The sequence below is a fragment of the Aythya fuligula genome, chromosome 15 (assembly GCF_009819795.1).
Source record: "Aythya fuligula isolate bAytFul2 chromosome 15, bAytFul2.pri, whole genome shotgun sequence".
In the NCBI taxonomy this organism is placed as follows: Eukaryota; Metazoa; Chordata; class Aves; order Anseriformes; family Anatidae; genus Aythya; species Aythya fuligula.
Window position 1 is genome coordinate 4,729,607 of NC_045573.1, and position 140,299 is coordinate 4,869,905.

Here is a 140,299-nt window from a genome sequence, read left to right on the forward strand (position 1 = left end):
TCACAGGTCATGTATCTAAGCTAAAGCAACAGCCTTAGACACTTATGGCTCATTTTTTTACTTACATGATGCAATTAGTAGAATTAGGCAAAGAATACTCTTTGGATTTTAAATGTCCAGTGTATTAAAACAGAAAATTAATTACCATACTCTTGGCAGCTGTTGTATAGCCATTACTATGTAGGAATGAGCCAAAGATGCTTATTCACCACTGTCTCCATTTGAGTCTGAGTAGTTAGAGGATAAATCCTTTTTTCAGAGTTCTGTTGAAATGCGTTGAAAATGACTCTAGGAATTTCATACCTGTGTATAGATCAGGAAACACAGCTTAAGTTGCCCCTGTTCAGATAAAGGGCTGGAATAAGCTCTGTCATCTTCATTCACAGCATCAGCCATCAGAGATGTGGATTTTACTTATCTGTGATGTTCTGTGTTGATACCACTTGTGTTGCTGCTGCCTGCCACCCGCAAGCCACATTAAAGTAAATGACAGTCCTGAGTGTTGGTGCCTCTTACATTAAATGAAGCCCATGCCTGGCACAGGCTTTGCTGAAATCGGCTGTAGCTTGAGGACGGGGAAAACTCTCTCGGTGGTGCCTGCCTCCTGCAGGAGCTGTTCAGCCACAGCGCTGATGGTGTGAGAGCCGCGGTTTCCACAGAAACTCATTCCAGAAAGGCAGCTTGCAGCTTTCTCTTGTGTCTGTAACTGAAGGCCAGGCAGCCAAACCTTCTTCACATCACTGGGGTCCTTGGCATGTGGCAGAAACGTCAAGTTTATTCAAGGACCACTGTTTTCATTGTGCGAAGTGGTAAGCAGCAGTGGTACCGGGACTGAAGGGTCAGTATGCATGTTGGAGGGGTGATGAATCTTGTTTCTAGAGTGTGAATATGGCCTTGGAAGGTAGACCCTACCCCTCCAGGTGCATCAGGCTCACAATTCTTTGGCGGGGAACAGCAAACAGCATAAATGCTTATCCCAGCAGAAAGCTGTGTGGTTGGGTAAGGGTCAAAATAGCTTTGGTAGGTAAAAGGTAGGTAATGTAAGTCAGTGGGGTAGAGATTGCACATGTGCTCTTAACGAGGTCATAGAGAAGGTGTTGCTTCCCAGCAAGATGGATGATTTGCATTGGTAGCTGTGGTGTGTTTACCAATTCAGTAGCTAAACTTTCAGCTTGCAAATCCCACTGCAATCTTTCTGTAGAAAGTCCTTTTTTTTTTTTTTTCCTCTTTTACTTTCATCTCCATTAATCTCTCTGTTCCCTGGCATTTGTTCCTCATGCTGCTCGGATGTTTATGACTATTTCTCCCAGTTATCAGGTGAAGGATGTCAGTACAAGCACCTCAGCAAGACTCTTCTATAGCCATAGAGGCAGAGAAAACAAAGTAAGGGAATGCAGTGAGTTGGGAAGTACAAAATCAGAATTGAGTCACTTAATTGCTGGAGATGGAGACCTGGTTTTAATGAAACATGAAAGGAGTCTTTAATTCCCCTTCCAAAGATAAGGAACTTGTTGCTTAAGAGTTTGTTACACATCTGATTTTTAGTGGAACAAGTATCCTGTGTTTAAACAGGACTTTGGACCACAATTAGGAAAGCAGTATAAACTTAGCAATGTCACCATCACCCCAGCCTATACAAAAAGGGAAAAAGTTCCATTAAAAGTTAATAGGACTGGGAATTAAGAGACCTTGGTAGTATGTGCTGGAGTCTCCCTTCTGTAAGAAGACATTTGTTCAGTTTGCTGATGTTTGAGACTCCAAGGAATAATTCAAACTGCACAACCCTGAAATCTCAAGAATTCTAGTGCTGAACAGGAGGAAGGTATTTACTCAGCAACCTGCTGCCTCCTTTTCTGAAGCATAACTGAACGTATCTGGTATTGCCAATATGTAACGCTAATTTTGGAATTCGAATCCCTTTACTAGACAGGCTTGCTAAATCTCCACAAACAATCCACGCTTTAAAATCAACTGTCTTCTCTCCAACTAACTCGGGTTCTGAGGAAAAACGCAATGGCAAGCAAAGACCCGATTTTATTTTTTTATTCTGTCTTCTGTCTCTGACTAGGTATAGGACCTGCCCAGGTAGAACTGTATAGCAGCAGAGCTGGTTTCTTCCAGTAACAGCTGCTGTTAAAATACCCAAGAGCTCTGTCATGCATAAAGCAATAGGTAAGTGTACTGACTTCGTAAAAAGGCATGGAGTACATCTTCAACCTCAGCAGCATGAAATTAAAACTACATCTCACCCCGCTGTACTGCTGCAGGGGTTATAGTGAAGGATGAAATGGTATGAGAAAGTTACTTCACTGCATCAAATGCTACAGCCTCTGTTAGCCTAAAATGAGTGTTGTGTTCCTGTCCCTCTCTAGGCTGAGGGAGAATAAATGAGGCAAACATCTGAGCACTGGAAAGGAATACAGCATGGTTTGCCCTGCTCCTAAAGGTACTGCTTTTTATTCTAGGTTATGGACGGCTTCTTATCATAAGGTGAGACATTGGAGTAAATCAAAATCTAGTGTTCCCATCTTCCCTGAGCTTTCTTTAAAAAACAACAACAACAACAAAAAACTTTCCCCTCAGAAGAACGTTGCCATTCTCCCTACAGCTGCTGTTTTCTAATTGGTGGTGGTGGTTTTTTTGTTTGTTTGTTTTTTAACCAAAGCTAAGGATGGATCTATTTTCTGATAGGAAAAGCTGCAGGTGTTGATTTCTCATACTACTTAAAAGCTATCTTAGTTCTTCAGGAATGCAGAATACGAGCACTTGATAAATTCAACAAAATAAACTTGCTTCTAGCTTCAATTAATGTCAGCTTTTTTAGTGTCATTGCCGAGATTGAACTGGTACATTAACATTATCTTTCTTTATGAAAGAACATTTGTAATCAGTACGCTTGACTCTCCAAATGCTACCTTCCTGTGTGGGCCTCAAAACAGAGCAGGGAACTTGAGAATTCTTGTTTCTAGAATGGAGATATGGACAAGGTAAAAAACAAAACAGAATTTCTTAAAGACAAGTCTTGATCAGGTTTAGATACTCTGGCTCAAAAAGGAGCATGCAACACCTTGTTTTCATTCACTGTTTTGTTTTTTAAAATGTTTCCTTATGTAGGCAGGGTCTGGTGCTTTCTTAAGATACATACAACTTAAAAAACAGAACAAATGAATTTATTTACTTTAGAAAAAATGCAGATCAATTCCTTAGAGACTGTACTTAAAACAAAATCATCAGTATTAAAGCAAAGATTTTCTAACCTCTTCACAGCTAACAAAACCATCCTTTTCTCCATTCAGAGTAACGCTTTTTTAATCTCCTCTCAAGAAAGACTGAAGACTGGTAGCAAAAATTCTCCTCCGGAATAGAACTGTTTCAGCACTATTCCCTCAGAGCAAAACATGTCTTTAGTAACAGTCAGCTTCATTCTCGTCTATGGTCCCCACAGTAGCAAGGATGTCCTCTAAAAGGGACTGAGGGCTTTTCTCTATGTGGTCACTACTTTTATTTAGTTCATCATGTAGTTCTTCTAAGTCTATCGTTCCCAAAGCTAGCATCATGCTCTCTGGATCTTCAAAGTCCACCCCATTACCACCATCTGTTGGGAAGTCCTGAGCCAGAGAACCCTGCCTTAGAGTCCTTTGCAACCAAGGAATGCCATGTCCGGCAGATAAATCTCCAGCTCCTTGGCAATCTTTCAGCAAGCCACTTGGAGAGAGACTAGCTCTTAAGACGAGCAGTATATCACAGGCTTTCTGACCCACTGGCTTGTCATAGTCACACAAAGACCAAAACAAAAACCTGAACAGTTTTGCTCGGCAAAATATCTGCAGCGACTCATTCTGCTGAATGGAACTAGTGACTGCGGATGAGGCAGCAGCAGAGGGGTATTTAGGAAGGCCAGCTTGGCAAAGTGTCTGGACACAGAAAACTTCAACCAGTTCCAGGCCACCAATTCTGACTTCCCAGTCTAAGTCACGCTCTACAGTTTGGATCACTCTAGAGACGAACTGCGCTGTATCTTCCACTTGATCTGTGCAGCCTTGTTTCAGCCACTTGGTGAAGATGCTGATCACAGCCCTCCGAGGAAAGCTCTCTGGGTCTGTTGACAAGATATCTTGAAGCTTTGCTGTAGTGTCCTAAATGTCAGAAGACAAAGTACAAAGAGGGGAGGAACGTGCACACACAAAATCTAATATATATAGATCAGAAAAATTCAGTCCCTTTTCACTGCTGGTTGTGTAATATGCCTGCAGTAGACTGCAGGTGACTTAGAAAGAAAGTTGTAATACAGCTGTAAACTGATGTGTGGTTCTGCTCGAGTCTGCAGTGGACTACACAAAGTTATCATACCTCTTTATTGTACTGATTCCCTGCAACAGGTGTCTCTGGAAGAGAGTAAGTAATGAAGGTCAAGTGTCCCACAGCAGTCACAGCGCTCGCTCGCACATAGCTCTCTGGATCCTCAAGAAGATTTTCTGTAAGCTTTGGCACCTCTGAAGACAGGAGGGACTCCCTGAACTCATCCTGGTCTGTAAGTAAGACAGCAATCCAAAGAAGCGAGGCTTTATTCTCTCAGAGTATGAAGTTTTCTCCAATGCAAACAGTTCTTTGTGTCATACAACGATGCCTGCTGACTGCAGGGACAGCTGCCAGTTGAGTTGAGCCACTGCAGGGAACAGGCAGCTGCTCACAGGAGCACAGACACCCTGTGTAAGGCTCCCTGTTTTGCAGCAGCTTGGTGACTTCCAGTCAAGCCCTGCTTAATGCTAGAGTCTGGACAAATCTACCTGCAGTTGTTCTAATGGTGAGAAAAGACTTGCTTCAGGTAAATGGCCACATGGCTTCAGCTCCATCAAACTTTTGCTTAAAGGTAGAAAAAATATTGTCATCCCTTATTGGTTTTGAGGCATACGGCAAAGAAAAAAAATGCAATTACAGCAGTATCACAGGGAAAGGCTGCAGGGTAGAATGCTAATAGAGCTGAGTGTGCTGGATACTTCCTCTGTGACCTGGGGACAGCAGTGGGAGACAACATCCTCCTCTATTCTAACGTCACAGAGTTACTGTAGGAGAATTAATGTTACCTTAGTGCTACCCACTGCGGTGCTTGAGCTACCAGTAAAGCGGAGAAGCAGTAGCTAATTCAAAGCATGCAAAATAGACCTAGGCTTTCAGAGCCTCCTATATCACAGCCCCCAGCCTGCTGAGTGGAATCTGTTTGTTTTCACTGCTGAGCAAACTCGGTAGAAGGAAAGTATTATCTGCTTAAGCACTGTCACCTCCTCTGACATATGTCTCAACAGAGATGACTGTCTCAACACCCCTCAGCTTAACTTGCCAAAACTACCATTAAGGAAGACACAGCAATCAGAGTTCTACAGAAAAGCAGGGTAAATTTATCAATCTTCTTGTCAGATTTTTATCATGATCTGAGAGTAAAAAGTTCAACTTTTTTTTTCTTTCTTACCCCTGCAGTTACAGGTCAGAGATGCTGCACAAGCCTTATTGGCTTCCACAGCATTAGAAGAAACACTCCTCTAATCTGAACAATTAAATTTCTGCACATACCTCTCATGCTTTTAATCAAGGAGGTGAGGAACTCCAGAGAAGAATCTCGTACTTCCCAACAAGGACTGCACAAACGCTTCTGAAGCACCAGAAACACATCTGTGAAAGCCAAGTGACAAGTTTGAATGGACATGAAAGGTAACAAACCTAACCGGAGCAATCTATGTACAACCTCTGCATCATTTTATCTGATGCAATCCTTTTTGTTGATGCCGTGTGCTTCTCCCAGAGTTCTTCAAAGCACTATCTGAGCAGATAAACCTAAATTCACCATAACTGCAAATAAACAAATCCTAAGTGCTTTGAGTGGGAAAGGTAGGTGAGAGCAGATTTCAGATGTACCACTAGCTGTGGTTTGTCCTAACTAGAATAGCTTTGTTACCTTGCAAAATCTTCTCAGTTTGCCACTGATTGTTGAAACAGGACATTTCTGGCAAGCGTGCCAACCATTTGGACATAGCTTGAAATGACTTCTTCAGTACCTGAGGCAATATAAAGCAGATTTACAATATTGCAGAAGGCAGTGTTGTTACTTTTACGCTAGATAAAATTTGTTTTGGCTCAGGATTACAGAGAACTTCTCAGAGGAAACAAAACATATGTTTCCACACTAAGAAGTAAGCCACAAATAAATAGTGCTTATATAACTTTGTAACATCTCTAGCAGACTCCTAGATAATGCCAGTTCTCAAATTTAAAAACAAACTGTTAGTGCCTCCAGCTTTTGATTTGCATTTGTCACCCGGGTCATTGGGACAAAAACAAGAAAACAAAAAATTAATGCAAGGTTGTATCAAGTTGAATATGTTGGTCCTACTCTCAGATGTGAGGTCTCCTGTCTTTTCAGGAACACCAAATTTACTGGCTCATTACTCGCTCACTAGTATTTTAGTTATTTTCCGCAAGCCACCCAGAACAAGTCTTCCAGATAGTCTAACAGAAACTGTGCTAAGAAACAACTACTGTCACACTATTTCTTAAGACTATCTCCCACTGGGTAAGCTAATAGAGTTGGATTTTTCTTTAGTGTTATACTCACAGTAGGGCTGGTGTTTGGACTCTCCAGGTATACCAGAAGGATGTCAAATAGACCTCCTATGACTGTGTCACAGCCTGAAACATTTATAAAAACAAACCCAAACTGAAAAACCAATATTGAGACGAGGGGACAATTCAACTCTTGTAACACAGAAAGAAAGATCATAATACTGTTTTACAGAAGAAAGTACAGTCCTCAAAAGGAGAAATATTCAGCTTGTCATAACCACTAAGCTTCTTCAATTGCAGCATTACCTGACCTAAATTATCAACAGAAAGTAAGGTTAGCCAAGACAGTAGGAAGAATGGGGAAAACCAAATGCATTTCAAATAAATCGAATTAATAGTCTTCATTCAGAAAGACTGGTGAAGGGGAATTGAAAATTCTGTGATTATAGATTAGTCAAGTAACTTCCAAAATTAAAATGAAGAGCTAGGATTAACTCACCTTTCCGTTCAGAAAGTGCTGCCAAGGCATCCAGAGCTGACTTCTGTACTCTGCCGCAACCAATCAAAATTTGGCTTATCTTGCTTCCCAGAGAAGTAGCTGGAATCAGGAGGCCACTACAGAATTGCAATATTGTCACAAAAGAACGTAGCAAAGCTGTATAGGGTAAATCCACTGGCAAATGAATCTAATGAAAAGGGGAAAAACAGGAAAATTTCCAGCAAATATTTCAAGCATGCGTACAGAGCAGGAGTTTCTAGTCAAGACGCAGCAAAAATTACAACTTCTAGTATTCTTAAGGTAACACAATACTAATAACTACAAAAAAGTGATCTTCCTCTCTCCCAACGAACTACTGGACAGGTGAAACGAGATTCTTTACTTGGGAAAGCAGTTCAATCTATGTTTGTCACTGGATCAGTAATTGCAGTAGATGGGATGTATGGTAACAAAGCTTGTGAAGGTGGATTTAAAAGAAAGTACAGTGCCTCTCTACAAGCTTCAGTGTTCCACTGCTCTCCCATTTGGACTCATGCTACATTTTATTTTTTGTAACATACGGAAGCCCTTCTGCCAACTCCTCTCTGTGTTAAGATCTACTGCAAATGTTTGTAACTACTCTCAATACTAGCTTTCAAGGACAACTTGACCCCCAGGCTTTTTTCTTCTCCAAACATTACCAGAGACAGCAGCTTCTCCAAATGAGCAAGAGTCTGACACAAGAGACTAGCGCAAGATGACTTGGAGGACAGAAGGCTTTCGACAGTGGAGGGATCACTAACAGACTCATCCAGCAAACCTAGAGGATCAAAGAAGGGAGAAGCTCAGGTTATTACTGACTACAAATGACAGTGATTTTTAAAGTTGATTTTTCAAGTTACAGTTTTCAGGTGATGCAGTGTGAATAACCCTTAAAATGCAACTGTCAGCAGGATGCTGCACTTCAGCACAAACACTGCTACTGACCTTGACTCCTCCTATTCTTCCTCCTCCAGTTTTGCCTGCACCAGACATTTAAAACACTGGCAAGCAGACTAGCCTCTAACTTTTGTATCCCAACTGTACCTGCATATTCCAGAGACTGGGAGGCTGCTCTCAAAATACAGTCCATTGGCTGAAGTAGAACAGTCATTGCCTGAATCCTCACATCTTGTGGGCTTCAAGGAGGAAACAGCAGTTACCATAACAAGAACACTACAAATCTTTCCCAAACATCTGTCCCCAAACAGTGAGCAGATTAATGTTTTTCACACAGGCTTCTTAAAAAGCCAGCAATGTGACAGCAATGTGTGTTATCATAATTCAAGCCGCCTTCCAATCTTCCTTGGCTAACTGAAAGGACAGCAGAAATGAAATTCGTAAGCAGCCTCATTCAGCAATGAAGAGTAGAATCCTGTGTAAGAAGAATGTTTAGACAGAGAGCCATTTTGTGTCAAAGAAAAAAAGTATCCTTAACTTAAGACACAGGTATTAATTAGCCTGTAAATCAGTATCTGTGTGTATTATAGTTGTTTAACATCTGATGTTTTCTTGATGCTTTTTCACTACCTAAAGGGGATTTACAGAGAAGATGCCAGTAGATTTCTCAGAGATGCATAACTAGACAAGAGGCAATAATCTTAAATTGCAACAGGGTAGATTCCAACTGGATATATAGAAAATATTTTTCAGAGTGAGACTGATTAAACGCTGGAACAAGCTGCCCAGAGAAACTTTGGAAACCTGGAACTTGACTGGTGAAGGCCCTGAGCAACCCGATCCATCTTTGAAGTCAGCCCTGCAATGAGTAAGCAGTTGAATTAGATCACCTCTACTGGTTCCTTCTAACCTAAGCTTTGCTATGACTGTTGACAGAGATGATGTCATGATGTCTGCATGATGTATGCTTCTGCTGGACAGCAGTGAAAGTTCTTACGCTAGTTTGGCTTGGTGAAAGAGAAAACTGACCAAATACTATTGGATTTGACAGTCAAATTGTATCCATCATGATCAACCTTGGCCTAACTTCCAAAGTTAAAGGAGTCTGGCATTTCTTTCTGAGATGGGCTGGTTGTAGATAAGCTGCAAATGTATACATGTGAACGTGACATTGGCTCCTTTCATTTGTGTCTTTAAAACTACCTTTCTAATTATCAGTGTCTGAAGCTCATTAACTACTTGCCTGGTTCTTGCCAACCCATCCTACATATTAAGCAACGTAGTAGAAAACACAGTGCAGGGAAGAAATAGCTCTTAGAAACACACCAGATACATTGTAAACATCTACAGAGTGCAAAGATTTCATAGCAGCAACTCCTACCATTTGTGGAGACTCAGAATTCCTACTGCCAAAGGACCTGCTTGTACTGGGGTTAAGTGTTCCAGAGCAGATGTCACTAATGCCCAAAAACTGCCTTCAATGTCAGAAAACACAGGAGACCTGTGAAGAAAGAGAACTGTAAGTAATATGTCCTACTAATACAGGTGGTGGAAAATAGGTATTTCTAATCACTGGATCAGAAGATCCTCACCTTGACATGTTTAGCAAAAGATCTGCCAGCATGTGCCGTGTTTGAACAGAGTCTTCTGTCAGGAAGGATTCTACTTGCTTTGCTATACGTAACCAAAGTACTTCTGTCCAAGTAGCTCGACAACTGCCAAACAAACTAGTTAACAGCTTTAATGACTGATTGATCTGAGAGGCAGAGCCAGATTGAAGAGAGTCTTCTATATGCTTTATAATCATTTGGGCACATGCTGGCCAGTCGCAGTCCTTTTCACCGAGAGGTGTAGTTGGTTCAGACTCTACAGAGAGGGTGAGCATGTGCACCAGAAGCTGACTGGCAGCTGATGCCACAAACAGGCTAGGATCTCCTTGCAGAGTGAAGATTACATCTAGGCCTCCTGTGTGAAAACAAAGCAAAAGTCAGTGGAAGAAAAAACAAAACAAAATAGCTGCCCTCTTATTGTGGAGCCTTGCTGCAGTCTGACTGCATATTATTCAAGTACAGGTATCAAACGGGTTTAAATGTGGCGTTTTTTTCCTTTTTTTTTTGGTTTAGTTTTTTAACATTTTATTTTGTAGTCTCTAATGCCTTTTTAAAGTTATCCAGTCCTTAAGTACAAGCAAACAAAAGAAGAAAGTAGAGGTTTTCTTTTTAGATCCTCAGGTGTGTTTGTAACTCAGGAACAGAAGAAGACTTCTGTATAACGTTAGCAATCTTAGGAGAGTCGACAGTGTATTTATGGAAGGAATTTGTACCATCCGCAGACACAGCCAGTAAGGAAAAAAAAGGGAACTGCAGCAGCAGTACCACTTAACCATCATATAGCCAGGACTACATGCTGCACAGTTAACACCAATTCAGTCTTCTAGACCCCTTTATAGAGGGAATCTAAAGCTGTTAGCAGAAGAACTTAAATAGCTGTATAAGGACAATGGGACTGCAAACGTAAGCATTAAGAAATGAGTCCCAAGTTTTTCTGCTCTAAAATTACACCAAAATGTACCAAAACATAATTTGGCATGAATTGTAAATAAAAATACAAAAGGTTTTTAATAAGCTATTCTTAGCCTCTGTTTCATAAGATTGACTTCTCCTCCCTCCATAAGGGGCACCATCATCACTGTTGAAAAAAAGTTAAATACATAACCAATTTAATAAAAAAAACAACTCTCTTTCAATGACTTCAGAATTTTTGATAAATGGCTTTTTATCTTGCATAATGTAAACTTCTCTCTCTCTCTCTCAATCAACACCTGAGCAACAGTCTGGAATGGAAGGGACGGAGGGAATTTGGGGAGTTACCAGTCCTGGAAGTACTCACCACCGTTGCAGAGGAAGTGGAGGGCAGGCTGGTGATGCATCATGCTGTGCACGCCCTCCACCCAGCCGCTTCGCACAGATGCATCTTCCCACACTGCCCTGTTCAGCGTCCCACCTGTGCCAAAGAGCCTGAACAACAGGTTCTCCTGCTGAGGACAGAGAATGCACACAGTAAACAGCGAGCAAAGGGACTTGAGGGGTGCAGAGAGGTTGTTCTGTCATCCAAGTCACTAACACACTTTCATATCTTATACTTAAACGCAACATCTCTGTCTTTTACAGACTAAACACTGTAAGTGTTTAAGTGTTTGTTTCTTAAGATTCCGGGGGAAAATTGCATACACACAAATTCCATTAGTCTGCTTTATGTTACACGTATCTCCTCCCTGGAGAAAGCCTTTCAGATTCTCCGGTTTGTTCTACAAACGTACTCTGTTGTTAAAAGTTAGGCTTTAAATAGTTCCCACGTTTCTGCAGGAAATCAAAGATTTCCTTTCAACCTGAAAACTACATCTGTTATTGCAGTTTAAATCTAAAGGATCTGTCCGGGTATATGGGATATTTTGCAATTACTATTAGAGATACTGTTATTCCATGTACTGTTTTGCACTGAAACTGAGAAGTACTACTTATCAACATTGATAGTGCTGTTTGGTGCAAGACAGAAATAAAATGACAGCTGCTTTATGTGGGAACTGAAGGGATAACTTGATTGTAGGTCTTCATAGCAGTATCACTGTTCTTGACTTGTTCAGTGCATGCAATATTGAAATAGAAATAATATTGGTACATTTTCACAAGTTCTCAGTAGAGGAGAAGGCAGAATTGAGGTACCTGACTCACCTGCAAGTGCTGGAAACAATCTTCCGAAGCTGCAAGTAACCCGGCCAGCCTCAGAGTGAAGGAGAGGATGCTCGGGCTCGGCTCTGGTAGCGCCAGGACGGAAGTGAAGAACTCTGTCAGACAGGGGTTGTCCTGCACCACGTTCAGGGTAGGCTCTAGAGCAAGCGGGGGCAGAAAAGAGAGTCACTACCAGCACTTGTGCCACAACCCCACAGCACTAAGGCTCGGGATGATTGTACCACACAGCCCCCTGACAGGAGCTGGGCTTTATTTGGAGCCCGGTACAGGCCTCAGGCACCAGCAGCGTTTCTGGAGGCCAGCAGCACCCCTGAGGGAGGCTTCCTGGCCCTCAGCCGAGCCTCGGCCACCCGCGGGCGGCGGCAGGAAGAGCCCGGCGGGCCCTCACCGAGCTCCGTCAGGTCCCGCAGCCAGTCGAGCAGCTTCTCCAGGCAGGTGTCGTCGGAGCCGGGCTGCCGCGGGTCAGCCAGGGCGGCGCAAACGCGGGGCAGGAGCTGGGAGCACTCGCGGCTCATGGCGAACCTGCGGCGGGCGCGGGCGACGAACCAGGCCTGCCAGGCCGACATGGCGGCGCGGCCCCGGCCGCCAGGCCCCGTCGCCAAGGGAGACCGTAACCACGGCGACCGTAACCATGGAGACGCGCGTTGCCAGCGCTGGCCGTAAAGCGAGTGTCGCGATGGCCGTGCAAGGCGGCCCGCCGCGCTGAGGGCCGCTGGGGGGCGGTGGCGGCCCGCGGCACGGCCGGGGCCCGCCGGGCTTCTCCCGGGGCCCGGAGGCGGCAGCGACGAAGCCGCGGCGAGGGCGAGGAACCCGTTGGGAACCCGTTGGCACCCTGCGTAGGCTTGCGGACGGCCCCGTTGCGCCGACACGGAGCGCCGCTAGGCCGCCCCGCGGTTGCCATGGTGACCGCACACCCGGAAGTGCCGTGAGGGGGAGGCCGCGGCCGCCCCGGCCCCTCTGAGGCCGCCCCCGGTCATGGCCCGGGGGGCAGGAGAGGCGGCCGCGGAGGGGCAGCTGGTAAGGAGCGGCGGGGGCAGGGGGATGAGGAAGAGGAGGAGGAAGAGGAAGAGGGCTGCCAGGGCCCGGGGCCCGGGGCTCGCCCTGGGCCTGGGGTCGTGGCAAGGCCCGGAGTCCCTTCAGGAGAAGGGCATCGGCCCCTAGCGTGAGGGGTTTTGTGGCCCTCTTCCTCTCCTTCCCCAGCCAGGAGGAAGCTTTGGGTTTTGCGCAGAGCCCCCGTGTTCCCTGTCCGGGATGAGCCTGCTCTGCAGGGGAAGAGGGGCTGTGAAGGCTTCCAAGGGTGTTCTTGTCAGGGCACCTTTATATCCTGGTGAACTGGAGCGTTTTTGTCACAGCACCTTTATATCCTGCTGAACTGGAGTGTTTTTGTCATGGCACGTCTATATCCCTCTGAATGTTCTCTAGGGGCTGAGTGCCTTCTCGTTCTTTATCTGATTCCTCCTGCAATAGGTGCAGTTATGTGAAGAGATCGTGCAGAGCGATTAAAAGGCCTTAAAAATAAAAAGAACCTCTCAGTGTGCTGCGGGGAACATTGCCTCAGGAAATTAAAAACTAGACGGCATGGCGCGTGAGATGTGTGCGTGCCTGCTCGCAGCCAGCACCAAATGCCGTTGTATCTGCTCTGGTGTTGTCAATCCCATCTCCTTTTCTGTCAACTGGGGTTCTAAAAAAATACTTCACCCCCTCCCTGCCCCTCAGTGAGATAGATCAGCATCTTTCCAAAGAATGGTGCCGCAGCTGTAAGCGCCATGGACTTGGCAGCAAGTGAAAACGTTCTTTCTGCGAGGGCAGCCCACTTCCATGTAATTTGAAAGATAAGTGCAAATTTTCTTTCTGCTATGGATATGCTCACGTTTGAGAAGCAGAGAAATTTGTCAGCTTAATATGAGGAGAAATTAAATGCTTCTTTTTAATGCGTTAGCTGTGTCTTTTTTTCTCAGCCACATCATTTCTCCAGTCTAGTTTACTAAATGTTCCTTCCCATAGCTTAGCAAGGGAGGAATCACACTGAATGTTTGTGTTAGAGCAAATGATACTGTGTTTTGTAAAAGTAGCAACTCATTTCCCATTTGAATTTGTTGTACTCAAACTCTGTCATGATAGTAACAGAAAATAAAGTTTTCTGGACATGCATTATAACCACTTATTTGGAGAGTAGCAAACATTGCCGTTTGTGTTTATTTCCCAGGGAGATGACAGCCTGTCCGTGATAACCTGTGAATCAGATGCAGAAATGGTGAGTTTTATTAATGGCATTCTGCAGATAAATGCCTTAAAAAGGCCTCTCAGAGTGTTCTTTCACACGCTACACCCACGTGATGTCTCCTGATCAATAAGACATCCTTCAGAGAGAAGTAACAATGTTATTGCAATGCAGTTGGATATGAAAACCTCATCTAATTCCAGCTGTAATTTTGGCTTCTAAATTCTCCTTCTCCAAATTCTTCTGGGGGCTGAAATTATGTTTGGCTAACTAATCATTTTATAGTGTTTGCAAGGAATTCAGCAAGCCTTTCTTTTAGCTAAATGGTCCTATGGTTCGGCCTCTGTGTTGTGATCATCTTGGACTCTTGTTGTCACTTGTACTTAGTACTGATGGGGAAGGTCTTAATGTTCTGAGCACGAATATGCTTTTTTGTAGCCTAAAACTTCAGTAGTTACCACCTTAATTTTGGTGACTGTTGCTGTGGCCAATCCTGCATGTACTTAATGCTACAGGTTTTGTTTTCTACACAGGTTTTGTGTTATTAGAGTAAGTGCTCTTAATATAAAATTGGAGTCAATTTTGCAGTTATATGCTCAGGTGTTTGAAGGGTGGAATGTTTTAAATATACATAATGTTTTTTTCCTTCCAGAAGTTGAAGAAGAGAATTTTTCACAAGCCTCCAAAGTCACCAAGTAAGAGTTGCAAAATCTTTTCTTCTGTTTCCATTACGCACAACAAGATAGATTTCTACGGGACACAGTAACTGCAAGATTTATTTGAAAAATCTTATGATTCTCCCTAGAATTACTCATTGGTGTGTGCAGAGCACATCTATCTGAGATTTGTGTTCTATAACTTGTGAAGTTAGATTTTTATAGGCTATATATTGAAGTGTATAGCTTACTTGGAGTTCTTGATTATTTTCATGTTATTATTTTTTATGTTATTTTTATATATTTTCTAAGTGATAGCCCTATGTCTGGGAACCTTGAAACACATGGCAGAATTTTTGTGATCTCGAACTTCTTAAGAAAAGAGATATTTTCTTTTGTTTAGAGTCTCCGTACAGCTCTAGCACACAACTGTATCCAAAAAAACCTGCCATTTGGAGATCTCTGCAGGGAACAGGCAGTGCACGTTTTGAGAATGCAGCTGTAAAAAACCCAAGGCAGATGTGGCTGGGATCACTGAAACAAGGTATTAGTATAGAAATTTAATCTGCATACGTGGATAAAATTTACTGTTGGGGACAGCTTAACATATGATTCTTAAACAATAAATATGTATTTGTTTAGAGTACGTAGGAAGTAATTTCAGTATTACTTGGGTGGTTGGAACTGTGAGTTATCTGATCTTGAGCATTGGAATTTGTAGTAGGAATGATTAACAGCATCTGGAGCTTTCTGTGTCATATTTGCTCAGAATAAATCCACAAACGTAACTCACAATTATCCCTGACTTTTGCATTTTGTTCCATTTTTGTTGGCAGGAGTGAGCCACCCCCTGAAATCAGATGTTGACGTGGGGCATGCGCGATCTAGTGTTTCTAGTAGCACTCCAGAGTATTTGAAGGAAGCTCTAGGAATGAAGAAGCCAAAACATTCCCGTTCTTCTAGTAATGGTAAACCCTGTGATCGTGTGGTAGATAAAAGTTAGTGATGTCATCTCTTTTTCCATGTAAAACCACACGTTATTTGTTTAAGATCTTAGCTTTAGTAAAGCAAGACCCGTTCAGTTTAACCTGTATTAAAGTACATGTGTCAAAATGTGATCATTGGAATACTTTGGAGATTTGTAAATTGGTTAAGGCGGCTTCCCAGATTTTTGTGAGCAATGAATCACTATTAGCTTTCAGAACTTCTTGCAAATTGCTATGCATTTTCAGCTGAAAAAGCTGCAAATATAATATGGTTCAATGGGCCAGCTGTAGACAATTTATTGTGACTTTGCAAAGCATAGTTTAGGAACCATTGATAGAAACCATCTGCTTGCCTGAAATTCTATGTAATTGACTCCTTTTACTTCTTTTCTAGAAAGTGTTTTATCATGTGGTTGCGATATTAAAATCAACTGTTTTTTATGAGAAAAGCAAAATATAAAACTTCTATCCTGTTCTTCTTCAATGAGAACTGTAGAGTTAAAAATCCCAGTCTTAAATTCCATTTCAAATGATACCTATGCTGGTATTATACCTATGCTCTTATGCATAGGTTCCAGCAACTCTGAAAGGCAATAAACTTTCACACATTAGGCATCAATAGAAAAAAGTCTTTTGGACATCTTTTAGAAATCTTTTGTAAGTAATTGACTTCTTGGGATGGAAAGACTTCAGTCTTCTGTGAAGTGTTTGTTTTTCTTGAGATGCGTATTTTAATCTAGCATGAGAGAAAAGAGAGATGCTTGCGAGAAATTTCACGTATAATCTGGCAGAAGGTTCATAAGGTAACATCTCCATTTTCATTTATAAAATTAATTCCTTTGATCACATTTCTTTTTAAAATGGTCTAGTTTTCACTTTGGCGCTGTTCTAAATATTTTCTTTAAATTAGAAGATTTTTATTTAGGAAAAAGTACTTTTTTTTCAGATCTGCTTATTTTATGTACCTTTTGTGTAGGCTACATTCCTGGAACTCCTGACTATAAAGAAAAAGAAGATATGTATGATGAAATAATAGAACTTAAAAAGGTACTGTCTCTCTGATGCTTACATAATAAAAGTCATAGGGCTGTTCTGTCCATCTCTAGATGTCCAGACCTTGTTGGTTCAGAATACTTTGGTTTCTACAACTGAGACATCCACCGAATTTTATTTTATTTTATTTTTTGTATTTATAACGCAAGGTCTAAACTAAACTTGCATCTGTTTAAGGCAATTTCATTGTTCTTATGGTGTGATAGATACTTCTGAGTTCTGGAGGTGGAAGCCCTGAAGTATACCCAGTCCTGAACCCCAGCCATGGCCCTAGCTGGACACTAAAAAGGTTCATTGCATTGGTTTCTTTGACTCTCCATGCAAACCCCTCCTTCCCTTCCTTTATTTTTTTTTTCCCCTTCTTGGCTGTTATTCATCACATTTTAACAATTTGTGAGTTGATCTTTGTGCAGTGTATGAAAGACAAGGACAAGTTGAACACTAGGCAAGTTGAACCCCAGGGATACCTATGAACAAATATCTTGGCTGTTGTAGATCATTTGTGGAACGCTGCCTTTCTGTTAAAACTTTCTTTTTTGTCTTTTCCCTGTCATCTCTCTTACATGTCAGCTCTGGCCTTAGTGTAATGGTCTTTTTTCTTTTTTTTTTTTTTTTTTTATCTGCTTTGTCCTGGTCATCATAAGTGGATCGTTACCAGAATCAAAACATTTCCATGTCAAAATTCAGTGTCAAAATTTCCATGTCAAAATTCAGAGACAAATTTTGTCTCTGAAATGAGCTTAGGATTTTTCCCTCCTCTTTTAGACAATACAAGCTCAGAAAAATGAAGGAGATCGAATGAAAACTAAGCTTCGTCGACTGGAAGAAGAGAATAACAGAAAGGATAAACAGATCGAGCAACTGTTGGATCCCTCCAAGGTGACTATAGTAGAGAAGTGTGGGGAGAGGGATAAAAATAGGCAGAAGAGTGCTGAGTGGTGTGGTCCTCATCTCTTTGTCTCACTGAATTTCAGAAGTCTGTAGTGTGTTGACTCCTAGGAGTGATGAACTTAATATGAGAGGTGGTTGGTTGGTGCAAAGTGATTTCCGTTTTGTGTATCTCAGCTTACTGTTCTAGCTCACTTTAAGGGAAGATAACACCATGCTGTGCAGATAAGCTTATTTTGCAAAGATAATTTTCATTTCTTAAGGAAAAATTGAATTGTTGTCCCTTCAGACGTCTGCTTTTTGAATGTTTTGCCTGAGAGTAGAAGGGAGTTAACCTCTTGCATGGTGACTGTTGCATGCAGTCCCAAGACCTGAACCAGGAAACAAAAATGAGCTTTATTATCAGACCCATGAGGCTGAGAAACAATTAGGATCATAGAAGACCTGAATTTCACTGAATTCCTGTAGTATTTTCACCCTGATGATCAGCTACACTCCACCACAGCCGTGCTCTCATTCCCTTTCTCAAAGGAAGAGGGGCAGAGTATATGATGAAAGGGTAGAGATAAAGACAGTTGGGGTCAGTCCATAGCACTTCATAGCACTTCATCATCTGCTGCTCCTTTGTGGTCATTTTCTTCCCCTGCTCCAGTGTGGAGCCCCTCCCATGGGATGCTGTCCTCCCCAAACTGATGCTGTGTGCACTTTCCACAGTTGAGGAACTGCTCCAATGTGGGTCATACAATCACAGAAAGGCTTGGGTTGGAAGGGACGTTAAAGACTAACTTGTTACAACCTCCCTGCCACAGGCAGGGATGCTACCCACTAGATCAGGTTGCTCAGGGCCTCATCCAGCCTGGTCTTGAACACCTGCAGGGATGGGGCATCCACAACCTCTCTGGGCAACCTGTTCAGTGGCCCTCTGAGTGAAGAACTTCCTCCTAACCTCTAATCTAAATCTCCCCTCTTGCAGTTAAAAATCGTTCCCCGTTCTCATGTCATTATCTGACTGAGCATAAAGATGCTCTCTGTCTTTTTTTATAAGCCCCCTTTAAGTATTGAAAAACTGCAATAAGGTCACCCCAGAGCCTTCTCTTAGGCTGAACATTCCCAGCTCTCCCAGCCTTTCTTCCTAGGAGACTATGAAGGGTCCGTACCACGGAGTCCATCCCTTAGGAGCAAACTGCTCCAGCATGGGTCCCCCATGGGCAGCAGCTCCCACCAGATCACCTGCTCATTTGTGGGCTCGTCTCCACAGGCTGTAACTCCTCTCTCTCAGCTGCTGTGTGTTTTTTTGTTTGTTTGTTTGTTTTTTCAATTATTTTCTTAAATATGCTCTCATAGAGGCGCAACCAGCATCGCTCACTGGCTCAGCAGTGTAGCAGGTCCCTTTTGGAGCCAGCCGGAGCTGGCTCTTATCTAAGATGTGGCATCTTCTGGACTCTACTCACAGAGGCCACCCCTGCAGCCCCCCGCTACCAAAGTCTCTCCGTATAAACCCAATACAATTCCTTGTGCCTGTTGTTTTCTGTGTACTCTTCTTTATCTCCAGAGAAGCATCCTAATAGAAACTGGTGAGCATAGGGACTTCTAAATTTAAGCTGTTGAACTGTGAAATGACTACGGAGACAAAGTAGATTAGAAAATTCCATGGAAAGAGCTGACAGTAGAATAAAGTAGCAAAGTTGGTCATTTGCATTATTTGTCTTCTCTTGCAGTGCTCTGAGCTGGCAAGAGCTTTGTCAGAAAAGAAGTCTGACAATGGATGGGTAATAGTTTGCTACCTTTTGCTTTCATTTATCTTTTTTTGCTCTTGCTAAGTTGAATCACTACTGAATAAAAAAATAGAATGAAGTAAGAAATAATAAACAATTAGTGTAACAATTATTTTTATAGTCAGGTAACAAGGATCTGGAATTAACTGATTTGTAGAGAGCTTTCTTTGTCACTTCTTTGAGTCTGTTTGCATCTGTGTTCTCCCTGTTATCCTGCTACACTCAAAGCAGCAAATAATGGGCAAAATTGTTTTTATTTAGTGATTATATGTAAATATTATAAAACTGGTTATGTTACCATAGATAAAAGTTAGGGATCTAATTTCTTTAGTGTCCTGTTTGAAACAGGATAACAGACGTGCATGTGATTTATTAAGTGCTAAAGTAAGTAGGAATAAGTATGTCTGATAGGTACAATTTATAAAGAGAGGGTGAGATTATGGAGAAATGCAACTTCTGTGAAGAGATGGATTACTGTAGGACTGATGAGCTCTTTGTTCTTTCTGTAGGTGGTTAGTGGATTAAAGCAGAAGGTTCTCAAGCTAGAACAACAGTGCAAGGAGAAAGACAACGCTATCAAGTATGACTTTGGAGGGGTAGGGGCTTGTATTGGATAAGATAATCAAGGGAATGTGAAACCCATTATTTTTTACCGGTATTCTTCTGTTTCTTAACGCAAACTAGCAAACTCAGAGAACATCTTAGAAATGATAAACCACCCACCCAGAAACTGTAAACCAACAGGTATTACTGTGGCTTTACCAGTGTGATTATTTTTTTTTCTTCTATTTTTAGCAAATTCCAGTCAGACCTGAAGACCAACAATTTGGAAGAAATGAGGATAGCAATGGAAACCTACTATGAAGAGGTACATCTGACAAGGCTTTCATCATGTGTACTAGAAAGAAAGTTTTTTCAGTTGTTGAGTTGAAGTATAAATAGAAAGTTTTAGATAGGTGCAGCTAAGCTGTAAGAAACCTGTCATTAGAATCAGATTTTCACTGGCATTCTTACAGCTCCTTCTATATGCACTGAAAAACCTATTTTCCTCAATAAGTTGAGTGTATTAATCAAGAAGGGGAAATAATGAAACCAATGTACATCTATGTGTAGTGCATAGGTGAAAGGCAACATAACAATAGCCTGATTTTCAGCGATGGCATTGTTGCCTCTACTACTACCCAAAAGGTCTTGCTCTGATTTTCACCTAATGACCAAGTGTATTTCATTAATGATGTGAGTTTTCCACAGCTAGCACATTAATAGAATCTATATTTCGTACTTCACAGGTTCATCGTCTCCAAGTCCTCCTGGCAAAATCTGAAACTATGAGGAAAAAGTATGTTTCATTCTTTTGAAGCAAATATTAGTGTATATATGTTTCATATGTCACTCATATACTACTTTGGAAAACAATTACATGGGAACTGTTTATTTTGTCATTTAGATTGCTGGATTTGCTTTTTCATACTGCTTTGGTTAGCTTCACAGCCTTAGCATGTGTCTTAGTCACATTTTTTTCTGGAGATAGATCATATTGTGGATGTGGGAAAAATGCTAGAGCTATTTAAAAAGTCCACAGAAGCTCTGAAAGTTTATTTGTTAAATAAAATCCATCTTCCCCCATAATTATGCTTATTCTGATATCACTGCTGATTAAAACAAACTCAACAGAATTTTGACATTTTACTGTTGAGTCAGTTCTGGGCCTCGCTCTATGGTGCGTGCTGCACTGAAGTTATTTTGGAGTAAACTTGATTTTCTTGCGGTACAGAGATACAGATCCAAATCTCAGAGTATCTTTTGTGAGATATCCATGAGTGGCGCTAGTAAGACACTGTCAGAGAAGCTTCTGCTGGTGCTTGTCACCAGTGCGCAGGTGTACAGATGGTGATGAGGGTAAACATGCTGTGAGAAGTGGTATACAGAGGAAATAAAAATCAAAGCACAAAAGGCAAAAGACTGAGCTACAATAAAAAAGGAAAGTAAGAGCAAATGAGTGTTAGTTGAGCTGAGAAGAGGGTAACAGTCTTGTGGGGTGGGAAAATGTACTGCACTAGTGACGCACACCACTTCCAAATTTGATTGTCCTCTGTGCTTTGTTTTAAGCACAGGCAGCTATCTTAATTTTGGTTGTCATTATATGGATTGATAGAAACATGAGAGCTCTTTGTGGGTTGTTATGTGCACTGGTTGTGTTTTGTTGATTTCTGTTGACTTGTGTGGATTAAAAACAGGAATTTGGTTTGCCACTTTTTAAAAAACTAAAAAAATCTTCTCTTGGCTCAGGCATGTGGTGACTAGCTCTCAAGGCTGTAAGCCATCACACTTAATTTAGTCACAGGTGAAAATGAACCATTGGGTCTCTTCCTTGTCCTCACTTATTCATAGCTTCAAAAAGCAGTGGTCAGGGCAGTCTCTCTCAATTATATGAGCGTCAGTCTCTCCTTGAGAGGCCAAGCACTGAAATAATAGGTGCTGTTGAAGGTCAGGACTCTGGCACATAGAAGGAGTTGTAGGAGAGTGTTTCTTTCATGATGCTTGTCTACATTATTTCTGGCTGAAGTGAATGGCTTTTAGCTCCTCTTCAGTATTTACACTGAACTATGAGTGTTTGTATGTGGGGCTGTGGTTCCCAATTGTAGCTAAAGACTAGACAAATTTTCAAACCCCTAACATGGTCTGCAGTGGTTTCAGTTTGGTTTTGATGAGCCTAAAATAATGGCACGCAGTCATACAATTACGATTTCGATCGTTTCTGTCGTTTCCCACTTTTGGTGATTTTTTTTTTCCCTACTCTCTGCTTGGGACAGTTTTATGAATAGTCATCCATGATACCTGAACAGCTTTATTTATTTGTTTTCGTGCCTTCCTTTCCTTTTAATTTCGAAAAGGTAAATTAGGTATCTTTTTGCTTAGCCTAATTGTAGACTGTCTTCCCCTTCATCTTATAATTATTTCAGCAAATAAGTGATGTAAGGTTCCTTCATAAACTGTTCTGTGATTGTCATTGGCATTTGTCCAAAAGTAAGTCCATTCTTTGTTTTCAGAAGTAAGTTTTCAAGATTTTTCTCACAGCGGTAAGGAATAATTATTTCATCCCACTAGAAATCTGTTTTGTGATCAAACTTTGCAACTTTGAACATCTGGAAGCTGAGTTTCCTTTTATTAGAGAAAAAAATAAGCAAAATCAGACATTTAAAGCATTCTTAACACAGGAAAGCAGACTTTCCCTTTTCTGGTGCCTCTCATTCCCACCACATCAATGTAAGTTATATCCTCCAAATCCATTTCAAATTTCTCATTGATTGAAATGTACCTTAAAGAGATTCCTGAGGGGTTCACAGTCTCGGGACCAGTTTCTTTCATATTAAAGCGTTTATAGTTACGTTTATGTGTAAAATACATTTATATGTTGGATTTGAGTTATTTTTCCGGTGTATAGCCTGCTTTCCCAATCTCAATCTGCTTGTTGAGTGGGGAAAAAAAGGCAATTCAGTAAACACAGGTTAGCTTTCTGTGCTGAGCAGCTTTTTGTAGAAGTCTCTCCATAAGCAGTAGATAAGTGGTTTTTAATCTGTGGTCCATAGATCACTGGTAAAGCATTATATGATTGGTTAACAAAACAAGTAGAAGAATAAATAAATGCAACTCATAAAACAATTGTGAAATTGAGCAAGACAATCTTTATTCTTTTAGGAAAAAGTGTTCAACTCCTCATATCAAGAAAGTTGTGCAATGCTATCAGGGAGGGAGCTGCAACGGTTAAAGTAGCCAGCTGACTTGGACAGTGAGGCTGTTCCATTCCTTCTGATGCTGCTTTTTTGTTCTCTGCTTTTAAGTTAACTTTCTGTTCTTGACTCTTTTCAAGTACAGAGGGCAGAGATACCCAAAAACGACTAAAGGCACTGAACGCTGCTGTCCTGAGATTATCCCGGAACATCAAGGAATTACAGGATGAGAATCGGAGTTTGAAAGAAGATCTAGATCATGTAGTGAGCACTTCTCTTGCATCCAATAAAACAAAAAGTAGGTGCTGAAAAGTTGGTGAATGAGGGATGAGGGATTTAGGAACATTTGAAAAATGTGTTTGAGAGGGAGGGCAAGACGCAACAATGGTAGAAATAAGGGAGATAAGACAAAGGTGGAGATTTGTGACAGGCAGAAGTTGGAATGAGAAGTTTCTTACAATAGTCTCTCCCTTACTTGTGGGGATGCTGCTCCAGTAAGACATTCCTTTATTATTATTCCTGAGAATTCTGGACTGGAATCACTTAAGATTAAGCTTCTGCTGGAAAACTATTTTTATCTGTTGGAAATGGATAAACATGAATGGTTTATATTGTTTTTTGAGCTAACTGGTATAGGAAGTCAGATATTTCAAGACTGCTTTCTTCTTTTCATTACTGCATCTTTAACGTTGAGGCTCAGTGATCTTTAGGTGGTCTTTTTGTATGGACAGAAGTTTAAAAAAGAAATGTTAATTCACTAATATAGTTTCCTGCTTAAAGCTTTGTTTTGTGTTTAGATTACAGTGAATGGAGCAAGCAGAGGCTGGTGAGGCGGATTTTGGAACTAGAAAAGGTGGGTGATCAAAGTCACATGGCTGTCTTACTTATCACCAAGCAGAAAATACAAAACCACTGGCTTGTGCTCATGGCATGTATCAGCATTGTGTATTGTAGCACACACATGTGAACTGATGTCTGCACTGTGTCCCCTTCCTCCCTTTTTTTCTTTTATCAGACTTGAAAGTAAATGCATGTTTTAGAATTAAGTTCTGTTTGATCTTTTCTCATGGCCTAAGTGAAATTCTTTTATGCTAGATTTAATTTTCCTCTTCTTTTTGCATTTGTGGTATTTTTCTTGTGTATATAAATTTATCCTTTTTAGAAACTAGGTGCCATGGAGAACACCAGGGTATCACCAGCAGATAGTGAGCCATCCCAGTTACTTGCTGTGTCATCTTCACCTTCTGCAGACCTGGATCATCCAGATTCTCAACAGGTAGACCACGTTAAAGAATGCCATCACCTCCGAGGGCTAGTGAAGAAACTGAAGAGTGACAGGAGAGCACTTCAAAATCTCCTACTTAGTAAAGAGTAAGTACAGCGCTTTTTGAAATGTTGTCGCTTTTGTAGGTAAGAATTATTTGTATTACCTTACAGAACAATGCAATAAGTTCTTCACATTTTCAGAAAGAAGACAAATTTTTAATGATCTCCTCAGCTTTTGTCAGAAGCTTTTTCTAGACCTGTTGGTGTTGTAAAATTAAGTTATAGAGGGGGGGAAAAAGTAAGCAAGATGATGGAAAATGAGAAATTCTGCGTGTTTCTAAAACGTTTTTCACACCATGTCATTTTGCCAGACACAAGTTGAATGGTTATATGCTGCTTTATGTAGCACTTCTTGCATGTATTTTGCTGTAAAAATTTTCTTTTTGTTTTTGTTTTTTTTTGACAAACTTTTTTTTCACTGATCTGCCGCTTTCTACATTTAAGCCTGCATTCTGCCATGTGATGCCATGTGTCTTCTTTTCTCTCCAGTAAGCAACTGATCTGCAATTTAAAGTGTTTAGACTAGTTTGGTGTGTTAGTGCATGAGGGCAGGCAGGTTAATCTGATCATGAGCAGAGATGTGCACAGAGCTATGTATTCTAATAAAATGCTCTGCCCCCCATGTCAACTCATCTTTGAACAAAAATGTATAGTGAGAGCACACAAAGAGAGTGCCTGGTTCTGAAAAATGTGTTTGCATTTTGCTTTGTTTAAAAGGATAAATTAAATGTTTAGTTACTTTCCAATTTTGTTTTATTTATAAGTTTAAACAAAAATAGTTACTTTGTTCATGTGAAATAAGATTTTTTTTAAAAGAATTACTTAGATTTTCTTATACCTGTATAGATTAGATATCAAGCAGTTGCTACAGGCAAAGGCTGAAGTGGAGTTGGAGCTGCAGAAGTGGCAGAATAAGAAAGAAGAAAAAAGTATGGAAGAACAGACTTCAAGGTATTGTATTCTGTATTAGTAGTTCCTTTCAGAACAAAAAAAAAAAAAAAAAAAAAGAATAATCTCTTTTGAAGTGGCTCAGAATTCATAGATCATACGAACTGCAGGAAGCTGGGAATTTATTTAATGAAAAATGTTTTGGAGGGATGGAATATGTTACCAGGGGAGGAATTCTACAGAGTGATTTTAGAGGAAGTGGAAGTCTGAGATATACAGTAGAAAGAAGAATTAGATTATAATAAAAATGAATGGGAGAAGAAGTGCTATGCTGTGCTTGACACATTTCTTTTTACAAGAACAAACAACCCTCTTGTATCTTTACCTTACCTTAGCCTATGCTTCTGGACCACTGCCAATATGTCATTCTATGTAGTTCATTTATTTTGTATCACTGTTGGTAATAATCCTGCACAGAGCTGGGGACTGGAAAGTGATTGCATTATCGCTCTGTAAGACAGGACTTTGCTACAGTTTCATATTTATCAGTCATCATTTCAGATCTAGAGGCATTATTAATAGTATCAAGGGTACCATTGTAACCTTGGGCCGCTTTCTTTTTAATTTTAACTTAGGACTATGCTATCACAACTTGAGAATTAATGCTCAGTGTCTGTAACTGTGAGAATATGTATCATGTTATCCTGAGAACAGTTTCCAACTTTGGCCTTTTTTTAAAAAAAAAAAAAAGTAACCCAATTTTATGAAAATAGGTTCAGCATATTCAAAGCAGGAAAAACAGAAAATTTCTAGCTACAAACATCTTTGCTTTTCCAACCATAGTGAGGAAATCCAGATCCTTACACAGAAAGTTGGGAAATCAGAAGCAACATTGGAGGAAGAAAAGAGTGAAATGACAGAAGATACAATGGAAAAGCTTAATAAGGTACAGAAAAATGTTTTTTTGGTTTTGTTTTTTTTTTTTCATTCCATCTTAGACCATGCAAATGAAGCTTATAGTCAAAATAGCTGCTAGATCTGTCTTTTCGGAGAAGCATCTTGTTATAGAGACGCTGAATGATGGTTAAGTTGTCTCAATAACCGCCACTGCGACTTAGGGTTTTTTTTTTTTTGGAGCTACCTTAGTAACTACCTACCTGTTCTGCCATCACTTTTTTTCTTATTCAGTGGAATATTACAAAAAAGCTCATACTTAAGTATTTTTTCCTTCCTTCCTAAGAAGAGAAAAAAATTATACTTGTAATATTAATTTATGTCTTCTTATAACATCTAAGCCCATTAGCTAATTTCAATCAGATACCGTAGAGGGAGGGAGGTCTTGTAAGTTTTGAAAGTTAAAGATGGACAGACAGGTAAGTGCGCTGTCTGTCAGACTGACAAAAGACAACAACAACAAAGACCCTTTGCAGTGTTTTTACTCTGACCAGATGATCAATTAGGGCACGTGTGCTGTCCAATCAGAAAATACTCTTTAGCCCTTCTGTTTGCATGGAAGTTGGGCGTTCTTTCATGGGAAGGCTTACCAAACAGAGTACTAATCATGATGAAAACAAAGTTGTTGGTTTTTATTTTCCCTGCTGATGGGGCACCATACTTAAGTAAAACAATTAAAGAAGATGCCAATACAATAAAATAAACTCTTGTCCCTTTTGAAGTTTTTCTAGAGTTGAGATATTCACAATTGGATTCATTTCTGGATTTACTGATATCTAATATCTGTATTTGTGCAGCCCTTAATCCTTCTGGCCAGTCTTAAATAGGCCTGTGTACTCAATTGTGTGTGTGTTTTTTGTTTTTTTTTTTGTTTTTTTTCCATGAAATATGCATGAACTTGATATCTTTGCAATCTTCTGTCCCTTTGCCAAATGTTGTTGTAGCTGGTCAGTGGAGATGAGTGGGCTCTGACAGAAATGCTTTCAGGTGCAGGGTGGTCATGTTAATCTCATTTCACTAAAAACCAGCTGAGAAGTGTTACTGGGGATTTTGGTTATTTGTACTTTAAAATTAATATACCCTGAAATTACAGGTAATATGAAAGTATAAATAAAAATGTCCATAAGCTTACGAGGGTACTATTTTTGATATACTGTGCAATTCTGTAGGAATTTGGGTTAGATTTTTTTGTGGTGTAGGCTGATGGATGCTAGATGATGTTTTGAATACCAAGTAACATGTTTTTAAAAACAGCCAATGAACAGCCCCATTTTTTCCTTCTGCAGGCTATGTATATTCTTGGCCAGTAACCATCTATTTATTGAAATGTTCCCATTATTTGTAATTATCACTAAGTTCCTACCAATTTTTCATTTTAATAGTAGGTTGTCATTTTTAATATAACATGATCCATTTGCTAAGCTTAAGCCTGTAACTCAGTATTTTAAAGGTTATAAATAAATCCCTCTTACAGAATCAAGAGGCTTTTTTCAGACTCTGTAAAATCTCTTGTTCCTCTACTTAGAATTTTACACCAACTGATTAGTCTTTTAAAATTGCAGTTATAACTTCTGCTTGGCAAGTGAAGTAGAATGATTAGTATGGGCATGATACTTAGGGATCAAAAAGATCAGATAGCCAGAGGTGGTACGTGCAACCACACCTCTGGAGAAATAACTGGAACAAAATCTTGTTTTGTTCTTGGTTTCTCTCTCTTTTTTTTTTTTTTTCCTAATTAACTAAGGTCTTCAAGACAGAAAAGTAGAGTTTTATCAATTTACACAAGCTTGCTTTCTTGTCAGTGTCACGTGATGGCCAACACAACACATCAGCAAACTTAAAAAGATGATTGTGGGGTCTCAGCTATCAGGAAGAGACTTGAGAGAGCTCCTAGGTTAATTAATATTAGCGTTCTCTGGAGAAAAATTGTAAAATTAGGTACTCTGACATTTGTTCTCAGTCTGTCAATAACAGATGTACAAAAAAAAAATTCTTATCAACAAAGCATTGGTTTCCACTGTGGGAATTCTTACTGCTATAGTAATGCATAGAAAAGTAGAAGTATGTGTAAATGAAAACCTTTTTGTTCCCATGCTCAGCTAACTGCAAAAATGGGGACAGGAATGTGTTTTGCATTAAGTCATCCTGATGATGAACTTGAATGTGAGCAGTATTCAGAGCTAAGATTTTTCCCCTTTAACTTTCCTCTATCCAGTAGGTAGGTTGAATGTTTAAAAACTCAGGTTACAGCTGACTGAGAAAATTCAACACTGATTTCCCCTTGCAGAATTCTAACTTTAGGGTACTAAGCTAAAGGTTCTTCTTCTTAGTCCTCACCAGTCTGCACGGTTAAAGGCGAAGATGATCATAGAAAGGAACAAGCAGCCAAATGCATTCAGAGGTGGTGGAAGTTGTACCAAAACAAGGTGAGAGTCCCCTGTCGGGAAGCAATGAGGACACCCACTTCTGCATTTTACTCTTGTTTCAGAATCTAGAGTAACCTGCTGCTGGGCTCCAGGAACTACAGCAGTGCTTCCCAGTTCTTTACCACCATCTTCTCTTCCACCACTTTTTTTTTTTTTTCAATTCCTCCCTGCTGCTGCTTTTGCCTTTTTCCTCTAGAACCCTGTTTCTGCTGTGAGAAGGACAGTTTCTAAATGGGGAAGTCTGGGTGAGAAACTAAAGGGAGCTGTAGCAGCTCTCCCTTGATAGTGTTGCCTCCTTGGATCATCTTCTCATGGAGTTCCTGCCTGCTGCATCTTGGCAACAGTGTTAGTACTGGAGCAGAGCCCAAGCTAATAAGCACAATGTATTGCTGATGTGTCCAGCATCACTAACATGCCTCAGAGAAGATGAAAAGTTCCTTTCTGGGAACTAATGCCTGTAACACCAATGCAAGCTTTCATGATAACTGTTTGACCTTCTTCCTGAATGCTCTTTTGAAGGATAGATTTAGGGCTTTGGCTAACTTTCCAACTGAGGCTACAGGTAAACTACACAATAGCTAAAGCTAGAGTAAGGGGTAAGAGTCCTAAAGGCATTGAATTATTTTTCTTATTATTTCAACTGTTCACTAAAGTATTATTGGAATATTGTTCAAGCTGTTGAAACTACTTGTTAAATCAAATTTAAAAAAACAACAACAAACAAAACCACAAGCAAACATTCTTTGTAGTTAAAAATCATTCCTCCTTGTCATGTCATTATCTGACTAAGCAAAAAGTTGCTCTCCATCTTTTTTTATAAGCTCCCTTTAAGTATTGAAAAGCTTCAATGAGGTCACCCCACAGCCTTCTCTTCTTTTGGCTGAACATCCCCAGCTCTCCCAGCCTTTCTTCCTAGGAGAATATGAAAGATCCGTATCATGGAGACCATCCTTGAGGGGCAAACTACTCCAGCACAGGTTTCCTGTGGGCAGCACCCTTATAGTAAAGAATTTCTTCTGAATATCTAAATCTACCCTCTTTAAACCTATTACCCCTTGACCTATTACTACAGTCCCTGATAAAGAGCCCCTCTCCAACTTTCTTGTAGGCTCCCTTTAGGTACTGAAAGGCTGCTGTAAGGTCTCCCCAGAACCTTTTCTTTTCCAGGCTGAACAGCCCTCATACCTGATGCCAAAAAGCTATTTTCAAAGATGAAAGAACTTCTTTTTCTCAAGCTTGCATTTTGGGTTTGGGTTTTAAAGTTGGGTGGTAGAACACATATTTTCTTTGTGTGTTTGTTGGGAAAAATTTGGAAAATACTTGTTAGATAAAACGTATATGTTTCTGGTGTTAACTTAGGCATTTTCCATTTCAGAAAGAAGAAATTGCACTGGATGAGGTGAGTATTTTTATGATACCAAACAAAGCAGTGAATCACATTTAACTTGTATAAAAGCATAAGCAAATAACTTTTTTTTATTATTATTTTTAAGGAGGTTTTATTGTGAGATGAGCTGTGGTACTGAGACTTTGTTTTTCAGGCTGGCAGTGTTCACCTTTTGGTCTCAAGTTTTCTATATGTCTTTCATTTTCACTATTAAGAATCGTCAGAAAGATTTCAAGTAGGAATTTGAAGCCTTTCCTAAGGAGAAATACCGCAGAGTGTTCTGAAGAAATTGACTTTGTGACAATTTAGTCACTTTTTGATCAGTGTTTTGCATAAACATTGCACATTTTGGTTAAACTGTTTTTCAAATTGCACAACATAGCATCTTTAACTTGCTTTTTCCAGAAAATTAGGAAGTCATATTTTCAGACATTAGAACAAATTTTATGTGATACAAATATGCTGTGTTACAACTAGATGCTTTTTGTTGATTAGAATCTAGTAAAACCCAAGTAAAAATCTGTATCAAAATCTGCAACTTGTACATTCAGCATAATCACTGCAGTAGTCTGCCAGGCTTGGCTTGATTTCTGGTCAAACCAGAGCATCACAGAGCCTGCTGAGGAGCCACCATGTAACATGGGAATGGGATGTTTCTCTATTTGTGAAATATAGGCTAGTGCCGGTGGCCAGAAATTAATTGCTTTTAATGGGATCAATCATGAACACCTCTTAGACTGAATTTAAACCCTGAAGGTGCATGTCTATGGGTATTTTTATCCCCCTTGCTGGGGATTCTCTGGACTCTGGCACAGTGTCTGTGAAGTAGATGGGTGGGATTGCTTAAACCTAAAAAATGTCAAGACATCAGTATAGTATCTACTGCATGGGGAAAAGTTATTTTGCTTGTGTGCCTCTTTCCTCTGGACTTTTGTTTTAATTTGTAGGTGCCATCTTCCAAGGGAGCTAATGTTTCTTTCTTTCTTTCAATGCTAGGCAGTTGTTGTGCTTCAGGCAGCTTTCAGAGGACATTTAGCTCGACAGAAACTGTTACTGAATAGTGGGATGCGAGATGCAAAACCTCACAACAGGCATAGCCCTGGAAAAACGGTAATTGGTATCCAGTAATTCCATTCTTTTTAGTTTTCTATGTGAGGTACTATACTTCCACGCTTAATTCTCCATGTCACACAGTAGAGTTATTTTAATGCACTGGTTAGCAGCACCGTTGTAATTCCAGAAGGATAACAAATGAATTCCCTAGCTTTACTTTCTGTCTTCTTTAGTTCACAGAAGTAGAGTTGTAATTTCACTGCGTTACGGACTGTACCTAAATGTCCTGTGGTTTTTGTTGTTTTGTTCGAGTTTTCTGGTTTTCTTCCATTAGCTAGTAACATAAATTTTAACTCATTAATTTGGAATGTGATTGGAAACTGCACTTATACTCATGTTTGTTGAGTCATTGTAGTAATAGGCAAACCTTTGTCACTGAAATTCAGAAATATGGTTTTAGAGATCTTTGGCTTAAAAAGTAATCTTGCATGTGGCTTGCTCTGCTAAAAACTTGCAGTATCTTAGTTATGTCAAATGTGCTCCAGATAGCTCAGCACTTATCAACTAATTTTTTTGTCTTCTGTAAATCATTTGCCAGCTTACATGAACAACCTTTTGGCCTTTAGCAGGCTAAAATTAATTTGGAATTTTCCATACAAGTTGTCCATGTGGTCGCACTTTGAATGCAATTTTATATAAATAGGCCAAATGTGATAGGACTGAATACTTTTGCTTCATACAAGCAGAAAGCATATCCATCATAAAGGTTGCCTTACCTTGTTTGACTTTAGGCGGTTTTCTTCCTGGGAAATAAATGAACTTTCCTTGCAGGTATCCAGTCTCATTAATTGAATGCAGGTGCTTCAAAGCTTGTACGACAGTCAGATTTGCATTGCTGCTTATAGAACCATAAAGACTGCAGACCAAAAGACAGAAATGTTTGTTCCACTGCAGTTTTCAAAATTAGGAGTAAAATTGTCAAAGCTTCTGTCAATTTCTAAAAGGTCAGTTCTCTTTGATCTGATTACTCTGCAGAACTCCTGTATGTCTCGTGTGTCAAACTCTTTGAGCTCGTCTTCTGACTGCGAGGAGAAAGAGGAGACTGTGACATTCATCCAGTCCATTTTCAGGGCTCACTTAGCACGTGCTGTACTGCTTGAGGAGAGGTAAGTGACAAATAAATTATTTTTTTAATTATTTTTTTTTGCGATATGTAGAAGCAAAACTGTGCTTATTACAGGCGAGGAGTAATTTTTGAATGGGATTTTAGTGTGGGTTCCTTGGCAGAGAAAGAGAACAGGGCCATTGTTCAAACACACAAAAGAGCTTTCTCAGAGTAAAATGCTGTGGATATGCAACTAAAGAGGTTTCTTGCTGCAGCAGTAATCTTCCTATATCTTGTTGCATGTTTGCTATAGAGATGAGGGAAAGCGGAGGAAAATAATTACTTTTTGGAGAAAAAAAAATTATACACAGTTGCTATCGAACTCAGTGCTGCTACATTAGCTTAATTTAAATGAGTCTGAAGCTCTGACGCGTAAAAGTTAAGGATTATATGGAATAGGAACAGGGAAGAGCTAGGATACAATCTTGCATTCAGTCTACTGGCTTAACTCAGGAAGAACATGGCAATTTGCTTACTTTTTGTAAGGTTTTTTACAGGTTTGTTGTGACTGCCTTGGAAAATACTTTTTCTCTTCAGGGTTTACTACACCAGAAATTTTTAATATTAGTTCCTATGGTTACAAGGCGAGTTACATAGTTTTCACCTCACATGTGTGACCCAGTTCACTTCTTCAAAAGATACACTTTTACCTCTGTGGTGCTAGTAACACAAGAAACTTCCCTGTATGCATTCTGAAGACAAACTGCAGTTCCTGTTCTGTACTATAGGCTATGCAATGTGTAATTTTGCAGACCCTTTGTGTCCAGTGCAACAAGTGAGAAAGCAGATTCTGCTGTCTACGTTACAGAGAATAAACCAGTCTCAGCAGCACTCCAGAGAACTCCTCCAGTCATCATGTCACCTCTTGGTAATCTCATTTCCTTCTGTGTTCAAAAGTATGTGGGGTTTGAGTAAGTGCAGACATAATTTGACAGAGCATCTGCACATACGCACGCATTTACATGCATACTTGCACTGTGCATTTACTCTTTTAATTTGATAACATGTTCCTTGTACGGGCATATTTTCAAATGAAAGATTAAATCTTTGACAACGTCAGTACCAGCTTCCTCGCAGTGCTTTGCCTGTTTGTCAAAACTGCAGATTGGATGATCTCTTTCTGTGGTCAATAGTAATTATTTAAGGAACATGGTGTTCCTCTGTATTGCCTTTCTACTTCCTCTTCAATCCCCCACCCCCTGCCCTGTAGCTGTAATATGGTACTTTCCATTGTCTACGGCTTGCGGCCCACAACATAAGTTGAATGAGTTTTCACCTTGCTGACTTAGTTTCTGATGGGGACAGACATCTGGTAAAAATGAACCATTCTAGTCAGCCATCTGTATTTAGTCATGTTTTTCATCAGTCTTTAGTTGCTGTATTAAGGGGAAAATTGGAGTTGTAGGTAGCCCTGCCAGCTAGCACTGCTGTGGTATAAGCTGGGAAAATGTCTTTGTCTTTTGTGGCTGATATTCAGTTTTTCCTTCTTGAAGTTTGCTTGCTGCTTCTGAGAAAATGGATTTAAAGCCAAAGAGGCTTCTAAGAGGATGTTAGAAGTACTGAGCAGGAAAAGCAAAACAATGATGTAGATAATACAAGTTTAGACATGCAGCTTCAAAGGAGTTAAAAACAAGCTGAAGAAAGCTGGTAAATAAAATAATAAAATAAAAATATCCTGAGCAGGATATTTTAGGTTTTATGGACCAGTTGGAGAAAAAGAGCAACTTTGAGGGTGACCTGAAAAACATTAGTTTGTTGTTGTCAGTGAAAAGCTGACAGTCCCTGCAGACTTGTGCAGAAACAGAGCATGCCGTAAGCAGCTCAGGCTGTTCCTCTAAGATATGAGATGGGGAATAAGCCAGATTTACAAGGGCTGCAAATACAGAGATTACCCTTCAGTGAAGGAGAATGTTTGTAAGAAAGTTTATTGTATTCCATATTCAGAAGCACGTTCTACTACTTTGTGAAGGAGTCCCTAAGACTTGCTTCTGAAGATGTTACAGAGTGACTTTTAGTTATGTCTAGCAACAGTATCCAGAAAAGAATCCTGGCAGCTTCCTGTTTCGCTTGGGCTCTACTGCAGTAGTCTTTGTTGGTACACTCAGTCTAAACCCAGAGTGAATCAATTGTGAAATTCTGCCCAAAGAGAAAAAATCTTTTAAAAATGAAAAAAATAAACTGTTTAAAAAAAAAAAAAAAAAAAAGTTTTGTGCCTCTGAATAAGTATTTCTAAGACCTTGATAAAGTGCTATAAAATGAGGCTAGTCTGGTAAGTGCAGTAGTCTGACCATTAGAATAGTACTGATAGGGAGGGCACTGTCACTACCTACCTGTGAAGTCTCCAAAGGTGATTGTAGGTGATGATGACAATAAAATGATGAGTGAAGAAATTCTGGAAGAACTGATGCAGAGAAGAATTTCACTTAACTAGAGAGTCATGTTTCTTTTCTTCTGTAGGTTGAGGTCAATGTAAGTCTCCTGCATTCCTTGTTTTCATTCACAGACTCTGTCTGTCACCCTTTTTCTATTTCTGGGCTTGTTGTGCTTTCTTTATTCCACATTACAGTTGCTGTGTACCAGCAGGTTTTTTCTTTGTCAGAAACCTCTCATTTCATTATGAAGCCCATGGCATGTTTGTTCTTCCCAAGTAAGATTTTCTGTGTGCCCTCTGTTGTCTTTTCTATTCCAGTGTCAAACTCTCAGTGTATGGCCTCATGTGTGTTTACTTTTTGTACTGCAGGTCATCTTGATTTATTTTCCTTTTGTCTGGGAGATAGTCTTTTTCAGAGAACTGATATTTGAAGCTGAAAAATAGGTGAAGTTGAGGAGAAGATACTGTCCTAGCAGGTATTAATAGCTGTAATCATTAAGTTCACAGATCTCTTGTAGAGGGGATAGAAGCTGCTGTTCCTGCTCATCACATGTAAGGGGCCTCATGTATCTGACTTCTCCCTCTGATTTTCCAGTTCTTACTGGAATCATTAGGATTCTGTTTATGCCATAAACATTTCTTCAAATTGGAATTGAGTTGCATAGAACCAATAGAACTCACTGTCTTTAAGGCAGTACAGCATGTGAACAATATTTGTGGTATTTTATAGATATAAGAATGAAAGACATTGTCACTCACAGCTTTCATCTTACTGTTTTCCCTTTTCTCTATCTATATTTGACCGAACTTTTCATTATGACCTTCCTGCTTAAGCTTGCTTGGGTCAAGCTTGCTTGCTTGCTTTTCTGGCCTTCTAATAAATATTTATTTTTATGGCCTGAAATAGTTTCAGTATCAAATTACTTCACTTTGTGACGTGTAACCACTTGCAAAGATTAAAAGACAGTAAGACAAATCATGCATGGTCAGGATGTCAACTTACCACTTGGTATGCATGTTCTTTCGTTAAAGAGGAAAGGGTAATAGTTGCAAGTGGAAAAAGATAGATGAGAGCTATTCATAACTGTAAGCAATTCTGGAAACTTGATGGCTCGGAGAACATTACACTTCCCACAAGGGCATGTTTTTATCAGCGTTGTTTATTGATGCCCTTGTTTCCTTTTGCAATTATTTCAGCCAGGTCTTCTGAGAAGCAATCGCAGCCCACTCTCTCTCTGTCTGTGGATGAAGCTCACTCAGATGATTCAGATGATATTGTCATCGGTTCTCCATTGTTACGGATGAGGAAGAACTCCACCCACTTTTGTAACGGGCCCCGATGATCTTGAATTATTTGATTCACAAACAAAAATATTTCTACGAAGGTAAAGCATAGCAAAGATGAAAAGGAGAAGTGTTAGCCTGCAGTTGTCATTATTTCAGATGTAAATGAAGAATTGTTTGATATGTCTGACTACATGGCTAAAAGCCTCTGACTGTCCGTTATGCTTATCCTTCTGTTATGGAGAGTTTGAATTTTAAAAAAGACTAAAACAAAACAATGTTTTGTCTCACAGATTCAAATATCAATTTTAAATGAAAGGAATAGAGACTTAAAATATTTCATGTCAAACAAAGTCTTGTTTCAGGTTGGCTGAAATACTTTGTTTAATCAGAAAGTGAAAAATAACTTGGCTCCATTTTTCAGCTTGTGTATGTGAAGGGGAACAGCTTGTATGTGCTACAAGGTCCTCTCTATTTAAATTTTTTATAGTGTCATATTGTAATATGGTGTGGTTTTTTTTTCTTTTTACACTAAACATTTAAAGTCTATGCAGACCAATAAGGGCTTCAAGGAAATCACTTCTGTGTCATAGGGCTACGCTAGGCCTACTGTGGCTGCATGGTTTCCTTTATTTATTGCTTTTTCCAAACGTGTTTGCTATAATATGTATAGCACTTCTGTATTTGAAATGTCTAATCATGTAATCACTTTTTTATATATTTGTCAGAGAAGGGTGTAATAGCAGGAGTGTTCTGTGATGGATGCCCTTGTGACTGCTTTTTCTGCTTACATATCAGTGAGTGGAGTGGAGTATGCAGGGTCATCTCTAATAAGTGCAAACATTTGACAGAGAAGATACGTTGCTTTATGTCTTGTTTTAGCTTACATCACTTGACTGAAACTTTGACTAACTAGATTGCTCATATGTTGAGTACTAAGGGATTTTAAGTCCAATTTTGCTCTGCTGTTGTTGATCTCTCTTCTCAGCACTGCATTTGTGTGCGTGCACATCAGCAGTATATGCTGCAAGTGCACCGTGAGACTAGTTACAGGCTGGGAGAGGGGTCACAAGGGACAGCCATCTTCTGTCATCAGGTAAAGCTATGAGGCTTACTGCTGGAAAGCCTGAGCACTACCCACTCTGTTCTGAGGGATGTAGATTGGGATGAGCAACATATTCAGACCCATGTAGCTTGAACAGAAGTAGAAGGTTGGCTTATAATAGATAATGAGACTACATCCAGAACAAACACTATTTGACAATGTCTTTAGCAGGCTACATGAAAGGACCAGTGACATAATGGAATGTGGACAATATGATCAGAGGAGTCTTTCCAAATCTTTTACACAAACTGTACCTCTTCTTGCTGGAAGGAGGAGCTTTTAGTCCAGACTATTGTTCCAACACCCTTCAAAGGCATGAAAATGCCTTTTTATGAAAGGTGAACCAGGTAGATCATGTGATATTTACTGGAAGTAGAATTTCATTTTGCAAACAGCAGAGTTTTTTTTAGAGACCCTAATGGTTCTTTGTCATCAAGGAGTAATAAAGTCACCTGTAAACAGAAAGCACACTTTTAAATAGAAGATTTTTATCACCTTTTCCCTCTTCTTTTTTTTTTTAAATTAAAAATCAGTCACCGCTGTTTTGCAGAATACTAATAAGCCAGAGCTGTCTCAGTTCTCTGATTTCAATGAAGCACTATCTGAGCTTATCATAGTTCATGCCAATACTTGCAGCCAAAGGAAACTGGATGGCTGCAGCACAATGCAGCTGATTTCATTTAATCCCATCAGTGGAAATGCTGCCTTTGCTTTTTCCAAAGGCAGTTTTGGGAGCTCTCCATACCCAAAGCAGTCTGAAGAATGTCATTTATACTTGTGTTGGGTAAATTTTTCCTGCTGGTAGTTTGGTCACATGACTGTCATCTGCAGCAAGGATAAATATATATAAAATAAAAGGGATAAAATCCTCTCAGTAGAAGCTTAGACTGTTTCCCTCTTTTTCTGAAAGTCAGGTTATAAAAGAGTAATTTTGCTAAATAGAAGCAGAGCTGTATTGAGTTGCTTATGTATAATATTTCAAGTCTGTAACTGTGACTATGTCATGGATACCTCCAGAGAGAGTAACTAGAGCTGAGGACTCTGACACATCAAGGAGAGAGTATGTAGTGTACGTCAGGACCAAGACTGATACAAAATACCTACCTAACTGTTACCCTTTAGGGAAATACTTGGACAGAAAATATGATGAAGATGACATTTACTTTACTGTACCATAACAAAGAACAAATATGAAAGTATCAAGTAGATACGGAGTAGAAAGACTTCTGTTTTAACTGGGCATACAACTAGCAGTAGAATAGCAGAGTTCCAGGATAAAGGAGAGAGTTGCTTGGTGTGACCCAAAGTCATAGACAGACAGAAGGATGAAAAGGAGCAAACGCCTTCTGAGGTTAATGAAAATGTCTTTAGAGCTTCCTAAATTCAATTCAATCCGATAACCATTAAAAACAAATAAATCTGATACCTAATTGGGCAGGCTTCAAACACATAACTTTGTTTGAAAGATAACTATATGCTCACAGGATATAGAAAGTTTGGTTTAGTACACTAGAAAGAAAAACCTCTGCAGCATTAATAGCCTTTAATGTTTTTTCATTATATGCTGTAATGGAATGTGTTGAAAGGAGTATTAATTGACACTGTAGGTTTCATTCTGTGGCTGTCTGAATGCCAGCCGTTGTAAATCTGGGGAGAGGTATGGAGCAATGAAGGAAGAAAAAATTAATTTCAGAGGAAATGGCATTTTTCTTTTCTTTGACTCAACAGAAAGCTGAGGACAGTAAATATCTGTGTGGCTGAAACCAGCCAGGATATAGGCCCTATAAAAACACTCAGCTTCATTTTAAAACAAACAAACAAAAAATGTTTTCTGTACAAGGTACTGGTAACCTTGTAGGGGCATCAAGGTCCTGAATTAAAATGAAATTCCACCGTAAGCTACCTAATAGCACACTTTCCATCCTGCTGATACACAAGTTCTGTATGGGGTAATGCTGCCTACTTAAAACCTTTTGCTGTTTACCTACTGTTTAGTTAGGAATCATGTGAATATAGAGATCTGACTTTTATGGGATGTGATCTCTCTTGATCTCTTTCTGTCCTTAAGTACCTATGCCTGTAAATTTTTATTGCACCATCAAGACCTGAAAAATATAACGTTTCCTATGTAGCTATACAAATAATCCCTACACAGGCAACTTTTTATGGAGTTGTAATGGAGTAGTATTAATTTTGGTGTATATATAAGAAAGCCATTGATTTTTATGATCATTTTAATAATTAGAGCTGTGCAAATCTTGTATGTAAGTTACTTTGGGATTTTTAAAATGTTGAAATAATTGCAGTGTATTTTCTCCTGACTATTGAACTTTCAAATTAAATTCAAGCTTGTAAATTAATTGTTCATGCATTCCTGCTGCAGTTGCTGTGCTTGTATTGCTACTCCAGCCTCTGCTGCTTGTTCCTGTGTTTTCACTTTGCACCTAGGTTGACCTTTTACCTCAGGCTGTTTTGCTGAGCCAGTCCTGAGTAAGTCCAGTCTCCTCCATTCTGCAAGACAGGTAATGAGGCTAGTAAAAAGTTAACTCTTAAACACGTAGGGTGTGAATTTCCTCTTAATATAAGTTTAAAGTCCTCCCATCAGTAGGATGAACAATGCTCTTGACCAAATCCTAGTGCAATTGCCAGCAGTGATGGGCTCTTGCTTTCAGTCTTGGTTTCTGGTACTTGATTCGAGAGGAAATCTGTCACATGTTTCTAAAACTAAAAGCCATACCATTGCCTCAAATATGTGTGGCTTTGTGCAGAGTACAGCAAGTTTCATTTATGTCTATTGTGCTGCTTGCTTGCTGGTTGTAACAGTCATAGCAACCAGTTATTAAACCAGTGAAATGTGAGTAATAAAATAATTAAAAAAACCTGTGATGATTGTTCCAATTAATCTGCCAGGGGGAGTGGAGGGCAAACAGATGTGCATAAGGCGCATTGGCTGGTGCTTACATGTGGCCTTTAGCATTCATTCTGTCCTCACTGTGCTTGAAGGAATAGCCTTGAACAGCAAGTGTTGCTATGTTCTTGTTAACTAAACTCTGTTGTATTCCACTGATTAAGTTGTACCCTGCTCCTCTTGCCCTTTCCACTGTCTGGCTGTCCTAATGACTTTTTTAAACTCTGAGAGCATATGTATTCTACATCTGTTCTGATCTCCAGGAAAGTGTTCATGTTGTTCCCCACACTGGGGCTCTGTATAAACAAAACTTCCTCCCTCAAGATGTTGCTCAGATTGTAACAGCTCCCCTACTAGTTGGTAGATTTTTTGCCAGCGTGCCTCAGAAGACACTTCACACTGGGTGTCACATAAGCCCCTTTAGGGCTTCTATTCTTGATGGTATGAACAGATGTATCATAAAATCTTGATGCCCAAAATGATCTGAAAAGAACCAGGAGGGACATCGTGCCTGTTGTAAGGGGCTGTATTATCTCTCTTGCAATCAGCCAGATCATACCACACCTGAGTCTTGCTCTTCTGCCCCACCTTGGTTTATCAGTTCTGCAGAATGATCTTCTGTTTCAGTAATGCAGTGGAGCTTGCAAGTCTTTCCTGTAATATAAGTTTAGAAATAATATACTGTAAGATCTGCCACTTGATTACAGTGCAGCTGTAAAAAAAAAAAAAAAAAAAAACCTGCTTAAATGGCCTCTAGTTGTCTGCATAGAAAATTAGAATAGCATTAAATAAACTGGAGGATTGACCATGAATGCTTGCAATTCAAGTTATAACGTCCTGTACAAACATTAGTTTAGCATTGTTGTTATCTAGCAATGATCCTTATTTATACCTCACACAAATTATGGCAAAGCCTATTTATCTAACCTGGAAATATTTCCTAAACAGGCTCTCTGTAATTTACATGGACTTGTCAGTTTCTTCCTCCTCTTGGCAGATATTTAATAGCCAGGTATGGCATTTCTGTGCTAGTAAACCTTCATTATCATACAAAATGTACTAGAATGTTATGAAGAAATATCTTAAATAATTAAACAGAAACTGACTGACAAAACAAAGTGCAATTTGAGCTGTGTTATTCTTTCTTTTTTATATTCACTTACTTGCTAATTTGCTGAACTTACCAAACTGCGCTGGGTCTCACTGTGATTAGAGAGAATTTGCCAAGTTCCTTTGTAATTGTTTCTTTGCAATTAACTAAATAATAGAATGTTCTGTGTGTAGCTCTCTGGGGAAGGGAAAGGAGCGGGCAGGTGCAATAGGATTTCCACATCTTCCACCCATTTCCCTCAATCTCACAAACTATAAAAAGGCCAGTAGAACATGAGAGAAAGGGAGTATTGCCTCAGGACTGGAAATGACAGAATTAACCTTTTCATACGATTTCTTTGAGTTTGCTTAAAGCTTTTTATGTTGGCTCTGGTTGTGGCTATTCTTTGTTTAAACCCAAAAGTCCCTAGGAGGACTTCAGAGGAAAGTAATGAAGATCCAAATGTACATTCCCTTCTCCACTCTGGGGAAATACCTCAAGCTGGGAGGAGAACTCAGCTGGGAAGAGCCCTGGCAGCATGGCTTTGCTGGGAAGAGCGAAGGCTGTGGACTGAGCTGTCAAGGGGGCAGTGAAATCTGAGGGGGACTGCAGAGCAGCCCTGGCTTTATTTCCTTTGACTTTCCGTAGAAAAATATAGAGGAAGCCCTGGGAAGGGAGGAAGGGTAATCTTGATTTGAGGCACAGTCTAGCTCAGTGGGAAGGAAACATGACTTGATGTAAGGGCAGAGCTTACGGAGCAGCAGAGGCAAGCAGGGCTGAGGTGGTGTTTAACAGTGGCAGCTGAGTGCTGAGACACGTTTGTCTCGCTGACCTCCCTTTGACTGCCCGTAATTTAGCCCCTAGTCTCGAGAGGGTAACTCATCCATCTGCTGGCACTTGAAATTCAAACTTTTTTTTTTTTTTTTTTTTTTTAAATCTGCATTGTTGGTTAAAACCTTTCATAACGCATATTAGGTCTGACAGTCAGGGGAAGACTCCTCGCTTCACGGTATATTAAAATCTGAATTATTTCATCTCATAGTGAATAAAAAGAGCCAAGGGTATGGGATTACTGTTACAAAACGTGCTCTCATTGCACAAGTAGGAGTGTCTGAAGTCAGAGGGAAGCTTCTGAAGCATGGAAAAAGATAGATTTGCTAGTAATGTTTTCTCAGACTGCTGATGGCCTCAAGGGGAGAGGGGTCAGCAGTGGTTGCCTTAATTTTGGAGGTTTAAACTATTCTTTTCATGTTCATTTTCTTTAATTTTGAACACCTCATCTGCATATTTTGTCCAGTGATTCTCTAGCAAAGCCACTGTCAAAGCAAGTTAGCGAATGCTAATGTGGCTCTTAGGGTTACTTTTCAGCAGGATTGCCATCTAGCAAGCTGACATTTGCAGTTTGCTTTGGTTGATTGTAGAACTGCTTTCCATGCAAGGGTGATTTACTGTTAGCTTTTATTCCTGGGATCTCAACAGCAGTGGCTTGTTTGTTCATTTTGATTTGGCAAAACAGAGAGCACCTATTTGTGTGGGGAGGGGAAAAGGCAGCTGTAATCTAAACATGAAAGCCTTGATAGCTGTCTTGTTGTTATGTAATCGAGAATTACCTGAACAGGACTGAGTGAGAGATGCTAGACATCTAAGAAATGCAAACACTGCTTCCTGATGTGGTACAATAGTATGAAGCGTCCTTTCTACCATGAAAGTATGGCTAGAGCTAGATCCTGTGGATTGTCTCATTCCTACTTTGCAGAACTTGTTTTCTTCTTCTTTTTCTTATTTTCCCATATCATTATAAATAATAGTGGGGGAGAAATTAAAACTGTTGATGCCTCTGTTTCTCTCTAATCCCAAATCCTCATTCTACTATAATTTAATCCAGTTGTCTCTGCAGCAAATGACCGTGAGAGAGGCATGCACACGAGCGCTGCAAAGCCTGGTCCCTTTCCCACTTACCCCTGCCCCCATACGGCGCCTCAGACTGCTGTGCTGATGGGCTGGTGCTTACACCCCCATTTAATAGTATCCAGCTTTTCCTGTGATTTGTTCCAAAACATTCTGTTCCGTTTGATTTATATCAGTGCTGTCAACTGAGATCTCCGTGTTGAGTGGCTGCTGCATCTGCTTCTATTCCATGTCCATCATATTGCTGACAAAGGTACTTGGGCTTGCAGCCTGGTGGGGTTTCTCTATCCAGAGGCCTGTGGCAGCAGTAACATCTGTAGGACAGATTCCAGCCTTGAGTGTTTTAGTGCCAAATTGCATAAACTCTGTGGCGTAAGTGGTTTACGCGGAGAGAGCCCTTGCTCAGAGTGAGGTCTCCCAGCTCCTTGTGTTAGAGTTGTTTGAACTGGAGGTGAAATATGTTAGATCATTGGGCTTTAAAGTAATTTATTCCCCATCCTTGTTGGCGCGGTGAAAAAGGAGGGGGGGGGGGGGGAAGGGAACAAAATAAAATTGGCTGCTGATCTCCTGTCCTTCTGCGAAGAAGTGAGAACTCTTCTTGCAGAAGGCTGGAGGGAGTTGAGGTCTTCTATCTCATACCCTTGTATATCTTGTACTTGTGTACATACTGCGTGGCTGTGAATTCTGACGTGTGTCTTAGTGCTATTTGTGAACGATAAGATTTCGTTTTAGCAATGTTGATAAAACTCACATGAAAATCTTGTCCTAGTCAAAAACTATTAAAGTTGATGTTATAGTTCAGAACATCAGCAGAAATATGTTTATTTTATCCTTATGTATTAAATAGCACCTTTTAGCTTTTTGGTGTCCTTATTTATAAAATGCATCTGTAAGAACAGTGTAGAGTATAAACTCCTAGCTGCATCTAGGGAATGTAATAAAATTGTACTTGCAAAAGAGGCATCTCTATAATCTCTACTGACCTGCCACCAGTTAGGAGAAAAAAAGCAGTTAGTATTATCCTTTTTTTTTTTTTTTTTTTCTTTTATCCTTCATTTCTTACAAATAGGATGCACAGCACTCCAGTATTTTGTATTTTTTCCTGGGTCATAAAAGTTTCTCGTTCTAATAGGGATACTTTAGATGAGAGTTTCTCAAACATTGATATGTGAGATGTTTGCTTGAAGTTTGTTAGGAGGCTTTTTCCACTTTTCAAATCCAAGTTGCGTGAAGTGATATTTACAATACATTGTTTTCAGATTTTCAAACCTGCAGGTGAAGTGTGCTGCCTCAGAGCTGTGACGGGGAAAGTGTGGTTCACATAACCATGTGGAGAGAGCTGGACTGCAGCACGTACTTACAGCAAGAACGAAAATATTGGATCATTTCCTTGAAAAATAAAACAAATATTTTTATACCTTTCCGTCATAATAGGAACAATGCAATCTTTGTAACAAAGCAAATGAATTTGTGATTGCTGCTGCTTACTGTTACTTTTTTTTTGTTGTTTAACAAAGCTCTCCTCAGGTTATCCAGAGTGTTTATTTACTTACTCGTTTCTGACACATCCCCCCAAGAGGGTGTGCACGTATTTTTTAACTTTAATACTGCGAATAGTTCTGTTCTGTTCGGAAAATATACGAACATACTTTCTTGTCTGGTTGGTGTGTAGTCCTTGGGAAAGCCATAATGTCTGAAGGGCTCTGGGGAGAGCACAACGCCGGCACTGCTGTGTTGTGCACAACTCTGTTGTGTTGTGCAGGAAGCGACTGTTATCGCTTCCATACCTGGGTGTTGAATTCAGGGCTGATTTATGTGGTCATCCAGCCACCCTGCTGCCTCCACGTCCCGTGGAAGCTAATGAGGCAACGTAATTGGCTTTGGGTCAGCAGCTGGAAGAGGCCAAGCCTTTGTCTGAAGAGAGAATGGTGAAAACTAAAGGAGGTCGAGTGCCTAATGTCTGCGTGGACTGGGCATGCTTGGAACTGCCACAAAGAGCTTTTAGCCACGGCTGTACCTCAAAAAACTTGCCCTGATTTGGGGGGAAAAGCACAAACACAGGGAGCGAGCAGCAGGGGCCCCATACTCCCCTCAGCGCCCCCCAGTCTTGCGGGGACCGGGGGCTCCGTGAGGGGCTTCGGGCAGAGCCTGGAGCTTCTGGGGGGGCCTCCCCCCTTCCTCAGCCGGCCCTGGGGCTCCCAGCCTCGGCGTTTTGGGGTCGATTTCGGGGTCTTTTATAGGCGGTCCTTGGCGGGGAGCGGGGCGGAGCGCGGCGGTGCCAATGGGAGCGGGCGGGCGGCGCCAGGCGCGGAGGCGGCGGAGCCTCCTCGGCGAACAAAGAGGGAGCGAGCCCGGAGCCGGCCATGAGGGGCCGCCGGCCGGCGGGGAGAGGGTGAAGAGAGCGGGGGGGGAGGGCTCCATGGCCGGCGGGTCGGCGTGAGGAGAGGCCGGTGAGGGGAGGCTGAGGCTGAGGCGAGGCATGGCGGGCGTCAGCTACTCGCCGCCCTGGTGGGTCAGCCTGCTGCACCGCTTGCCGCACCTCAGCCTGCGCTGGGAGCTCACCTCCGCCGATTTTCGCCCGCAAGACGCCGAGTACCAGCAGGTGAGGGCCCCCTGAGGGGGTTGGGGGTGAGGGGCGGCCGGGAGGAAGAGGAGGAGGAAGGAGGGGGCGCCGTGCCGGCGGTGGGCTGCGGGGTGCGCGCCTGGGGGCTGCCTCCCCTCCACCCCCGCCGGCTCGGGGCAGCTCCTGCCGGCCTCGCTCAGAGCCCAAATTCCTCCGGGAGAGGTAAAAAAGAGCCGAAAAGGGATGTAGGGGAGCCCCACAGGCAGCCCTGGCCCGGGGGGCCCCGGTGGAAAGGAGGAGAGCCACGGGAAGATCAATGCACAGCGCGATGCTCGCAGAGCGCTCGTGTGCTGCTGCTTTTATTTCTCTTTATTTATTTTTTTTTTGTGTGCTGTGTGCCGTGCTTGGTTGGCTAGCCACCTAATTAAAACGATTACGGAGGGAATCGGTGTGCTCCAACAGCTGTGTGCTCTGCTGTCGCCTTGGAGCAGAGCTGCAGTGGCTCTGCTGCCTCGCTGTGCCACGGGCTCTGGGTCTGGGAACACCATTTTGCTTTTTGGAACATGCAGTGTCCTGTGTCTGCAGCCCTTATGCTAACATCAGGGGAAAGGCTAGGGCAGCTCAACAGCTCTCCTTCATCACAGAAGTGTAAGGGGTTGGCAGTGCTGTACAAAGCAGTGCGCTTTGGCTTTTTGTTGTGATGAGAAGAACAGTTGTGTGGGCTGAAGCTAGAGCAAAACGTGAGCAAGGTGTTTGGAGAGCGATGGGTAGATGCTAAGAAGCCTCTTTAAACCAATAAACAAGACAGGCTTTTGACCCAACTCGAGTGTTTGGGGTGTCAATTTATCAATTCGCTTTAGTTCCCATGGCTTAGCAGGGTTCAAGATGGCCACACACAGATGTAACACCGCACAGCAGCTTAGCTGGATTTCCATGACCTCAGAGGGTAGCTGCCTTTACAGCAGGCGACACGAGATGCTGAAGAGCAGAAGTTCAGAGTTCATGCAAGGATGTTCCTGGGAGCGTATTGTCACGAAGCGAGCGCTAGCTGACCTGTGAATGGACAGCCGACGCACCGGTTTTCACTCAAAATTGCTTAAAAACATTTCTCAAAGCAGTCTGGGGTTGTGTTCATTTCTCAGATAATCTTTCTACTGTAATCACATTCAGGCTTCTGCTGCTCCCCTCCTCTGTGTTTGCTTCCCCTTCCATGATGACATTAAGGACTTCTCGCACAGCAGTGGATGGCCTCTTAAGTCTTAACATCAGCTCGAAAGAAAATGTCTTATCAAATCCCAAACCGACCGTCTGGATTACTGAAGCGCCTGTCTTCAAGATAATGATTTGAATAGCAGCTTTACTGATTTCAGCGTCGGTGAGGGGTAGCAAATAGGCTCCAGTAATGCAGGCGGTGTTATCTGTGCTGTTGGTTATATAACAAAGCTGCTGTGGCTCTGCAAGTTGGCTCTGGAGTTTGTAGCCACATAGATTAATTCTAATGCAGTGAAACTTATTCCAGGAGTGGGAACTGTAACGCTAGATGTTCTCTCATGCTTTAAATTGTTCTGAATTCTAGCTTTTTTCATTAGCTTTGTTATGAATTTGCAGCTCTTGCTGTGTTTGCAGCCTGTGCTGGCACAGTTTCCCTGTTTCTTTAGGCACATTTCATGTTTAGGAGCCAAAATTGTACAAAGTCCTGAAAATAATGAAGTCAATTTTTTTGATTTAAATCCTCTTTGTTGTTCTTTTCTTTGGAAGTCTCATGAGGTGGCACAAATTGTGCGTGGATTTGTTTTCAATTCCATTCGTGGTTGATGCCCTTGTTCTGTAGTGTAAACTGTGAAGCTGCACGCTGGATTTGAGGTCAATGGGGGATGCTAGCTGGGAGTGTGTGGGAATGGGAAAGGACAGAGCGTCCCTAGCTGCAGTAAGGAAGGATTACCCTTACTAAACTGAAAATACCTTCAAGTTTCCATGACTTCAAGACATAGGGTAGTTAGGCTGTTGTCATAAAGAGGCAGACAGTAGGGCACAGTGTCCGTTCTCTCTCTGATGCGTTATGAGGAAGGAAGCAACATGTGCCTTCTGATTCTTCACTGGTTCTAGGGAAAAGAGAACAAAATGTGAGATACAACGGCTTGGATTTGAGTGCTGTAATGTCACTTGTTGAAGTGCCACGTGCTCCTGCAGGTGAGGAGCCTGCTGATATAACAGGCTTTCCACCTCTACCTATCAAGGATTACTGTAATGCGCAAGCAGCTATTCCACTGAAGCAGCAGACAAACCATTGTCCCCCGAAACCTCTCTGGGACACGTGTAGCTCTCAGATAAGCACATAGTGCCTGCCTTTCAACTCCAGGTCTTTGTTGCGTCTTCTGGGACCCTGGATGGTGGGGCGCATCTGTAAGGACGTAGATCTAACAGCCAGTTGTGCTGCTCTGTCCCACCGGCTGTGCGCATTGTGTACCAGCGGGGGCTTCCTCCTTTTGTCTGAGAGCTTGAGATATGCTTGGGGCGATGCTGTGCCAAGGGCTGAGATCAGTGCAGCTGCAGGCTTTGGCCACGTACCTTCTTCACCTGAGTCCGTCTCCGAAATGCTCTCTCTGGGTATTATTCACTTCTTATCCACTCCCGCTGCGTATCGTGTTGCATTAGGCTAGAACACCGTGTGCAAGTGTGGAGGAGCAGAACAGATCCTCCCATCAGGACTAGATTGTTTAAAAATGTATGTGTGTGTCCTTCAGATGCTCTGCTTCAGTCACGACTGTCTGCAGACTTCAGTACAGCTCAGTGCTTCATTTTGGGGAGCAGGAAGCTTTATCCTAGCCTGATCTGGGGTTGTGATCACTCTTCTCCAGGGGCTGGCATACCGGCGAGTCCCTTCAGAGCTGCCTCCAAGTCCTCCTTAAAGGACATGATCCACGGAGCCATCCCTGTAGAAGATCTTATCAGACCAGTTCTTTTCCCCATCTTTCCATGAATCATTGGGAGTGAAGATATCTCGATATGAACAGTTTTGTTCTGGCTGTGCTCTCATCTGAGTCATACTGCAGTGCTCTGCAAAGCCTTTTCATTGTGTAGTGAGTCACAAACTCTGGAGTGAAGGGAATGTAAAAATGGAGCAAAGCCTGTGTTCCTCCTGACAGCATGATGGTAATACCAGTTCTGGTTTCTGTGCCTTTTGCTGCTGAACAGATAATGATGATCGCAACACTGTTGTCCACTTTCTGATTAACTGAATTGGGAAGTTAAGATGGTCCTGAGACTGCTGGCATCACTCACTTAATCTGCTTAGTAGAATAAAGTCTTCTACTTGTGATTTATTTAGTTGTGTGGCACTGAATTCACTTTAATTCTGAGGGCAGAGTTGGTTAAGAGCCTTGAGGTAGCGTGGAGGTCACGGGCTGGAAAGAAGTAGAAAAGCTGAATAGCTTTTTAATACGGTACAACAATAGGTAATGGGATATCTGATTGAGACAGGGTGTCTTTGGTACCAACAGAAAAGGAACCTAAAACACTTCATTGTTTGCTCTTAAGTCTCGCTGGGTGCTGAGAAGTGTATTAAACAGCGCAGATGAAAAGAGGCTGCAAAAACCTAAGCTACGGAGTACCTTGACTTGAATTTCTATGTTTTGTTTTGTTTTGTTTTTTTTTAATTTTAATTGCTGCAAAATGGCAAAGTTGACTTGAATCTGTGTAAACACATGAGTTGTGTGAAGCAGGCTAGAATAAAGCAGAATGCTCCAGCACGTCTTTGAAATTCTTCCCTTGTATCACACCAGTGCTTTTTCTGCTAAAACTGCAAATGCACAGACAGTAGGTGCAATGGCAACTGTATGTGCTGGGAAAAAAAGACGAGCTGATTGATTCCTACCAATTAAGATGCAGAGCCACACTAAAGGAAGCAGAGATAAGAAGAGGGGTACTCTCTGGTCCTTGGTTTTGAGATGGTCTCTCTAGTGTTGTCACCCAGGAGTTTCTTTTCATACATCTGTCAGCGCTTTTGTGTTGTAATATTGTTTTTCTCCTAATATATGTGTGCCGAGGGGAATCCAGCAGTGAAAGGTGCTGTGTAAGCCCAACGATGCTTCCTTTTTTTTGGCTCGCAGGCTCTAATCCGAGGCATGTGTGTTTGAACCTGTAGGCAAAGGTTCAGCGTAGAATTAATTCTGTCAGGTACTTGCTGGCGCTGCGAGGCTGTTTCCCTGCACATAACAGCTAATGTCATCTTTGGAAGTATTTCTTGGCTGCAGAAACACGATGAAGCCTAAACTGCCAAAAAACTTGGATTAGAGAGATTGTTTTAGAACTTCCTCTACTGTACTGGCGTCTTATTTCAATTTTGAAACCAAGAGTCTTTCTGTAAATTGGAAACATGTGTATTAGTCAAGTTGGATGACGTGTTCTTGTCTCGTTGGCTTGAAGTCAGGGGGTAATGTGCCTTTCTTAAAGGGGGTTAGACTGAAGCTTTCTTTCAAGAACAGATGGACCACTTCCAAGGCCTGATCAGCTCTCCTGCCGTAGCATTAGTTTGTTCGTATTTCCAGAAAGGTTAGGTGACCCTGGTTAGTGGAATCCAGCGTTTTCTAATTAAATTGAAGTTGCTTTTAGGTTTTTAAGAACTGATGGTAAATCCGGGCTTCCCTTTTCTCATCAGCCTTGGTTGCACGAGTAACTGTAATAATACCTCACATCAGCAAATCGGAGCTGGAGCCCGAATCCGCTGCCCTGTTTGATCTGGAAGATCATCTACTGGGGAACTGCAGCGTAATGAATAACCAAAAAATGTAGAACTAAGACAATTTTTGATGGTTGATTTACCAAAGCAAGACATAGAAGGGTTTCTGTATACCATCCATCGAGTCGTGCAGCAGCATATGGTATACAGACAAGAAAAAAGTCAACCTCTGCCAGCTTTCTGTCTGCAGCCTTACTTTTTTTTTGCTGACCTGTGCTGTGCTGCTACGTTTCAGATGGTCTCCCGAGAGCTGATAGTTTCTGGAAACCCTGGCTGTATGTTTCCGTGCTCTAGTCAGAAGAGCGACTGCTCTGAACGGGTGGTTTTAGCAAACCAAAGTACACACAGAGGGGTAAAAAGTGACTTGAAGAAACGTGAAGCGCATTGTAGGGGAAGGAGATGTGAGCGTGCAAAGGTGTACACTATGCTCACTTTGGGTACAATCCTGAAAGTATTAATCCTGTGCAGAGAAGATGCTTTTTCCAGGCCTGCATGTGGCTTGGAGTAGAACCAGGTGGTGGACAGCCACTGGCATCGTGGTGCTTCTGCTGAAACCAGTTGTCCTCTTGAAAATCCCTTTTTCTACAAGCGTACAACAGCTACGTGTCCTGATCAGGTTTTAAACACTAATAAAGTGAATCTTGGGGGATGCATCCACCTCCTTTGAGTGCTACCCATGTATTGCACTTTCCTGTATGGACGCAGGTGCTTATCGGTTAGGAAGAGAGGTTCAAGAACCTTGGGTTTTGCTTTTACTTTAGAAAAGGAGTGTAAACAGGAACTGAAAATGTAGGTGAGGTTCTCTGATGTTGTTTGCCACCAGAATAATACGGCTGCTCAGGAAGCTCATCTTGGTATCTAGCTACAATGCCTGCTCACTGGTGTTCTGGAGAAGGGACCAAGCAAAATCAGTGTCTTACTCCATCTTTCCTTTTTTTTTTTTTTTTCCTTGATTCTTAATGCCTTTCTGAGGGAGGAGAAGCCATGCTTTTCAAGTTCACAAAAAGCCTTTGTTTAAAGGTTCATCTGATAAAATGAGCAGTGCTTCAAGCAGACATTGGTGTGGGCTTTATTGCTTCTTATTTTTCATTATTAGGGGAAGTGAGAAGTTCTCACCCAGAATATATCTCATTGGGTATGACTCTGGTGACCAAGGGGCGGAAGTCAGTTGCTTTCCTCTGACTTAATCCCAAGGTTTTGAATGTGGGGTATGGGAGCTGTGCACAACTCTTCTTGAGATCTGTCTTGCTTGTATTTTGGGATTAGATGTATTTTTGAATATGTAAACAAAACCTTGTCTATTGAGAATGAGACACAAAAGTCTGGGGCCTTTGTCATGTCAGATTTCTTGACATAGCGACTTTTAGACATTTGGAGGGACAAGCATCCTCAAATCCCCTGGCTTTTATTTATTTATTTATTTTTTTCCTTCTTTTCTGCCTTTTTCTTCAGGACAAGGCTAATTTATAGCTCTTTCCCCCCAGTTCCCACCCACCTGCATACGTGCTGGTGGAAAGGGTGAAACCCAGAATCAACACTCCATGCTTTGGGTGTTGGTGCAGTAAGACGGTGTCGTGGCAGAGCACGTGTGGTCAGCTCTTTGTGACTCTCCTGTGGGACACCTCTGTACCTCTGTGATCAGAGCCCTGAAGAGGAAGCCGCGTTGGTTAACGCTTCTCCTGAAGTCATTCTTTTATGAGCCAGCACTGAGTAAGATGGGGCTCACTCTCCGTTTCTGGGAGGTGGAGGGCAGTCATCTCATTCGTAGCTAAGCTCTTGATGGCTGTCACTTCTCTGGTTTCTGTTTTCTCTTTTAGTAGTAAGCTTTCTACCGGTTACGTTGAGATTTCCCATTCCCCTTGAGTGGGTAGGAGAACTTGGCTTGTTTTCAGCTGAATGTAGTTCCCATAGCTGGGGGAAGGGACGTGATGTCTGGGAATTTCGTTGCTCTGAGATTCAGACAGGGCTCGAGTAACTTTGGAATACATCAGGATTGCCTTCTGGACTGAACTTTCTAAACTAATTCCCGCTTTTGAGACTTGAATAGGACTCAAAATACTCAGGGACATATTGACATGCTGGAGAGTTGTCTCAAATAATTAAAGAAAAACCAATAACCCCGCTTCCCTCTCAGCAAGGCTGTCTGTGCTTTCTAGCATGTCATCCTACTAGTTCTTTGTTTTGGAAGACGATGATTAACAAGACAGGTGAACTAACACCGAGGAAGATCAAGGTCACGCAAGACTTTCAGTCCTGGGGACACACTCGGATGATGGTCTAAAAAAAGAAAAAAGTCATCTCTGTTAGAAATCCTGCCTTTTTCTACTCCTCAGGGAGCAGCTGAGATAATCGTTGTATTACAGTAGTGGATAACTAGGAGTTGGTTGCATTTATCCCCAAACTAGCAATAACCTTTGCTGCATGGTGAAGGGGTCAGCAGGTATCTCATGAATGGACATTGCAAGGACAGTGTCATGCTGATGCCTTTTCCTTTTTTATCGGATAAACTGGGAAAGAGCAAAACTCAGCACACTTTAATGCTGCAAAGTCTTTAATTTCAAATTTGTCTCTATTTTTTTTTTCTTTAGATTTCTGGGTAGTGAGCCACTTGTAGTTTTTCAGTCTGATCCCATAATTGTGAGCTTTAGGATTTAGTAAGCCACAAATGTACATGCTCTTGTAAAGTAGTCATTTGTGTGCTATTCCCTTGCCAAAAGGGGGAAAAAAAAAATAAAAAGCTAGCCTGCATGAATGGACACAAGGGTTGGTGTAACTCAGTATAACAATAACTTGTATCCATGCCTTCCTCTAAGCACTGGGAGATGCTGGTAACATTTAGAATAATTCTCGCTTTCAGGTGATTATCAGGTTGTTTTCTTTAACAGGTGTAACATGGGCCAGACTTCTGAGTTACCATCTGAACAAGTGAATATTTTTTTGGTCAATAGGAAGAGCAGAATTGAATCCAGCCAGGAGAAGGAGCTGCCCCCCTTACCCCCTTCCCTCTAACTGGAGCCATACCCTCAGGTTGTGATCTCCAATCTCCTTGGGTCGTGCGAAAGGCTCTTTCTGGCTGATGTGCCTCAGAATGGTGCCCCGCGTGCATCGCCATGGAAGTCCTTTGCCGTGTGAAGTTGGGGATGAAAGATCCTGCTAATCGGTGCTAACAATGCCAGGCTTATTCCTGGAGAAGGGGGACCTGGAATGTGGGGAATGGATGTTTCACAAATGTGTAACACATTCAGATGTGTTGTTATGCCAGAGTTGGTGCCTGTGCACGGGCACCCTTTTCAGGCTATGAAACGCCGCTGTTCATGCGGAGAATTTAAACAAGCCTCCTATTCAACGCCGAAATTCAAAATAACTCCAAAATCCAAATGGAGGCACTTCACTCGCATAATAGTGTCTGTTACAAGGAGACTCAGTGTGGCAGATGATGTAATGCCCCTTCAGATAAGGCCCAAGCTGGGGGAGAGGAAGAGGGAGCCTGTTACAAATATTGCTAATGGCAGCAAAACTGTCCAGAGGGTGTTAATTAGCAAAGCTGAATAATCCCAAAGTTGCTTGGGTTATAACTGGACATGTGAAGCAAAAATCACCCCTTGCTTGCTGCTGTCTGTTTTCTCTGATAATTATAATTGCTTCAGTGTTGAATGGCAGTTTTTTGAGTAATGTAGCAGGCGGAGCATGACCGCACCATACTTCATGCTCTTTCCTTGGGGTAAAATCCCTACAGTGCAGCAGATCTCTTGAGTTTCTGTGGGGCTTGGCTACAGCTGATGACCTGGGATAGTTTGGACACGGGCTGCAGCTGCTGGGATTTCTTCATCCTGCTGAGGAGGTGCTTCCTGTCCCATTGCTGAACTTGTAATGCTTTCTTCCCTCTACGCTTGTGTTGAGCTGTTCCGTACTTATTTCCTTAATTTTAGGAACAGCCCCTGTGTCGCTGCCTCCCTGGAAGTGCCTCTGTGCTTTTGGGGCGCAGGCAGAGGGGCGGAATGGGGCCGCTGTCTCGTGCAGTCCCCACCTCCCCTCCCCTCTCTTACAGTATTCACTCCAGGAAATGCTGAGAAAGTTGAGAGTAATGGAATTCATGAAATTCAAGCTGTGCTTCAATGGAAACGTGTTTTCAATTTCTGCCTCCTTGGGAGCTTGGGACTGAACTGCAATTGTTAGGGCTGGGGGGGGCTGGGGCTGGGATGAATGGGAGCGGCGGAGTCGGCGCTGCACGGTCTCTTGTGCAGGATCTGGCCGCTCCTCTGCATTCAGAGGCTGGTGTGTGCTTCGCGACCGCTTCAGGAAGCGTTTTTGCATTCAGCTGTCCAAAAGGCCCGGGTGTTTTCCTGCTGGGTTGGCTCTGGCTGCCAGCATCTGAATGGCAGCGATGTGCTGGAGTGGGACGTGATGGGGGAGCGCCAGCCAGGGTCAGGCTTTCCCCCCTTCTGCTCTTGATCCTGCTCACGTTGTCCTTTGAGTGTCCTGCTGCTGATTAAGGGTGAAAATTATAATGTTGACTTGAAAGCCTTTGGTAAAACTCATTAATTCGTTCCTTCTTTAATCAGACACCTAGCCATGGGTTTGTAATTACTATAGTCTAGGAATGTTTGCAGTTGCAACAAGCTATGCTGCATCAATTGCAGGAGTTGCATGTTTTTTGGTGAATGTGTATTGGGTGAGCTCTTGGTTTGGTTTTCGGTAGAGACCATAGACAGGTGTAGTGATAGGGGAAAGAGCTGGGAGTGCTTGGTGGCTGGCCAAATCGTGCCTTGTGGTGCTGAGCGGAGAGTGTATTTACTGGGGAGTGCAAACAGGTAACTTTAAAACAAAGACATGAGGGGTAATCGAATCAAAACTGATGCAAACATCTCTTAAAACTCTAGCTTCTTTGCAGATTTGGACTTTTGCAATAAGAACATAATGCACAGTTGCTGGCTTTGCAAACAGTGCTCCTCTTGCTGTTTGGAAGCCAGGGAACAGCTGAATGTTTTACAACAAAAAGCACCAGGTACTTTTTTCAAGTCTTCTGGGGGAAAAAAACAATAATAAACTTCCATTATTTTGTCATCTCTTCTTGTTTTTTAAAAAAGGAGGAAGGTGACTTCCAGAACTAAGCTGTGTGGGTGACCCCGGCAACACATGACTAGGGTCTTATTGGAGAAGTTTTTGTTGCTTCTGGTATTTTTGTAATACTCGTGCTTTTTTAGAGAAGGAGAACAGGAGGGAAGGCTAACAGGCCTTCAGAGAAGGACTTGTTATTTCTACCCTGTTCCAACTGTACGTGTTGTTAGGATCACTGCGAGTGCAGTGGCAGCCCCTGCAAACACGATCTCCCTTTAGCTTTGGACTGACAGGCTGTCAAGCGCAAGCAATACTGAAAGACACGGACCTAGCACAAGGCTGGGGATAGAGATAGCTGGCTGTCACTGTGCGTAGACAGGGACAGTTAAAAAGATAGGAATTTGTTTCTTAGGATTTGAAGTTAAGTCAGGTTAGACTGAACGCCTTGGACTTCAGTAGGTGGCAGTTACTGCACGGGACTAGATGAGAGGTACTCTTGTTCAGATTGACAAGTATTAATAATGTTCATGCTCCCGTAAGAGGGAGACCGCTTCAGTTACTGTAGGTGGCAGGAAAAAACGGATCATCTGTGTTTTGGGTCTGTTTTTGTCTGGATGTAGAGGAAAGCACACACGGCACATCCAGTGAGGATGGAACAATTTGCTTGACACTTCTCCTGTAGTGAAACAGAAGTCTGTTTTTGATGAGCAGGCTGTTTTAAAAACACTACATCACACTTCCTGTGTGACTTTTGCAATTTCAAAATGTGACCTGGGCTTTCTGCTTGCCCTGCTGTCCTGCCCCTGTCAGGGTACGAAGCCGAGCAGCGCGTGGAGCTTGGTGGGACAGGGCCTCACCCTCGGGCTGGCTGAGCGTTGGCCATGTGTGGTACAGCTCTTACAGGTCACACAGCAGATGTTCAGTAGACAAAGTGGTGGGAGCAACAAATCTGCGAGGTTAAAATAGCTTTTGAGTAAGTAGAAATGGGTGAAAACCTGGCAGAATCCTTGGTTGCCCTCAGACCATGTTCTGGGCCGGGCTCCCCGTGCTCACCGGCTTGTCAGCGGCTCTCCCGGTCACCGCGGGGCCTTTGTCAGCCTTTTCAGCTTGACCTGCTGCAAGTTCAAATCACTTCAAACACCAGCTCTCTCTGAGCGTTATAAACGCTTTAATATTAAAGGGTAAACTAAAGGTGATGAGTATAAAATATGTCCAGTCCTTGCTGAGGAAACGCTCCACGTGGCCGGGCGGTACTCGAGGCTGTGCTGCCGGTGCTGTGTTAGCAGGCAGCTCCCGGAGAGGCAGCATGAGTGTCAGGAGTGCTGGCAGCACTCTGCTGAGGTGTAAATAACAAGGCTGGACAGTTTACTCTAGCTCTGCTGTTTTTATTAGTGCAGCTTAGCTGTAGCCTCAGGCGGCATGGAGGTTCTGGGAGAAGGAGGAAGGGACAAGCTGTGAACTTGCCTCCTTTCCTAGCCTGTGACGCTGAGAGGCAAGGTATGGGGATCTCTTTACCCTAATCCCCACTGCAGTGTTAATTCTTCCTGTCCCTGTGCTTAAGACTGAAATTTTTACCAAGGCAAGTGCTTGCTGGGTCACATGCATGTCTCGCTCCAGTGTCCTTCCATCCTTTTGGTGTTTGGGTAGATGGTTAGCATCTGTTAAATACAATAGCAGCCAACTGAATTTTTGTTGCTGTTAATTTTTTCCTTTCCCTAAGCAAACATTGATCTGTGAGAATGCTGCTTGTCTTACTACTGTCCCTGAATACATTGAATTGCTATTTGCTAGCTGTTGTCTCTTCTGTCTGTGATTGACCCACCTCTTAATGTGTTCCCAGTGCTGAGGAAGACTACAGATCCAAGATTGTTTGGTGGCTAGATCTGAATGCTCTTCTGCTGCTGTCAGCAAAGCTTTAGGCTGGGAGGAGGCGTGCCCCTTGTACCACAGCAGTGGCGTATTCAGCAGGTGAAATGTAGTTCTGCAGGTATAACCCATGGGCAAGACTTTCAGGACTTAATTATTATGTTTGGTTGGTTTGTGATGGCTGTGCTAAGAGTAATCTTGATTACTTGATGCAATAAATTACAGGTCCCTAAGAAAGAAACAGTTTCGAAGATAGTCCTTGAACACATATCCAGGTTCAAGTTCAAACCAAGCACGTCTGTATTTCTTTTCCTTTCCAAAGTGATTTTTGCTGCTGGATGTCTGATTTAGTGAGTGCTGAGCTTTCTTTCTCACAGCTGTGCCTTCAGACCGAAACCACTGACAGTTTAGTTCAACTTAGTTCATTACTTCCTATCCACAAACGTGTACACCACCACAGCTCTGATGTTAAAACACGTCCTGCAAGACTTTCCATGCTGGGGATGTTCTGCGCGAGCCTTTGACTTGCTGTTGCCTTCTGACAAGTCACTGGTCGCTTTTGGGAAAACCGATCCTGAGCGTTTTGTGCAGCTTCCCTCAGGCCCTGGTCAATGCAGAGCCTGCCTCCCATGTGTGATGCACTTAAGCTAACTGCAAAAGGGCTGAGGGCATTAGAGCTTCTGCAAATGACAGTGTAATTAATCTTCAGCTTTATTCTCAGCATGGAATATTTTTTTCCTGTTACAACCTGACACACATGAAATGAAACTGCAGCATTGCTCTGATGTTGCAGTAAGGAAGTATTAAATGGCCCAACCTTTGACATTACCTGCAAGCTATTTACTATTATTTGATTATATTCTTGTAGTCAACACATTAACTGCCCTGCTGTAAGGTTCTTGTCTTGGTGCAGCCGTGTTTTGGATGATGAGATGGGTCTTCGGGTTCTCCTGCAGTATTTCTGAAACGGGTTATGGATTGCCTGGTCTAGGTGAGTGCCCTGAAGCCATGCTGTGAGTCAACAAGCGTTCAGACACACACGTACCAGCAGCTGGGGAACAGTGCTAGCTGCTGGGTGTGAGCATCAATGCTGTATTCAGGGTGCTTGCTCCCTGTCCAGCCCTGCCTTTAACGATCTGAGCTCCTCCAGCCCCAATGAGTGGGGTCTCTATAGGCAGGCAAGTGTCTTGTTTGATTCCCAGCAGCTTGCAAGGAATGGGGTCTTTGGGCTGCTTGTGCTGCACTCCTAGCCATCATGTAGTTAACTTCCAGCCAGATAGCCCCCTCTCCTTGTCCCCTGGCAAATAGGGCCCCCAGTGGAGTTATGCATTCATGGCATGTTCCCCATCCCACCCTGCTGGCTCAGGCTGGGTTAGTCATGCGTTTCACTCAGTGTGTCAGATCTGAGGCTGGCTGTCTCTCTCCTGCTCTGAGTCCTTGCTCTGTAAAAGACAGTAATCAACAAAAGGGCGGTTAAAGACACGGAGCTCAGTTATAGGGTCTTGTCACTTCTTTCACTGTGATCTCAGGACTAAGGAGATAGCATTCTGAGTACAAAAGGGTTTGAGTCCTGGGAAAGTGGCTGAGGCTGTACTGTCCAACTGTGGGGCACTCACTGAAATTAGTGACAGTGATGTGCAAATGAAACATCTGGTTATTAGGAGAAAGCTAAACGAAGACCTGATGCGATGGCGTTCGTCATGGCCCACTTTTACTTCTGGGAGCTCCTGTTAAAGCTCCTAGTCACTAGGTGGGGATTGCATCGTGTCTGTAAGTGTACGGAATAAACTGCTCAGGTTCCTTCACTTGCATGTGTGCCACCTTCAGGTATAATCTTGTGACAATTTAATCACTTCCATAGCAACCAGCCTGTTGTAAGCAGGATTACGGAGCCCGGTAAGGATGGAGGACACAAGGAATTTAGGAAGGAAGTGTCCCCTCGTGTAAGTATCAGTGCTGACGTGGAGTGAGGAGGGGTGGGCACAGTGATGTGCATTCAGGGAGGGGGCACACATGTGTGGCATGAGCCGTGTCCTTGAACTGACGTGCCAAGGTCTTAAAAAGGTGAACCTGTGGGGTTAGCAGGTAAACCCCACACAGAGCTGGTCACTGATCTCAAGGCGCAAATGTGCAGACTGCCTTTTCTCAGCCAATGTGATTAAAACCTTGAAGACACCAGGGACATATTCGAGCCAGCTCTTTTCATTTCATGCCTTCCTTCTTTCTGCTCCCCTGTCAAGAACACCCTGGGCCCACCAATCTGGATGGGGTAAGGTTGGTGTGTTACGAAACACTGACTGCGTTATTTCCACCAGTTCTATCCGGAGAAGCAAATTAAAACGCTTTCTCAAAACATACTCAGCTTACTTCTCCATTTAGTAAGAACTTGAGTTGGCAATTTTATTGTTGAAGCTGATGGGAAGAACCAGCAAAACCAAAAGCTTCCCTCTTAGCTCCTCCTGCAGTGAAGGCTAACAGTGTCTTGTGAGGTCCTTGTGAGGTCTTTACATAGACCGTTAAGGGGAAAGGGAACTACTTTACTTGGACATGGCTATTGCCAGAGGTATTGTGGTGGGTTTTATGCTGCGTGGAGTTAAGTGAGAACAGTTACTCAATGCTTTGTCAGAACATCTGAGCAGATGCCCTGGTCTGCTTTGAAGTTTATGCACCACTTGCTTGCATTCAATAAAAAGCTCCATGAAGATACAAGAGTCCTTGCAGGTATTTGTTTTATTGCTTCAGGGTATCTTATCTCAGGGCTGCTCAAAACTTTCTAGAGACTTGTTCCCACTTCTTGCAGTGTTCGGGTGATGTAACAAATGGTTCGATGGCCTCAGTAACTCAAAAGTGCTGCTTGGCTCTTTCCCAGAAGCTTTAACACCTGCTAAAAGGGTGAAGGATTCCAGGCAACTGCTGCCAGCCCGTGAGGGCTTTGAAAAGTCTCTTGTCAAAGATCCAGTTTCCTTCATAGCTTGGGAGTCGGATAATGTTCCCCACTAATCTGATGCAGTCGGTCTGAGCAGATCTAGCTGTGTGTTGCTGGTGTTCTTAGTGAGCTGATCCAAGTTTGTGGCATGCAATTGTGATCACAGGTGTTGACAGAGAAGAGGTGAGAGGGCTTAGGAGGCCATGACTGTCATCTTTTTAGCTTCAGAGAATCTCCGATGGCTGTATTTTGACTGCTGGTCCAGTAGTTAGTGGAGGCCTGCCAGCCTCCCCTGGGCAGAGAATAACTTTTAGTAAGAGATTAATAGTCCCATACTGGAGTTTATAGTTTTCACTTCTCTTCATGATTAGGATGCTCTGTGAAAGGCAGTTCACAGATGTGGTGTGAAATACCTGCCTATGAAGAGCAGAAAGAAGAATTGTGTGTAGAGAAGTATGGATCTTAAGTATAAGATATTTGAAGTGCCTGGAGGCACTGAAATAGCCTGGAGGATTTTTGTGAACAAGTTGGTGAATCCCACATTGTGATAAAGTCCCAAATAGGCAAACTGCTGATCTTCACGGGTAAGGATACCTGGTGCTTCAGAAGAGCTCTTTTCAGATGGGAAGTAAACTATGAAGAGAAATGTAGGTATTAACACCGAAGGTTTTTATGAAGCTAAGGAACGTGATTCATCACTCAGAAGCTAGCTGGCCAAAAGTCCATCCAGCTGCAGCAGTGAACTGGAAGACACCAAGTTAAAAATAAACAAGAGAGGAAATGGCTGCCAGACAGCAAATAAGGAACCAAGCCCCAATTCCTTGTGCAGATCTGATGAAAACGCATTTCAGAAACAACAACAGCCAGAAAAGCTGATATAATGTATTTTCATGTTCAGCGCTGGGGAACATATAAATTCAGAATGCTGATAGGGTAGCAGCACTGAAAGCTATTTTTAAAATGTTTTTTTGTTTGTTTTAAGTGGAAGTGGCCAGTGTGAGAGACAACATACTGAAATCATTGAAGCGCCACGAGGTGTGTGTTGGAAGGCAAGCCAAACCAAAGGCAAAGGAACCACAAGGATGGTCCATAGCAGGAATCACCCATTGCTTTGCTGCCAAAAGGCTGTGGCCTGGATGTTGTATGGGAGGCTGGAGTAGTCTTTTCCACGAGCAAAGTCAGGATTTACCCTGACTTTGTGTTGCTTTGCACTGCTGCAGTACGTGATTGTGTAACAGTCAATGGACGAGGCAGCTGGCTGCTGTGCAATACCTGAACGGGATTTAATTTTTTTTTTTTTTTTTTTTGCTGGATCCTTCCTCATGTTCTGCTTTTAATTTCAGGAGGCTGTATTTCTAACTTCAGATGTGAGCATAAAAACAAAACAGCAGTGCGAAGAGTGCGTGCCCTTGAGTTTCCTTTTGAAAGACGCTGTAATCCGAAATGTCACCTCGCTGCCAGTCGTTAGTTACGAAGTGCATGGAGGAAAAGAGCCTGGGTTGTGGTCAGAAGTTCAAGTCCCTCCTGTCACCTCTCCCCTGGGTGATGGGGACCTGCCACGGGGGGAGCACTGCCGCCTGGCTGTTCAGCTGGCACTGCTGAGCCCTGCGTGTGGGTGCTGGTCTGGGGGAGCCCTCACAGGGGCTGTTTTGGGTGAAGGAGCCTTTCCCTGGAGGGTTGTTGGGTGACAGTGCAACACCGTGGTCTTGACATGTCAAGCTCTTTGGCTGTAGTGCTTCTGGCTTAATGTGGTTCTTTACGTACAGAAAGAATTCATCTTGAAGGCTGGTTATAAATCTAAAGGTAGCATTGGGAAGACAAGGAAATATGACTTAATGGTATATCCAGCTCGAGACAGAACAAAACAACAAAAAAAACAGCTCAGGATTATGCTGCGAGGGGGGAAGTCTCAGTCAAGTTAGGACATGAAGGCAAATGTGCTTCCTTCTATCTCTTTATAATTTTGTCCACAATGAGTAGTGCTGCTGCTGCTATCTGAAGGAGAGCTTCAGTATGTTTCACATTTTCAAGGTCAGAGCTGCTGACTTTGGTGAGACTGTGTTGGTGGGAGGATGCGATGCTTTCAAAATGCAAAACTGCAGCGGTGAGATGAGCAGCCGTTCGGGAGGGATGGGGGAAGCTGCCTGTCTCAAAAGCAAGTGTCCAAAAAAGCTTAAATTTCCCAATGAAATACAAATGAATAACTACAAAGGATAAGTTGATCACAAGTGGAGAAACACATTTGTGTTCAGTGCTTTTAAAAAGGCACAAGCTTTGCTTTGAGCTGCTGGGGATTGCTTTTACTTTCAGACATGCATTGGCATGTAGTGCACCTCTGCATCAGCAGCAGTATGCACACCAGGCATCGAATGATCCTACAGGAGCAGTGCTGGCAGATGAAGGCATGTCACGGTGATGGCATGCCCCCCTGGCTACCAGCAGGTGCTGAGGTGTGACAGTAACACTCATGGCTCTGTTAGTTTGGAGGCACGGGGCATGGTGGCACACGCAGAAGACGTTGGATCGACAAAGCTCCAAGCACCTAAAGCTTTGGCAGGGCATACAGTGTTTGTATTTCTTCCTCTAAAACCCATCCAAATAGCACCTACCTCTCAGCAGAGTGCTTTGCACCGATTTCTTCCCCAGACGTAGCTGCTGTGCAAACAAATGCTGGAGGACTTCGTTTTGACAATGGCCCTCTCTGTCAAAGGCGCTTCAGTGCTCGCAAGTTCCTGGATTAGCATAGCAGGGGTGGTGTGAAGCAGTGCCGATAAGCGCGGAGTGTTTCCTGCTGAAATTATGACAGAGTGACTTAGAATTCTGCTGCCTTGCACATTTTTCAATCCCTGACTTAATAGGAAAGTTTTGGCTGCCTGAAGTGTCGCCACATCCCCTCTTGCATCTGTAAATTGCAGGAGGATTTTACGGTGTCCGAGCCTGCAGTGGGCACAGGCTGGGGTTGGTGCTGGAAGAGGTCGTGCTTTGTTCTGGGAACCGCACAGCATTACAAAATGCTTCCCCCTTTGTGCTAGATTTTGGAAAACTCTTCTTTCTGATAACCTAGAAAGTCAAGGTTTTCTCAAATTCTGTGTGGTGTATTTTTTTTTTTTTTTCATTGTTCAGGAGCTTAGGTATGATCAGAGGGTCCAAAAGAAAGTTTATTGTTGCCTTTTTCTTTACAAAACCTTTTTTTTTTTTTTTTTTTTTTTTTATAACAGTAAGGCTGCCTTTAACTTGTAGAAGTCAGCACAAACAAACCAACTTTAGTTTTGCCTGGTTTTACACTCCAAACCCAGGAGATACCGTAGTTTCACGCAGTCTGTTTCGCTGCATGGTTCGCACTTACTATCTGAATGTCTGAAGAGTGACTCTATTTCCCTGTGATGCATCAGACTCTTTTTTTTCTTTAAACATCCTGTTTCTAAGAAGCAGGCGATGACTGATTCCGAATGGGTGCTGTAAATCATGCTCGTGTAGCACGCAGGGGTATTGTGCTGTGCGCAGGTCTCTGTGCTGCAAAAAACAAGCGTGGAGCGTGCTGGTGCTGGCGGCTCCTAAACTACACGGAAGTCAAATGCTGTATGTACTGAATTATTTGTCGTTGAAATTACAAGTCAAACAAAGGGTGAATAAGTCAGCACAGACGTGCAAAGAGCGTTGAGGTGAATGCCGTGTAGGAGGACATGGGCTGCAGAGCCGTGCGGTGCTTTCTGGAGGGGTGGTTTGTGGGGCACAAGGGTCTGGCTCGTGTTCTCTGCCATTATCTGCAGCTGTGTGCTCCAAGTCTCCCTAGTAGCTTTCTCTGTGGAAGTGCTCGGCACAAAATTCAGCATTTGGAATCCTAAATCTGACGTGACTCTCCCATCCCAAACGAAGCGTGCAGCTTCAGACCCTTTAATCATCGCTGTTTGAAGTGGAAGCTTGCGGCTTCTGAGGTCATGGTTATGCAGTCGCCAGCAAAGGGAAGGCAGAAGGGCATGGCCAGGACGGTGGCAGGCACGCTTTGCACCCTGCAGTTGCTCAGTGATTAAATCAAGGAACTGATCTGGCTGAGAACAGGTTTCAACACCGGCGCAGAGGCAGGTCTGGGGGAAGTTACACTATAACTAGCCCTGGTGCTAACCAAGGCTGTCTGCAAACTTGAGGCCAGGGTGAATGAGCTGCTGGCCACGGAACTGGATTGAGCGCCCAATCCAGATGTAAAACACAGTTTTCTTCTTATTGTTTAATTATTGTAACCCTGGTCTGGCTCACTGTGCACCCACACAGAAGGTTGGGTCTGGACATAGGTTGAAATAAATATCCCCTTTGCAAGCAAACCCCCCAGTGATTTAGTGTTCTGTTGTGTAATACGTAGCCCTGGTCTGTCACCGTGAAAACACACCTGCGAAGCAGATAAACCAGAGGCAGGAGCGAAGTGCCTGCATACCATAGTGCTTCATCACTCAGAGAATCGGGGGTAAGGTATAGGTGGAAAAGCCCTGCGTGCACAAAGCTTCGTGTTCAGTCTCTCTTTTGGGGTGTTGAAGCAATAAGCAGAATTCAGGAGACAAATAAAAAGTTCTTGGCTGACTTCTGTCTTCATGTGACCCTATAGCTCTTTCTAAACCACAGTTGTTTTATTTCTTTTCCCCTTTAAATCATCATGGGGGAAAAAAAAAAAAGACACGCTTCCGGCTTTGGCTTATAGATTGGCTGTTTCCTGCTCTTTATGGCTTCTTTCTGGTTTGGAGGCAGGAACAATGTGGGGCTTGGAGAGCTGATAGAACAAACCACTATACCGCTGGTGACAGGAGGTTTGTGATAACATTTTATTTCTGGTTATTCTATGGCTGCAGACTTGTAACTAAGCAGGGGAATATTGCCGTTAAGTGAACCAACACATCCTCTTCCGAGCTTGTTCTCTCCTTCTTTCTCACTGAAGACCATACTCTCCATCACTTTAACAATCTCGAGCTGTTCTGGCTGCCATTTGAGCACATGATTGATTTTTGATTTCTTTCCCTTTCTTCAGCAGTGGATTGTATGTGACTTGATTGTGATTTGATGCTGCCACTGGCGTGCGCACACCTCCTTACCAGCAAAGCATATTGCAGCTCCAGGAATGACACGTGAAATCCCACAGAGCCGCGTTCTGTTGACACCAAAGTCTGAGGTGGTGCTGTAATAGCATGCTACAGCTGGCCAAGCAGTAACACAAATGACTATCTTCACTAGATCTGCGGAGTTCAGCTGTGTAATGTACCTGCCGTCCCCACCTTCCCCGCGAGTTTCTCTGCTGCAAGGCTGCGTTTTGAAGCCCTTTGCGAAGTCACACCTCTTTTAAAGAGTAATGAGGTTGAAAGCAAGATACAGGGCTGTGTGACTAGTTACAGCCCATCCATTTATCAGTGAAATTGTTTTCCAGTGCTGCATACAGAGAGAAACTGTCAAGCCTGATAAATATGCTTGAGCTTCTTCACTTCTTCATTCTCCCTAGAGCCGAGTTTCCAGAAAGAAATATTGATATGTAAAGGATTGGAGATGCTCGCCAGGGACCAACCTGGAGTGGAGACATGGCAGGAATATTTTATTTGGAAGCTGTCTGGGTACACAGTCAAAACAACAAACAGTTTCTTTTGTTTTATGAAGATTTTACTTGTGTTTTTTTTTTTTTTTTTATTATTAGGAAAGGAAAAGAACTGAACTCTTCATACACTGAAGTGTCTGGGAGGGGACATCCTTTCAAACGTTTGGCACGTTGGAGATAACAGCACCCTTCCTTTAATCAGTAAACCTTTTGAATGCTTTTTTAATGCGGTGCAGAGCCAGCGAGTCTGGGGTTCTGGGCATCTTATTTCTGTGCTCTGGTTGAAACAGCTCTTCCTGCCGAAATTAAAATCGGAAACGAGCTGAGCTACACATGCTGAACGAGAGGAAGGTGGGGAGTGGCTTGGTGGCAGGAAGCTTGCTAGCTCTGTTTATCTGTTCAGCAGTTTGGAAATAACTACTTTGGAAATGCCAGGAATTCGGCTGGGTGGGAGCCTTTGCTGTCCTGCTGTCTGTGCAGGTTCGGTGCTGGGAAGAAGTGGTGCTCTTCTTGTCAGCTTTTAGTTCTAGTAAAACTTGTGACTAATACGGAAATACACACACACGCTCTCATAGGGAGGTGTGCCCTGACTGTGTCAGAGCTGTTGGTCTGAACAGGGACTTCTGCGTGCTTGGTGGATGGGAGTCAGACGCCAGCCGATGCATGGGATGTAGCTGGATGTGCTTTAACCCCAGTCGCCCTGTTTTGCCCCACGATATTTAAAGGTTATGCTGTTATTTCTGGTGTCCGTGGATGAAACTTTAACTTTAGAACCCCAAACTCCTTGAATAGTTTGTTTTTACAATATCAGCATCCAGGTCTGTAGTTGAGTTCAAATTATCTTAAAGATCACAAGGTAAATGCCGTAGTGTGAAGTAAAATATAAATGTGCTTTTCCCCCTTGTTTATCATCCTGGAAGTAAATTCTTCCTCCGAAGGAGGAAACTTCTGCTTCTGAAGGACAGACAGAAGTGTTAAACGTGTCTTAAACATAAATGATGAGCCCTTCCTAAATGTCAATGCTTTATATTGTCAGTCTATGGGCGTTTGCTGTTTACTTTGGGATGATCAGTAACTTCAGGCTAGCAATAGTTCTCAGGGGTGGGTTACGTTTTCCAGAGGGAACCATGAGCTCGAGGAATCATTATGTTAATAGGATTCCTTGGGTAGCAGCTTCTTCCTACACCTAGGAGAGCCATTGTGCCTGGAGAAATCACTAGGGAAATGAGCAACAAGGAGAGGAGGCTAAGCCTAACTCGCCTGGAGATCAAATGCTCCGCCGGAGCGAGTATTAAAATAGCCTGGGGAGCCAAGAGGGTCTTTGGTGCCTACAGCAATGAGCTACATGAAATAAAGCTGCTTGAGTCCTGGGACATCACAGGCTGGTTTTGAGCGGGCCTCCTGTTAAAGGACTTGAAAAGACAGCCCTTACAAGGCAGCTTGTCCAACTTGATTAGATTTTATCCGGAGCTTGATTGAATTTGTGGACGAGATTATGAAAAGCACCACGACCGTCAGTGAGGTGAGCAGTCTTTTGAGGGAAAATTCTCTAGCATCCCATAGGATAGTGCCTTTAAGTTTGCTTATGGATATGAGGATTCCTTGATTTAGTTTCAACTTTTTGATACGATGTTCTTGCTGTTGTGCCATCGGCATGGATAGTCTAACACATGTTTTGCGGGGTGCTATTTCCTGAACTTGGTGTTTGCTTGAGCCTGTCCTGATAGTGGAGAATTTTTTTGTGGTCTTAGTCCCTGGGACCGTGGGAAAAGCTTTGATCCTCAAGCAAAGCAACAAAAATAGACTTGCCTTGTTAGGGTGGAGTTGTGTTTGCTGTACTTCGTTGCTCTAGCAGGTCAGATTAGACAGATAGTGACCTCTGGATAGCTTGCTTAAATAACACATCTCGATATTTGTGTAGTGGATATTGGGCAAGCGTTCACTGGAGAACATGGGGATTTTACAGCCTTTTGTAAGAGGAGAGGAAAATGAAGGAAAACCTCAATATCTTTTTCTCTCTTTTACCCAGGGTGAAGTAAATGATAAGTTTTTAGAAGCAGCTGTGCCTCCTATCCCATTTTTTTTTGCTGGCTTTGTTTTGGTGAGAGTGGCATTGCCTCCAGCCAGGGGACTGCACCAGCGGCGTGCAGGGACTGCAGGAGGGCAAGCCGACAGCGCTGCACTGAGTTGTCACAACCCACCCTCACTGGTGTTCTTGTCTGTCGGCTGGTGGTACGCGTCCAGCAGTGATGCTGGAGAAAGGTCAGAACAATCTCTGACACACTTACACACAGCTGCGGCTGTTAACGAGGCAAGCGGTACTCTGTCAGCACCGGGGAGATCCCACTCATTGAAATTACGCTCCCTACCTCTTTTTTGTAGGGGTAAAAGCAAGCTGATGCAGAAATAACAGTAATTTCCAAGCCTGAGAACTGTGCTCATGTAAATGACTACAAACCATGTTGGCTACTGCACTGAATAATGAAGAAATCCAATCCTTAGCTGTCTGCTTATCAACTGTTTCCCCACCTACTTCTGTTGTATTTACCTTGAGGGAATTAACAAAAGATGTGACAGATATTTTTCATGTGAATTTGTACCCTTAGTCCGTAAAAACTTTAAAAATGTTTTTGTACTAGGTGTGCTGGCAGTATCTGCCATTTCTCGCTGTCAAGAATATGTGTGGGGAAGGTGCTGTATTTCCTGGAGCTTTTTTCCTTCTCTGGCGGTGACAGTGGTGCCTCTCGGGGACTCCTGAGGTTTGTAGCAGCCAGACTATGGAGAAAAGCATCTGTTGTTCTAAAACGCCTTCTCCCTGTCCCAAAGTCATTTCTTCCCCAGCTGTACGCTTGTAGCTGACCTGGGATCTTAGATCAGATGACTAATATGGGCCTCTGCAGTATAATCATTAACCTGTAACGCTCTTCATAGCTTCCGTGTGCTGCCCGAAGACCTTGCTGTGTTCTTTGGTTTTGTTTTCAGTCGCCTCCTTGCAAATGTAAGGACAGAGACCTTTGGCTTGCTTTCTTTCCAAAGTAGTAGAAGTTAGGCTGTTGGTTTTGCTATTCAGATTTCAGTGGTCTTCCTCCTGTTCGTTCTCTCTCCAAGAGAGCTTCACAGGGTGAGCAGAGGCTGTGGCAGAGGTGGACCTGACCTGCCCGGCAGTGGCTGTTCAGACGAGGAGCTGAGCTCCTCCTGCCTGTGCTGGGAAGGGAGGCAGACTAGGGCAAGGTGTTCAGGTGGCTTTAACCCTCTCTGAGAGCTTCTGGGACATGGTGGTTTGGGGACTGGGCTGAAGGAATCACAGACCTCTCTCCACAGCGGGTTGTGCAAAAGACTGCAAGCCGTTCACCTCATCTTTGAGTTTTTTTGTCCAATTGCTGCACTTTTTCTTTTTTTTTTTTTTTTTTTCTTTTTGTCTTACCAAGAGGTTAATTTCTATTTGCTCACATCTAACGTTGGTTTGGTTTAGGCAGTTGTGCTAGAGGAAAGCTGTAGCAAGCTCACCCGCAGTGAGCTGTCACACTCAGGAGCTAGAACTAGTTTTCCTCCTCCGCATCTGTATTGTATTTCACGATCTGCTTTGTGGCTGTGGCGGTGGTAAGCCCAACGGCTGCATCAATTACTTTCCCACATGATGCCAGCTTCTGTACACTCTCCTGCTTGTCCTTCTGTGAGAAGCATTGAATTATTTTTTTTAATTTATTTTTTGTAAATGCCGGTGTGGTCTTGGCCCTTGGAGTTGGAGCCCTTTTTTGCAGAAAAGCCAAGGCTGGGTAGTGTCCCCTGTTGTGACTGTTTTCTCCCTCACTTTCCCAAGTTAATGGAGTGAAACATCTACAAGAGCGGTGCTGATGCTGTGCAGTGCTGATTTTGAGGAGCATTAATGCCTTCTGGGTGTCAGCACTTCTCCGACTGTCAGACACGAGCACAACTGCACACATCGTACTTGTCCCCTCCATCCCATCCCCATCTCTGCAGTACCTGCTCACGGGGGAAAACCAGAACCACGGAACGAGGCAGAACGTGAGCTTGTCCCACCTTGGCTTTGTAGAAATAACCCAGAGCAGCTGCTCCGCGTTGGTCCCATGATCCGTGTCCCCAAGTCCTGCCTGCTCGGGCTGCCTCTCCCTGCTTGACCTCAGCTGGGGGAGCGCGATCGATCAGGCGGCGAGGCGCAGAGCCCAAGCGATCACGGTGCTCGTCACGCCTTGCTGTGGGTCTGCAGAGGAGGGGTTGAGCAGGGAGCTCTCATGCGTGCTGGCAGCCTCCTACCTCGGGCTCGTTGCTGTGCAGCTCTGGCAGGCAGCAGCCAATGGTAACCACGAGCATCTGTGAGGCCCGGCTCACCAAATAGCTCCTGCAGCACCTTGGTTTCGGTCTGAAGCGTGCGACTGCTCCATCGTGGCTTATTTTTCCCTTTCCCTCTGCCTCTCCTCTGCTTTCCACCCCCCTCCGCTGCCTCGTTTTGTTGTTTTGATGAATAACGTTCACGCTGTTGAGTCTCTTGTTCAGTCTCAGGTTGAACTTGCTGCGTTTATCACGCCCACAGAGCGCCTGCCTGCGCCTTGCAGCGCGTGGGGGCTGAGCTGTCACCTCCTGGTGCTTCGTGACCATGGCAGGTGGGGTAGGTCATGCAGCTGGAGGCAAACCTGGGCCAGAAGGGCTCGTGCTTTGCCTGGCTTGCTAAACAAGCTGAAAATAGCCCTAGAATGGGGTCACCAGCCACTTTGCACGCAGAGGCTCTCCACCAATTATGCGTGCCAGCGTGCGTGCTGTATGGCTGCATAACCATTTGGGGCCCCGGTGCAGGAGGGATGCCAACTGACTGCAGCGTGCCTGGAGGAAGGTCACGGAGCCGGTGAGAGCCTGACCTTCCCCTTGACCCCTCCAGCATGGAGAGGAGAAGGTGAGGAGGATCTGGATCCCCGAGCTGCCATCCCCTACCTGAAGCAGGAGCTTGGAGAAGGCAGCATCAGGCAGTTCTCTGAGATGCACAGCAGAAGGATGGAGGAACTCTAACCATAAGTTACAAAGGGAAGCAGCACCCGGGTGTAATTGCTCATGAATATTTTTTTCCATAGTGCTGGAGCAGGGTCTGAGGGAAGCTTTGGAAACTCTAGCCCTCGAGACACTTGAAACTTGCCTGGACATGGCTCAGAGCAACCTCATCTGACTACAAAATTAGCCCTACTTTTAGCAGCAGGTTGGACTACAGTGACCTCCAGAGGTCTCTTCCAGCCTGTTATTTTCTATCACTTCAAGGGACCTGTGAAATTGAGGTTTCTCTCTGGAATCTTGTAGCAGTGACATGTTGACTTAGTGGAGTGAACGCTGTAAAACTGGAGCTGTAAATGTGCACATTTAACATTTATGGGAATTAATCTTTCAGGACTCTGTGGCGCCTGTTTTCAAGTTCCTGAGAAAGGAGACCAGACAGCTATGAGTGCTGCTTTCCCCTGCTCCCTGGGGTGCTAAGCTGAGGCTGAGTGCTGCTTCTGTTTTCCAGTTATCCCCTGCCCCTCATTAGTGTGATCTCTGTTTATAAAATTTTCTTTCCATTCATACACTTCCCATATAATCCTTCTGAAATGTATTGACTCAGGGCAAGAGAAATGTAAAGAAAGTCCTTCTTGTTTTATCTTTCACTAATAAAGTCCAGTGGCGTGCAGGCGAGTTACAGCCTAACTGTAATGAAAAGCTAATCAGCAGCCTTCTCCGCCCCCTGGGATCCCAGGGGGTTACTGGAGCAGCACACTGCCCCAGTTTCCCGTCCTCATGTGTGTGGTGTCCGAATTCTTTCTTGATTTGGTGTTTTCAGCGTGACTCTTGATAAGCTGGTTTGATGCTGGTTGGCTGCTACATGTAGGGCCAGCATCTGACATATGACTTTAGAAGGGGAAAGCAACTTAAGTAGCTTAATAGGATTTAGCTCTGTCTACACTGTCCTGCCAGAGCACGTTATAAACCACTTTAGTGGGATTCCTTCTTTAAATATAACCATGACATCAGCATAGGCAGAACCTCCATAAGAGCTCTGGGAACTCTCTTGTAAAATCAATCTCAAAATGCACTTGAGAAGAATTAATGAATGAATGAACACCCGTGCAGGACTCGAGGTCTGGGATTCTATCCATGAGCGGGGTGGAAGAGTATCTGAAGGAGGGCTGTGTGCATTAGTCTACCTTTTAAAGTGCCTTTGTTTCTAGTGTAAATGATGTATCTGTCTTGGGAAAGTAGAGCAGCTTACAAGCAATCTTGTTAGGACAAAGAGGTGCAAATATGTGCTTCTTTTAACTGATATAACTGCCAGTACAGCAAAACAGCTCACTGTCCTTATATGTTCCCAAAAGTTGGTGGTAAGGGAGGGTAAGTGAGGCATATTTGTCCCTAAATACCTAATATAAAGCCAGTACTGTCACTCTTTTTTTATTTTTTCAGGCCAATGGCCTTTGACATTGTTCAGCTTTGCAGGCAGACGAGCCTTTGTAATGACCTGCTTTGCTGAGACCATTTCACCTCTTCTCCCAACCCACTTGGGAAACAGAAACCGTGAGAAGAGCTGCTCAGACCTGGAGCTGCATAGGGGGGTGCCCTCTGATTCTTGCTGTGGCCCCACATTGCATTTGTATCTGCGGAGATTTTCAATCTATGCACTCTTACCGCTACCTCTTGCCCTTCTCCCGTGAATGGCATTCGGGATGCGAATTTAAAAGCGTGTGGTTCCCTTCCTACAGCGTGCTGAATGGGCAGCAGGGGCAGAGGGTCCAAGCTGGGCTTGCTGACCCCTTGCCAGGACGCTGCTCTGGAGGGAGCGCCATCTGATTTCCCCCTGCTCACTCAGAGGACCATCTGCAGCTCTGCTCTGCTAATGGCGAGAGCTGTTAAAGAAAGCATCTCTATTCAAACTGCATTTCCCTTCAGCATAGCTGCCGGAGGCCCTAATCCCTTCTCGGCGCTTGGCGAGGAGCCTGCGTGGGGCCTTTCTTAGCTCTGCAGCTTCCCTCGCGCAGGCCGCGGTGCTGAGAGGAGAGGTGGTTAATGACGCTCCCAGTCTTGTCAGTGGTGCAGAAACACAGCTCCAGCTGTGACTGTGGTGGGTCTTGGCTGGCTTGGAGAGGGTTTTTTTTTGATCTGCTTCCTCTGTTAGTCTCTCGATGGTAGTTTTTTCCTGGGTTTGAAGGTTCCCCATAGTGCATATCGGTTGTCTTCCTCCCTGAGGTGTCCATCTGAGAGCTTTTTTTTCTCCTTTAATGAAAGAGAGGAAAAATAACCAACAACAAACCACCCAACCCCCAAAAAAAACACAAAACAAAACCAAGGAAGAAGTGGGGTGGAAATGCTTCCTGCACATGAATGAGCCTCTCTTTGGGAAGGGAAATGCACGGCTTCAAGTCGAAGGAAGAGATTTATTTTATTTTTAAACAAACAACTGTAATAGACTGCAAAGAGGAGGTTTGGGAGTGAATTTAGGGTGAGAAGCGTGGCAGCTGTTTGTCACTGCCAGCCTGACAGTTAATGGCATGTCCACATTGTTTGTGCAAGAGGGGCAGCTCAGGGCCACATCAATAGGTGGGTCAGAGGTCTGTGCTCCTCCTGCCCCAGCGAGTGGGAGGAAATCGCTGGCCCTATGGGATATTGCCCCTCGTCAGTCCTTCGTGGCCTCTCCACATGACTGACATCCTGCATTAAAGCTGGCTTCAAATAGAAATTATTTTAAGGAAGATGTCACGTGGAAAGCTAGCAATAGCACAACGGGTTGTGACTTTTTGAAGATTTAGGGCAGTTCGCCCTTGATTTTGCTCTCTGTTCCTTCCCAGAGGTCAGCCAGCAGGGCAGCTGTACCAGTGTCATTTGCTAATGTAATCAGGAGAGCTATTTCTTTCACCTTGTCGCTGGCTTATTTTGTGTTATGGACTACAGTAAGTTTTTGCTGTGCAAACGGCCATTTGACCTGCTTTAGTCGTACAGAAAAATGCCAGTAAAGCTGAACGGGGCAAATATAAATGGAAATGCAGTGCCCCCCCCCCTTTTTTTTTGTCATTATTTTTTGTTGCTGCTGTTTTTCCAAACTTCTTGCTTTAGATTCTGATGGTTGGCTTCAGGTTTTTTATGCACACACTGGACATGGATCTCCAAGTCAAAGACCCCTGAACAGAACAGCATTGGTGGAGCCCGTTCACATCACTTCTGTGCAACAACTTGCCTTCCTGTTCATTCAGTGCTAACAGAAGCACGCTGAGAAGCCACTTGAGGTAGATGGGTTATCTTGACCAGGAAAGTATCCCTTTTCTTCTTAATTAATTTTTTTTTAGACTGAAGTGCTCCCAAATGCCAAAGTGTGTGCCAGAGCTTCTTAGTTACACTAGAAAATAGTTCAACTGGTGGCTTAATCCTTTTGTGTGATAGCTGCTCTTTAGGAAAAGACCTTTTCACGGTGCCAATGATATGAAGCAAGCTGTAGAAATGTTAGTAGGCGCGTTGAGTTGCCTTTCAAGTCTAACATTAGTAACAATTTGACGCTGGGGTTCCCATTCCAATTTGGAATCGCTCTCATTACTCTGCATCACTTTATGGTTCAATGCAGGATTTTCTGGGTAAGATGTCATTCTGTAAATGATTCAAGAACACAACCCCACTGGCCCATCAGTGATCATGTTTTCTACATTTGTCTTACGTATTTTCATATCTCTTGGGTTTCTGCTTGCTTTCTATATTCCTGTGGTACAGTCAGAGCACTTTTACAGTCCTTCTGATTGCAAGTTCTGGATTCTTGTTTCCACTTATAGTTGTTAAAGAAAAAAAAAGTGTTTAGTGTCCTTTGCAGATCAGTTATGAGTCTTTCCACAAAGCCACGGTCTACTGTGAAAAGTCTCCTTAAAATGAGCTCATTTGGTAGGTCCGAGTAGACATTGGAGTACGTTATTTGCACACAGTGCTTGGGAACAAAGGTAAAGCTGCTGCTTTTCTGTTGGTCCTGGGGTGCCTTTTCTCTCCAAAGCAAATGAGCTTCTTTACTTGCCTGTGTGCGATCAGTGAGCTTTACCAGATCCTGGTTCCAGTCCCACCAAAATTAGTTGGAGGTGGAAGGCTGCAGTGATGTCACTATGGGGATGAGGCACTGTGCAGGGTCTAGTAGTGGAAAAATATAAAAAGAAGCCTGCCTGACTTTCCAGAATCACTTCAGTCCAAGTAGGGTTGTTAAAAATATCTTCTGTTAAAATGAACTTCTTTCATATGGAAATTTTGGAGACAAATTTGGAAAGTCAGTGTGTTTTTTTTTATCTCGTGGGGTAGACGGGAAATGGCCATACTCGATCTGTTTTTCCCTACTTTGATATGTCTGCAAATCATGAGATGCACAGAAAAGATGCCAGCAGAATCTGCAAGGAAGAGGGCTTGTGTGCACGCTCTGGATGCAACTGGATGCTTATGCTGTTAAAAAACTTGAGGGAGTACCTTCTTTGTCCAGCAAAGCTTCTTGACTTATGCATGTGATGTGATATTGAATTACTGAAGGCAATCCATCGAGTCCAAAATAATGTAAAATAATGACCGAATCAACCACATTATCTACAGCTGTCATGCTTGTGGAAACTCCTGTCCCTGATGATGGGATGGGCTCACCCTGTTGATGGCTTGCTGTTCCTCTGGGCAAAGTTTCCACAACTGGGGTAAGATTTTGTTTTCCATTCCACTTGGGGGTGGCTCTTTTCATTTCCGCTCTTCCCCAGTGCTTTATTTCCTCTTCCAAACAGAAATGGTGTGAGAAAGCCTCTGAAAGCAGACTGGAGGCTGGCTGTTCATGGGGTATGGCACGGTCGGTGCAGCTGGCAGTAACCTCTCTGCCGGGCCTCTCCTGCTCTGCACGTCCGAGCCGAGCACTGAGCCCAGCCTTCAAACTCCGTAATGGCTCTCTTCTGGTTTGGGTGGCTGTTTTAGGAGAAGGTGATAAAGCAGGACAAGTAACACTGCTGTGATCCTAAATATCTAAACCACTGCCATGTCATTCCCTGCTCCGTGCTGGAAAGGACAGGCTTTAGGTCCTGCAGAGGAACAGGAGAGAAAAAGGGGGTGCATGTGGTCATCTCTGCTGAAATGTCCTATCTTTATACAGGACCTCTGCAACTTACAGGAGCACTGTGAATACTTGGGTTTCAAACCATATCTACTAAGAAACAGTTAAAGAATAGCTAAAAAGAGCTGGTAGCTCACAGTAAAACACAGACTCCTTGCAGATGGAGGCATGAAAGAAAATCCTTGAGGTTGGCGTCTGCTCCAGCATATGCACAGTCAGCGGAGATAGGTAAAAAATGTGGTGTCCCAACTCTTTGCTTAATAGTGAGTAAGGATAGGTTTAATAGTAAGGATAGGCTTAATAGTGAGTAAGGATGAGATTTTTTTTCCCCCTAAATGAAGTGCATTGTCTGAGAGCCCACATTGTAGGAGGGGGGAGGGAAGAGGAGGGAAATTGGATTAAGTCACTGGGCTGCAGGCCTGAGCATTTCCTGCCTTTTTTCTTCCTTTTTTTTTTTTTTTTTTTTTTTTTAATATACCAGCACTGCCGAGATCACGTGCTGAGCTGTGCAAGCCTCCCCTGGTCCCTGGCTGCGTGCAACAGGCAGCTTGGCAGCACCGCACCTCGCCTTTGGGGAGATCCAGGCCAGCAAGAGCAGAGCTGGGGCTGGGGACTTGGCTTGGCAGGGGAATTTGTGCAACGCCTGGGCTCGGGCCAGGTAACGCAGGCACTGCTTGCTTATCCCCGAGTTGTAGGAGCATTAAATTCGTGCTGCCTTTGTAGCACGGAGTTTCTTTCCATTATCCAGTTTGCTGGAAAATTACCTTGTGAGGAGATTGGGTTTTAAGGCTTTTATGGGTGATACAGCTTTCGAAGCGAGGAAATAAAGCTGCTTCTAAAAGGCCGAGTAGAGGGACCGCCGTTGGTCAGGAACGCGTGAATTAATCTGTTGTGGGAAGGGAAGGGCTGGAGAAATTGTGCTGGTCTGGCATGGGCGAGCTGAGCGTGCACGCGAGCTGTGTGGGAGAGCTGTGCAATTCTTCTGGCGCTCCTCTTAATGCCCTCCGCCTTAATATTCCAAATATTTATTTGATCTTTGTCTTTAAACAAAGCTGGCTAATACGTTTAACGTTATCTGACCGGGCACGTTAGGAGGGAGTGAACTTCTAAAGCCAGAGGCCTGTTCCCAAGGGGATTCCTTACACGTTTTGCTGGTCTGGGATTTGGAGCAAAGACCTGCATGAACACTGATGCGCCCGTGGTTTTTTTAGAGCCCTGCAAGGGAATTTGCAGAATCCCCAGAAAGGAAATCCTCCTTTTCAGCGAGAATGCTCATTTGACAAGCTGCCAGTTCTGAGCTAAGCCTCATTTAATAAAGATTTAGTCTGTGGGGACCTGTCAGTGGAAACTGAATTTGGTGAGTGTCTCATTCTTTTCATCGCTGCAGCGCATAGAGTTTTTCAGCCAGCATTATGGAGAAACGAGGGATAAGAACATCCAATTTAGAGGACCCCCTTACCTCTGGGAATGTTTCCTTGCCGTGTAAGATGGAGATTGCTGAGTTGGTAACAGCTGAGGGAATAAAAGGATTGTTATTTGACTTCAGCCCAATAGGATGCCGGTGTTCACCGCTGATTAGTGTGGCTTAGATCTGCATTTGTGGGCAGGAAAAAAAAAAAAAACACAACCCAATTGTTAAGCAAATCCTTTCTCCTGGGAGCTCTCCTCCCTTTGGGTTGCGATAGGAGGTGCTCTGATGAATTCTAGCACCTGTCCCCACGCAACCTATGGCAGCTGAGGTGTGTAGATGTACCTGCACTATAAATTGTTAAAGCACAGTCTCAGCCAGACTCTGGCAATGATTGTATTTCATGCTTGGTATTGCAGTAAACCAACTATCAGCAAGGTTACATCTTTCTGGCCTCTGCGCCGGTGGCTTCTGCAAATTGTACCAAATATAAGGGCAGTGTTGAAAGTGTTTAATTATGAAGTAAGGGGTCAGAATGTTAACGTGGAGGAAATGATGATAATTTCTAATCAAACTAGCCTTGTTCTCAGTCGTTGCATGTACAAGGGCACTTGAGAAATTAATCTGAATTAACTGGAGGAATAAATTCAAAGCAGATTAGTTAAACCACTTTAAATGCACTAAAGTGAATTAAACTGCACTGAATTAAGACCATTTTAGTTAAACTACATTAAACCCCTGTGTGAACACTCATTTGTAATTAAGGCGACTTTAGTTCACGGCTCTAATTCCAATTAACTCTGGAATGCCCTTGCCCATGTAGATTGCCTCTCGGCATTAAGGAAGCTAGCTTGGCTGTTTAACCAACCTGGTTAACCTGCTTTGGGCTATCTAGTCGTGTTACGCGTTTCGACTGTAGATCTGTTTTATTCCAGTGTCTGCTGTCTTGTCCTCAGGTGATTAAATGAAAATAAAAAAATATGCATGACATAATCCTTGGCATTTTCCTTTTTTTTTCCAGCAAGGAAAGCCAGTAGCCAAAAAAGCCAAAGGCAAAGCGTTGGCCTACATTGCCGCTCCAGTGTGGGCTTGCTCTTAGTGCGTGTGTCTGTAATCTGCTGCGCTTCCTTGCAGCGTGCTTTCCCTGGGAGATGTCTGCAGAAGGAGATGAGACGGTGGAACCTGGCCTCCGTTTCCATGGTGCTCTTCCCTGCTGCCGAGGGATCCCGAGCGAAGGAGAATACGGCTCAGTGCCGTGGGAAAAGGCTCCTCCACAGCACGTTTCCTGCCCAGCCTTGCTTCTCCGCTGCGCTGAATGCGGCGATTGGCCTGGGAAGGCCTGTCCCCCAGGCGGAGGAGATATGGATGGTTTAGTGCTGAGATCAGTCGTGGTTTCCACATCCTTCCCCCCCCAGGCCCCGCAATTACATTTGCCAATACGTGGCTGGCTGGGTTCCCTAGAAAGTCTGCATCCTTCTGTGGAGGCTGTGGCGTGAATGACATCCTGAGACAGTTCGGTGTCTCGACAAACGCCACACAGAGCACTCTTCACCAGAAGGGAGATGAAATGAAAATCGAGCCTCTGAACTCTCAGCACGATCAGAGCGAGCTGATGAGGGGTCAGAATGTGCTGCTGCTGCTGCCAGCATTACACAGAGATCAGTTTGGTAGGATGTAATTATTTATCATCTGTGAGTACATGAGCTTCTCAGATGTTCTGAGGACTGCAAAAAAGGTGTGGAAAGTAGTGTGGGCATGACACTATCCCACAGCAGTTTCTTTTCTTGCTCAGAAGACTTCCGTCCTTGATGGAATAAATAGAGATGAGTGCTGCTTTGGCAGCAGCCCAGTTTGCTTCATTTGTTCTTCTGGGTGAACGTTTTTCTCTTCCCACACTCCTTTAACCTCTTCTCTCTGTTTTATTATCGCAATCTTAAGTCACTGCATGGAAATCCAGAAGGAACATTAGTTGCAGATTGAGTGGAAAGCTTTCTCTTGGCAAACGCTAACTTTAAGGTAAAACTATAAACAGCTCTCAATCTGGAAATGATTAAGGCAGCTGTGTTGTTGAGATGCTCAAAAGCTATAGCTGGTAGGTTTTATATTTTGTCCTGTGGGTTGAAATTACAAAGTTTAAGATGAAATAATTTTCAAATTACTGATGGAAGCTTAAAAGCAAATCTGCGTGCTTTTCGAGAACTGTCAGAAGACTTTTAGGTTTCCTCTCAAGTTTCTTCTTGAGGTTTTAGTGGACTTTATGACTAGTGGTAAAATAGCAATGCTATCCAGAAATAGCTGTCATCTATTTCATGTGAAGTTGCTCACTGTGCCGGACTGCTGTTGGTATAGTTTAGGCCAAAAAAAGTGGTAATTGGAAATTGGATAGGCTGAAATTCATAAAAACTTGTACTTAATATGGATTACTTGGAGTCTCTGTGTATTCAGGATTAACTTTCTAACCCCGTGCTGCTGCCAGGACTACCTGTGCCAAGTAACCTTTGTGGCAGAGGGGAGGTGGTGGGAGGACAAGGCCCTAAGCCAGCACTCTGCTGTCCAGTGAAGGGGCAAACCAGCAGGCTTCAGGCAATGCTAAACCTTGACATCTGTGTGCAACCCAGTGTTTACCTCCTGCATTGCAATGCTTCATTTTTTATTTTTATTTTTTAGGTTTTCATTAAGAAATGTGCCTAAATATATCTTGTATATCTCCTTTCTCATCCGTGTAGATCACTACTGCTCTTCTTGACTACCTTTGTGATTGCAGTTCCTTACATGAGGGCACTTCCTGCTGGGGGACGATGGAGTGGCGTGTACATCCCTTAAGTGCAGTTTCAGCAGCAGAAATTAGCCTTCCAGGACCACAGAGATCAGAGAGATACTCACGGAGCTAATGATGTAGATCACAGCTGGGGACTTGGGGGCTGAGAGAGCTGCAACCTTCTGTTTGGTGTGGGATTTTTCATCCAGTAGGCAAGTCTGTGTATCGGCTGAGTCAATCCTGGAGACTGTGAATCGTGCTGTGCTGAAGGCTGATCTGCATCCACGTCCTTGGGTGTTACATCAGCACCCAAGGTACCCTCATACCATGCGAACACTCCTGCCTCTGTAGAGCTAACCAGCCCCAGGGGTTTTACTAGGGGATGTTTTTGCCATGACTTTTGTTTCTTACAGAGATGGTGCCTCTCTCTGCATGGGAACCTAGATGTTTTCTGCCCCTTTTTGTCCTCTTATTCCCATTGAGAGGGTGAATGCCACGAATCCTGGCAACCCAGGCAGAGCTGAGAAAAGCCATTAACACTGCAGCAGGCTGTTGAGCACAGTGCATGCACAAGACCGAGTGTATTCAGGTTTCACGGTGCCTTTCCAAGCTAGCAGTGCTGCTCGTGGTTACTTCCCTGTGCATTGCTATTAACTTTTATTTTGAAAGAGCTGCTGAACGCTGCAGCTTCGTCTCCTGCCAGTCTGGTTGATTCCACTTGGATTTACACTCATTTTCAGGGACTGCTCTGTCTCCACTTCTGCCATTAGTGTCAGCACAGTGGTAAAATGTTGCTCCTTGAAGTTGTCTCCGTTTTCCTGTAAGGGCAGTTCATGCATCATTCGCTATAAAGGTTCTGGTAGTTCAGCAAATGTTCGAAGACGAATTGATGCTCTTTTGTGGCAAAAGGCCCAGTGCGTAATTTTGCATTTACTTGGGATAACGTGGCCTTGGATAACCGAGTCCCAGATTTAGTGTTGCAGGATAAAGTCTTGGAGGGTTTATCCAGCTTCAACCCCCTTTTTTAAATACTGTTATTTAATCCCAACAAGCAGGCACAGGCATATCTTTGGTTGCGACCAGGCTTTCACTGCCAGCCAGGCTCTGGGTCCTAAACTGACTCATCAGTCAGAAAGATTAACAACCGCTCTGCTGGATGATTTCACTTGTTGTCGTGGCACATATCCATTAATGGAAAACAAATATTCTCTGCAAAATGAAACACAGATCTGGGTGTACTGGCCAGCCAGCCCCTTTTGGCTAAAGGCTTATATTTAAGCACATATTAAAGCGTCCCTTCAAAGTGAGAACTCCAGATTGCTTGGTGCATGGCAGTCTTTGTGTGTGTGCTCTTTTCTGTTTGTTCCTTCTCAGTGAGGCTGTTCCTTTCCACCTGGAGCTGCAGAGTGATTTCTTTGCTAATAAAGTCTCTGGGAGGACTTTTTGGTGGGTTCTTCTTTCCGGAGGCAATGCCTGTTAGCGAGCAAGGAGGGCCGAGAGTGCAAGCAAAGAAGTGCAGGCAAGCAGCGCAGGCAAGCTGTGTGTTACCCAAGCCTGAAGCGTTTAAAAAATAACCAGTATCCCCAAGGAGCTTCAGTAGGCTGAATGTGTTGGTTAAATTAGTACTGAGGGCTTGTACATGGCAGGCCTTCAGAAGTGGGAGAAGTTGGGTCTCCGAATGCAGCTTCCCTCTCGAAGGCCTCTTTGTGCTCAGGAACTCGAGCGGTGCACACACCATCTGGCGTAATCATGGGAAAGGGGGATAGTGCTTTTTCCCTTCCAGCCCCGCTTCTCTCGCTTAAAAATCCCAATGTTCAGTTTCAGCTGTTGAGTTTGGGGAAGGTGCACCTGTAAGCTCCCCACATCCCCAGCGCGCTCAGTGAGCTCTGGGTCTCTTTCTTCAGGCCGCGAAGGCACACAGCACACAGCGACGTGGATCATCTGTCATGCAGCAAGAGAGCCCTAACTGGTGTGAATCTCATTATGTACATCTGATGGGCACTACAGCCCATAAATACTGCCATTTGCTGGGCTGGGAAGTACGTTCAAGTATTGTGTGGCTTATATAGCTTGCCAGAATTCAAACACAGCTGGGAGTACCTATGGAGTAAGATGGGGGAGAAGGAAGGGAAAGAAAAACCTCAGAAGAGGAACTTGCTACCAGATTCCCTTGGAAGTGTTCACAAATTTTGCTGAGAATCTTGCTGCAACTGCGGCAATCTGTGTTTCACATCTTTGACCAGGAGGCAGTTGTTGCTTCAATCAGAAGGAAGCCTATAAATATTTTAAAGGAATTTCTGCATGGGGAGAAAAAGAGAGACTGAGTAAAAAAACTTAAACCTTAGTGTTATGTTTGCTGATACAGATCTATGCCTGCCTTCCCAATATTGGGGCAGCAATAGGTATCTTAGGTCCTCTACAGATATTAACGCCATTTTTACTACATTGGCATTTGTCACTGCTACCCAAGGGTTTGCCCAAAAACACTTCTGGGTAAAATAACATCCTTTTACTTCATTCATTCACTTGAGAAAGAGTGGTTGGATTTAGTGTTAGAATTCGTTTAGTTTTTTTATTTAACAAAAATGTTTTGCATTTTTGGGCTTCAGCCAGGATTTTCTGAATAAAAATAAATCGGAATGGAGTTAAACACTTTCTGCCTTCCCTTCCTCCCAGGGAACAGCTGAATAGAAATAGGTGCAACAATACCGAAGCTTGTGACTACTTCAAGCTGGTGTGTCTGTAGCATCTGCATTAGTTTTGCTGTATCTGTATATGTGGATGGTATATGGAGGGTTTAGCATGTATTCTAGGTCTACCTAGAATAGAAGCATTGCATGGAGATTTTCTTTTTTTTTTTTTTTTTTTTTGAAAAAAAAATTCAATATCACACATGCATAATAAATTCCACCCCCTTTCAAACCTACTCATGCACTTGGGTGTCTAATGAATAAGCCCGCATATTTATTCATGAGGATTAAAGAACTGTACAGATAGAGGCAGCTGGCTGAACTATTCATTTATTTTCTCTTTAAATCTGCTGACCTCTGATCTGCAGTAAAGAGGGAGCCCTCCCTGATTCACTTTGGCTGCATGCAGAGGGGGCAGACAAAATGGCTCGGCTCATCGCAGCTCAGAGGCAGGAGATGGTTTCATCGAGCAGAGAGGCAGGGCAAGGAGAAAGCAGTGCTTGGAGCCCCCTGTTTGTGGCTTTTACAAACAAAACCAAAAACAACATATTAAACAACCAGTTTTCAGGTTTGGCCTTTAGTACTGTCTCACAGTCGAGTCCTCAGGCCTCTGGTTGATGGCCTGCGCTGTGGGTGCTCGGTGGACCCATGCTGACGACCGGTTTTCTTTTCCTCAGGCCCTGCTGCTGTTGGGTGGCGTGGCGCTCTCCTGCCTGGCTCTGGACCTGCTCTTCCTCTTGTTCTACTCCTTCTGGCTGTGCTGCCGCCACCGAAAGAGCGAAGAACACCTCAACGCAGACTGCTGCTGTACAGCGTGGTGTGTCATCATCGCGACCCTGGTGTGCAGGTAAGGCTGAGCACCTCGCTGCACAGGACATCGTGTGCTGCATTGTGTTTTCATGCTTGGAGTGCTGTGCCTGTAGTTAGTAAATGTTGGCAATAATCCCTCTTTCCGCTTGGTAGGTGTATGTTTTAAATGTCTGTAATGCATTTCCTTCCTCTCTGCCACTTGCTGAACTGCCTAATGGTTTGAGCGATGTGAAAAGGAATAGGTAATGGGCTGCTCTTTGATGCTTCAAGTGGTAAATCAAGGACGCTGTGTCCTTGGGAGCTTAACACTTAAATGGGAGGGAGACAGAGTTCAGGTATTTGATGGGTCTAGATGGGGATTTCTTAGAGTCTGGTGTCTGAAAAGAATGATTGTGGGGGAGAGTAGATTATGAAGAAAGAGACACAAATCGTTCTTTTGGATCTGGAAGTACTGGTGTTTGGACTTGGATGTTCAGATTTTGTAGCCTGTATAAGGCACTGCTACATTTTGTTGTATGTACTAATGCACAGAGCTCTCTCCAAGGGTTGCTAGTAATGCTGCTAGTGTCAGCAGTGTTTCATGTTACGACTGAACAATAGCCACTCTTGGAGATGTTCCTGGAAAACCAGCGAATTTAAGTAGTTGGTGGAGAACATAGGCAGAAGAAGTTAAAATGAATGAGTTTAGATTTTGCATTCTGTTTTCTTCTCTCTCTCTCTTTTTTTTTTTTTTTTTTTTTTTTGCCAATGCAGACAAGGATCCCATTTCCTAGAAATATAACAATGGGGCATCTGAAAGCAGGAACATGTTTGCAGGCCCCTGGAAAGAACTTTGGGCTTAGTCTGTTTTGACTTGAGCAGAATGAGTTCTCTGGGATCCGTGGACATTTACACTGAGCTTTCTTGCCAATTCTAAGCATCAGCTACTCCAAAAGTCCAGGTGGTCTGAGTTGCCCCTCTGCAGTTCTGAGAGCAGTTCCCTGTTCAGAAAGGAGGTAACAACGAGACAGTTGTATTTTGTTGCATCTCGTGGCTCGCTTTTTCTGTTAGCCTGCTGATAGACCATGTCCTGGATACATCACCCTTTTGGAGGCATACATGTTCCTTGAAGGCCAAGCTTAGCTGTTCAGGGGCTAGACTGTGCTATTAATGGACTTCTCCATTAGAAAGCAAATGGTATTTGCTCTTTCGAGGCACATACTTGAGAGACTAGAAAACCTCTGGAGTACTGGAATAAACACCACAGAGCAGACATTACTATGTTGTGGGTTTAGCAAGCTGGGGATGGATTTGCCTGTAAAAGCCAGGGCTTAGTGGTTTGGAGGAGAGCTAGTGTGTTTGAAAAATAGTGCTGTCTTTGCAGGGAGCTCTTCCATGCTTTGCTGATTGCAAGTAAGTGCCTGGAACAGAAAGGCAAACTAGAGAACAACTCACAAAAAGAAATCTCAACCTCAGACACCTTTCTTTTTAGTGATCTCAGGAGCTTCAGCTGCATCCATTCCAATCCACTGAAAATGCTGTGGTCCTAACCCTTCCTTACAGAAACACTAACTGATGCTATTTATAGTTGTGTTGCTGCTACAGGCTCTTGTTAGCTATTGTTATGCAGCATTTGTGTCCAAGACAGCTGCTGCAGAGTGTGGTAGTTCTGTTTGCTTTTAATTGTAGGCAGGGTGAGGAGGAGGCTTTCTGCATATCTCCCCAAGTGTGCATGAGACAATTTAAAGTTGGAAGGTCAGCATTTAAATTCTGGTAGGCTTGATGTAACTCCCAGTCATGTCTGCAAGCTGGAAAACGGCTTAAGCTTGCTCAAAATCTGAACAGTTGATTTACATCCTTGGTGTACCATTTGTTTCTGCAAGTACTAAATGCAGGAGTATCCTTAAAATTAAGATTCTCCTGGAATCTGCGGTGATACTGCCTGAATATTTGGTCTGGCCTTTTTTTTAAAGTTCCCCTCTGAAGCTGGCACTTGCAGCGGTAGCAGGATGGTACCAGCCCTGGGAGCTGCAGGTGCTGTCCAAGTGCTGGGCTCTCTGTGAAGCCGGGGTCTGTTTTCTGCCCCTCTGACAGCAGCTGGATGCGACAGCGCACTCAACGCGGCGCCTTTTGGCTCTCTGCGCCCGATATCTGTCTGGGAATGCAGATACGGCTTCCGACAAGCAAGGAATCCAATCTGCACTAGCAGGAAGTCCCAATTAGGTACCGGCAGTTAAAGATCAGTCAACTGGAGATGTCCTGTCCTAGCTGTGCGTGACACGCAGCAGAAGTGCCAGACCGGCAGATGCTGTTAGGTTCCAGCGAGAGGGAATAAAGCTCTTCTGAATGTCTGCCTGGGCCTGCAGGCTGACCTGGGAGGCAGTTCGTACCAGGGGGAACAAAGGTGGCTTGGATGCTCAGGCAGTGAGAGGATCCAGAGACCGCTCTGTTCTGTCCAAGTGCCATGGAGTGGGCTGTTGTCTTCCTAGCTGAGAACTAGGTAACTCTGGTTGATCCCAGCCATGCCTAGTACTTGCTTATCTAGGTAGTGGTTAAACCCAGAGGGCAGTTTGTGAATCCTGCTCAGTGCTGGATCGCTGTGGATCACTGTTACCTCTTTTCCTGCTGAGCAAAAGGGAGAATGCTGAGCCAGCAGGAGGGCAGAGCTGGTTAATAGGAATTCTCCAGCAAAATACCTCTCTAATGAGTCCTCCCGGTTGCTTTAATGACAAAGCTGCAGGAAGGACTTGCATAGATTATTCCTTGAAAACCTAGTTCGTTGCTAGACTTTACGAATTTTGATTGGTTTGTGTGTATGGGGAGTTGTCATCTCATATAAATCCCCTCACCCTCAGATCCCTGTAGGTCATGCTAACACACCCGCAAGGGACCTCAGCTCCGAAGGTGGGTAGGAAGCTTCATGGAAAGGATACCTGAAAGAAACGGGTGCAATTAAATGGTGAAAACTTGCTTTCTCAAGTGCTAATAGCGCTTTCCCTTGGTGCTAAAGTGCAAGGTGGTAATTAGACAGACAAATTAACATTCCTCCTGAGAACATGAAGTCTAAAAAGGGCTCTCCTTATGAAGTTCCTGTAATTAAAGATGACTTGGTGTAGTTAGATTATTCATTTCTAAAGATGTGATGTGAATGGCTAGTGCTCATCTTTTCAGACTAGTGACTGGATGCCCACGGGGTTTTCACTGTGTGTGTGTGTTATGACTGGAAGATCTCTCCATCAGCAGGCATGAGTATGTTCTCTGCATCAGATTAATGCTTCGCTGTTCACGTACACCTTGTATAATCCAGAAAACATTTTTTGCAGATTGTATTACAAGGAAATGTGGAATTACACCTGATTTCTTTTGCTGTCTCCTTATCATGGAATGTCCTAAGCCCATGCACCTCTTGCATGCAAATAATAGGGAGGCTGTGTCCTTGGGGAAATTCAGCTGTGAGCCTTTCAGGAAAAGAGAGAGGGAAATGGGTGTTTTTTTCTCCAGACGTGAATTTCTTGAGCCTTGTTGAAAAGTGATACTGAAGTGTACGTACACAACATGCAGTAATTAAAACCATAGTGTTGTCTCTGTATGAATATGTAGAAGTCGCAGCATGCTGCTGGTCTGTCTCTTGTCATATCACTGTCTGAAGAGCTGGTGCAGCACATAGTCGTCTCTCCCTAGTGTGCATCTGTGGGTATGCATTAGTAATGACAGCGTTAATCTTAGGAGTGTACTGTTTTCTTCTTTTAACATACGAGGGTGCCTTAAAACTTACCAAAATGACTGAGTAACCAAGTGGCTTTTTAAATGCTGTATCAAGCATCAGGAGAAATTTCTTAAATGTCCCATTGGAGCTTAGTAGATAAATTTTAAGATTATTCTTACTTAAAAATACCATTGAGAAGGAAGGAAGAGGAGAGGTGGTGCTAGTGAAGGGGGCAGGAGAGTGACAAAAGTAGGTCTGGGAGGAAGAACCGAGGCTGGGGTGGTGTGGACTGAGGAGCTGAGGTGTGTGCGTGCTGGGGAGGGGAGTGCGGCAGAAGGAAGAATAGCACAAGTGGAGATGAGTTTCCCACAGAAGTGTTGAAAATGCGTTGGAGTATCTTCCAGAGGGTGCTAGGGTGGGAAGAAAGCTGTGTCATTCAGGAATGCTGTTCTTGTATCCACGCTGCATGACAGAACTGCAGGCTTCCTCACTGGGTGATGGTTTTGTCATCATGGACTGGGAGATGTCTGCGCTGTCTGAGGCTCCGGAGCCGTCCGGGGTCTGTGCAAGAAGCCATGAGATCGGTCCTGACCTCAGGGACTTACGCTGTTGGGTTAGGATGAGTCAATCTATTTTTACTTTAAAAGAGTGAGCTCAAATGAAAGGGAGCCCCTGGTTCTTTTTAATCAAATAAAAGGTAGTTAAAAACTGCTTCAAATCCTTAAATCTGCTTTGAACAACAGCAACTTATACCGGGGTGTGTAGGCAGGGATTTGAAACAACTGTTGGATTTAGATAGGCCAAATGCAAGCAGAAAGCAATAGCAGCACTTCTCTCTTCCCCCATCGGCGGCTCCCCCCCGCCTGCCCTTTGGCTCATCTTCCCCCTCGGTCACAGCGTGGATCCAGGCAGCTGCAACCAGCCCGTGCCTCTGGGCTGCAGGGATGGATGGCTTCCCTCCCTCTAGCATGATAGGAAGGGGAACTGCCACAAAACGGCACACGGCTTGCTCCTAGAAGGAATGGCTCCGTGTAAGTAGCTCTTGCTAGCACAGCATACGAATGCAGAGCTGGCTTTTGCTGCGCAGTAATGGAATAATTAATGTGCTGTCTGTAGGTTCTGGTGGATGTATGGTATGCACATCTAGAGGAATGTGTTGCTTGAATTAAATGGCTTTTATCCTAATTCCTGTTGCTCCAGGAAGAGGCGGATGCCCAGCCTATCCCCGAGCAGCCGGGATCCCTCCCGTCCCTCAGCCAGCCACCCCACATTAATTAATTGTCCTGCATGACGCCCTGTGGTACGGAATACCCCTTTGGCCGGTTGGGGTCAGCTGTCATGGGTCTGTCCCCTCCCAGCTGGAGGGACTCTACCAGGGAGTGTAGCTGTGGAACAAAGAATAATGGCTTTGAAAAAAGCCTTGTGCCGTTAGCACAAGAGACACCAGTGCCCGAAGGACCTGGGGCAAAGGCAGGAACATCAGACAGACAGCCGTGGGGAGCAGAGGCTTGCCTACCATCCAGAACACAGTGGGGGACCCAGCCACAAACGTAAACCAGATGGCAGCGTTGAATGCATGCATGAAAATCAACCTGGCAGTGGCATGGGACATAGGGGTGGAACTGGACGACCCCCTGGTTCGGCACCATGGGCATCTCACAGGCTTACCTGCAAGATGTCCCGGCAATAAACAGCTCCGTTGCCGATTCTCAGGGGTTGAACGAGTGCTTCTTTTTTTTTGGGGGGGGGGCTAAAGTTGCACCAATGGGAGGTTTAGGTTGGATATTAGGAAAAACTTCTTTACTGAAAAGGGTGTTAGGTATTGGAATGGGCTGCCCAGGGAAGTGGTTGAGTCAACATCCCTGGAGGTCTTTAAAAGACGTTTGGATGTAGAGCTTAGGGATATGGTTTAGTGGAGGACTTGTTAGTGTTAGGTCAGACTTTGAACTGGGTGATCTTGGAGTTCTCTTCCACCCTAGGTGATTCTGTGATTCTGTATGAGCAGTGACAGTACCTAGGTGGTTATGGGCGGCTGGGGGTGGTAACACGATGCTGGGCAGGACGCCTGCGAGGATGGATGGCTGCTGGGATGATTCTGCCTCTCTGATATGGTAAAGAGGTTTGAGTCAGTTGCCTGTAGTTGGCAGCACTTGATAAATATTTCTCTTGTGTAAAGTGGCTAAGGTACCTAGCAGTGTTGTATCTTTAAGGACAAAATGACTGCTGCCACTTCATGCAGAGTGCTGTTTCTGAGCCTTTTCCACCAAAAAAAAAAAGTGCTACTGTGGTGGGAATACTGAGAACCAAGCAGCAGGTTTTGGGCACTCACCAAGCCTTTGCTGAAAGAATAGCATTCTAGTAGCTGTAATGGGATGAATAAACATCACTTGCCAATTAGAGGGTTCAAATCTGCATATTCAATGCCTGGAATGTCCTGGAATTTATTTGGTGTTGACAGTATAAACAACTGCTAAAGTTTGCTGCTGCTGTGGACAATGAAATGGTTTGTCTGAATTTGTTTGCTCTGATAAGACCAGGGGAAATTCAAGCCAGAGGTTTGTAATTGCAGTGATGGGATGCTGAGCTGTTTTATCCTGGGAACAGCTCAGGATCTGTAATCTCTCTAGTTCTCAGGGATGGGGAGTGCTGTTTTTTTTTGTTTGTTTCTGTTTTGTTAATCCTCATCACCACCACCTGCATCCTAGGCATGCATTATCAAGCTCTGATTATAGCTGCAACCAGGGAGGAATGCAGAGGGCTTTTCTCTCTTCCATTATCAGCATTGTTACCATTGTGAAAATATTTGAGGGATGTTGTCCATGAAGAAAGAGACTGAATTCTTGTATTAACACTAAATATTAGGAGTTACATACGTGCTACCTCTCTTTGTGTATGATGTAGCTGTCTCCCATCCCTGCGAGACTCTTCAGCTAAGGCTTATAGACCAAGCCCCCTGTAATTTCTGGAGATTTTATTGTTGGAAAAAGCATGGGGCTGACGTGGATTTTCACAGGGGCTCTGCTTCCAGTGTGTGATCTTTACTTCTATTTCTTGCACATGTGAAGAAAACGTAGAAGTGCAGCCAGGTGACTATATTGTTCTGCTCACTGGTTTTGGGATGCGTGAGACACGGGAAGGGAAGGGTGGATGCTGTGTTCCTGCAGAACAGGAGTGACAGCTTAAACAGTCATTTGGACTGCAGACTGGTGTACATGCCAGAGCAAATCTAGGCAAGTGTCTGTTATCCAGACAAAGCCCACCCTGGCCTGCTTAGGTTCATTCTCCAGCTGGGTGATGGAGGTGAAGAACGCTGAATGTCCTTTTGTGACCCTTCCTGTTAAACCAAGACCCTGCACTTCCTTGTTCTGGAAGCTGTTTGCCTTGCTTCCTTCCTCTTTCATACCTCCTTCAAACCACCTCTGTGAGTGTGGTGCTATAACCCAAGCACAAAGTTATTGTGAGGAAATTGCTTCATCCAGAATTTTTTTAACATATTTAAATAAAAAAAAAAAAAATCCTTTCTCCTACACCACCACCAGCTTCGTTTCCAGTTCCACCATCTTGGTGTCTTGAGAACCATCCCGGAAAAGATTCTGGATGTTCTGAAGACAAAAGTGACATGAGAATGGGAAATGTGTATCCTGGTAATGTTTGTTTCCCCTAAGTTCAGTTGTATAAACCCTTAACAAGTTCTTTCTTCCTCTGTTATTAGTAAAAATGGGCTTGGGAAGAGGAATGGTGAGTTCCTGTGGTAATGCCTTAATAGAAGGGGTATTGCTGACTTGCTTCAGATAATCTCCTGGTTGTAACTCAGTTACAGGATCTTCCTCCTGTAAGTGAGGCTTAAGCTAATATGGTTTACTTCATAATTGGGGCAGACTGATATGTGTGGACAGTTACGGCAAATCAACTGATAGGTGGTAATTTGCCAAGCAGCTGGAGTTGAATTGTGTCTGCAAGCTTGAAAATCACTTGCTTAAAAATAAATAAGCTTTTTGTCCTAGCAAGTTATTAAGCTTTGCTTCCAAATAGTCTGAATCAGTACAACTCAAATGCTTCTAATGGAAGATAAATCAAGATAGATGATGTTCATGCATATTTCAGAGTGTAGCTAGAGAAGACATGGAAAATAGATCCAGAAGACACCACCATAGACAAGTAGTCAGTGCAAGCTCTCAGTATCCTTTTCTTAAAAATGTAATGAAATGATCTGTATTTCATGTCCAGAGAAGGCATGGGGTTCCTGGCAGAGCAATGGTAGCACCCATTTCCTCTTGCAGGAGCCACTGGAGTGCATGTTGGCTGTCTTGATTTCTGCTTGCCCATGGCTGGGTCTGAGCTCTCTAATGGCTCTCTAACAGATTGTCATTCATAAATGAAGCTCACACATTAAGAAGGGATGGTTCATTATATGGATGCTATATAGACAATTGTTGGCTGCGTGGGAAATGCAGGAGAACATTCACAGATTGACTTTTCTGGTGGTTGCTGGGGAGCATAATTACCCCAGCTGCTCTTTGTGGAGGCATGAAGCTTTCCTTCCTGTAAAAGATGCTGATGTGACCATGAAGGGCCTTGCACAGGTAAGCGGTGCGTTATATCGCTACCCTTTAGCTTTAACTATACCCTTTCTTGCTTTTTTACCTCTGCAGTGCTGGAATTGCTGTTGGCTTCTATGGGAATGGAGAGACCAGTGACGGTATTCACCGGCTGACCTACTCGCTGCGCCATGCAAACCGCACTGTGGCGGGTGTCCAGGACCGGGTAAGCGCAAGGGGAGGCACCCTCACAAATGGGGAATGAGGGAATGAGCAGACATCCTCGGCACCTCTTCTCCTGAATCTGTCTGTGCCTGTATCTCTGCCTTTTTTTTGTTGTTGTTAGTCTCCAAGCTTAGAGATGTGCTAAAATTTCCGTTAATGGAGTGATGCTTTCTTCAGCTCTTCTAAAAATATCAGAGCAAACAGAGCTTGTTAAATGAAGTCTTCTCTTTGCGATTGTGCTTGATTTAAACACAGCTTCTGATCGGCTCTATTCCATGGACATGGAGGCAGGCCAAAGCAGATGAGTCTGTTAGTAGAATATATCATTTTAGCACAATTGGTTATTGCTGTAGTACCTCAAATTTCATGGTACCTTTCTGCAACCCTGATGGCTACAGGTACTAATATCAGGGCATTGTAACCTTCCACAAATGTCCCTCCACTAGACTTAATTGTAGACATTTTTAACCTGTTTTAGAACTAAGGTGAACAAATATTAAGGGGAAAAAAAATTGCCTTCACAGCCCTAGTGGCTGTGTTCTGGGTTTGTGCTGTTCTGTTCTATATTTCGATATGGAAAATGACTTTTAAACCGTGTTTAAAGCAAAGGTACAGAAGGTGGTTAAAAAAGGGATGGCTATTGTGATTTAAGATTTCCTGCTTATCAGCAGAGCCTGTTTAACACGTTGTAAAGTGTGTAGGTATGGTGAAGGCTCAGCTGAGATACCATCAGAGGACAACTTGCAAACAATCAACTTTATAGATGCTTGTAGGTTGTTTTTGAAGGGCAAGCAGTCTCAGCCTCTTAAGACAGAAAAGCAGTAGTTTGGAAGCTGTCCATAACTCACTAGTAAGAATGAATCCTCTTTTACTTCTGTGACTTCCTAAGCTTTTTTTCTTTTCTTTGCCACACTGTAGGTGTTAGATACTGCAGTGGCCCTGAACCAAACAGTGGAGCCAAACTTACTCGTCCTGGAGGAGATGTTTGCAAAGCAGACAGACTACCTGCACATTATCCAGAAGTTACAAGGTCTCTTGGATGATCTGGTCAGGCAAACCACTGAGATCCCCTTTTGGAAGAATGAAGAGCTGTCTCTGGAGGAGCTGGCAATTCAAATTGACCTCTATGACTGGTACAGGTGTGTACTGTGCTGTAGTACAATGGTTGCATTTGTTTTGGCCTGTTTTGCAATAATTAAGTGCGTGTGCTGGGTGGCTGAGCCAAAGGCCATGTATGTTACTCCAGGTGCTCTTGGCCCAGTCCACTGATTTCATTTCTTAGAGCAAAAATGCATTCAGTTTAAATGAAAATGCATGGCAACAACTTTTTTCTTAATTTTCAGTTGGTTAATTACCAACTGAAGGGAAGCTTATTCTCCACATAAAAAATCTTGTACAAAAGCTTGTGTTCTAAAACTGGGGAAGTGTTTGTATATTAACTAGATAGAGTAGGAAACTGAACTTGTTCCTTGGCTAACTTCCCTTTTTACTAAAGTTATTGAATAAAAGATCACACCAAGTGTATTCCACGAAAGAATGCCTCTATCCACACGTATGGATTAACTGAAGCACATTCTGACAAATGGCTAGTTCAAGAAAGTGCAATGCTTCTTTGCCTGATGGTGTCTAGTTGCATATAACTTGTACAGTAGCACAAGATTAGCAGTCTCATTTCTCAACAACTGTGTATGCTGAGCACGTTGTTTAAAGGCTTTTGCATGCCTGGTCTCCATACCCAGGAAATAGCCAGTGCTTTCTGCAGATAAACCATTAGCAGTGTCTCTTACTCAAAGAAAAGTGAGGCTAATTTTTTTTTCTCCATTAGTTACTTTACCTGCTTAATCTATTGTTTGTATACACCAGTTTTCCTTTGCCAACTATGCTTTTATTTGCTGCAGGTGGCTGGGTTACTTGGGCCTGCTCCTGTTCCACGTTCTAATATGTTTGCTGGTGCTCTTCGGACTCATTAGAAACTCCAGAGCCATTCTTTTGGGGTAAGTCCTGACCCGGGTACGGTGCAGAAGGAAGGCCAGCTGAGTGCAAGTGCCTGATAGCTTAAACCTCTAGACTCTTGTCCATTGATTTCAAGGGCTTTTGAGGCTGAACAGTTTAAATCTGTCTCTTAACGTAGAGAGCCTTTGTAGCACATTGCTCTGTGATTTGGATTAGGGCTACATGCAAGAGAGGTTCACAGGCAGGAGCTATAAGATTCAGTGGTACTGTTGTCACTTTGCTTTCGCATCAAAACCAAGTAACTCCTCTGGGTAGTCTGCCTTTTGCTGGATAGCACTGGTAGCCTCTGTTTGCCTGGGAGTCAGCTGGTAGATAGTAATGTGGACAGCCTCCCTTGAATTTACAGGTTTAAAAAATTTCCCTGTAATTCTCTACAGTGGTGAAGGCATTTGTTAATGGCTGATAAGCTTTGCATGTGTTTACACAGCCTGGTAGCATGCCTTTTGTGTCACGATCTGCTCTTGTTTACCTTTGGCTGTCACACCTGAAGACACTTTAAACTGAGAACACACAATGATTTGTACAGCTATGAGGAGGAGTCTTGTTGCCATGGTACTGCAATATTAATGCATATCTGCTTCTACAAAGCTCTGCAAATGCTGCCATGCTGAGGCCCCGCTACAAGAAAAAAAATATTTCTCTATGTTGAAGCTTGGTTTAATTTGGCACATTTGGCAAAGATACTGGTTTCGTGAACATAATGACAGTTTGACAACTGACGTAGCCAAGAGTTTATCCTGGTACATGGTGATACCATTAATAATTGGAATGCGTATTCAGATTTGTTATTTGCCAGATGACTTCATACCTGGCAGGTTGTACAGACAAAAGTCCAAGTGTATGCACAGATGGTAAACCCAGAGTTTAAATTAGAATCTCATTCCATGTTAGCCAGAAGTTCATATTAAGGCATTCCCCAAAGGGAGCACATGGCATAGAGAAGCAAGTGTGTCACAGCCAAGCAAGATGGTGAAATGCCAGTTTTTGATCTTCCAGCCAAGCAATCAGTTACTGACCCAGTCATCTTCATTTAAAGTAAAACAACGACTGTGTCACATTGAACAGATCACCACGCTCAGCTGAAGGCACCAAGTGGTGTTGTCCTTATGTCATAAAACCACAGAACCTTGCTGATCCATGACTGATAATTTTTGTATCCTTTTTAAAAAGCATAATAAGGTATTCAGCCACTTTATTCCAGAGTGCTGTGCAAGGCTCAGTCTGGTGAGGCTCCATGACTTCTGCAAGGCGAATTCCCATCCTGTGAATGGATCTGTGGTCCCTCAGAAATATGTTGTTAAACTGAGGAATAGATCTTTTTTAAAATAAAAATAAAAATCAGACCCACAAATATATTTTTGTAAAGCTCTAGTCTTCAGTGAAACAAGTGTAGCAGAAAAGAGATGCCCCTTCCTCATGGCTCACACTAGGTTTGACTAAATAATAACTTGATTATGCGTTTGTTGTGTTTTTTTTTTTTTTTGTTGTTTTGTTTTGTTTTTGGAGGGAAGGTGGGAGGAACCTCCTTGTATTACAAAGCCTGAACTCAAAAGCATGCCTGAGAAAGCAAACCAGTACCCCTTTACTCTGAAGATAGGGATGCATAAAATGATACAGCTTATTAGTCTGCATTCCCATACCTGAGGGAGTTGAGGAGCACTTTTGCCTAAATGTCTCTAGCACTCATACTGACAGCAAAGGTGAAGAGCTAATGTGCTGGTTGGGGAAGTGCAAAAGCTTTTCCCACTGCTGTGTGCTAGCTGGGTATCAATGAGATGACCGCTCCATCATCTCGCTGCTTTGTGTGTCTGTCTTGGCCTGATAGCAGCCATTTCCCACTGTTTGTGCCAGTAATGAGGTCCGGCTGCCAGAACGAAACTTAAGTCTGTGCAGAGATGTGCTCATGTGGCAGCTGTGGAAGGGATCTGAACCATTGCTCTGAGCTGTTTGCCTACAGATGCTTGGCTCTCTCCTTGGGCTATGTGAGGTGCTCAGGTGGTGTTCAGATGCTTACAGCTGGAGACCAAAGTCAGGTATCCTAACACGGGCAAAGTATTCCTTCCAACTGCATGTAGCCAATGCGTTGCTTACACCAGACAGCCTTGTTTATTCTAGAAACAGAAGGAATTTGCCCAATTTTGTTGTTTTTATATATACATGTATATCTATAGGGTGGGAGGGTATTTTTCTCTGAATATCTTCTGGGTTTAGAAAGTAATGTCCAGAGTGAGACTAGTTCAAGTGACAGGATTGTAGCCATTTGTCTGCCAGTCTGCCTTCCCCTGGACCACCCCTGTGCCTTTGGCTTCCTTGCTATAAGCAGACTAAAGGCTTCTCTTTGGGCATCTTCCTTCCCTGCAGCCCCAGGGCCAGGAAACATGGGAACCAACAACTGGACATAAACTTTCCTGGTTGCTGCTGTCTGCAGCATATAAAATGAGATGATTTGTCTGAAGATGCAGTATTTGTTAATTTTTTGGTTTTGGTAATTGCTTTGGACTCCACATAATACATCCTGTAAAAGATCTGGATGCTTGAAATCAGAGCTTCTACATCTGCCATCTGTCTGTCTCCTACAGGGTTTGTTTGCTTGGGGTGTTTGCCCTGATTGTCAGCTGGGGATCCTTGGGTCTGGAGTTGGCTGTCGCAGTGGTAAGTGGCTCTTGTCCAAGTCCCATTCACCCTTTCCTGCAGAGTTATCAAACACAAGATTAAGTAGCTATTAATGCATATTATGGTGTGCCTGTTTTACTGTGTCTCTTGTTCTAAGAAGCTGTCCCAGTAATTTGCGTCCATGAGAAGTACAGAGCTACTCCGTGGTGGGTTGCACTGGCTCGTACTCCAGCACTGCTGCGGCTGTGTAAAGCTGTGCTAGAGGGGATGGTGATGAGAGACTTCAGTGTCTGAAAAATCCCTATAGTGGAGGGTTCCCTGATGCTAACCTGGCTCAACTGCTCTTTGATATTAGTGTTCTTTGAAATTCCTTTTCCCTTTTGTCTTGTCTCTACCTAGGGTTCCAGTGATTTCTGTATTAACCCTGATGCTTACGTCTCCAAAGTGGTTGAAGATAATGCAGTGCTTAGTGCTGGTAAGTGCTGGGTCTGGCTTTGGCACAGGGAACTGTGGCTCCAGCTGTCACATAGGAGCATGGCAGTGTCTGAGAATTTGTGGCTGTGTTTGGAACCCAGCAACCTGCGTACAGTGGAAAAAGCAGATGTGTGTGGAGCTCTGGAAAACCAGCGTTCTTCCCAAAAAGCATTTATACTCCAGTCAGAAGTCCATACGTACATTTTAATTATTTTTGTCAGAAAAGCCTTTAGAATCTTTATTTCATCTTGGCCCTAAGATGGAAATGGCTGATATAGTGGAACAACAGAACTCCATGGATTATTTTCTTTAAATGTAGCAGCCTTGGTCTTGTTTCTCCTCCTTTAAGTGACGGAACTGTAGCAGTATGAGTGTGCAGTTTGAGTTGTCATTTTTAAAATCTGCTCTTGGGTCTGTATCCCAGCATCTAGAGTATTTATTTTTGTATTTGTTATTAACAAATATATGTCAATTTGTCTCTTAATGGTGGTTATAAATAGGAGTCTTTTGAAAGCTAATTTAAAGGGTAAATGAACGGAAACAGCAGGAAAGAGAAGTATGAATTTCCCTTTCCATTATAAATGCAGTATTTTGATTGCTTTGTTTACCCTGTTCCATTTCAAGCAATATGCCTGCATCACTGTGGCATTCAGCTGAAGCACTGATGGATTTTGTGTTTGTCACTCCTAATTTAGACTGAAGTGGTTGGTTGAGATTAGGGGTGCCTCCAATTTGGACCTTGGGGGCAAAACAGATATTCAGAACTGTGGCTTAACAAAAATATGGCTGGGTGCTTGCCAGCAGAGATAAGTGCTAAAAAGGAAAGGTATTTTTCAGGGCTGGGTCTGCTGCTTAGCTAATAAAGTGAGCTTTTCTTTTCTCCCACCCTCTCTCCTCCTGATAATCCCTCTATACATTTCTGTGATGATAAATCACAGATAAGCCATGATACTGATTTGTAAAAGGAGCCACATGTGTCTTTGCTGGTTCTTATTTGCTGGAATCTGAGAATCTTTGCCATGTGTACCCAAGATCTAGTGTTATTGCTGTGTGCTTAGCCAATCGCTGCCTCTCACTGCGTAACTGATGGGGAATTAGGTATGTAGCGATGGCTGAGGATGCAGGGATTGGAAGCAATAAGAAATATTTATGTCTGGAGGCAGAATGTAGTATAAAAGAGTACATGCCAGTTGATATTACCACAGTGCAGCTTATTCTTGGAGAGCCTTATTTATTGATTTCCTGGAGGGAAGAGGAGAGAGCCTGGCAGTTCACAACAGATGGGTCTTTGTAACAAAGAAATGCAATAAGGGAAGAGAATGAGTGTTTAACACTGCACAAGATGAAAATCCTCCCTTGGTTGTGAGGGTGACGGCGATGTGGCTTCAGGTGCCAGCTAGCCTCTGTGTTGTTCGAGGAGATGAACAGGCTAGGGAAGCCAAGGGGAAATATGTGACACTAATGTCAGCTGTGTGCTGTAGTAACTTGGTAACCCAAACCAGAACATTTGGAAACAATTTGGTTGACCCTGAGAAACTGAAGGAACACCTTTCCATGCAACTTTTCCGTTTCACTTGTTCTTGTCAGCTCCTGCAGGTTTTTGCTCCTCGGTGTCGTGCACGTGGAGGCTGCTGGTGGCTGGGCCTGGCACTCCCCTCCCTCCTCCTGCTTCCCCCAGCAGGGACAGTCAGCTCCCCGGCGTGAAATAAGGCTCTGTTCTGGCAGCTCCGCCAGCTCCAACAGTTGCTAAGGCTCCATAAATAACGGTGAATGGGGCTGAGTGAGACGCTGAAGAGGAGGAAGAGCAGGTGTTGTCACAGGCCTGAGCTGGAAGGCCGGCCTCCTCCGTGGGCTGCTGGTGTGTCAGCTCCCTGCTGTTCGGCAGCCGTTCCGCGTTCACAAGCACCTTTCCTTCTCTACAGAAGGAAATCAGCCTTGCTTCTGAGCCTGCCATCGCACCAGGCAGCTGGTGGGGAGGTGATCAAATGTTCCGCCTTGCCATATGAATTTCCACTGCTCTGCTGTAGTTTATGGTCAGGAAGCGATGGAAATAGGCCTTGGCCTCCCGTGTCGGGAGCGTCCTGTGCACCTGAGCAGGAAGGAAGACCACGATATCAGTGCTGTGATGTGGAACTGTTCAATGAGGCTTTAATCCCAATGGCAGTTCTCTAAAAACACCTTTATAAGTCTGAAAAAAGTGTTGGTATCCCTTAATACTCTTGGCTGTGAACTGTGGCAATCGCTTTGTGATCAGTTGAGCTGTGTCTGTGACAGGGACAGGCTTGAGGAGGCAGGGCAGGCGGCTGGGAGCCAGACCCAGGGCTGTCCTCCTGGGGGAAGCTGTTTGAAGGCTCCCAGATCTAGTGCACAGGCTCTTCACACACTCTGCTTTGCTGCAGGATAGATGGATGAGGCAGGAGTGTTTCAAGATTGTTCCAGCTAGTTTCACTGAAGTGCATCCTGCTGTGAATTTTTCAGTTCAGAAAACAGATCACTAAGAGAAGGTGTGAGTTGAAGGAGGGGCTCACAGTCCATGGAAGAAGAATCCAATAGGCGTTACCATACATGTAGAAATCACGATTATTTTGGAAATCACTCAAGCTGAAATTGGACTGGGAGAGCAGTCATGTTTTTTATTCTTGCCTAGGTGTCTGCTTTTTACCAGTGCTGGGGTATAAGATACTGGGCTGGGCGTTGTTATCTGCTTTTAAGGACGTTTAAGAACCAACAAAGAATCTTAAATGTAAAACAACAGGAAGCTTTATAGTGCTGGGTCAACTTTTCCCTTTAATCACTACTTTAAGTTGTTTTTAGATATGGTGGATTGTAATATTCCCAGCCCTGTGTTCTGGCATTCAGACTAGCACTGAGTGGCCCAGGTTTGTGTATTTGCAATGTTTTTTTTTGCTGTTGATTATCGTATTATTTTCCAGAAAAAAAAATAACATCATTGGATACTGGGCAACTAGTATGTTAATATTTCTGTTTATGTATTAATTGCTGTTTGCCAATCTAAATAGAATTAATGGAGCTGAGAATAATCTGATTAAATGCATCATTATTGTTGTAATGTTTTTAGCTGGCAAGTAGATGTCCTTGTTTTGTAGAGAAAATGTGCTGCATTTAAAAAAAAAAAGGGGGGGGGGAGGTGTGCTGGGATTGGGCAGAGAGCCTTAATACAGGTTTCCTGGAGGAGAGGCTTAAATCATTTTGCAGAAGAGCATGATATATATGTGCCTAACTCGCCCTGTATTCATTAATTGAGATAAAGCCAATGGAGTTGAACAGTGGCTGTATAATCAGCTCCTGCTGCTAGTAAAAAGGCTTGGTGCAGCCAAGATGTTTATTTTCAAAGCAGGAGGCCATCTTCTAGTCTCATTCGTTTTCATTGATATTATGTTATTATCAGATGACTTATTGAATAAAATTAAATAAAAAGACAATCTGTCTAAACAATGGGAAGAGCTTTCTCCAGATTCTCTTACTGGAAAGCTACATTGTGAAGAGACATTCACTTCATCTGAAAGAACTGCTGACCACAAGGGATGGATAATGGAGCTTTTTACCTCCAGTCCAGCCAAGTTTCTCAGGCTGGATGCTGCAATTTAGCTGCTCAGATATAAGCAGCAGTCCTTCTTGTTACACACAGCTTCCTAATTGGCCTCGCTGATTCTCTCTCATCTTTGAAGCCCAGAGCTGAATGAACCAGAGGACTGGCACCACCACCACCATCCTTTCCTATCTGAGAAGTAAGGCCAGGACAAAACCTCACATGGGGAATGTGGTGGCTGTGCTGTTATTGCTTGGGCTGAGTGGGTGCTGCAGGAAAGAGCTTGTCCAAAGAGGCGCTCTCAAGGCTTGTGTTGAGCTGTTGTTGGTATCGAGGAGCTGTGTTTTCCTGCATTGTTTTGTTGGGCTCCTGATGAGTAGAAAACTTTGCGTGAAGAGCACTTGGGATGCCTATGAGCTCTTTACTGAAAACTCATGATCAAGTCAGCCTGCTTTCACCAGTACCAGCAGTGTATATAAGAGAAATATAGCTGGTATGCAGATACATCCCTTTGCCTTAGGAAAACAAAACTAATGGGCAAGAAAACCTGGCCAGGAAAGTATCCTTCCTCATTGACTTCACAGGCCATATAGTTCAACATCCTCTGGTGATTGAACACACAGATGCAGTCTCATCTGGGTATATATGTAAAATGCAAGCTGGCTAGAGAATGCTTGAGTAGAGATGAAGAATGGCTGGGAAAAACTACTCAAGGTGTGGATTTTCATTTGTAAACTAGGATTTTTTTTCCTGATTGCTCTTTACCCTACAGATCTTCTTGCTGCCTTTTGGCAAGTGCATAATGCCATTTTCACGTTTCTGCTGAGCTTTGAAATGAATAGTAAGTCTCCATGGTTGCAGAAGCAATGCGTAGATTCTAGCAGCTAAAGCTGTCTTTAGTAGGCAATTCAGCTTTCCTTTCTAGGAAAAACAGACTTTACAAAAATAACGCATTTCGGATAGTTCCCTTCCGTGCCTTCTGCTCCCACACTGCCTGTGCACTGAGAGAGCGGGTCAGGAGGACTGCTGCTAGCAACAGCAGGCACAGGCAGCTGCCACTGTGACCCTACCTAACCCTTCTCCTGTAGACTACATCTCCTCAAGGCTGGCTTCAAAAATCAGATCCGGCCTTCAGGAATTTTCCTCGAGAGGAAAATGCAACAGGAAGATAATTACAGGGGAGAAACAAAATTGCCTGGAGCTGTTAGCAGAGCACAAATAATGGGTTAGCATAGCTGTTCTCTGGTCAGAAATGTGAGACTTGCTGTTGTACAGGGCGGCCTCCATAGGGATTAAAAAGTGGTGAAGGTGCCTCCTGTTCTGTCCTTTCTTCCCAGCCTGGCGGTGTGGAAGCAGTGGTCACGCTCCTCTTCATTTACAGGCCTCACAGCACAGGATAACCTCAAGGCAGCCTCAGTGCCTATTATAGCATTAGTTTTAAAGCACTGCAGCTATCAACACACTGCGTTCAGTGCAGGGGAGAGCTGCTCCTGCTGGCTTTGCCATTTCGGAAAACACATTTTACATACGGAATGTCACACTAGTCGCCTGCAATGCTGGTGCTACCGCACTCATTTCACCGTTCTGCTTTTTACTTCACTTGTAACCAGCAGTCTTTGATTCTGGGCTCACAAGTTGCAAACTCTGATGGTATCGGGAACTCTCATCTGTAATCTGCCCACCAGGGATGATCCGGAAGGGCCTGAAAAAACATTTCTGGAGCAATATAATTGCAGTGCGTCATGCAACTTGATGCATTTGTAAAGGTGATGTAAAATTGATACCACTGTGGGAGCCTATGTGAAACTTTTAGTGGTTTGTTGGTTTAAAATAAATAGGTGTCAAGATCACAGCTGTATGTAAAGTTCTTGCTATGCTGTTCTCTCAACACAGGGGCACTTTAATCCATTTTTTCCTTAGCCATCCCATGGGTTGGGGTGACTTACGAGTGTGGGGGAGCAGTCCTTTCCTTGGCACAGTAGTTGTGCATGTAGTTTGTGTGGTCTGCTCGAAGTGAGGCCCACGAAGCAGTTCCTGCTGCCCTCCTAAAATCTGCTGCCCAGATTTTGCTAATTGCTGTTTAGAGGAGGCAGAAGTCATCCCAGAGAAAGAGACGGTGAGGGGGAGATGGAGCATCTGGCAGGAGCTGCCCCAAAGTAGGCTAATGAATTATAAATCACAGCTGTCAGGTTGCATCGCAGTGTGCAGGAGCTGATGGTCTGTGTTGCACCACTCGGTCTCTGGTGCGCTGGCTTGCCGAAAGGTGCATTCAATATTTATGGGAAGTGCGGCAGAATCGGGATACAGTCAGGTCTGCTTCCTTCACAGCTCCCCTTGCTTTTGGTTGTGCATTTTGCTGATTTCTGAGTTGGGACTGATTAGAATACCTTTGCGACCTGGAATATGTTTTACCGAGAGTCACAGATAGAAGATTAAAGGGAATGGAAAAAAAGGGTACAGGGAGAAGGGGGGAGGCAGTGTATGTGTTTTAGAGCTTTTGTTATCTTCTCTGAGCAAACTTCACCCTTGATTTTTCTGAGCTGACATGCTCCCATTCATCTCAAGAACTGTAAATGTTTGAGAATTAATCTAACAGTATTGGGACGATCAACTCTTTGACAGAACTCCTTCCCTCTATAGCACTATTGAGAATGGCAGGGGAAAGCCTGGTATTTGTGTTTTGTGCATGCTGACTTTCTCCAGGCAGCTGTGGTGTTATGGAGGGCTCGTGAAGAGGGCAGCAATCAACTTTCACATGCACCTGAACAAGGAGAAATGAAACTGTGTCTTCAAGCCTGGAAATAAGAGATTTAACAGTCCTACTTACTGGTGTACTCATAAATATGAGTACCCAGTGAGCATACTGCGATTACTGATAGAGCTGCTGGTAAAACGCACCTGTAGGATGTTACCAGCAAGTGATCTGAGGGCCCTTAAACAGATAACTTGTTGCTGGTATCCTAACACGTGGTAGGAGCTTTCTTTCCTGACCAAGTCTGTGGTATTGATTTAAAATGTAATATACCTTCTTAGCACAAGTCAATAGAAAGATGCAAAGGAAATTATATGCACTCTTTTAAGTAGTCTAACTAGAGCCTTCTAATTAAAATCTAATTACATGCAAGTAACATCCATCAGAAAACAGACTGTGTTTACTTTTTCATCCCTAATGCACGTCAAAAAGACAAGAACTTGTTCTTCATCCTTTTCTTTTCCCAGCACATTCCATTACGTTGCTTGCTTGCTAGGTGATAATGTTGTTAGGAAATATTACTGAAAGTTACTTTCTTGAACAGGGAGGGCTTTCTAACATTCTTCTACAGAACACTGCCTAAAACCAGTCTCTGAGTATGACAGAAGAATCACCATTTGTGAAGATTCTGTTTTTCTTTGTTTGTTTTAAACACATGAGCTTGTCTATTTAGGAAGTGGTACATTTCAGCACGGTGCGGTAGCACGGGGATGTGTGTCTGCACCTCCTTTGGCCCAATGTTGTGCTTTCACAGGTATTTTTGTTAGCAGCCTGTATTTATATCAGCACTGCTGCCTCTCCTGTGCCAATGTTTCTGTGGCTGCTTAGTGACCTAGCTGGTGAACAGAACTGGCTGAATGTTGAGTTGTCTCTTTGCTATATTCCCTAGGCAGCACTCTACCTCTGGCTGCTGTCAGTGACCGTAGAATGTTATTCCGACACTCAGAAGTTACAGAAATTAACCATCCCACTGGGTTTCTCCTAGACTACGGTCTGGTAGTGTGGTTTTACTGTGAATACTGCTGACTTTGGAATAAAACTTTTTTGATGGTTCCCCTGACTATGTAAGTGGGGCAGCCATGTGCTGCTTTATTGTTGAGAGCGAAACAAAAAAGTAGCAGTCTTAATTGCAGGGAGGGAAACAAAGAGAAAACAAATCTTTCTTCTATCCCCAAATGCAGCCTACATCCCTTTTCCTAGTGCCATCCATGCCCTGTAATCCTGCACAGAGAGAGGGAAGTGATTCCATTTATATTGCATTTTCATTTTGTGTATTGCTTTCAGAACTCAACACCTCCCTTGTGGCAGTCGTAAACTGTTGTAAAGCTGGAACAACGTACCTAGTATGACTTTCTCCTCTTTTGTCTTTGCAGATACCCTCCGCTATTACATCACCTGTAGTGCTGGATACCCCAACCCTTTCCAGCAGGTGAGTGGAAGCACCCTCCCTTCCTCCCTTCATCCCTTCTCAGCGTGCTGCTCCTCGCAGGGCATGGGTTAAACGCTTCTGATGCCAGCATGCAGCAAATTGCAAGGTGTTAGCTGTAGGAAACACTCCACCTGTTGGTAAAGCTTTGGTAGCTACTTTCCAGTTGCGCAGATGATTTAGTGAGCAGTTTTTTTCCACCTTCATCACTGCCTGCATAGCCTCAGGTCCACGATGCCCTCTTACAGAGGCCTGTATGTGTTGTGGTGAGGGGCATGGCTTTGTTCATGGTATCTCTGTTTACATGGTGCACTTCTAAGAGGAGCAACATGGAGACAGAGCACCCATAATTATCGCCAGGGTGGGAAACTACAGGCTTCCTGCTTTGAATCCCTTCTTATGGGTTCTTTTAGATTAAACACTGGCAACACTCCACTCCCAAACTGCAGCCACTTCAGTGGGTGGAGGAGTGATTCTCACATATGCCTTCTTAAATCCCTTGGATGTTGGGGGGTTTGTATCCTGAAGTATAAACGTGAGTCATTATTCTTTTGTGTGGGGGCTGAGGAACAGCACCTGGGCCCATCCCAAACTTTGTCTTGTGTATCAGAGGCCAGAAGGAACCCACACCACCCACTGTTCCGCAGACACCAGCTGCTTCACAGTTTATATTTAGGATTTTTTAAATCCTGGCTTCCTCTGTTTTCAAGGGTGGGGGAAGACCACTTCAGTCTGTGCACTGTTGCCATCAGTTGCATTTCTGGTTGTTCAGTGTAGTCTCTGACATGCTATAGCATGTGAAATTCCCATGGATGCTTTAATGGGGCGTGAAGGCTGCACCCCAATGTAAACAACTTTCAGTATTAACATTAACTTTTTCTCAGCCATCTGGTTTAGTAGAAAAATCCAGCTGTGTGCCGTGGTGAGAACATGAGTGCTTTGTGTCTTGTCTTTTCTCCTTCCTGTCTCTCTTGGCACTGGCCACAGCTCTGAGTGTGTGTTTTCTGCTTGCCCTTCCTACAGGTTGGTAAAAGTAGAACTTAACCCTATTGGAACTGAACCCATGTCAGTTGAGACATCCTTAGCTTATACCATTCATACAGGTGCTTCAGTATTTGGGAGCAAGACGTAACTCTTAATTCCCAGGAGTTCTGTTGGTCCATGAGTCGCTAAAACACTGCATGTTTTGTGTTGAGCAGAAGCTGTCTGGAAGTCACAAGGCTCTGGTGGAAATGCAAGATGATGTTATGGAGCTCGTGAGGTCAGCAAGCAGAGAGCACCCCACCTCCAAGGTAACTGCTCCCCCTCTGCTTCCCTTCCATGAGTACAAAGCCTGAGATCAGCTTCTGTAAAACCCTTTCCATTCAATAATTACTGGCTTGTTGCTTACAGGACTATCTTATGCGGATCCAGGAGGTCTTAAATACAACAGAGATCAACTTGCAGCAACTGACAGCTTTAGTAGACTGTCGGAGTCTGCACTTGGTGAGTACTCAGTAACTGTGCCTGCCCTAAGAAAGCACAAAGAGGGGTGTAGAGCCTATAGCATACTGATTATTTTAGAATTTCGAACCTCTGGTGTGCCAAAACAGTTTATAACAGCTTTACTGATTGATTTCTGCAGAAAGGAAAACGGGATTTTGGAGCAAGCTAGCTTTCTATTTTTGTGTTTAAAGATCAGGGTAGGAAACTGGATAATATGCCTTTATACATCTACAAGCTGCAGCCATAAGGCTTCAGGAACTGCCAGCTTGTTTCCATAGCTCATAGCTTGTTGCCTTTCCCATGAAATGCCTTATAGCTGCAGTAAAGCATGATTGAACTGTTGCCCTATCTGCATCTGTGAAGGCAGAGAAATAGATAGTCCGTGCTTGTGTTCACAGGCAAAGGGACTGAGTGAAGGACCTGAGAGGCTTATTGAAAAATGTGGTGTCTTAAGTTGGGTACATAAGTTTGTCTTGGCTTTTTTTTTTTTTTTCTTTCTTTTAATCTCTTACTGTGTGGGGCTTAAAAAACTGCTATGCCTATATCTGATTTGGGCTTTGTGAGGGAAAATAAAGGTTAGATAAATTATGAAAAACTCTTGAGGACCCTGAAATTAAAATACAAATATGGTCTGCAAAAGGAACTATGAACTCTTAACTTATTTCAGAGAACATAGTCCAGGGGGAGGGCTTTTGAATTAGAATTCAATGTTAACTCTCTAGTGATCAGGAAACTCTGCTCATTTTTTCTCTCCAGGATTACGTCCAGGCTTTGACGGGCTTTTGCTATGATGGAGTGGAAGGCCTCATCTACCTGGTTCTCTTCTCCTTTGTCACAGCCCTCATGTTCAGTTCCATTGTGTGCAGTGTCCCACACACTTGGCAGCAAAAGAGGTATAGAGAGGGTTTAGATCCTGTAGTGTTGTAGAGCTCTTTCCTAATGAAGACTGGCTATTGGATTTGTGCCCGTGAGCATCTGGAGCTCTTTCCCATATGATCCCAGGAGTGTGAGGCCTTTTAAGCACAGGTCCAACAGAAAAAAAAAATCTGCTGGCTTTGCTCTGGTTGTGGTTAATATTTACATCTGAACCTTATTGCACTAGAACATTATGTGTGCAAATTATTCAGTACGCTGCAGGACTATGAGTCAAGTCAGAGATGAATGTTGATAGCTGTAGAGAAAGGTAATGCTTGAACAATGTGCCATCTCTTACAGTACCTATTCTCTTGTGTTGCTTTGAGTCATTTGTTCTAGTATGGGGAAGAGAACTGGAATGAGAAGCAGTCCACACATGCCTTTCTTGTCTTTGCTAACACTGGGGCAACTGACTTACATAGCTAATAAAAACTGGAAACAGTCTTGTTTGCAATAGCATGGGCAGATGAGGTGCTTGCACACTGGTGGCACTCATGCTACAGCAGAGTTGTTTGGCACTAATATTAATGACAGCAAGCAGGCTGATCAGGAAGTCTTGAACAAACCTTCCCAGGGTCTCATTGACTCACTGCAGCACCACATGCAGCTACTGAAATAGCTTTGATGTTTCTGTTCTTGTAGAAAAGCAGTAGGCTGTGCAGCAAATTCTCTTCTGTGGTCCTGAAACATGATTTTTGTGGTCTAAGCCTGAGTGCAAGGTTCAAAGTAAAATGGAACATCCTGAACAATGGGAGGAAGCCAGAGCCCACAGGCCTGCAGTGCCCACAGAGAAAGCCTTGGGAAATGCGTCAGAATAGCGCATAAGAAAATGGCTGGTTTCTTTACCTCTTCCACATGCAGCTGTAGAAGCATTTTCAGGAGGAGAATGGCAGTCTGCCTGGTTGAAGGAGCAAGGTTTATGCAGTGTTATCTCTTGTGCTGCCTTCCGTGTGAGCTGCTGCCCATATTGCGATCCCCAGCAGGCTCAGCCTGCTGCTGTGAACTGAAAGATTCCCTCTTGCTTTCTCTGGAGCACCATTTCTTCCTCTAGCTCCCTCGGGGAGGTGATGGATGTCATACTTTATTGCCTCTAAGAGAATGTGCAGGCTTCAATTCCCTGCATAAATCTTCAGTGCCACCTTGTGGTACAGAAACTGCAAGCGATACTTGGGATGCTACAGCTATGGCCATGTTGTCTCCTGCAAGCAGCAAAGCATTTCCTATGGAATGTTTTACTAGCTTTTTTCAGCATCACTAAAACGTATTTCAAATCTTGAAACTTCATCCCCTAATTAGGGAGATAAAATAATAGTATATTATACATAATAAGGAAAGGAGAGTAATATGGGAAGGCGGGGGGGAAGGAACCAGCTGACAAACAGCTCTGCTCCGTATTAAAATTGATTTAAATTCCTGGCCTTTTTGAGAGAACAAAGGCGCTAGAAGCAAATGTTGCAACTTACTACGTGTAGAGGTTTGTGGGGTTTTGTTAGAAGCTGAAGCATTCACTGTGTAACCATAACGGAAGTTCAGAGAAGTCTCCAGAGACATATCCTTAAAAGCTCTGTGGATATTGCTACAAGGAATGGAAGGACACAGACTGCAGCTCTGAAGGTTGCTTTGAGTGATGCATGCCAGTATATCTTCACTTCCTCTTTTACATATATTTTTTTCCTCTGTTTGCTGTGTATTTTGGGATGCGTGTCCATCCTTCCGTTATATGGCTGGGCAGTTGCAGAGCTGTGCTGTCTGCCAAGCCCTGAGAGAAGACCATAGGGAGAGTGTTGTAGGGGATCGTGCAGCCGAAAAGTCCAGATGGTATCTGTGGGAGGTCTGAGTCACAGTGGTGTAGGCTGTGTTTGACACTGCCGCCCTGAGGCATCCCAAATGGGTATAAATGTGGAGGTGTGGAAGATGGTTGGGAGGTTCCTAGGATTGCCATGGTTTCCTGCAAACCCCACATGTGGGGTAATTGTAGGGTTCTAGGAGGAACTTTTTTTCCTTCTTGCAGAAGCTCAGATGATGATGGGGAAGAAGAATCAGCTGCTCAGGGGAGCAGACAGACACACGATAATCTTTACAGAGTGCACATGCCCAGCCTCTATAGCTGTGGGAGTAGTTATGGCAGTGAGACCAGCATTCCAGCAGCAGCACACACAGTCAGCAATGCTCCCGTCACAGAGTACATGTGAGTATCCTGACAAAAAGGCCATATTGCAACTTGCCCAAGCTGCTTCACTCAGATTTTGTCGTTGCTAAGCGCTGCGAGGCTGGTGCTTTCAACCAGGCATTGGAGGTGGTAAGGGATTCTGTCTGAAATGTCAAAAGGCATGTTTCCCGATTAGCATCTGCTGGGAGAAGGGGATTGCTTAAAAGTACTGCAGTAGAAAGGGGTTTATTAGGCAGCATGCTCAAAAACATGAATCACTTTGTACTGTGGGATTTAGACATCTGCCTACAGAGAAAAAAAAATAAAAAATAGTAGTATTGTCCAGGCTCCTTATTGCACAATCTGATCCCCTGAAGACTAGACTCTTCAGATAGAGCAGTTTTGTGAGAAGATTTTAAGCCTCCTGAGACACTGAGAGGCACAACAAAACCTGCAGGCTCTTTCCTTCACAGTAATTGCAGCCAGCTCTGACATTTGTTGGAGTCTGGAGCTACCTAGTTCAGGTGGGACCTTCAGAGCTTTCTCCACAAGAGCTGAACTCTGATCACACTGACTCCCTTCAGGGCCCGTCTATTTTGGGCTGCCACATCGTTTTCTTCCCTTTAGGCTTTGTCCTTATTTTATCTCCATTTCTACAGCACGGCAGTTCTGACTCTGCAGAGAGGCAGATTTTTCACACGAACCTATTTTTAAATCATTTGACATGATTCAGTGTGGGCTGTTCCGAGTGTAAAGATAGTGCTTAATCTGAGGAAAATAATGCTAGTTTTATGTCCTTAACTGAAAAAGGGGATCCACTTGGCCTGTAAGAAAAGCTTTGAGGGAGACAGTAGTGCTGGGGGGATGTATGCTCTGTCAGAGACCTTCCCCAGAGAAGTGTGGCACGTACCCCCATTACCATGTGTGTCTTCCTTTCCTAGGAGCCAGAATGCAAATTTCCAGAACCCCCGTTGTGAGAATACCCCGCTCATTGGCCGGGAGTCCCCACCTCCCTCAGTAAGTCTCTCTTTACTGCTCCTCTCTGCTTCAGCAACTTTGGGGAATACACATTTACCACTCCTGTATACTCTCAAGGGAGCTGGTTGTGTAGCCAGGCACAGGATCTGGCCCATAAATGGCAGCACTTTGAATAGACGAGCCGTGTCTCACCTGCCATGGAGAACAAAACTCAACTCTGCTACTTTTGACATTGCACATAAAAATAATAAAACTAAATCTGTTAACACTGGTAATCCTATGGGCCCAGTCCTGCCACCACTGAAATGCATGAGTGTCTTGGTGGGTGACTTCAGCAGGATGATTCACTTGCATGCAGTATTCTTGCTATCTGTGGCACTGGTTCCTCAAGTTTACAAAGAAATTTGTTAAAGCAGTAAATTCAGAGTTATTGCTGAACCTCTCTCCTTAATCTGCCCTAAAGAGACAGTAGGATGAAATTTGTATTTTTTTGTTGCTGTTGAGATTTTTTTTTTTAAATCTTTGTTTCACAACTCTTTTACTTTCTTTAGAATCTATTTTTGTATTTAATTTCCTACGGAGGGGAAAAAAAAAAAAAAAAAAGGAAAAAAAAAACCACTTTCATGGAAGGTTTTGATATTTGGAGTGGCCTGGTAGCCATTTCGGTGTGCTGGATAAAACATAGGCATGCCTTCATGTATGTGTAAGAACTAGATGAATCTTGCCCTCCTTCACTGGATCCTGTGAACCTTACGCCAGAACCTGGAGAACATGCCATCGCAGTGCTCGTTAACTTGGTGGTGTGATTACAGAGGATGAGTAGTAGCATGCTTAATCAGCAGCCAGTCTTCAGGTATAGGTAAAGAAAATACACTCAGTGGTGCACGATTCAAAGTCATGGGGAGGATGTTGGAGGATGGAGTAGGAACTGTGGTGGGAAGGGGGACATCACATTCATGTTTTCACTTCAAAATGACCAGTTCATCTCACCGTAGAGAAAGAGGAAAACTGGAAGGTTGCCAGGTTTCTTGCAGCCTTCTTAGAAATACAGATGGTTTTTCCCAATCCCTGGTGTTGTGAACCACAACCTCTGGTAGCATTATCTGCTCTCAGCAACGCGACAGTCCGCGGGAGGAGCTGACGTGCCGCACACAGTACAGTATGGCAAGAGCTTGCTTTTCCACTGCCATTTCCTGCCTCTAGACCTGCCAAGGCATATGTTCGTTCAGTGTCTGTAGGCCAAGGTCCTGCCTCCCTTTCCCCTACAGCTCTTGTGCTTCTGAAAAAGCACGCTCCTTTCCACGGGGGCTGCAGTTACGCAAGACATTCCCTGGTTTTTCAGTAGCATTAATACCCTGAAGGGGGATGCGAGTCCTGGTGTCCTGGTGACTTTAGGCTGGCTTCTGAGAAGAGTTTTATTTTTTGAGATTTACGAGATTTATTTTTTTTCCAGAGGAACTTGACTTGACAGCCAGCAATACGGTCTGTAGGGAAGTGTAGGAGCTGGAGGAGGAGAGAGCATCGCTGCTCCTATAGACAAGGGGAGCTTCTGCCTAGATGAAGCAAGGAATGGACTGTAACATCAATGTCTTTTCTGGAGGGATGTGCTGATAGTAAATGGGCAGTGAAGAGAAGGCAAATACTGTTTGCTACCCTGTTGTACAGACAGGCAGCAGGGGACGGGGATTTTCTGTTTTATTGTTATTTGGTTGGTTTTTTTTTGTGTTTGTTTTTGCTCTTTTTTTTTTTTTTTTTTTTGGTTTGTTTTTCTATTCACAGCTCTCCACAGTAGATTTCTGAGGCTGTATGGAAGCAGAAGAACTTGCAGGACCTGTTTGTAGCAACTTATCTGTTAGAAGGAGAGCGATAAAAAGAGAATATTAGTGTGCATGTCCCTGCCTCCTTCTGGGAGGGAGGAGGAGGGGGTTAACCATCTCAGCAGGGTATGCCCAGTGTGTGGACAGAGCTGATATATTCCATTTAGCTTCTTTCTGAGAACAGATGGTGAAAACTAAGATGTGATGATCCTGCTGCATTGTTTGTCCGTTACTTTTCCTGGCTTTTTGTTTGTTTGTTTGTTTTTCCCTCCTCTCATTCCTTCTGTTTTCTCCTTCTTGCCACAGGGCTATCCCCTTAGGGTTGTAGAGACCACCTTGTCACCGACACGCACCACAGCGTTTCACTTGCTTGCACTGTGTTTTTCATGCACGTTGAGGCTGCACTCTCTTTTTCTCTCTTTCTTGCGTCATCACAGTTGTATTTGGCTGCCATGGACAGTAGCAGCCATATGAGCTGGCAGCTTAAGCCCTCGGACAGTGCACGGACATACTGGTAACAGCGCCCGCAAATGGAACAGGTACTGGAAAAAAAGGTCCTTCTTGCTCAACCCCTTCTCCACTCCCAACCACTCCTGTCATCCCTGCACTGTTTATCCCAGGCCAGTGCCTTTTATTTCTTCACATTCCTTTCCTCTGCACCTCCCACCCCATTCCCTCCTGCCAAGGGTTAAAGTTACTCTAGTTGTGCTCTGGTGCAGACTCAAGGAACATGATTAACCTTGGAAGGGCTTCTGGTGCACGATGTGATGGTTGGAGAGGCCCGTGCCTCCTAAAGGCTAACTCACGGCTGCTTTAAATCAGAGCCCACGCTGGAGAACAGCTTGAACACTTAGTACTGAGCCCTGCTTAAATGCACAAATAATGTTGCACTTCAAATGCAGCACAGAAGTTCTCCCATCCCAAGAAGCCATTTTCTATCAAGAACCAATCTAGCAGCTTTTCGGTCAGGACAGGGTGTCTTTTTCAACTTTTTGGCAAACTCTGAGCCCTGCTGCTGTCCTCTTTGTATTGACTGGTTATAAAAGCATGTGCCCACAACCACAGATACGTATCTGCCACATGCTTTAAGTTCCTCAGTAGGATTTCTGATCTGTTGAAAAATCCTAGCTGATGATGGTGACCTGTCCTAAAGAGTTGTTTCAATGCCTGTTAGATTTGTGTGCAGCTCCTCCTTTTATCCTCACATTTAAAGTCAGAAAGGAGTAAGTTTAAAAAAAAAATCCTGAAGGGTCCAGACACGAGCACTAAGATCTATTTCATTCTGTTTCCAAACCTTTTTACTGTTTTGTTTGATCTGTGTGTGTCCAAATCATTCCATCCATCTCCCATCGGCTCTGAACAGGGCCCTCTTAGCATCATTTCACCGTCTGAACTCCCAACGTGCTGCTGTTGCTGGTGTTCTCCAAGGTAGCCAGTGTGTCCTCCCTCACGGTGGTCCGTGAGAAAGCCACATGCAGACAGAGAAGAGCAGCTGGTCTGCCTTAGGCCTTGTAGTTTTTAGCTTGGTTGAATACAGGTATAATTACAACACCCATGCAACTCACCTGGTGTAAAGGACATCGTGTTCTACCAAGGGAGCCACAGCCACAGCTGGAAGGTGTTGGTTCCAGTTGGAATAAAGGCCTGCTGCTTTTGGCCCATGCAGCCAAAGGCCCGTATCTTACAGTCTGTTCCCAGAAAGACACGTCCATAAAGCTGCTGTTCCTCCATTTCTGCTGTTCTTGTTGGGACTTAGCCTCGCATTGGGTTCCTTTCTGTCACGCTGCTGCTTGGTCTGCCTTCTTGCTGCCTCGTGCCATTTGTCTGCCTGCCTTGTGATGTGCTGGGAGGTGTGCTGTCTGAGTTGGGTGTCTTGGTGCCTTCTCCCATGGTGCATGAACACAAACTTGCCTTGAAGCATGGTGCTAGCACCCTTGAAAGGGTCACAACTTTCTTAAGTCTTGTAAAGACTGCTCTTGGGCTTGTGGTGTCTTTTCTGCTTTTTGGTTCCTGCAGGTGGTATCGTAGCAAAGCTAGAAAACTGCTTATGGGTCTATCCAATAAAATATTGTCTGGGGGGGGGGAAAAATTTAGTCTTCATTCTGGATTTGAGATACCCTCTGGGCTGGAACATGACCTCATTTCAGTCTTCACTGTCTTCTGTTTACCTAAGGTCACACCCAGAGTTTAATGTGGCTGTCTGCAGGGCTAAGAAAAAGCCATCGCATTCTTTCCAAGACTTTAAAAACAAACAAAACAAACAGAAGCTCTGTTCTTTTGACTTGGAAAACTTAAGTCCCTTTGAATTCAGAACCCACTGGCTGGAATTGGCTGTTTCCCTCCACGTTGTACCTCCCATACATAATGATACCAAACCCTGTGTGTTTACTGTGCTGTAGCTATTTGAGAGGTGGATCAGCTTTTAAGAACTTGACTCCAGAAGCTTTGGTCTTTATTGGCTTACCTGAACAGCTCTGGCAGGAAATCAAAGTCAGGGTAGCCAAAGAGAGATGTGTTTTTTTTTAACCACAAACAGTAAATGGTTTTTACTTGGAGTCATGGTTTCACGTGGTAAGTGATCTTCCAGCATAGCTCAGTTAGCAGTGAAGTATTCATGATCTGCACAGTTCACAGGACTTGGTAGAATTTATGATCTCTACAATTAACTGATTATTCTTATTAATTTGTATTAGCTTTTGCAACCAGTGATACTTTTGTATGCAGGCTACATGTGTTAAGCACCTAACTTTTATGTGCTGGCAAATTATGCCTATCAAAGTTTTTATGCCCTCAACAAGGCTAAATGTGAAGGAGAGACTCTTTCTTTTAAGAAATGCAAAAATAAACTTGCGTGCAATCAGCTGTGTTTGTCCTAGCTGACTGGTAAGTGACTGAGAGGTGTGTTGTGTGGAATAACACGAGACACCTGGAGACGTGGCAAGAAGGCTGTTAGGTGCTCAGCTCAGGGGAGCTAACAGCGTGGTGAAGGTCCTGCCATCCGTGATGAGTTTAGAAAGGTACAAGAGGGCATATAGGCACCTGGGCACTGAGAGTACGGGAAGAATCAATGCACTGTGCATGTTCTTTATCCTTCTATGAAAGCTCCTCTTTAAAGGAAACTAAATGCAACTGTGTACCTTATGGCTGTGTCAGGCACTGTATCCAGGTTACCTCCAAGCAGGGACCAAGACCTCCTGAGCTCTGAATTGTTGTGCTCAGGCTTAGAAGTCTTTATTTTTTTTTTTTTAAAGGAACTGAAGTCTAAAGCTATTTTAACTGTGGATAATATATTTTGATTTCATATCCATGTGACTGGCAAGTTTGTGCTGATACATCTTCATCTATTGGCCTGTCCAGACGTAGGGATCTGTGTATTCCACAGCATCTTTCCTTTGCTTCCCAGCAGAGGACTGAAGGACTTGGGCGAGAGATTGCCAACAGCATATGGAGCAAAACATTCATGCAGTGAACCTAACTCAGTGACAAAAGATTCAGTGCATGCTTGTAGAGCTGTGCTGCTCATGAAGGGTGTGCAGAAGTGTTAGCTCTCTGTTTCCAGTTTTCAACCATACTTTTCATGGTCATTAAAATTATACTTTAACAGAAGGAGTAACTGGTTCAAACTGTAATGGGAAAAGGTTCAAAGGTGCAAAAATCCTGCGTTAAGGAGAGAACATCAGCCCTAACTCTGACTATTGAGTCTTGATTTGTTCCTTGTGGTGGATTGCAGGTAGGTTTGAATGTAAAATGCTCTCTGCTTGACTGTCCAAATCTCATAATCTTGATTACTTTGTTTCAGTGACTCTTAAACAATCATATGTGTTTTTTTTCTTGGAGGAGGAAGGAGCAAATTCTTTTCAACTTCTCCCTCCACAATGAGTGTACTTTGTACATCATTGAAATGCATCAATTGGCCTTCTTTGATTTGTAATGTTCTAAAGAAAGTTGATGCTGCAGGTTGTGTGCTGAATCTATGATTTGTCTAGCAAGATGCACAATGACCTTCCATGATCCTTGATTATTTTTCCTAAGTACTTCTTAAAAAAGCTTAGCAACTGCAAGTTCTGTGTTCATACTCATCTCCTCTGACACTTCACATATAGAATACAAATGGAAAATGAGCAATCGAATGCCTTCGAAGACCCTCTTTTTAGCATGATGCTTGGCTGGTAATTTCAGCGTGATTCTATCTGAAATGTGTCCTACTTATCATGAGAAAGCTCTTTGACTTCTAAGCCTCTTTGAGCCTGTTGGGTTAGTCCCATATGTTTTAATAATGCCCTAAGCTTCATTTCTGAAACAGTAATCATACTTCATAAACTGTATAGAATATACAGTTCAACCGGCTCAGCTTGGTATTTTCTACTTTTTCTTTCTCAGTGGCAAAAATTACATCTGAAAAAGAGAAAGAACATATGGACCCTTTGTCTTCTAAATATAGATGCCATTTCTGGGCCAGAGTTTTATATTAAGATCCATTTTCTGCAGAAAGTTTTCCAATTATGGAAGACACTAAAAGTTGAGTGTGCAAATAAGCCTCAGGTGTCTTCATCTTGTGCTGGTAGGGTCAGCCCTGCTAAAGGAGCAGTCTCTCTCTTCTATTGTGCAGAGGTTCAGCCAGGTTTGGTCTTTGAAGGAAAACTGATTAAAATACCGTTAACTCTCTGAAAACCCCTTTGAATATCTGAGCTTTTGAGAGCCTAAGGATGCCTCATAATGTTCCTTCCCAGCACGCAAGATAAATCCTGCCTCCTGGTGGGGAACTGCCTTTCACTTGTCTCTTTGCCAGCTTAACTGGCTATTTCACGTGGTACAATTTTAAAGGTGATAAAAAGTCGGTATGCTGAAAAGCACTCTTGGGAAGTAAGATATGGATATTATAGAATTATTCAAGCTCTTGCTGGTATAAAAAGAGGAGAAAAATACCTGTCCTCATTGCTTGGTAGTTAGTATCATGGTAGCAGAATCCCAGAAGCAGTAGCATGGTCATGATGAAGGCATTGAACACATTGGCATAAAAAGACAAAGACTTTTGTTCTTACTGCGGTGTGTGATTTGCATGCTTTTCAGCTCAGTAGTCAAAACTGAATGGCGTATGTTCCCCTTGTAGTTTCTGGGAACTGTTTTGGATTACCTTGCTTGGAATAAAAAAAGAAGAAAACAACCCCCAAACCAAAGGCACCTCTTATCTTTGTGAATTTCTTTTCTCACCCCCAGGCTGGAATCTTGTCTACCACTGCGTGGTACGCAGGCTGGATCCCAAGCCATTGGTGGATAATTAACCATCTGATAACTGTTAGCTAATTTCGTCTTGTGGGATGGCAACCTGTTGCCGTTCTGGCGGGGGTCTCTTTCTTCTTTCTCAGGCATAAATTGCTCACAAAGATTCATTCTTCCACACTTTTCTTTCAAACTGTCCACACATGCAGTCTTCTGATGCCCTTGTTGCAGTAAAATGCAATGAACTTTATTTCCATTTCCTTTTCAACCTCCTTTTTCTGGCAACCTGACTAATTGAGGACGAAGGTATGTGCTGGGTTTTTACATCTGCATCATTTCCATTTCCCTCTCTTCTCCCAAGTGAAATATGGCATAATTGGACTCAATGACTGTTGGATTTCCTTCTCCATCGAGAGCTTGGTTAAATCATTAGCCCATCTGCACTGACCTGGCCAGCAACCTTGCAACAGGCTTGACAGTATGTTACTCAGACTTGGCTACTCAACGATTTCTGCAATTTTCCTTGTCAGACCAAGCCAGCAGCTCCTTGATATGCAATAAATACAGACCATTTTATGCTGGGAGGCGGTTGTAGTCTGTCGTTCCATGTTTACATTAGTCATTATGACTGACTTTTCTGTTCTGTTGTTTGTGTTTTGTTTTCTTTTCTTGTCTTCCTCCAGTACACCTCCAGCATGAGAGCCAAATACCTCGCCACCAACCAACCTCGTCCAGATGCTGGCAGCGTGCATTAAAATGAAAAAGCTAAAGCAAAAAAAAAAAAAAAAAAAAGGCAAAAAAACAAAAACAAAACAACAAGAAAACCCACATGTGCAGTCAGACAAAACAATGTGCCAACTGCTGTGCCCCTGTGCTGTCCTCGAAGAACCATCCTGCTGTTCTGCCCAAAATCCAGTGCAGCTCCTGTTTCTCCAGCCCAGACCACCCCTCCAACCTGGTACCTGCCTACTGGAGTGGAAGCCCCTTTTGAATTTAAGCCTTCACTTTGCTGTACCTGATGTGCGAGAGAGAGCAAGCACGTGCAGGCAAGCAACCAAGAGGTTACCATCCTGTCCTGAATTCCAGCTGCCTGGGGCCAGCTTTAACAGAGTAGCCCAATAGAAAACGTTGGTGAATATCTTCTGCCCCCATTTTTTTTACCCTTCTGTTCCTCAGAGGGATGCGGTGAAAGATGATGGTAGATCTTCTTACTTCTGCAGTGGGATCAGCAGAGCTGCTCAGTCTGTCAAACGCTGAAGAGGAAGAGTTTCAGTGTCTGTGACTAGCGAATGATGAGGGGAAGCTGAGCCGATGCACAGCAGCCTGGGGGGAGTCCTCTGGTCCAGCGCCCTGTGTGAGGGAGGTGGGAAACCCCTGCCTCTTGGTGTCACTGTATATCCACTGTAATCTGTGAGCCTGTGGCTCTTTTCTAGAGAAAACCACTCCACTAGCATGGTAACTTTAAAAAAAAAAAAAAAAAATCAATTAAGAAAGTGCTGTTTTCTTTCCCACTCTATCTAGCATGTGAATTCTCCAGGAGGAGCAGGGGGTCACAGCACCACCTAAGTACCCGGTCCATTGCTCTGAACCTGACCTCTCTGCTCCACCAGGGAAACCCAGGTACTTGCAGATGGCATTCTCGGTGCTGCTTTTATGAGGCCAACACACAGAACAAACAGGAGCCAGCTACCACCCACTTGGTGCCAAACTTTTCCAGGAAAAGAACTTGTAAGACTTTATGGTTGGGTTTTTTTTGTGCTTTTTTTTTTTTTTTTTTGCACTAAAGATTTTCAGCTCTCTGATATTAGGTCTTATGGGACAGTCAGCTTACAAAAGCAAGAGGGACTGCAAGCACCAATGGATTTATAGCAAATGCAAACTCCCTGCAGGAGTGACCTGTGAACTCTGGTGGACTTTATTTTTCTTTTTTTTATTCTTTTTTTTTTTTTTTTAAATCACAGTTTACAGCACAGGGTTGCTGAACTGGCACTGAAGAAAGTTTTTTGGAGCCTCAGTTCTAACAAACTCACAAAATCCTCAGTATATCTTCTGTGCTCCGGAATCAGAAACACAAATGCCATCATTTGGGCATTTGGAGAACATTGTAACTGTCAGAACATATTTTTTTCTATTTGTTTTTGTTTTTCAAGGCACATTGCTAACCACTATCTGACCACATTCAGGCACATGTAGGCATTTTTCTAGGCATGAGCTAGAACAAGGCTTGCAAAGGGGCAGCTGGGTGCCTGCAAAGGGCAACATCCTCCATTGGTGCTGTACTTTCCACTGAAGAGCAGTGCTCCAAAGGACACTGACCACTTCCTACTGGAAAAGCAGACTGCCTCTTGGGCAGCTAATAGTACTGTAGAGTACTGGCCTTTCAGTAGGGAAACTATGATGTTCCTTCTGTTGTTGTTTTTTGTTTTCGTTTTTTAACCTCTGAGCAGCAGCATCTCAGTGTGGCTGCTGAGCATGATATTGAATAACTGGCAGAAGAAATAAAGTGGGAAATATCCCTCAAACTGGAGTTGAGCCATTGGCAGAGGCAGTTAATCTTCACGTCGGTGACGTTCAGGCTTGGTGTCCATTTACCCCACATTTGCTGTACGGGGCGCAAAATCTACCAATCTGCCTTTAATCAAGTCAGTTGCCTTCTTGCAGTGAGGTAAGGATTGCTCCTCGCAATGATGGTGTTTGCTCTCAAAGGGTACCAGCTCTGTGGAAAGCAAGCTTTGAGCTCCTCTTAAGAAGATAAACCACTAACAGAACAAAAAGCTCTAGGCCAGCTTGTACCATTCAAAGGAGTGAGGGAGAAAGGGAAGACAAGGCACCGCGCAGCCAGGAAGAGAAGGTTTGGGAGAAAACTTCACACTTCACCGTAAATCTGTGGAAGCAGGATTTTCTTGCTCAGGACTGACTAGGCCTTTCAGACACATTTGATGGGCTTCACACTGAAACATACCTCGGTGTTATCAAATAACAAGGGCAGGGAAACACAGCCACAAGTTGTATGGAGGGATTTCTGTGGCTCTCGAGCACCAGGTTTTCCACCCTGTCTTAAAGCCTACCAGAAGACCCCAGGCGCGCAAGCACGTGGCATGGTTAGCTTGCAGGGCCCAAAGTATGCAACTGCTATCCAGGGGGGACTGAACCTTCCCCTCGCTTTGACGAAAGAAGCAAGAGCCATACAATGCTTACTAAGAACAAATTGTTCTGCCGTCATCTGTCCCTGCAAGGGTGTGCCCAGATTGCTACTTCGGCTGTCACTTGTAGGGGAGTTGCCCTAAAATCTGTGGCCGGATTCTGCTCATTGAAGGCAAGCGTTTTGAAGGCTGGAGGGTGTGGGGAACCCTGTGAGGACTGGTGCTTCTGTATACTGACATTGCTGTATACAGAAAGCATCCTGAATATGGATGCAATTGCATTTTGGGAGGGGTTGGATCCAAATTGCCACAGTGGCGTTGTCTGTGCCAGCAGGGGCATGGGGAGCCCATGCCTCCTGTTTGCAGCACCTAATGCAGCAGCCACCTTGACCTGCTTCCTTCCAAGGCTTGGCGTAGTCACTCGTAACACCCAGAACAGCTTCTGACAACGTTTGGGGCTTGCAGCAAGGCACGGATGTGGAGATATGTGCTCTGTGACTTCAAAATATAACTGGAAAGAATGTTATGGAGATGACGTTTTGCTCTCTGGAGGCCAGCATAACATGACTGCAGTGTGAGCTGTGTACTTTTGTCCAGCCAGCACTTCCTTTACTTGACATGGATATTGCACTTTTGTAAAGCATCCTGGAACTCTGCTGCCCCGCTGCATGCTGTGCAGAGCGCTGGATAGGAAACACAGACAAACGGTTTGGTTTTGTTTTATTACTGTTGTTAGTACTTTTTCTTTTTCCTTTTTTCCTTTTTTTATTTTTACTGGAACCTTGAGTGACAGTGTGGCATTTCTGCAGGCTGGTCTGAGTGGATCTGCTGAAGAACAGATGGCCTTTGCCTATTCTTATGGCTGCGACGTAATCAGTCTCATCCATACGGTCACACTTTGTCTGAGGAGTGAACTTTGGAAAAGCCAAGATCTCCCAGACTCTGTGCCTCCCTCTCGGGTGAACAGCAGGTGCTATCTGGCGAAGACTCATCTGTTCTGGATGGCATTCATGGTTGAGGGAGTCCAAACTCTTCGAGCTATAGGAGGGAAAGCTGTAGAGACCTCTCTCTCTTCCATTGTGTGTCTTTGTTCTTAATGTGACAAAGCGCTGAGGCCGTATCGCTTGGCGTGTCCCAGCTGACCTTATCAGAACATGAATCGTGTTACTGGTCGCTATCAAAAAGGGTCCAGGAGTCAGGGGAGCTGAGATTGGCCTCTGGACACCTCACTGACTGCAACAGGGAAGGCGGCTTGTCCAGTCGAAGGTGACTGCATCGGTGAAGACACTTCATGTTACTTTTTCAGAAGCACAAATGTGGTCATTGGCTTGTCTGGTTGGCTTGGTTTATTTCCACTGCATCATCATGTGTGAATGACTTTTTCTTTTGGAACTGAGAACTCTTCCAAGCACACGAACATCTCCACAATGTGAAATGTAAATAGCATGTTGGACTCTTGCGTCCAGTGTTCAAGACTGCATTGTAATTGTAAAGGAAATCAAATCAAGACTTGGCTGTGAATTTCTTGTGCTGTCTTGGGAATATAACTGTAGTGTTTGTATCCTGTATGTACTATTAAACTGAGTTCATTTTATGTGCTGATAAAAGGGTTCAAGCTAAGATTTTTAGCGTGCATCCATGTACCCAAATGTGAAGGATGGAGTGCTCCCTTCCCCTCCTGTCCTTTTTAAGTTCTCTCCATTTGATAGGTGTTAATTTTCCGTGTACAGTCATCTCAGCCAAGATGCAAGGATGTTCATTTGAGTGCTTTGAGGAGGACACAGTGCATGGGGATTTCAGTGATCCCAAGTCAGGATTTCCATAGCAGTTCCCTAAAAACTATGTAGTGTTCACATGAAAAGCTTGGCCTTTCTGAGAGTAAACAGCTTCTCGGGGGGCTGCTTAGCCATCGCTCGTGAGAGCTCTTGGTACTGCGGGGTGACAGCAGGCAGGAGCGCGTGGATACCCGTGCGAGCAAGGTACAGATACCCCTGTGGATAAACCCACGTTAACTTCTGGTCCCGCCTTCCACCAGCAGCTGAAATTGCGTGCTGAGCCCTTTGAAGAAGAGAGCAGTGTCTTGGCTTGTTGCTTAGAGCCACCCCACCTGATCGAGGCGTAGATTAGGTGGGTGGGTTTCTCCTTAGGTAGGGAGGGGTCTTTGAAGTACTTCCTACATAGGGACCAAGCCAGGGTCTTCCCCTGGCAAATAAATCTGTTAGTAACTCACTGAACACCTCCGGGTGGGAGGGGAGAAGGCCTCCAGGCAGATACTAAAGAGTAGATCTAATACCTTGAGAGCGGGGACCCGACCAGGCTTAATCTGTACCTTTGGCCAGGTGGCTTCTTTCATCACCAACTACTCTCATTTTCCAGAAGTGATCTGTGTGCGTGCGATGGATGGCTTCCCTCTAGTCCTTCCAGGAGGCCCAGCAGAAGCGTGGGATGCTTTGGTAGCAGTTCCTAGATGGCTAACGAGTGGGCCGTGCTTTTGGGGGGAACAGTGGGATCTCCTGCCGAGCCGTGATGGTGAGTGTGTTGCCCAGCTGGGAGAGAGAAGGGATGGGTCACCGGTGGCCCCGAGCTGCCGGGTGCTCACCCAGCCCCTGTGGCTGCGTGCGTGAACAAAGTGGAACATAAATTGATGTACAACCAGAAAGTTCAAAATACTCCTTTCCTAAAGAGGCTAACTGTAGCATGAAGCTCTAGGTGCTCTGATTTGATACCACATTGCTCCTCACTATGCAATTCCAAACTCCTTCCTTCCTCTTCCTCCTCTAATCTCCCACGAAGACTTCTCCAGTGGCCTCTGTGCAGGAGGGCACTGGGCTCCCAGAAAAGCTTCATTTCTTTCATCATCCTCTGCGCTGGGGCCGGGTGCCCAGCTGCCACGTCGTGTGCCTCAGGTCCCTTGTTAACGGGAGGCCCCATGAGTTTCATTCACGTCATTCAGAGGGAAGTTGTTTTCTTTTTTTTTTTTTTTCTTGGACACTGTGCACAGAAACCTAATGGTGAACATGTACCTGGCCTTTTTGTAACTTTTCTGTTTCTTTTTTTTTTTTTTCTTCTTAACCATAATGGTTGTATATCATACCACTTTATATACATATATAATATATAAATATATATAATTTTTTTTTAAAACTTTGAACCTGCTAGTTTCTTTGAAGAGTTCCTGCACTTACCCAAAATGTTTTTAAATTGTGAGGGTTAAAGAGGATTGAGCCCATTTTTGTATCTTTACTTTTAATTCTGTAGTTCTATTGATTGTAATGTAGCTATTTTTTACTGTAACTTTTTGGTTTGCAAATACTAAAAAAAGAAAAAAAAAAAAAAAGAACTAAATGTAATTTCTGTGGTTTCTATTCAGCTTGGGTTTCATGTTTTAAAAATAAACAATATAAAACCACTGTTCCTATTTATTGATTCACATTCTTTCCCTAGTTCGTAAACCTGCCTGAATTTTTATTACCTCCCATATGTAGTGATACATCCATGGGCTAAGGACAGGAGGAAATAGGTCCATGAATTCTCATAGCTGCTAGGGAATTGAAAGAACAGGAGCATGAGCATCCTTTACTACAGAAATCGAAGCATTAGTGTCAGTCCTGCTAATGTTTTTGTGACGTTAAGTCTGTGCAGGTGTATTGGCAGGGCTGCTTTCTCTGGTTGCAGCCCTCAGCCTAATCTGGTTGCTGTTAGAAATCAGAATTTGGCATTTCTGATTCGATTTGAACTCTGGATTGTTGCAATTGAACCAGACAGCTTCAAAACCAGCCCTCTGAAGAAAAAGGAGCTGTGCAGATGTTCCCTCCGGGGGAAAGTTGCACTAATCCTGCTTCAGAAATGAGCCCATCCGTAGTGTCTGTCTTGATGTTTTCTGCCTGAGTCAGTCGAATGAAGGGACTCGTCTACATCCCAAATTACCTGGTGCTGCTGTAAGGACCAGGCTAACATCCCTGGATGTCACCACCATGTGGCACTGCTGGTCTGAGGGCTGGCTGCCTTCGGCCCCATGGATGATGGAGCAGCAGGGCCTGTGCACCCTTCTCTGTGCTGGTGTCCTGCCCTGCTCCGCTCCCCCAGGTTGTACGTGGACTTATCCCACTCCCTTGGCGGGCCAGACTGGTGTGAGGGTTTCATTCTGTTAATTCTGTATTTCATTAAGCACCGTGTGTATTTAGACTGAAACCCACTCCCATGGTCACGAACCCATCAGTATGGTGCAGAAACACCGATGGCTTTTTGCTGCCCCTTTCACCCTCGTGTGAATCTCAACAGAAACCAGTTTTCCTCCCCTCACTAATAATTGACAGACCAACCTCCCCCCTTATTTTTCCCCCTAATGGAGGAACCTGTGCCTTCCACCTGCGCCCCCTGCCCTGAGCTGATTAAACCCGCTCTGAGGCACAGGGGGCTTGGAGCAGCCAAGGGAAGCCAACAGCATGAAGGAGAATAAAGCCCCCACCAGAGTCAGCACGTAAATATTTTACCAGGTTGACAGACTCCCACCGGGGATGGGAACATGCGAGGCCACCAGCCTGGTGACCTTTCCCAGTGCTTTCCAGCCGGCCGTGCCCGCAGCCACAGGCTTCACGCGCCCTCCTACACAGGTTCCCTTCTCCCCCGGGAGCCGGGGTGAAATATGTGTTTGAATAAACCTCGCCTTCTGATCAGCCTTCAGTAGTGGGCTGTTAGATCTCCGACCTCTGAGATAAGGGAGGGAGGGGTGCCCCGGGGAGATGCTTTCAAAGATCTTTGTTATTGGCGTGTGCTGAGCTGTGCCGACAGGAGCGGTGCCTCCAGGAGGGGATGCTTGGCGGCTGTTCTGTGCTGGAAAGGCAGCATGCTGGTGGCTGCTGTGTGCCTGCTGGGACCAGTTACATGCCCCTGTCCCCAGTCAGTGGCTGGGTGGTGACTCCTGCTGCCCATGGCAGTGTGTGTGCCAAGGCTGAGGCTGCATTTGCCCAATTTCTTCCACCAACCACACCTGAGAGCTGGATCCGTGGTTCTCCTTCTGTTGGGTCCCACCAGAGCTGTGATTCTCGCATTTCCCAGCCCAGTGAAATCCAGTGAGCAGCCAAAATTGCACCTTGTCCTCTGCAATCCTTTCTGAAGCACGCCTGTCCCTGAGGCCTGACCCCGTCACCCCTTCACAGATGCTCTCGGGAGCTCAGCGGCCTCCCCTTGCATGGCAGAGGATGCAAGGAGCAGAGCTGGGAGCCCTCTGGGCCTGAACAGCTGAGAGCAAAGCCTAAATGGGGAGAAACAGATCTGTCTGACCGCATGGGGATGCTGAAGTCCTGTTCTTGGCAGCCAGAAGGGTTTGAAGCAGAGGCAGCCACAGGAGGAGCAAGGGGAGAGGCGGCAGCTCCTGGGGGCTCTGCAGGGCTCCTCTGCAGCTTCGTGGGGCACAAACCGTGGAGCAGAGGCTGTGACCTCCCCGCACATTTACTGGCAACCTCCTGCCTGCTGGGGTGGCCGGGCAGGGGAGGAGGAGAGCCTGGATGCAGCCACCTCGTGTCACGGGTCCAGACACTGTGATAGAGCAGCTGGGCATGGTGCTGTGCCATCGTATGCAGCGTGGGGAGAGGGGCTGGGTGGTAGCAGGAGCAGAAGGACTTTCTTGTCCATGCCTCGTGTCTCTATTTCTGTATGCGGGATCACACGGTGGTTTATCTTGGAGCTGCAGTCGGGAAGGGTCCTGCCTTAAAGCAGCTTGGGGCAGGCTGTTTCTCACAGAGAGCCCTGTGAAAATCCCTGCTCAGCCCTCAGGACAGGCTGTTAATCCCTCCCGGGTCTGTGCAGGGGCTTTGGGAGGTGTTGCAGATGCTGGTGGTGAGAAGCTTTTCTCCCACCCACCCCCTTCCTCTTCCCACCAGCTGAACACCACAGACTGGGATGGGATGGGGTGGGATGGATGCTCTTACCCCATAAATCACCAGGCACGCAGATGAGCTGCTCCAAACGCAGCTGTGTGGGGCTGCTGCACGGATGGGCTGCTCCAGCCCCTGCTCCCCAAGGGGCTTCTAAATCAGTCTGTGTGCCCCAAAATGCCCAGTGTCTGCTGGGGTTGGGGCTCCCTGCGCTGATGTGTGCTTAGGACCCTACAGGATATGGCCGTGCTGACCACAGTGGGGCCTGTGTTGGCCATGACGCACCTGCGCTCATGTCTTTTATGTTTTGGCTCTCGGGAAAAGTGCAGGGCAGTCCCTAGGATGTGGCCGAGCATCACCTGCAGTGTCACTGTGGTTTCAGTCCCCTGTACCCACTGGGGACGAGCACAAACCCAGCACGGTGCCCCCAGTGAAGCCATCGCAGTGTGGGGAGGGTGGAGGGGGACACACACACTGAGGAGGAGGAAGAAGAGGAGGAGGATGAGGACAAAGGAGCCGGCAGCAGGGCCATATAGCAGTCCCACAGCTTTGGCCGGCAGTGCTGTGGGAAGTGCTTCCAGCTGTGTTTAAGATGCTCGATTCATCTCCCGCTCGCCTCCTCCCTACCAAGCAGCCAAAGGAGCAGAGGCAGCCCCGCTGCACGGCTGGGGAACCAGAAGCAGCAAGGATCTGGGAACCCTGGGGTGGGGGGGCAGGAGGGGACTTGGTTTGGACAGGGACACAGCTGGTCTTAGAAGGCAGGAGAAGAACACATTTTTGGAAGGTTTGGGGGTGTTTTTTTTTTTTTAATTCATCTTTGAGGGATACAGGGTGGGAAGCAGTAGGAAGGGGAAGCTTCAGGGGAAGCTGCTTTGGGGGCTGGCTGCCCTCGGCTTTCCAGCCCGTCCCACCAAGACTGCAGATGCTAGCGGGGGATTTTAGGGGACATTTTCCTGTCCCATCCAAGGGTTCACCCATCCCAGTGCTGGGATGCACAGGTCCCAAATTCAGGTCGATAGATGACAGCCAGGTGGATTGGACAGCCAGATGGCTGTGTGTGTTGTTTGGGCTCTGTGATTTGGCCACTTTTACGCTCGTTTCCCACAAATGTTCCCCATTTGCTGGCCAGAGCGGCTGGAAGTGGAGCTTGGAGAGGATTCACACAAGGCTCTCCATCTCCCGTCATCCCTTCCCATCCTGATTCACAAATATTTCTCGCTGGGGCTGCTGCCAGGACTGGTGCTCATCCCATCGCAGCGCAAACACGAGTCCCCAGCGAAAAGCCTCTGCGAGCCAGCTGGGAAAGCAGCAGCTCACACAGCATCCAGCACACTGAGTGACCCAAATACAAGTTTTATTATTAAAAAAAAAAAAAAAAAAAAAAAAAAAAAAAGGGAGGTGAGAGAGCAGCAAAAATGACTAATGCAGAGCCTCACTCTCCACCCGTGATGCTGCAATCCTCCCTGGGGGAGATGGGGAAGCCTTTGGCACAGTGCTGGAGCATCTCTGGGGCACGGCGGTGTCACAGAGAGGTCCCTATGTGGTGAGATGTCCCCACCAAGCCAGGCTTGTCCTCCCGCTGTGTCCCAACATGGTTTTGCTCCAAAAGGTACCGGGAGTTATCAGGAGCAGCCCCAGCTGCAGCGCTCGTAAACAGGACGTCCCACACCAGCGCCGGGGGCGCAGATGAAAGCGGGCTGGCCTGAGGAGCCCGCCAAGTATGTGAGAGCAGCAGGGCTTGCTTTTGTTTTCCTTTTGTTTATTAATGCCTGTATTTATTTACTTTTCAGCCCGCGAGTAAGGAGGCTGGGAGCCTGGTGTGGGATGAACTGGCGGGCTTGTGTTCTGCTGGTGCTGCTCCCAAAGGCTTGCTGGGGTGCTTTGATAAATAAAATAAATAAAAATAAAATAAATAAAATATTTTTATTTTATTATTTTATTTTATTTATTTAATTTTAATTTTATTTTATGCACCAGGCTGCAGCCTCCGTCTCCCCTTGGCCTCCCCCCTCGGAGGAGGAAGATGATGCTGATGATGGTGAACACACGATTTGGGCTAGTTTTGCCAAAAACGCACCCCTGGCACCCACTTGGCGAGTGTGACCCACGGAGGGCAAGGCTGAGGAAGGGGTGAGGGCGCCTGGGGCTCCTTCAGCCTGACCCTGCGCTGCCGGGAAGTGCCCGCGGCCCCATGAGCAATAGGGAAATGCGCGGGCGAGCGGCGGGTGGCACGGCTTCCTGCGCCTGACGCAGTTTCCCTTCTGTGACCCCATGCCGGGAGGGGTGCGGGAGGGGGGAAGCGGGGACAGGGGACCGAGAGGTGCCAAATCCTGTACCCGCTGCACAGCCAGGGCCAGGCGGTTTCGCAGAGCTCGCTTTCTACCACCCCGTCTTTGTCCAGGGCACTTTTGGGCTCTCTATTTTTTTAGGGGTGCCAGTTTTGGGGTGACGCTTGGTTCCCTTCTGCTCACAGCAGCCCAAGAGGGGGCTGCTTGGGGGGGGCTTTTGGTTCGTTTTGGGGCTGCCTGAAGGGTGTGTGTGTGTCAGGGGGAGGGGGTTGTTGCTTTAGCACATGCTGACTTCCTGCTAGGATGTATTTTTAGCAAGGCTAACCCATGATAACCGAGAAATTCAAGCGAAACTGTAAAGTAAGTGTGCCTTGAAAAAAAAAAAAAAAACAAAACTGTAATAAAAGATGCTGGGTAAAGAGGAAGGCGGGGAGGGGGGGCTGGGGAAGGAGATGACTGTGGCAGATGAAAGCTGCTCTGGTTGCACAAACAGTGCTGGGTTTAGGAAGCGGGGGGGCAGACCTGCTGCTGGTGCCACAGCACACGCAGGCTGGGTGTCGGTGGCGCCTGCTGTGAGAGGGAAGGGGCTCAGGCCCCCCGCAGCCCCCGGCCTTCCCACGCACACGCCTGCCGGCCGGCTGTTAACACCCCCCTGCTAACAACCGGCTCTCACCTCGCCCCCGCCTCCGCTCCCACCCCAGAGCCTGGGAAAACCCATTCCCGAGGTGCTAAGCCCTGATGGAGCCTTTTGGGGAAGGGAAGGGAAGGAGGAGATGACCCCCCCTCCGTGGGATGCAAACGGGCCGGTACCCGTGAGAAAAGAGGGGGATGCAGGGGCAAAACCTTGCCGTGCACCCCCAAGAGCTTCATTAGGGATGAAAACAAGCGCAGCCCATCCATAAAGAGACACCAGAGCCCAGGACCAGGTGACTGTGGTCAGCAAAAAGCTGCTTTATTGGTGACGGCTCCCACGGGGGCCCCGTGGCAGCGATCGGGTTCAAGTCCCTGAGAACACGCTGTCCATGCTGGTTCCCCAACCCACACCTATTGCTTTTAAACACATCCTAGTTACAAAAAGCACAGAGTGACATTCCAGATACTGGAACATATAAATTAAGGTAAGTGATAGTTACAAGACATCGCAATTTTTTTTTTCTTTCTTACAGATTATCAGAAGGTTGTTTTTTTTTTTTTTCTGATCCACAGAAAACGTATAAAAAGCATTTTAAAATCTACATAATTCTCAATGTTGCTGTTTTTGTTTTTTTTGTGTGTTTTTTTGTCTTTTTTTTTTATAAAAAAGGCACAGTAAAAAAATACTGGCACGATAACATATTTACAACGCACCCATTATGGGCTATCTTCTCTCAGCTTCAGGTTGGAAACATTTGGCTCCGGCTCTGACCGCTTCTCCCTGGGGAGCGCGGGCTGGCAGTGGCCACAGGGGGATGCAGGACCCCCATCCCTGCCCGTACTGAGCTAAATCCATCCCTGGCTCACGGCAGATTTTGCTCTCTGGCAGCATTTCCCAAACTGGTTTTGCTCCTGATGTGCCTGGGGGAGTGGGACCCCACTCTTCAGTCCCCCAGTGCTGGCTTTGCTGCAGGGTGCGCCCCACGTAGGAGCAGAAGCAGAGCCAGGGGAAGAGCCTGGGATGGTGTGGGGGTGACTTCTGCTCTTTTGGGGTGCACATTGCCCACCAGACACAGGCAGAGAGCAACGGCCAGGCTGGGAAATGCTGCTGGCCCCTGGTGGGTGCCCACCCAGCCGAGCACCCCTTGGGCACTGCAGCCACCCCAGCAGCACCCGCTGGAGGATACTTGGTGGGAAGACACCCACCTGGCCTCAGGGACAGACCCCAAAGTGCTACTTCGCAAAGGTGCAGTGTGCCCGTGCTCAGCCTGCTTGCACCCTTGGCCACCTCGCTGGCAGGCAGAGAGGTGGCACTGGAGGGAGACACCTCGGCGCTGCGCAAACACAGCTCCGGAAAAGCCCTCCTCCCGCCCCCCATATTTATAGAAAGCCTTTAAATTAGTCTCTATAAATAGTGCATAGATTTACACCTCTGAAAACATTTCAGCAGGACGTAGGGAGCTCCGGGGAATGGAGCGAATGGTGGTGGTGCTGGGCTCACCAAGCCACCTGTCTGCCCCATGGTCTCCCTGCGGGGTGGCTGATGAGCACCCAGCAGCTTTGCAGCACTGCGGTGTGGCCCAGCATTTGCCGTGGCCAGGTTAAAAAAATACAAAAACTTTGCCTATGAGGAGCCAGAGCCTCAATGCTGAGATTTGGGGGCTGGGAGAAAGGATGGGGACAGGTTAGGGGTCTGCGGGAGCGAGGAGGGGTTAGAGCTGAGGGTGGGGAGGCACACACCGAAAAACACAAAAACACCTTAACATCTGGAAGGAAAGAAAGAAAAGCAAGCCAGGGTGAGGCAGAGCTGCGCAGCACCGGCTGCCGCTCCCCACGCATAGCGCGGGGCTGGCCGGAGGGCCCGGGGCTCGACCCAGGCGAGGCAGCCCCCCCGTGCCCCGGGGTTAAGTGCTCAGGACCCGTCCGTGCCCGCCATCCTGGAGCAGGCAGCGGGGGCGCGCGGCCGGTCAGGCAGGGCAGGGGACAAGGGGCCGCACAGCAGCCTTCAGTACACACACACTGTGCAATACCACAGCAACGACAGCCGGCCGGAGGGCCAGCACGGCCGCACACACACACGCGAGGTCCCGCACGCCCGTCGGATACCGGGGAGACTCGGGACGAGGTTGGGACACGCGTCTCCCTAGTACACCACGTTGGCGGGGCACCACGGCGTGTCGGGGTACAGCAGGCAGTGCACGGAGCGGAACCTGCGGAGGAGAGGAGCGGCGCTGAGCACAAGGTGGTGGTGGCCACGCGGTGGCAAGGCCCTGGGGGGGGGTCCCTGCCGGCAGGGTGAGGGATGGGACCCCCCTGTCTCACCTGGATGGGTCCTCCTCGACAGAGAAGGCTCCCTTCATGTGGATGGAGTTGCGTTTGTTTTCGAACATGCCGTAGCTTAGTGTCACCTAGGGGAGCAAGCACGAGAGGGTCAAGTGGCCGACGTGGCCATGAGGATCGATTGGGGGGGCTGCTGTTTCTCACAGCTTCCTGGGACAGGCTGATGGGGCTTGCACATCTATCATGTCTCGGCTGAGATGCCCAATTTTTAGGTGGCTCAAGATAAAGCTGACCCCTCCTTGCACTGCAAAGGGATGCCACCAACGAGCCTCAGCTGAAAACCTCATTGCAGGGCACTTCGTTTGAGGATTTTGGCCTTTAGCTCCAACCCTGGAGACCCTGCTCCCAGGCTCCCTAAATCCCATTGCATGCCTACCCCACAAAAACCATACAAAGGTACCATCCATCATCCCAACCCCTCCACCCAGCCCAGGGCCCTCGGGGCAGGGTTACCTGTTTGTGGATCTCCGTCTTGGGCACCTGGTGGAGGTTCTCCAGGTGCGAGTGGAAGAGGTTGCTCCGGATGAGCTTGACGCCCAGCACAGACTCGATGATGTAGCCAATGGTGCAGTCGTCGGGCAGGCGGATCTTCTCCGCCGTGCTCATGAAGTGGCCCCCGCTGTGGGGAGACAAAGAGGAGCTGCAGCAGAGCAAGACCCGGGGGGGGATGTGGGCACCCCACGGGGCCCACGCTTGGCTGCTGGGCACCTGGCCTGGCTCTAATTAAAAGACAATTAGGGGAATTGAGGTCCTTTCTAGCTCATTTCCAAGCCCCTGCAGAAGCCCCCATCAAGGCAAAGCGAGCCAGGTGGTGGGATATGTTCAAACATCCCCAAAGGTGCTGTCATCTCTTCCGTGCCCCGCTGGGACCGTGACGGGTCCCCCTGGGTGAGCAACGCCAGCGCTCTTACCTGGCCCACGGGCTCATCTTCAGCGCCAGCCCCCGGCTGATGCAAAACCCTGCTCCTCCCGTGGCAAACCAGAAATGCACAGGGTGCTGCAAGAGAGGGGAAGCAAAGGCAGTGAGACCTCCTCGGGCTGGCCCAGACCCCATCCCACATTAAACCAGCCCCAACCTCCCTCACCCCCCTTCCAGCACCACGGGAGCTTCCCGCGGGGTGCTGCTGCCACGGCGGTCCCCCCGTCATGTCCCCCCCTCACCATCTTGTTCTCGCTGATCCTCTCCGTGGCCTGGATGGGCCGGTCCAGGCTGGGCTTCCCGATGTAGATGTCCTGCGTGTGGGGGTAGCTGGAGAGCAGCTTCACCAGCATCCGCACGTTCACGTAGTTGTCGTCGTCCACGTGGCAGAACCACCTGCGGCGGCGGCAGCAACCACGTCACGCTAGGCCAGGGCAACTCCCCGACCGAGCAGGGCCGCCCAGGCCCTGTGATGAATTTCTGCCCCAAAAGGCAAACCCCGCTCCCCAAGCAGCGCTTACTTTCTCCCAGACTCGATGAACTTGTCGTACTCCACGGCCATCTTGCAGGACAGGGCCTGGCGGCTGTGGGCGGCCGAGCAGTTGGTGTTGATGACATTTCCTGAGGGAAGAATGGGGGTTAAAACGCCGATGCTGGGGCAGCCCGCTCCCCCAGATGAGGATGCTTCACCCCAGGTGTGATAGGGGGCATGAAACCCCATGGGCTTCATGCTCAGTGGTCTCCATACCACATTGCTTTGGGCAGATAGCACTTTGGCTCTTAGGTGTACATGAGATAGAATGGGGTTGAAGTACCCCAGTACCCCAGGGCTGCCCATCCTACATGTAATGCCACCCTACATCACCCCGCCTGTCCTTGGGGCCGTGCCGCCAGCACCCTGGGAGCAAGGAGGATGGATGGAGGGGGCAGGAGGGGATGGGGCTGGCTTCTCCGCCCAGGATGTGACAGCCAAAGCCCTCGCTCTGTTCCCACTGCCTTTTCCCACAGCAGCCACCTGTTATTTGCTTGCCCAGCTCAAAGGGAATCGCTTCCCCGCCTGAAAGGGACTCATTTGCATGGGGAGAATAGGCTGAGCTGACCCCGACCCCGGGCAGCGGCTGCCAGATAAACGTCCCCGCGAAACCCCAGGGTCTAAACTGCAGTGTTTTATGATTGTTTTTTTTGTTGTTGTTTTTTTTTTTTTTATTTCACCATTTTTTGACTTTCTGTTTTTTTGGAGTTCCCCAGGGCAGGCAACACAACAGCCGTGCTCCCAGGTTGGGGGAACACCCCAGCACAGCCCCAGGCACCCGCCACGCTCAGCCAGGTCACACACACAAAGGGCCAAGGGCCACAGACTCACGTGCTTGCTTCTTCAGCTCTTCATCCTCCCCGTCTGTGAAGATGAAGGTCTGAAAGAGAAGATGGGGCACCCTTGAAGCTGAGGCCATGTGGCTCTGGGCATGTCCCAGCATCCCAGGGCAGCGCCAGGGATCAGTCCCCATGGGGCACTGTCAGTGACTTCTCCCTCCTGGCTAAAACCCAAAGCAGCACCAGGGCGATGAGCAGCCCCACAACACTCTTGCCCTTGGATTGAGAGGTTTGGATCAATCCCCTATTTACACAGCCCCTTCCTAGGGCCTGGAGCATCCCCATCCCACAGGGCAGCAGCAGCAGCCTGCTGGCACCCATAAGGGATTTTGGGAGAGGCAAGGGCTGACCCAGCACAAGGTGGGCACATGGAGAGGTGCAGCTCTGGAGCTCCCTCCTTCCAAGCAGGGACTTCAGACTCCAGCTGGAGGGACCGGCACGTGCGGTGGAGATGCCAAAGCATCCCCGGGCCCTGCCCAGGCAGGTGTGTTTGCCCACGGCGCCAGGTGCCAACCGTGTCCCCACCTGTGTCAACACCACGCTGCAGTCCTCAGCCGCTTGCACAACACCCCCGGGGTGGAGGAGCCGGCAGCACCCACGGGTGCCTCCGGCCAGCCCCAAGGAGGGGACCGTGCCACAGCACCTGAGCTGCCCGCCCGGCTGCACTCCTCTATTTACACAGCTAATTCCTGGCATATGTCGCCCGGGAAAGGGGGGGGCCGGGGGCTGCTGTTCGGGCTGGATTTGGGGAAGGGCGAGAAGCAGGAGCAGAGAATAGGGGGTGGGAAAGGCACCGCGATCAATCAGCGCGCAGCAAACAAAGCTGGGGGAGAGAAACCACAACCAGCTGCCAAGCGCTATTAAAAACCAGACGTGCACAAAAGGGCAAAGGAGGAAAGACAAAAGGGCTGGGGGGGAAGGCAGGAGGCGCAGGGGGGGGACACGGGGCCCGAGCGCTGGGGCTGAAGAATTACAAGCGAGCTGGAAACTCGGTGCCACCCCGCGGGCAGCCAGCCCCAGCAGCGCGCTGGGGTTTTGTGGTTTGTTTGAGGAGGGAGCGGGGCCACGACAATAGCGGGTGCGCGGGGCTGACTTTACTCAGCGGAGGAGAGTTAAGCGGGCAGCAGCAGTCATTAGCATACAGCTGCGCTGGTTAACCCGGCGCTGGGTTTGCTCAGGGCCCAGGCAAGCAGAGAGGGCAGTGCGGAGAGCAGCGACTTGCTGGAGGGATGAACAGGAGGGTGCGTTCCTGGGGATGGGGCTACAAGTGGCCTTTTGGGCTTAGAAAGGGGAAAAGGGGGAAAAAAAGAGTATGGTGGAGGAGGTGGAAAGGCAGTTCTCTCAAATGCACGGCCAAGCACCTGCTGTGCATCCCTAGTTCTGGGATGGACAAGGGTCAGCCCCCAAATGGGTCAGTAAGGGTTAGAAGATGTGGGACCTGCTGATGAGGGCAGTGGGATGGAGACCTTAGTCCATCAGCTGTAGGGCCAAGGGTGTCCTTGGCACCCCGGGATTGTCAGGAGGAGCTGCTCAGGGACAGTGGAGATGATCACAGCACAAGCACTGCCTCACCCACCCCAAGGCACGTGGGGCCCGGCCCATCCCCAGCCACCTCTAGCCCTGCCTCCACTCAGGCGAGACAGAAAATGTTTGAAAATGTTTGCTTGATTAGATCAGAAGTGCCGTCCAGCAACTGTGCCTTCAGCCGCTCCAAAAATAACCCCGCAGGCCGTCCTCCGGCCCAGCCGCTATAAATAGGCCACAGGACAATTGTTTATTGCCAGCCGCACCAAAAGCCCTCATCCAACGAGGCATCTTCTCCCCTGGGCACATCCCCACACTTTTCCCAATGCAGGTGGGACCAGAGGACACGTTGGGGACACCAGGGACCAAGCAGAGGGGCACCCAGCCCTGCACATCACCCCACAGGTTCCTCACCTCCCTCTGCCAGAGCCCAGCCAGAAATTTCAACTCAAAACCAAAATTTATATATATTTTTAATTAATTTATCTGCCTTTCTTCTACAGGAGCTGTGCCTTTCCTGCACAGCCCTCTGGCCCTGAGAAGGATCAGGCACCTAAAGGTGTCGGGGAACTGGGGAGAAGAGGGACCAGGGAAGGAGAGGGACAAGAAGGCACCGTGTCCAGGGGATGGGGGAAGCCGCGGCTCAGCCCTCTCCTGGGACCAACCATCCTACAGCCACGGATGGGGCCAGGCTTTGCAAGTATAGCCCAGAGGTGGGGAAAAGGACACGGGCAGGACCCCGCCAGTGGCTTTACAGGCAAAATGTGGCCAGAGCTGCAGCTCCAAGGGCTGGCTGTGAGGGGCAGCACCCCGAGCAGGCTTTGTGCTGTCACATCCCCTCGCACCCTCACCCACAGCAGCCACAGCCCTGCTGCCAGGACCCATTTGCAGCAGGGTGGGACACCGCAGCCACAAGCTGTCCCCTACCACCAGCCCCTCTCCCACACAGAGTGCCCCCAGCCCTTGAACTCCCCCCTCCCCATCCCCAGGGATGGCACTGAGGGGGGGACCAAGACCTCCTGCCACCCCACACAGTTAATTTCCCAGCGGGGCAGAGGAGAGGAAGGGCCCGCTCCCGGCACGCTGGCGGCCGCCCTGCCTGCCCAGACCCCTGCCCCGGGAGGCGCAGGAAGCCTCATTGTTCTCCAAAGTGCAACTTCAAGAAACACAGGATGCCAAATCCCCGCCGAACAATAGCTGCCCCTGCTGAATGCGCCCCGCCAGGCAGCACAGAGGCACCCCGGGGTCCCCACGGCCAGGGGATAGTGTCAGTCCCCGGTCTGCCTGTATGGGGATGGGAGCCCCCTCAGCTGCCTCTGGTGCCCCTGGGGAGGGCTGTTTCTTTATTTTTTCCACCCTCCCCTCCATTTCTCCTTTCGCAGTGACTCATTTCCCCTCCTCTGAGCGAGCTCGTGGGTTGCTCTGAGCTTGGTGCTGTGCAAAGCACCCTGTGGGCCGAGCCAGACGTGGGGGCAGCAGTCTTCTTCCTCTTATGCCACATCTCAAAGCAGTCCAGGGGGCTGCCAGGGCTGACACATGCCCAGCAGATACCACACCTGCCCCCCCTTCCCCTGCCCAAAACAGGAACCTGAGCCAGGAGAGCCCCGCGACCCCACAGCGCACAAATCCTGCACCTTCCCCATCACGTCTCACTTCCCCATGCTGGAAGGGGATGGAGCACCCCATCACCCCCCCCAGCACCCGGGGGGGCTGGCAGCCCCTTTCACTCGAAGAAAAAGAAGGAAGCAGCCCCTCGCTCAGCACGAGGGCCCTGGGGCAAGGCGGTGAAGGGGCGCTGGATTTGAAGCCCCTACAGGGATGGGGTGCGTTGGAGGAGCAGCCCCTCAGGGAGGTGTGGGTGCTGCCAGAGCAGGTCCCTGGCCAGCTTTTTGTCCCCTCCAGCAGATGTTTTCTGCAAACAGCCCCGCTCCATCCCGCAGCGGTTGGGAGGGAAAATCCCCACCTCGCTTCAGCGGGCAGGGAGCAGCACGGCGGCCGTGTCCCTGTCCCTACGGCTTTCCCTGGGATGGGGTCCGGGTTGGCACAGCCCCGCAGAGCCAGGGAAGGGGCTCGCAGTGCTCTGGCGAGAAGCCGAGGGCCCTTCCTCCCCCTGGCTCCTTGCAGCAAGAGGAAGAATCCTCCACTGTAATTTTAAATGCTATAATTTTTTAATAACCTCCGTGCAAACAATGAGCTCATTGTGCAGCCGGGGTCCCCCGCCCTCCCGCCCGGCACTCCACGCACGCCGCTCGCCCGCGCCGAGGCTCTTATTGACTAGGCCGGCAGCATCGTTAGGGGCAGGCAATTAACGGGCAGGCAATTAACGGCCCAGACAGCGCCCTTGTCCCTGCTCAGCTCCCCAAAACCACCTTGCCTCCTGGGCTGCCTGGGGAGGGATGCTCACACGTGAGCTGAGTTGAGCAGTGCTCAGCACACCCCAGGGCACGGCCAAGGGATGGAAGGGACCCAAGGGACGGAAGGCACAAACAGCCTCCCCCATCCCAGCTCCCCAGGGGGCACCCAAGCAGGACACGTGCCCGTTTCCCCCAAGGACACGAACTCTGGCCAAGGTGCTAAAGAAATTTTGGGAGCCGCCAGCGGAGGAGCAAAGGAGCGTGCTCTCCGGAAGGCAAATGCATTCCTCGGCGCCTGAAGCAGGAATTTTTCAAAGCCTGCAATTATTGTGCCGAGCTTGGGGGAAAGCGAGCAGCTCCCACGCAGGCGGGATGGCAGCCCAGTACAACCCAGCACAGCCCAGTACAGCCTGTGGGCACCGCAGCGTGCGCCGAGCACCCGCTGCCCTCGGTGCCCCAGGGACCTGGATGTTTCTTGTGCAACTCTGCCACTGCAAAGCACCCGACTGAGCAGGAAACCCGTGGGTTTGGGTGGTTTGGACTAGCTTGGCATCCAGGACTCGTGCATAATGGCCACTTTCCTCCTCCCCCCTCTTTTCTTTCAAGTGTAAAGTTTCCCCCAGGCTGCACTCCAACAGTCCTAAGGATACAAATGCCGAGACAGCTGGAAAAGCTCCCCAAAGCAAGGAGGGGAAAACCCCACAACCCTTCCCCAGTGCCGCCTGTCTGGCTTTGCTTGTGCAAGGCAGGGAGCAGGCTCTGAAGGCAGCAGGGCTCTGCCCTCTGTGCAGAGAGAAAAGCAGGAAGGAGAAGGGGGTGCCCGGTTTGTGAGTGAGCCCATTGCAGGGTGGAAGGGACAGACCACAGGAAGCAGGGACTATTGTAGGCAGAACAAAGAGTGGGGAGGAAGAACACAATAGCTATTCCCCCTATCTGCCAGGGTGCAGGCTGGAGCTACCTGCCAGATTTAACTCCTTCTTGCCAGAGCTCACATCACCTCTCCATGGAGCCTGGCTAACCAAGAGCCACAAGGGAGGCTTTGGGAGGAGGAAAAGGGGGAAGGAGACGCTGTGCCAGGCGAGGGGATTCTCGGCCCTCAGGCAGGAACTTCCCCACACCCTCCTGTGCCGAAAATGAGAGGGCTGGGATGAGACAAGCTTGACTCAGACCCAGAGAGCCGTTGGGGCGCAGGCAGCCCCACCGCAACGCGGGGCACCAGCGGGGAGGTGACGCACAAACCGCATAGGACAGGGCAGGGATGGAGAGCAGCCACATGGCACCACCACCAAAAAAAAAACCACCACCAAACAGCTTAGCCCCAAGCTCAGAGCAGCCCAAGGTGCCCTGAAGTTTCCCAAAGCAGAGGCAGGGTCAGCGTGGGAAGGCTGGAGCCGATGCCAGCAGCACGCGGGCTCGTCCCCTCCGTCCCTGCGGGAGTTTGCGCCGCCTCCAGCTCGCTCCGCAGCTCCTTGTCCTCAAGTGCTGCACAAGAGCCGTCACTCAGCGGCTTGGCTTGTCAGTCGGGCACCTCGCCGGGCTGCGGCCCCCCTGGCTTCATGGCCCTCATCTCTAGGCAACCTGACCTGGACACGGCCGGCTCTGGCTCCCCCGTTCCCATGGAAAGTGCCACACAAGAGGCTGCGAAGCCTTTTCTCTGCGCCGGGAGAAAAGGGGCTTTGTTAGCTTGCCCAGGGGGACAGCGTGAGAGCCGAGGCTCGGGTCTCTGGGAATCCAAACGGACAAACGAAGCAAAACAAAACAAAAAACCCCCAGAAGAAAGCCGGGGCTCACAGGAGGGAGGGGAGGGGGGAAGACCAGCCATTCCCAGGATCATCTGTAGGTGCTCAAAGAGCGTTTCCCCCACCACCACCGCTCTCCACCCCCTCACAGTGACAGCGGAGCATAAAAGAGGCTTCCATTAAATAACCGTACCAGGGAGAGACGGCAGAGACACTGCCAAGTCCCGGGGACATGAGCAAAAAGAGGGACAAGATCCCCAAGAGAAAAAAAAAAATAGTAAGAACGAAAAAGAAAAGTCAGCACGCTTGGAGTAACGCGCAGCAGCCAGGAGGCAAGCACACCCACAAGGTCCAAGGGAACTGAGCGGAGGAGGCACGGGCAGGTCGAGCCCCCTTCTCCCCTCCCAGCCACTTCAGGCTTCCGAAAACCACCGAGGAACAATTCCAGGCCAGGAGGAAACATGTGAAGACAGTAGGATGGGAGGGTTAGGATGAGGCGTAACTTACTCGGGAAGCTGTCTAAGGCTAGAAAAAGTGCCTTAAAAGCAGAAGGCAAGGCACATTTCCTAAGAAAGTCCCTTTTTTTTTTTTTTCTTAAATTCTGTTTCAGTGCTTGAAGGACAGAGCAGGGCTGCCAGGACAAGGTGTCACCGAGCTCAGGGCTGGCACCAGCTGCAACTGCCCCAGCACAGGCAAACTGGAGCAGACCAGTGGGAGCCCCCAGTGCTGCCCGGATCCTGCTGAGGGGACTGGGAGCCTGAGCACAGCTCTGAGGGCGACGTCCCCAAGGCAGCCGAGTGCCTGCACCCCCGGGAACCCCCCAGGGAAACCCCCAGGGAAGCCCAGGAGGGCGCCAGGGCCGTGTCCCTGCTCCGTGCCTCAGTTTCCCCGGTGGAAACCCTTCGAGGCAGC

The 140,299-nt window shown here is 45.4% G+C and overlaps 4 protein-coding genes across 9 annotated transcripts in view; 2 read left to right on the forward strand and 2 right to left on the reverse strand.

The window, feature by feature from the left end:
- Nucleotides 1-3,184: 3,184 nt before the first annotated feature.
- Nucleotides 3,185-12,236, reverse strand: BRAT1 (BRCA1 associated ATM activator 1). Of its 2 annotated transcripts, none has more exons than XM_032198006.1 (13): nt 12,110-12,236; nt 11,704-11,858; nt 10,865-11,009; nt 9,565-9,937; nt 9,354-9,473; nt 8,120-8,211; nt 7,735-7,853; nt 7,055-7,241; nt 6,608-6,681; nt 5,951-6,050; nt 5,569-5,667; nt 4,351-4,529; nt 3,185-4,136 (listed from the first exon to the last, which is right to left on the reverse strand). In XM_032198006.1, exons 1-13 carry the CDS (start codon nt 12,234-12,236, stop codon nt 3,405-3,407), a joined length of 2,502 nt encoding a protein of 833 aa, XP_032053897.1. In that variant the 3' UTR covers nt 3,185-3,404. The 2 variants fall into 2 exon arrangements, with proteins under 2 accessions (XP_032053897.1, XP_032053896.1); XM_032198005.1 differs by having other exon boundaries at nt 10,862-11,009.
- Nucleotides 12,237-12,476: 240 nt separating this feature from the next.
- IQCE (IQ motif containing E) lies at nt 12,477-36,180 on the forward strand. Of its 3 annotated transcripts, XM_032197456.1 has the most exons (23): nt 12,477-12,738; nt 13,928-13,975; nt 14,595-14,637; nt 15,002-15,142; nt 15,435-15,566; nt 16,561-16,631; nt 17,403-17,516; nt 19,244-19,294; nt 19,810-19,880; nt 20,096-20,168; nt 20,590-20,639; nt 23,172-23,329; nt 23,829-23,884; nt 24,194-24,402; nt 25,204-25,308; nt 26,089-26,191; nt 28,530-28,625; nt 30,001-30,024; nt 31,009-31,122; nt 32,101-32,231; nt 32,983-33,098; nt 34,971-35,077; nt 35,799-35,857. In XM_032197456.1, exons 1-22 carry the CDS (start codon nt 12,697-12,699, stop codon nt 35,030-35,032), a joined length of 2,010 nt encoding a protein of 669 aa, XP_032053347.1. In that variant the 5' UTR covers nt 12,477-12,696; the 3' UTR covers nt 35,033-35,077; nt 35,799-35,857. The 3 variants fall into 3 exon arrangements, with proteins under 3 accessions (XP_032053347.1, XP_032053348.1, XP_032053346.1); XM_032197455.1 differs by lacking the exon at nt 34,971-35,077 and having other exon boundaries at nt 12,478-12,738; nt 35,799-36,180; XM_032197457.1 differs by lacking the exons at nt 28,530-28,625; nt 34,971-35,077 and having other exon boundaries at nt 35,799-36,180.
- Nucleotides 36,181-45,253: 9,073 nt separating this feature from the next.
- On the forward strand, nt 45,254-118,662 carry TTYH3 (tweety family member 3). Of its 3 annotated transcripts, XM_032197567.1 has the most exons (15): nt 45,259-45,498; nt 83,228-83,397; nt 91,698-91,809; nt 92,727-92,947; nt 93,707-93,802; nt 96,401-96,473; nt 96,834-96,909; nt 104,584-104,639; nt 105,836-105,928; nt 106,029-106,121; nt 106,878-107,014; nt 109,048-109,224; nt 110,127-110,202; nt 112,418-112,519; nt 117,884-117,945. In XM_032197567.1, exons 1-14 carry the CDS (start codon nt 45,376-45,378, stop codon nt 112,496-112,498), a joined length of 1,584 nt encoding a protein of 527 aa, XP_032053458.1. In that variant the 5' UTR covers nt 45,259-45,375; the 3' UTR covers nt 112,499-112,519; nt 117,884-117,945. The 3 variants fall into 3 exon arrangements, with proteins under 3 accessions (XP_032053460.1, XP_032053458.1, XP_032053459.1); XM_032197568.1 differs by lacking the exon at nt 112,418-112,519 and having other exon boundaries at nt 45,260-45,498; nt 117,884-118,662; XM_032197569.1 differs by lacking the exons at nt 109,048-109,224; nt 110,127-110,202; nt 112,418-112,519 and having other exon boundaries at nt 45,254-45,498; nt 117,884-117,964.
- Nucleotides 118,663-129,800: 11,138 nt separating this feature from the next.
- Nucleotides 129,801-140,299, reverse strand: part of LFNG (LFNG O-fucosylpeptide 3-beta-N-acetylglucosaminyltransferase) — an 11,109-nt gene continuing 610 nt past the window's right edge. The window contains exons 2-8 of the mRNA XM_032197824.1: nt 133,763-133,811; nt 132,921-133,020; nt 132,642-132,795; nt 132,392-132,477; nt 131,934-132,099; nt 131,463-131,548; nt 129,801-131,350 (exon numbers count right to left, since the gene is read on the reverse strand). Of these exons, the coding sequence (XP_032053715.1) occupies nt 131,284-131,350; nt 131,463-131,548; nt 131,934-132,099; nt 132,392-132,477; nt 132,642-132,795; nt 132,921-133,020; nt 133,763-133,811 (708 nt within the window). The 3' untranslated portion in view covers nt 129,801-131,283. The remainder of the gene's footprint in view (nt 131,351-131,462; nt 131,549-131,933; nt 132,100-132,391; nt 132,478-132,641; nt 132,796-132,920; nt 133,021-133,762; nt 133,812-140,299) is intronic.

Bases quoted from the DNA above. Each gene is read 5' to 3' on its own strand.
- TTYH3 (XM_032197567.1), top strand. From the start codon at position 45,376: ATGGCGGGCGTCAGCTACTCGCCGCCCTGGTGGGTCAGCCTGCTGCAC. The intron at 92,948-93,706 runs GTGTGTACTGTG...TATTTGCTGCAG, and splicing joins GACCTCTATGACTGGTACAG to GTGGCTGGGTTACTTGGGCC. The intron at 109,225-110,126 runs GTGAGTATCCTG...TTCCTTTCCTAG, and splicing joins GCTCCCGTCACAGAGTACAT to GAGCCAGAATGCAAATTTCC.
- BRAT1 (XM_032198005.1), bottom strand. From the start codon at position 12,236: ATGAGCCGCGAGTGCTCCCAGCTCCTGCCCCGCGTTTGCGCCGCCCTG. The intron at 9,938-10,861 runs GTGAGTACTTCC...GTTTTCACACAG, and splicing joins CCACTTCCTCTGCAACGGTG to GAGGCCTAGATGTAATCTTC. The intron at 6,051-6,607 runs GTGAGTATAACA...ATATTGCCTCAG, and splicing joins GTCCAAACACCAGCCCTACT to GTACTGAAGAAGTCATTTCA.
- IQCE (XM_032197455.1), top strand. From the start codon at position 12,697: ATGGCCCGGGGGGCAGGAGAGGCGGCCGCGGAGGGGCAGCTG. The intron at 14,638-15,001 runs GTAAGAGTTGCA...TCTTTTGTTTAG, and splicing joins CAAGCCTCCAAAGTCACCAA to AGTCTCCGTACAGCTCTAGC. The intron at 17,517-19,243 runs GTGACTATAGTA...CTTCTCTTGCAG, and splicing joins AACTGTTGGATCCCTCCAAG to TGCTCTGAGCTGGCAAGAGC.